Below are 123,760 nucleotides of genomic sequence, written 5' to 3' on the forward strand. Positions count from 1 at the left end.
GAAAAGTTTCTGCAAGACGTTCAGACGATGTGGCAACACATCCGGACGCTACCCAGCGTTCCAGAATATTATGGGTTTCCTTTATGGACGCGGAAAGGAGTGACAATGAAGACCATCCGGATGCTTGGTCAAGCCTTTTGGGCATGGTCCTATTATGGGAAGAATCGAGCTATTTTGGAAAGGTGGTCGCAGAAGACTGTCCGGACGAGGCTAACTTCCATCAAGATGCTCCACAGCCTGAGTCCGAATTTGTCTAGAATTAGGTTTTCTGAAGCCTATAAATAGATGGCTCTAGGCTTGTTATTTGTAAGAATTCAATATAGAATTCATTAGAGCTTAGATAGGGTATTTAGGGAGAATTGAAGATCCGCTAGCTCTCTAGCCATTGCCGATATGTGCTCAACAGTTCATGTGAAGTCTATCTTAGGGTCGGTCCTATGGTAAAGGATTCCATCAAAGACCCATTCAAGTAGGAGACTTGGTTGGGAAGTTTTCACGATAGGCTTCGTGTTATAGTTAAAGGTATGACTACTGCAATAGGTTTTGTGAGTACGAGTACTTTGTAACTTGCGTTGTCTTTGGATAGTGGATTTCATGGGTTTGGTTACCCCGGAGTGGTTTTTCTCTTCACAAAGTTTCCACTTTGTCAATAAATATCTTGTCTCTTTTATTTTCCGTATTAAAGATATTTTGTTGCACACAAATACACACTTGGTATTTAGAAGTCATAGATTTATTTTTCAATTGGTATCAGAGCCAAGGTTCACTCTGGTTAAGATTAAATTCTTGAGTGTGATCTCTTGATTTCTATTTCTCTTTTTGTTATTTATCATGTCTCAAAATCTTAATTCAGTTCCAGCCTATGATGGAAAGAACTATGGCTATTGGAAAGCCCGCATGCCCTTCTTTTTAAAATCAATTGGCGTATGGAGAATTGTTGAAATTGGTTGGATTAAACCAAAAGAAACAGGCAAAATTACTATTACTCAAACAAGCACACAGCTTTCCAATGATAAAGCCCTCCATGCCCTATGTCAAGCACTTTCACCATCTAAATTCGAAAGAATTTCAAATTGTGAAATTGCTAAAGATGCATGGCGAATTCTAGAAACAACATATGAAAGCACGAAACTGGTTAAATCTGCCAAGCTACAAATGTTGATTTCTAAATTTGAAGAAATCAAGATGCTCGAAGAAAAGATCTTCGGAGAGTTTTACACCAAGATTAGTGACCTAAGAAACTCGATGGTGAGTCTTGGGAAGTCAATCTCGAATGTAAAATTCATCTGAAAGTTACTAAGATCTTTGCCTGAGCGTTTCAGGATTAAGGTGACCACCATAGAAGAAAGCAAAGATCTGGAGAAGATGAAGATTGAAGAGCTGGTAAGATCTCTTCAAACATATGAATATTCCTTACCTCCGGTCATAAAGGCAAAAACCATTGCCCTCAAGGCATCCAAGGCATCTAAGAAGAAAACCAAAGTCTCATCTGACGGAGACTCTGATATTGATGAAGATGCAGTGGCAATGTTAGCCAAGAACTTCGAGCAATTCATGAAGAATAATAAGTTCAAGAAGAAGTTCTCTAACAGACTAAAGAAGGCTCCCTACACAGCTGAGCCAGAAAAAGCTGAGAAGAAGGATCCAAGGGGTCCCTAATGCTTTGAATGCTCAGGCTTCAGGCACATCAAGACTGAATGTACAAATCTGAAGAAACTAAAGGGGAAGGCCTTTAATGCTACTCTCAGCGATGAGTCTGAGAAGGAAGAAGAAACTCCTGAGGAAGAGAAGTTCCTTGCCTTCGTGGTCCCATATGAAGAAAATAAGGATTCTCAGTCCTACTACTCTGAGAATAGTGATTAAGAAGATAAGCAGACAGCCTATCAGCTTCAATACGTAGAGTTCTTAAAGCTGAGGGAGAAGTACAAACAGCAATGCTGGAGTTAAACAGCCTAAGGACTGAGAAGACCACTATGCTGATAAAGATCAATGATTTAGAAGAGAGGCTTCAAGCCATGTGATTGGTCACAAGTTTCTAGAAGATGTCCATGAAGATTCCATGCATTTTTCAAGTCCAATCAACTGGTTCCTATGCATCTGTCCAGACGGGCCTTTGAAGGCGTCCAGAGGCCCCACAATGTCTAGAAGCTTCAACATTCAAGATGTCCGAACATCAAAGCAACACCATCCAATTGCTAGGTCAAGCTTCTCCAATTTCTACACAGAGTTGGATTTCAGTCGACACTATTTGGAAAGTTTCTGCAAGATGTCTGGATGACGTGGCAGCACGTTCGGACACTACCCAGTGTTCCAAAGTATTTCGGGTTCCTTTACGGACGTGGAAAAGAGTGACAGTGAAGACTGTTTAGACACTCGGTCAAGCCGTCCAGACGTGGTCCTATTATGGGAAGAATCGCGCTATTTTGGAAAGGCGGTCACAGAAGACCGTCCAGACAAGGCTAACTTTTGTTCGGACGCTCCACAGCCAGAGTCTAAATTTGTCTAGAATTAGGTTTTCTAAAGCCTATAAATAGATGGCCCTAGGCTTGTTATTTATAAGAATTTTGTTAGTATTTTATGTTGGCTACATTCTGGATAACAAAAAACACTTTATGTAATGGTTGCAAATTAACAGGATGATTGGTTTTTATTCAGATTCTTCATTTATTTGGACAGTGCTCATGTGACTGATCACAAGCTTCTAGAAGATGACCATGAAGAGTCCTTGTATATTCCAAGACAAATCAACTGGTTCCTGTGGAAACCGCCCGGACGAGCCTTTGAAGGCGTCCAGACGCCCCGCAGTGTCTAGCAGATTACGTTAAAGACGTTCAGACGACAGAGCAAAACCGTCTGGACGCTAGGTCAATCATCATTCAACACGGAGTTGGATTTCAGAAGTCGACACTGTTTTGGGAAGTCTCTGCAAGTCGTCTGTACTACATGGCAACACGTCCGGATGCTGTCCAGCATTTCACAATATTCTAGTGTTCTGGTCGAACATAGAAAGGAGTTATAGCGAAGACCGTCCGGACGCTCAGCCAAGCCATCCGGATGTGGACCTGATAAGGATAGAATTGCGTTGTTTCTGAAAGGCAATCGCAGAAGACCGTCCAGACGTGGCTAACTTCCGTCCGGACGCAAGACAGCCAGAGTTCGAATCTCAGCAGATTTAGGTTTTCTGTAAGCCTATAAATAGAGGGCCTTAGGCTTGTCAATTGTACAGAATTCGGTATTGAATTCTCTTAGCTTTGAGAGGTGTTTAGGGAGAATTGAAGATCTGCTAGCTCTCAAGCCGTTGTTGATGCGTGCTCAACAGTTCATGTGAAGTCTATCTTAGGGGTAGGCCCTAAGTTAAAGGAATCCATTGAAGACCCCTTCAAGTAGGAGACTTGGTTGGGAAGCGTTCACGATGGGCTTCGTGTTAGAGTTAAAGGTATGACTACTGCATAAGGGTATGTGAGTACGAGTGTCTTGTAACTAGCTTTGTTTTCAGTATAGTGGATATCCTGGGTTTGGCTACCCCGGAGTGGTTTTTCTCTTCACAGAGTTTTCACTTCTTAACAAATATCTTGTCTTATTTAAATTCCGCATTTAAGATATTTTGTTACACACAAACACACACACTTGGTTAAATTAGAAGTCGATATTTATTTTCAAATTCAATATAGAATTCCATAGAGCTTAGAGACGATGTTTAGGGTGAATTGAAGATCCGCTAGCTCTCTAGCCGTTGCTGGTGTGTACTCAATAGTTCGTGTGAAGTCTATTTTAGGGGTCAATCCTAAGGTAAAGGATGCCATCAAAGACCTCTTCAAGTAGGTCACGATGGGCTTCGTGTTATAGTTAAAGGTATGATTACTACAATAGGTTTTGTGAGTACGAGTGCTTTGTAACTTGCTTTGTCTTTGGATAGTGGATTTCCTGGGTTTGGCTGCCCTGGAGTGGTTTTTCTCTTCACAGAGTTTCCACTTCGTCAACAAATATCTTGTCTCTTTTAGTTTCCACATTTAAGATATTTTGTTGCACACACTTGGTATTTAGAAGTCATATATTTATTTTTCATATTTATTAACAAAAAAAATACACTTATCACTTATGTTATGAAAAAGAAATTTTTTTTATTAATATTATTAATTTATTAGACTAGTGTTTTTTTTTTTCTTTCCTATATTAAAAAAAAAATGAAAACTAAAAGTGGAAGACTAAAAATAAGAAGAGATTCTTTTTTCTTAAAAAATAAAAAAATAAAAAAATAAAAAAAGAAAAGAAAAGAAAAAAAGAGCAGCACACCAGCACGATTCCCGATTTTCAAAATGCGTAGTCCGTAGCCGTCCGATTAAAAGTGGAAGAAATTATAACTGTTGGATTGGAAGATAGATGAAAGCTAGGATGCATGATTGAGGTTGTGTTAATCTGGTGTTTTACATGTCCACATGAGCTCACGAATTAACTGAACCAATTTGAGATTAAAAAAATAGCAATCGTAATCAACAGTCATGATCATTTTTGCTGCAGAGATGGCACCGGTTTCATCCATAGACGAACTGTCACGCACGCAAGGGGTCATTTTGGTTTGAACTTATCGTCGAGTCATCGAGCAGCACACCAGCATGACAGCATGATTCCCGAGTTTTAAAAATGCGGAGCCCTTAGCTGTCCGATTAAAAGTGGAAGAAATTATAACCGTTGGATTTGGAGATGGATGATAGCTAGAACGCATGACCGAGGTTGTGTTAATCTGGTGTTTCGCATGTCCACATGAGCTCACGACTTAATTGATCCGATTTGAGATTAAAAAAATAGTAATCGTAATCAATGATCATGATTATTTTTGCTACAGTGATGGTACCAGTTTCAGCCATAGAAGCATCGTCACGCACACAGAGGATCATTTTGTTTTTAACTTATGCATCAGCTCAGAAACAGCCACATGTTGACAACCCCATTAATTTTACTGTTCATTCACCATAACCAATGCTTGATCTAGGCCTTTCAAATGAATTGATTTTATCAAATAAGCAATCGAACGGTGATAAAGGAGAAAATGCTTTTCAAAAAAACCCTACAATTACTCGACTCACTCGGTACGCATTAATGGCAGATCAGGCGACCATTGAATGTTCTCATTCAATTTTCTCAACGACCCATTCCTCAAGTTTTTCTATCAGTTGTTGATGAATGATCAAGGAGAAAATCCAATGGAAAATATGTCGTTCCAGTCTTCCGTTTCATTCTTGGGAATTTTTTTTTTCTTCAATCTCGTCGAGTTCAAACTAGAAAAAGGTACAAGGTAGTGATCCATCTACCATCCCATCCCATCCTGATCCCACCAAAGGCTCACAAGCCTCACATCTCGCAGCCAGAATCCCTAATTTTGTGATCTCCTACCGTCCTAAGTCCTAACTCCTACGCGTCGACGTAGCCCATACCAATGGCATAGGGAAACATATCTATTGATCTGATGGATGTGCTACTCGAGTACTGGCCTTTGAGTGTTTTATTTTGGTTGTTCTTTCTTTCTCTAATCCTCTCATATGATAGATCATACAAGCCCTTGCTCACGGTTTTGCGGTTGAGAGAGAAAATATTCTGAACTTTGAAGGGTTTGGATACTTGAAGCTGATTACAACTACAAGCATACTATATGTTAGTATTTTGGCCTTATTCTATGTTTGGACAAAATCACTTATGTGCAGTTAATAGGGATTCCAATTTCAGAGTGATGTTAGAAGATTCTGTCTGCAAGTCAAAAGAATTTCAAGTTCCCTGTCAGTCGTCCGGACAATGTGTCATCCCGTCCGGACGCCCATCTGTCTACTATTCCATCCGTCTGGACGACGTGTCATTCCGTCCGAACATCAGACAGACAAGCATCATCTATCCGGACAACGTGTTTCTTCCATCCGGACACCTACATCGTATCGAGAAGCTTCTGTGCCAGCTTGCTTCGTCCGAACGTTTAAGCAGCACGTCCGGAGGCCTATCAGTTCTCGAACGGTTCACTGATTCTTTCCAAGTTCAAGAAAGGGAAGATCAATCAACCGTCTGGACGATGTGGTATCCCGTCCGGACGTGTATCTCCGTAAGGCAAGAATCGCAGTTCAAAATGAACCGTCCGGACATCTGACAGCTGTGGTCCGGACACTGGTGCATCGTATATGGTAACTGCCGATTCGACTTCAACCGTCCGGACGTCTCCCCCTCATGGTCCGGACGCACGCGCATCAGATATGGAAATTGCGTGTTGAAGTTTAGCCATCCGGATGCTCCCGCCCCATGGTCCAGATGCACGAAGCCTGTTATGGAAATTACTTGCAGCGGACGTGCGTCCGTCCGGACGATCGAACGATCGAGCCATCCCGTCCGAACAATGTTCTTATACAGGAAAGATTTGTCCTCGAAAATTTTGGAAAATCCTGTCGCACAGTTGTCCATCCGGACGGCCATGGTTCACCGTCCTGACGGCCCCCAGGCATATTTTGCCTGACGTCCATTCTGACCCCCAGCCTATAAATAGGGGCCCCTGGGCACTTAGAGCTGCAAGAATTCGATGTGAATTCCATTAGAGCTCAGAGACGTGATATCTCCTCTGAAGCCGTTTTTCAAGTGTGTTGTGCTGTAAAACGAAGTCTATCTTAGAGGTTGGCTCTAAAGTAAGGAGTTCCATTGAAGACCCCTTCAGGTAGGTGAACCTGGTTGGGAAGCGTTCGTGTTGGGTTACACGTCAGAGATCAAGGTACGACCACTACATCGATACATGTGAGTGTTACTGTCTTGTATCTAGCTTTGTCTTCTGAATAGTGGAATTCCTGGGTTTGGCTTCCCTGGAGTGGTTTTTCTCTTAACTGAGTTTCCACTTCGTCAACAAAAATCTCTGTGTCATTTACTTTCCGCTGTGCTTTAATTTTTGTTGACACTTGTTGCACACACTTTACTTTTAGAAGTCATTTCAATTTTTCAATTGGTATCAGAGCTTGGTACACTCTGAGAAGATTAATTTCTTGAGTGTTTTTATATTTGACTTAATTATGTTCCTGCCTTTGATGGTTCGAACTATGGCTATTGGAAGGCACGTATGCGTTTCTTTTTGAAATCTATTGACTGTTGGGGTATTGTTGAGATTGGTTGGACTAAACCAGAGGATACAACACCGGAACTAGTCCATCAAAAGAATGCTCGTCTTTCAAATGACAAAGCCTTCCATGCTCTATGCCAAGTACTTTCTCCATCTGAATTCGCCAAAATTTCAAATTGCGAATCAGCCAAAGCAGCATGGCAAATTTTGGAAACAACATATGAAGGCACAAAACTTGTAAAATCTGCCAAACTTCAGATGTTGATTTCAAAATTTGAAGAAATTAAGATGTTAGAGGAAGAGACATTTGGAGAGTTTTACTCCAAAATAAGTGACCTGAAGAACTCCGTGGTGAGTCTTGGGAAACCTATCTCAGATGTAAAACTCATCCGAAAAATTCTCAGATCTTTGCCCTAGAGTTTCAGGAACAAGGTAACAACTATTGAGGAAAGCAAGGATCTTGAAGAGATGAAGATTGAAGAGCTGGTTGGATCTCTTCAAACATATGAGCTGTCTCCGCCCCCGGTCAAGAAATTAAAGACCATTGCTCTTAAGGCTTCCGAGAAGAAGGTAGAAGCCTCCTCTAAAGAATAATCTGAGGATGAAGAAAAGGCTGTGGCGATGCTAGCCAAAAATTTCAAAAGACTAATGAAAGATGATCGGTTCAAGAAGAAGTTTTCTGAAAAAGCTAAGAAACCTCTCAAAGAAGCTGAACCAGAGGATGATGAGAAGAAAGATCCCAGAGGACCCCGATGTTTTGAATGCTCAGGCTATGGGCATATCCGGGCCGATTGCGGGAATCTCAAGAAGGGCAAGGGGAAGGCTTACAATGTGACTCTCAGTGATGAGTCCGAAGAAGATGCTCTAGAGTCTAACAAATTTCTGGCTTTTGTGGCCCCTTATATTGAAGAAGAAGACTCATATTATTCGGAGCATAGTGAGAATGAGGTAGAGCTCAAGGAAGCATACAAAACTCTCTACAAAGAGTTTGAGAAGCTGAGGGAAGGCTGAAAGTAGCAAGTTAATGATCTGAACAGTCTGCATACTGAGAAGAGCTCATTGCTGCTCAAGATACAGGAGCTCGAGGAAAAGCTACTTGAGACACAGCTCTAGCTAGAGAGAGTCACTGATGAGAAGTTGACTCGTATACTGTCCATCCAAAAGAGCCCACATGACAAGACTGGTCTCGGGTATATAGCTTCCTCTTCTGATATTCCTTTTTCCTCAAAGACTGTGTTTGTGCCTCCTACAGTCCCAGAGCTTCCTCCAGTTATTGAAGAAAAACAGAAGGAAAAGGTCAATGTTGATGTTCCAGGCACTCAGCAGCCTCATTCCATCAGAAGACCTCCTATTTGCCATCACTGCGGTCTCAGTGGGCATATACGGCCTCAGTGCTCCCTCTTGAAAGCACAAAAGGCCAAAGCCAAGAAAGAAGTGCCTAGACAAGCTCAGTATGACATTGTACCTGCAGCTCAACATCAGACTCCTTGGCATCAGGCATCCTATCAAGCACCATGGGGACAAGCACCAAGACATCAGATCCAAGCCCCTTGGTTTCATGCTCCTCAGCGTCAGCGGCCTCAACAGCGGTTTGTACCAGCCAATCAAAGTGGCACTTACAAGAGCAAACCCAGTCAATTGAGAAGGCCTCAAGAGCAATACACCGGTGAGCCTCCTGTTTGGATACAAAACATGATGGAGTGGATGATGCAGTCTTGTCAGCAACCACCCACTGGAAGGCAGACTTGGGCTGAGAAGGACAGTTACCCCAGGAGGGGGAACCGACGCACCTAGTAGGTTCAGGTGTTCATTGTATTTGTTATATTATATGCAATCTAGGAACAAGTTATGTTTGCCCCCTTGTGTTTTCTGGAGAAAACTTTGCAGGTATTTTTGTGGAAGACAGAAAAAGCAGGTCGAGCGACTGTTTTTCTGTAATGGCATCATTGAGCGTACACAGGTTTGATCGTGCCTTAGCATATGATGTCTTTTCCATATTGCTTGTTGTTTTTGTTTTTTTTAATAATAAAAAAAAAAAAAAAAAATTGGGGAGAATTTGCAGGATTTTTTTTCTCTTGGCTTATTAGATATTGCATGTATTCTTACCTGATATCTCAATTCGTTGTGCATTGATTAAACATGCTTAGATATAATTGAGAGTTTTGACAATATTGGCCAAGTGTTTTTCCTGTTAATGCAAAAGTAGGATAGCTTCTTTCCTCATGCGATGAAAAAGTGCACTATCCCGGGCCCCCCCTAAAGGTACATCTTTCCTTCTCTGACTCTTTGCTTTTGGAAATTTTGGATAAGAGAAGAAGTCCTTGATAAGATGGCCAAATTGACCATAGGCTAGTTGAACCTAGCATCTATAAACTCTGGCACTCCCTACAGTTTGCAATTCTATAAGATTCGAGCAGTATTTCATAAAACATTTTGTGCTTTAAATCTGTTTAATCACTGCTTATGTGCTTAAATTCACCTTGCCCTCTATGAGCAAGTAAAATTTTTAACTTGTCCTATATGGTACAAGTAAAACAAACTATGTGATGTATCTTAGGGGGAGTGTATCAGATGAGGTTGTCTAGGCCCTAGCAAGTTATAAGGTTTGACTTTTGGCTAATCTGTCTTTGATTTTCTCTCACGTCTAGAAAATCTAGTTGCTATTTGTCATGTCTTGGAAAGTCTTACCTGGTGGGAAAAGAGTCTCCACACACACACGCATTGCTTGAGTTGAGTTGCCTATTTGATTTTTATATGATCAGGAAAAATTATTTGTGCTAATTGAAATCTCAACTTCCTTTTATATCTTTGTTTATTTTTGAGATGCGTTCTGATTGTGTTATCAGTTGATTATGTATGCGTATTCTGACACTGACTTGAGAAAATTTGATCTCTGTAAATTCTTCTCAGTTTTTCTGGTGTTTCAGTGTGGAGCGTCCAAACAATATTCCTTGTAGTCCGGACGGGTGTAGCATAGTAGTCCAGACAGTATTCTCTGGAAGTCCGGACATGTGCAGTGCCTCGTCGTCCGGACAAGTCTTGTTGTACGTCCGGACTCACGTGCACTGTCACCATCGTTCGGACGGGTAATTTATTTTGCCCGGATGAGCATGACCGTTACGCACGTTCCTGAGGCCCACGAGTCCGGACGTCTTGAAAACTCCGTCCGGACGGGTCACCCATAGGGGCTATAAATTGCCCAGAATCGGCCATTTTCTCCCTCATACCCCACCAAATCCACCTTTTGGCTTTTTGTAAGTAATTTTCTTTGGTGTTTTTGGAGTAATATCATCCCTTTGTGTCTCTTTGCATTCTCAATCACTCTTCAGGTATTTTTCTTGTCCTATTCTTTTCAGTTCTTACACTGTTAGAATTTCAATATTTGATTATGAGTGTTATTGAGAGTTTGAGATGCTTATACCATGTTGGGATTATTTAGGACTATGATAATTTCTGCTTTTTTTTAATAGTCCTTTTTCTGCTGTTATTCTGTCCAAAATTTTTGCTAACCTAACAAGATATTTTTGGGGATTATTTTTTTTGGAATATTCTTGTTGGTTTTCTTTTTGCAGAATCATGTCTGCCATCAGTTCCCAGCGCCGGGTCCATCAGAGGACAGAAGCAGAGCAAAATGAAATACAAGCAAAGATTATGGACCAGACTGTCATTACTGAACGGAACGTGGTCCATGTAGATATCATGGTGCCTCCGCTGAATAGTATCGATGAGACTATCTAGTATTATCAGTGGGCCTACCTCTATACCTGTGCCTGCGTCGTCCTCACCAGGCTGGTCCGACTTTTTTATGCAAACTTGGAGGTTGCTCAGGATTATGAGCGTGGGACAATACTGCAGTCCACTGTTGACGGACACATAATCACTGTTGATCCCCAAATCATCAGCCAGTTTATCGGGGTACCTGTTCTCGATCTACCTGCCAGTCCATTCAATGAGGTGGTGCTTCCTCCTTCTATGAATGAGCTCCGAGAGTTTTTCCATGCTGTTCCATAGGGTGAGGGGCATTAGACCCCCATCAAGATTGGTGCTCTAGGTCCAGCTCATCGTACGTTGGCCAAAATTATTCTGTACAATCTGTGGCCAGTTACCAGGCGCAGTAATTTGATATTGAAGAAGGCCTATTTTGTTTATGCTGTTCACTTTCGCTTTCCTTTCTGTCTCTGCAAGAATATTCTGGGAGACATGCTCGAGGCTCGTGATGAGGGCACTGCCGGTCTTCCTTTTGGCTGCCTCCTTACTCAGATCATCCTGCAGTCCGGTATCAATGTAGATGGAGAGCCTAGGATGAAGATGAAACAGCCCCTCAGCAAACAGACTTTGCTAAAGTCAAATGCGCAACTGCGGAGAGAGGATTCTAATGAGGATATGCCTGCTTCGATGCATGTTGCTTTTCCGGACGTACCTTCATCCTCTCACACTGTCTCTCCTTCTGAACCAGAGGTCAATGTTTCTCAGATTATGGAGGCTCTTGCTGCTCTTCGGGGGGGGATAAGTAATATGCAGGTGTCGATGTCCTCCATGCAGCAGTCTGTGTCCTCCATGCAGCTGGAAATGCGGTCCATCAGTAAGAGGGTGGAGCAGACCCACTTGGACCTTCAGGAGTGTCTCCAAGTCCATCATCCAGAGAGCAGTGATGATGAGGCTGCTGCACCAAAGGCTGCACGTCGGACTCCCAGAGCTACACCTTTGGCAGAGGATGTTTGATTCCCTCGTGTTTCTTTGTTGACATTTTTAATGTTTTTTTGTTATTTTGAGACAATTTGTTGTTTATTATAACTCTTGGATTGATATTACTCTGTTTCTCAGGTCCTTCAGATACCGTTAGGGGGAGTATTTTTTTTTAGTTGGTTATTTTATTACTCTGTTTACCCTTTGTCCCTTTGTGACAAAAAGGGGGAGTAATTTTTATTTTGAACCGGGAATGTATTTCCAAACCGGTCAAGTGATTTTGTCCGAGAATGGCCAAAGGGGGAGTTTGTTAGTATTTTGGCCTTATTCTGTGTTTGGACAAAATCACTTATGTGCGGTTAATAGGGATTCCACTTTCAGAGTGATGTTAGAAGATTCTGTCTGCAAGTCAGAAGAATTTCAAGTTACCTGTCAGCCGTCCGGATGATATGTCATCCCGTCCAGACGCCCATCTGTCTACTGTTCCATCCGTCCGGACGACGTGTCATTCCGTCCGGACATCAGACAGACAAGCATCATCTGTCCGGACGACGTGTTTCTTCCGTCCGGACACCTACATCGTATCGAGAAGCTTCTGTGCCAGCTTGCTCTGTCCGGACGTTTAAGCAGCACGTCCAGACGCCTATCAGTTCTCGAACGGTTCACTAATTCTTTCCAAGTTCGAGAAAGGGAAGATCAATCAACCGTCCGGACGGATGTGGTATCCCGTCCAGACGTGTATCTCCGTAAGGCAAGAATCGTAGTTCAAAATGAACCGTCCGGACATCTGACAGCTGTGGTCCGGACGCTGGTGCATCGTATATGGTAACTGCCGATTCGACTTCAACCGTCCGGACGTCTCCCCCTCATGGTTCGGACGCACGCGCATCAAATATGGAAATTGCGTGTTGAAGTTTAGCCGTCCGGACGCTCCTGCCCCATGGTCCGGACGCGCGAAGACTGTTATGGAAATTACTTGCAGCGGACGTGCGTCCGTCCGGACGATCGAGCCATCCCGTCCGGACGATGTTCTTATACAGGAAAGATTTGTCCGCGAAAATTTTGGAAAATCCTGTCACATAATTGTCCGTCCGAACGGCCATGGTTCACCGTCCGGACGGCCCCCAGGCATATTTTGCCTGACGCCCATTCTGACCCCCAGCCTATAAATAAGGGCCCCTGGGCACTTAGAGCTGCAAGAATTCGGTGTGAATTCCATTAGAGCTCAGAGACATGATATCTCCTTTGAAGCCGTTTTTCAAGTGTGCTGTGCTGTAAAACGAAGTTTATCTTAGAGGTTGGCTCTAAGGTAAGGAGTTCCATTGAAGACCCCTTCAGGTAGGTGAACCTGGTTGGGAAGCGTTCGTGTTGGGTTACACGTCAGAGATCAAGGTACGACCACTGCATCGGTACATGTGAGTGTTACTGTCTTGTATCTAGCTTTGTCTTCTGAATAGTGGAATTCCTGGGGTTGGCTGCCCCGGAGTGGTTTTTCTCTTAACTGATTTTCCACTTCGTCAACAAAAATCTCTATGTCATTTACTTTCCGCTGTGCTTTAATTTTTGTTGACACTTGTTGCACACACTTTACTTTTAGAAGTCATTTCAATTTTTCACTATATACAACTTAGGTATGTAACTTCGGTCTCAACTCTCAAGATGGGATGATTTAATTTCTTTTGTTGTTTTTTAAATTTTTTTGATTTTACTTAGATCTAATTTATAGATTTTTTTCACATTTCAAGTGATGACAGAGAGTCAGAGACACTAGATTAACCTCATTGACTGCAGATCCAAACCCTATTAGAACAATCGAGTCAAAGGTCTTTTTAAAATCTGTAATATATTATGCTTTCTTTGGGTTATTGTGTTCTTTAAATATAAGCTTCCATGGTCTTTGTTAGTGAACATTCCATAATCTACCATTGTCTTTGTGAGTTAACATTCCATAATCCAGCATGCTCTATGTTAGTTAGTGATGAGTACCAAATATTGTATATTTGGACCCCTTGATTTACATAAGTTAGACCTTTAGCCTTGCTATTTTCTGATGTTTTTGTTAGTTTTTGTGTTCTTGTGTTTTATAGGTTAATAAGAGAGGAATGACAAAATTTCATGCGGAAATACTTGGAAATTCGGAAGTCCTGAAAAGTCGATCAATCAAAATTTTGCCCGAAGTCGATCGATCGAAATTTCCCAGAACTTACTTTTGCAGAAGCGCGCCAGAACACCCAATCAGGAGCGTCTCCATGACAAAAAGCAGTTCTCCCTCTGATTTTCACAGCAGAACACGCTAGTTTCGTGACCTTGGTTGTCTCTAGCGAGAGAGGAACCCTAGAAGGGGTTAGAGGAGTCATTTTACATGGGTTTCTAGCCCTAATTCCTTCTATAAAGCCATAGCCATGCCTCCTTGTTGGGAGAGTTCAGAGAGCAGTTGATAGGTTTAGTTTCGTTCATATCATAGTGTATTCCAGTAGCTTTTGTTCTTAGACACTTTCTCTTTGTAAAGCTTTTCTTTTATTTCCATGTTTGCTCTTCATTTTCTTGTGGTGTTCTTAGTCATGGAAGGCTAGTAACCTCAACTAAGGTTGAGGATGAAACCTTTCCATTGATGACACTCACACTCTTGTTATACTACTTGCACATTTAATTCTATATTATATTTGTTGTTCAAGTTCCATTCATTTAATGCTTTATCTTTTGCAATGAATGTGGTTGGTGGTAGATATATGACATTTAATGTGTTTCAACCAATGGATACATTGTTTTATCGGTTTGAATGATGATATCCATTGTGATTTGTTCATTAAATGGATACATTGGATGATTTGATTTCAAATGGGTACTCTTTGTGATTTATCTTTGAGTTGGATTCATTTAATGGTTCTAGAGTTTGTGGTTAAGAAATTTGAATGACATCCAAAGCTTAATGTTCTTTGGGTGTTCAAGTGGAAACCGGGAGTGTGAGTTGTTGGATTTGGTTTGGTAGATTCCTTAGCCTTAGTTCCTTTTTATTTGCATATTTCACTTCATCTCTTTGCTAAGTGCTTTTGTTCTTGTTCAACCCTCAAACCTTTGGAACTAGGTTAAAATGAGGTTGATTAAACGAGACACTGATTTTTAACCATTTCCCTGTGGATTCGACCTCGCACTTGCACACACTATATTGCAAACGATTCGTGCGCTTGCGAGTACTCTTTAAAACTCACAACAGTTAGCATTATATAATCTGCCATGTTGTTTGAGATTAGTTAATGATGTGCAAATTTTAATACTCGCAAGCGCACGAATTGTTTGCAATATAGTGTATGTGCAAGTGTGAGGTCGAATCCACAGGGAATTGCGTTGCAAAAATTAATTTCTATATAAACTATTTTTATCTTAACCTAGTTCCGAAATTTGAGATTTTATAATGTAAAATAATAAACTAAATAAAAACGAAATTAAAAATAATCAATAACAAAAAACACTAAGGTTTTAGAATCCACCTCACCATATCAAAAAACTCATTTTTGTATTTTATTCATACACCCGATAAACAATTAAGACATATTCATTGTTCAAGGTTTTGTAAAAATTATATTAAATCATTCAATGAATCCAACTTAATAACAACTACAACGAATACCCAATTGAAATCAAATCATTCAATGCATCCGTTTTGACAAACAAATCACAATGGATATCCTCTTTCAACCAAATCACCCGATGTATCCATTGGTTGAAACACATTGAATATCCAACTTATTCAAAAATAATCATTCAATCAAAAGACATACATCAATTAATTGAATATTAGACTTGAACAATAATTTGATAAAGATCGGAGTTGCATAAGATAAAATAACAAGAATGAAAATATTATCAAAGGTGAGGTTTCATCCTCAACCTTAGTTGAAAAATTAGTTACTCATCACTAAAAAGAAAAAACTAAATTTTATTAAGAACATAAAAATAAAAATAAAAACTTACAAAGAATAGAAGCCAAAGAACCCAGCTGCTGCTATGTACAATGTTGGGATGTGTCCTAAGTGGTGCCTAGCAGTGGGTATTTATAGCAAAAGATTAGATTAAACTTAACTTTTACAAAATGGCACCTCTACCCCTCTAAAACCTAATAGGAGAAAAGAACACCATAGTTTAGGGCCATATTTTCAAAATAGCACCTCTACCCCTCAAAAACCCTAATAAGAGAAAAGAATGCTAGGGTTTGGAGTGTCTGCAGCCGTCAGGAACAAAGAAATTTGCGTTCTTATATTTCGGGGCACTTATGACTTAGCAGACATTCGAATTGGGAAAATTATAATCACAATAATTTGTAGAATTTTGAATTAGCTTTCCAACGCCGCTAATTTCACTTTAATCTGATACTTGAACTGAAAGTTATGGTTAAAATACTATAACTTGTGCAAAACTTGAAATTTAATCCAATCCGATTTTGGCTTCCAAACTTTGCATTTTTCACTTTAAAAGTACCGTTTTCTCTTCATGATCTGCAAAATACCAAAATACAAAAAACTAACCAAAAACATTCAAAAATAACAAAGCTAAAGGTTTAACAAATGTGAATTAAGGGGTCCAAATATACAATATTTGACACTCATCAGTTAATAACCCTAGAATCTGCAATGCTCTTTGATAGTTAACATTCTATGATCTGCCATTTTGTTTTTTAGTTAACAAAACATAATCTGCCATGTTGTTTGAGGTTAGTTAATAGCCCTAGAACTTGCCATGTCCCATGTTCTTTGTTATCTATCATTCCATAATCTGCCATGTTTTTTAGTTATCCAATATTCCATAATCTATCATGTTCTTTGTTATCTAACATTCCATAATTTGCCATTTTATATTTTAGTTAACAAAACATAATCTGCTATTTTCTTTGTTATCTAACATTGCATAATCTATCATTTTATCTTTTAGTTAACAAAAGTTACAAAACATAATCTACCGTATTAAATGTGGGTTAGTTAACAACCCTAGACTATCTACCATGCTCTTTGTTGGTTAACATTCCATAATTTGTCATACTCTTTGTCGGTTAACATTTCCCTAATCCTTAAAACTCTAAAACCCTAAATCCCTAATCTTTAAAACTCTAAAACCCTAAATCCTTAAATCCCTAAAACTCTAAAACCCTAATCCCTAAAACTCTAAAACCCTAAATCCCTAGAATTCTAAATCCCTCAATCCCCAATCCCTAATCCCTAAAACTCTAAAACCCTAAACCCTAATAATCCTATAATATAATCTAGTCTTTGGTAGTTAACAACCTTGAAATCTGACATGATCTTTAGTTAACAAGTAATTCTAAATGTCGTACCCATGTCCTTCTTGTGTCCCTCTAAAAATGAGGTGACTTTTAAAATCACCATTGGGCTTGTGATTGATCAAATTGTAATTTTAAAAGCCACATCATTTTTAAAGGGACACAAGAGGGACATGAGTATGACATTTAGAATTACTCTTAGTTAACAACCCTAGTTTTGTTAGTAAGTTAAAAGTTTAATATAATTTAAAACTTATAATAGTTATGGAGAACAGAAGTCAACCTATGGAAGTCAATGAAGTTGACTTAGGTGATGATACAATTACTCTTCCCCTTTCCATTAGAGTTAGTGGTAGTGGAAATACACCAAATCTACCTCTAACTATGGATACTCCTCCTTCAAATCCCCCAACTTTGGGTACTTCTCCTGCTATTGCTGATCCTCTAACTTTGGGTAGTACTCTTACTCCTGGTGATGATAGTAGTGGTAATAGGGCATATGAAAAGAAGCAAAGGCAAAAGACTTCTAAAGTTTAGGATGACTTTTCATAAATTGAAGTTGGTGGTGTTAAAAAATCACAGTAAATTGGTGTAAAAGGTTGTTTGTTGTTTCCAAATCAAGTTCTACCTCAACACTTGGTAGGCATTTGGGTGCTTGTGTCAAATATGTGGAGTCTAACAACAACAAGAAACAAAAGGCTCTGACCTTTGATTCTAGTGAGAAAGGTGGGGTGGGTAGTTTGTCAAATTTTTTGTATAATGGGAAGAAGGTTAGGGAACTTGCTGCCAACATGGTGTTCTTCCACGAATACCCTTTCAATATGATGGAACTTGAACTTTCTAACAAGTTTATGAGGGCATGCACGCCCCACTGGAAAAAGATTATTCGTGCAACTTTGAAAAATGACTGCATGGCTACATACCTTAATGAAAAGAAGAAGATGAAAATAATGCTTAGTAGGTTTGACAAGGTAAACATAATCACTGATATGTGGACATCTTCATAGAGGGTGTCATATATGGTGGTTATTTGCCATTTTGTAGACTCAGATTCGTTCCTTCAAAAGCAAATTTTGAACTTTTTTAACGTACCTCCTCCGTATGGCGGTGTTGTTATTGCTGATGCCCTACAAAAATGTTTCATAGACTGGGGCATTGAGGATAAGGTGTTTACAATAATAGTGGATAATGCAAAAGCAAATGATTCTGCTATTAGAATCATTAAAGATGTTTTTGAGTTAAGGAATACATTGCTTGTTGAGGGTCGGTTATTCCATGTGTAATGTTGTGCGCATGTTACAAATTTGTTGGTGCAAGCAGGGATTACTGAAATTGGGGAAATTATTGATTATGTGCGGCAGGGTATAAAGTACGTGGTTGCTTCAGAGGGTTAGTTGAAGGAATTTAGTGATATAGCAAAACAAATGCATTTGCCAACAAAGAAAGTAATTTTAGATGTCCCCACATGCTGGAATAGCACCAACTTGATGCTGACCAATACAATAGGGTTCAGAGAAGTGTTCCCAAGGTATCATCAAGTTGATCAGGCATTTCAGTGGGTTGTGAGTTCTGAACAATGGGACAAGGTTGAGAATGTGAATTAGATTCTGGTAGTTTTCAATGAAGTCATGAACATGGTATCCAGAAGTGATTACTTTACCTCAAATTTGTTTCTACCTGAGGTATGGAGAATGAAAAAAATTTGAATTTGAAGTGTGTGGATAGAAATGAATACTTAAGATCAATGGCAAGTAAAATGGCTCTAAAATTTGATAAGCATTGGGGTGAATGCAATTTGTTGATGTCCATAGCTGTTGTCTTGGATCCGAGGTACAAGATGAAGGTGATCAATTTTTGTTTTTCTTTTATTTACCTTGAACCTGAATCTTCTATGCACATAGAGAACGTGTTGTCCATTTTGCATGAGTTGTATAAAGTGTATGTCACCACTCATAATTCTTCTATTTTGAAACAAAGTGCTAATGAGAATGCAGCAACTATTTCAACTGTTTCTACCCCACATTTTGTTCCCAAAGATTCCACGGGTCGATCAAGGTATCAAGATCACATTAGAAGTACTGACATCATTCGGCCCTTAAATCTGATTTGGATGTTTATCTTGAAGAGGATGTCTACATATGCGAGAAGGATAAAAATGGAGAATATATTGATACAGGATTTGAGGCTTTGGCTTGGTGGAAATTCAACGCCTTGAAGTACCGCATCTTGTCTAAGATGGCGAAGGATATTCTAGCTGTACCCAACACCATAGTCGCTTCTGAATCTTCATTTAGTGCAAGTGGTAGAGTCATTGATCCACACTGAGCATCCTTATCAACTGACACCGTTCAAATGTTATTATGTGGCTCCGATTGGGTGAGAGCAATACATGGAATCAAGAAAAAAATATACATTAGCTGTAAGTGGCATTTTTATCACATAATTTACATGTGTTTAGTGATTCAATAATTCTTGTTTGGGTATAAACTCTTTTTTTTTTTTTTTAACTTTATGCTTATTTTCTAGAAACTGGTTGAAGTTGAATTGCCGACAACATTTCTGTGAATGTGATTCAGATATTCAGTCTTTATTAACTTTATATGGTTTTTTTTTTTTTTTTTTTTTTTTTTGAGAAGTATGTAATTTGAATGTCACTAATGTATTTTGAACTGATGCATCACCCTTTTTGTTGGAAACCTGGACTGTTGGACAATCTGTTTAAGCTCTGTTGAGGTAATATACCTTGTTCCCTAATATATTTTAAGTTTCTTTTTTTAATAAAATTTCTTTGTTATTTTATCCTCCCTTGACATGTTTATCAAAGGTTGGCTCTTACCTGATTAACATTTAATTTCTATTAATTGTTCTTGTTGGTTCCCTTGATTTTGCTACTGCTTCTTACTTAATTGTTACCACTTACCAGAAACTGGATAATGTTTTAGTTGTGTTTGACAATGTGAGTCTGTGAAAGTGAGTGTTTTCATTGTGAATATGTGGTTGACCATACTGGCCATACTGTTCTTGTTGTCTGTTTGTGGTTGACCATACTGTTCTTGTTGAATGTTGATGGGTGAAGTTTTAGATGATTGGAAATTTGGAATCAGTTTTGAAAATTGGAGTATCTATTGGGATTTGGGATAAATTGGATAATGTTTTAGTTGATTATAATCAACTTTAGAATTTAGCTCTTATGATTTGAAGTTTATCTGATTGTTTCTACTTCCTAACATTACAATCGCTATTGTTGCTACTGCTTCTTACTTTGTTACCATAAAGTAGAAAATAACCAAGTGACCTTACTGTTCTTGGTTGACCATACTGTTATTTTTGAATGTTGATGGCCGGGTATTGGAGAAGTTTTAGTTGACATGTTTTGTGAATTTAAAACTTTAGCATACAGCCTATTGAACTTTGTAATTTCTATTTTAGCCGATTATGCATGTATTGGATCAAGTTAAATTCATTCTCCCCATCTCTAGAATTGTTCACTAATCTGGTTTTAGAAAAGTTCCTAAAAGGACCATGCTAATGTAACGTATGAGCTATGAGGTATGTTTTAAAACTCTTAACTCTTAATTTTAATTGATATGTCTAGATAAATTTTAAGTGATAAATCTCCCCTGACATGTTTATCAAGGTTAAAAAATTTGATTAAATATGTAAGGGAGTAAAAATACCTAACAATTTTTTTTGACTGAGTGTGGTGTGGGTCTGTGGCATTTGGCAGTGGCAACTCAATTGTATCATTATTTCACTTGAGTCATATTTTTCATGTATGTAAATATGTAATGTAGTTTGTTCTGTGGTTAACAACTTAACAAGTTCTGTTTTTTTTTTTTTTTTTTTTTTTCCTTCAGTTTTGTAACTTTTGAATTGATGACCATTTTCACACTAAATGAGCCCTAATTGGGTCGAGACTCGAGCTCAGACTCGGATCAAACATCCAACAAATAATGAATGTGTCCCAAGCTCGATTTGATTCGAGCGATTCTAGTACCCGGCTCTACTCGAAATTGCATACTTAGAAGTCTCGAGCTCGATCCCGAGTTAGTATATGTCTCCAACGAGTCGAGTTCAGGATCAGCTTGTTTAGAGGCCCAGTAAAACGAGCCGATCCGAGAATGCAAAACCTCAGCTCGGAACGACTCATTTACATCCCTAATGGTGTGTGGTGGTGACCCAACGGTGGCCCGGGTCTGTCTTGGTGGTGGTCCAACGATTGTCCAATAGTTTGAGAATGAGAAACTCAAATTCGAAAAATGATTTACGTAATTTAAAGGGAAAAATATATTTCAAAAAAAAAAAAAAAACCTAAACTAGTAGCCAATTTTAGAATAGCCCCTTGAATTTTCAAGTGTACTAACGTGACTTATCAAACTATCAAAGTATGCCAAAAATGCCCCTTTTACCGAAATATTCCTATAATACTCTTATTTTCTTAAAAACTAAAATAATATATATATTTAAAAAATAAATAAATTAAGAAAATTTTAAAAACTATTAATATAAAACTAAAAAGTTAAAGAAAAGGGGCGGCCACCCCCCAGAGGTGGCTGGGGGTGGCCTTCGAGCCACCCCCAATGGTGGATCTAGGGTGGCCTTCAAGCCACCCCAGAGGAAGTCGGGGTGGCGTGCACCACTGTAGGTCCATGGAGGCAGCTGTGGGTCACCCCGACTTCCTTTGGGATGGCCTTCGAGCCACCCTAAAGCAACCATTGGGGGTGGCTCAAAGGCCACCCCTGACCTCGGGTGGCTGCCGAGCCACCCCTTTCTTCTTGTTTTTTGTTTTTTTCTTCTTCTTCTTCTTTTCAAAATTTTTTTTTTAATTTTTTAAGTTTTTAATTTCTATAACTTTTTACTTTTTTTTTTTTATATATATTTTATATATATTATTAACACCGATACATGTCATCATTTTATTGATGCTAACATGGCAAACTAATAAGAGTGATTTAGTTTTATAATTGTATATTTTTAATATATTGATTTTGTTTTTAGTAAGAGTGACACATGTCATCATTTTATTGGTGTTGACGTTGACACTAACAAAATCCGTCAAGTATTTTGATGGAATTTAACTACAATGATTAAATTGTTATTTTTTTCCTACCTTGAAGACCTTTGAATTTTTATTTATTTTTTTTATTATTTTTTTTTTTTAAATTCCGCTGTGAATGATTTGTAATTTAGGCCAACCACATGGATTGATTTTGAATTAATCCTCTTTTTTTTTTTTCTTTTTTTTTCCTTTTTCTTTCTTTTTTTTCTTTTTTTTAATTTTTAAGAGAATAGGGGTATTATAGAAATATTTTGACAAAATTGGCATTTTTTGCACACTTTGGTAGTTTGATAGGTCATGTTAGTACACTTGTAAATTCAGGAGACTATTCTAAAATCGGCTGTTCAGGGGGCTTTTTTATATTCTTCCCAAATTTAAAAGTGTAAATCATTTTTCGAAACTAAGGAAGCTTTTTTGGTCAAATCGAAAATATTTCGGTTTGACTATTATTTTCAGTCGTACCAAACACCAAAAAAGATAGAAAACATTTTCCAAAAAATATTTCATGGCGAAACAAACGGAGCATTAATTTATGTTTTGTAATTAATGAACTACCATTCTTCTTATACTTCAAATTAGGTCAAAGGCAGTGTCCTCTAGTGAACTCAGATGTCCCATAGGCTGCAACTAGCCATGAGCCACCCTGGAATTTTGAATCATTTTCGTTGTGTATTATAGCATAATATTTAACATGTGGTATCATACTTCACCTTTATACTACTTTTCTTAGCATTAAGATTTGTTGTTAATTCACAGTTTGAATGAGTTATCATTATACAATCTTTGAGTATTCTGAATAAGAGTTACTGTGAACATAGTAATTTTTTTTTTTTTTTTTTAATTATGTTCATGTGTTCATACACTGGTAGAATTAATAATAATAAAAAGTGTCAAGGGACACGATAAGGGTGTTGACATATGCGTGCTTCAAGAACGCGTGATGTTTGGGACATACTAGGTTTATGTGTTTGGGACATACTAGGTTTACATGTATCCTGAGTTGCCAGAGCCAGAATTTTGATTATGGGAGACCAAATTAAAAAAATAAAATTGAATAAATTTTTTTTAGTTGTAAACCCTAATGTTTCTCTATGGGTTGGTTTAATTAGTTAATGAGTAGTAAAAGTAAACTCTTGATTAATGAGTTCTTATGGAAGTTTAGTGGAAGCTAAAAGGAATTGAACACTATGATTTTTTAGAGTTAAAGTATGGATGTGAATAGAGTATTGAAAATATTTATTGACTTCTAATTTAAACCTAGTGTGTGTGTGTTTGTGTGCAAACAAATATCTTAAATGCGGAATTTAAATAAGACAAAATATTTGTTACGAAGTGGAAACTCTATGAAGAGAAAAAACCACTCCAGGACAGCCAAACCCAGGAAATCCACTATCCAAAAACAAAGCTAGTTACAAGACACTTGTACTCACATAACCCTATGCAGTATTCATACCTTTAACTCTGACGTGTAACCCAACACGAACGTTTCCCAACCAGATCTTCCACCTGAAGGGGTTTTTGATGGATTCCTTTACCCTAGGGCCGACCCCTAAGATAGACTTCACACAAACAATTGAACACACACCGGCAACGGCTTGAGAGCTAGCGGATTTTCGATTCTCCCTAAATACCCTCTCAAAGCACTATGGAATTCACTGTCGAATTCTGTCCAAAACACAAGCCTAGAGCCCTCTTTATATAGGCTTTACAAATCCTATTTCAACTCAAAAAATGAGGCCTACACCAACAAGGATTCGGATTCTGGGCGCGCGTCTGGTTATTTCTCTTGGCCGTCCGAATGGTTGTATCATTTTTTGTTAGCTTTCCAATGACACCAATTTCATCCCAATCCGATATTTGAGCAGAAAGTTATGATCAAAATACTAGAGGTCATCCGGACGGCTTGACCGAGCTTCCGAACGGTCAACTGCAACCGCCTTTCCAAACTAGCGCTAAAAGCTTCCATAACAAGGTCCACGTCCCGACGGCCTTCGCCATAACTCCTTTCCGCATTCAAAAAGGAAACCCGAAATATCCTGAAATACTGGACAACCTCCAGACGTGTTGCCACGTCGTCCAGATGCCTTCAAAGGCTCGTCCAGATGGTTGCACAGGAACCGGTTGTTCTGACTTGGAAATTGCATGGAATCTTCATGGACCTCTTCTTAGAAACTTGTGACAATAACATGGCATGAAATGAGACACTGTTCATATTACTTGAAGACTCTGAATAGAACCGATACCTGTTAAAAAGCAACCGTTACATAAAGTGTTTTTGCCAACCAGAATGTTGGCAATATAAAATACTAACAAACTCCTCCTTTGGCCATTCTGGGACAAAAAAACACTTGACCGGTTTGGAAATACATTCCCGGTCCAAAACAAAAAATACTCCCCCTTTTTGTCTCAAAAGGACAAAGGGTAAACAGAGTATAAGAGAAAAACCACAATTACTAAAATTCAAAACAACAAGAATAATAGTAAAGTGTCTCATCAAAAGCTCAAATCAACATAAGAGAAAATCAAAACCTCAAGATATCACATCTCTTGAATTTGAGTCACTTCGGCTTCTTGCTCCTGAAGCCGGGAAACCATAGACTGAAAATTTTCAGTCACTTGAGTCTTCTAGCCAGAAACTGATCATTCACAGAAAGAAATCATCTAGACAAGTGGTCTCCAAGATGATAAAGAAGATTCACCACTGAATCTCTAGCTGGTGCAGATCTAGAGGAAAAGGTTACAGAAGACTCTGTATGAGCAGGGGCAATGAGCTCATCTAAAATTTGAGATCTTTGGAACATATCATTTCAACACTGGTCTGTTTTCGAAAGAACCCTCTGTTTGACACTATGCTAGAAGCCATCGAACAACATATTCCTGAAAATATTTAAACAGAAATCTATCCAAAAATAACACCACAAGGAAATATTAGATTTTGTTAGTTTCAAAAAGAATGTGGTATTATGATGGCTATCAATTGGATGCATAAAGAAATACAAAAGTAGAAATGGCAATCCAAAAGATACAAATTAGTAATATCCATCCAGTATAAAGACAGAAAAAGATATTCATGCACAATCTCTCAAATCATAATCAATTAAAGATTCCAATATTCTAAAAAGAACCAAGGCTTTAAGAGAATACGGAAAGTCAAAGGAAATACCTGGGAATGAGAAAAGATATGCAGAGAATGCCAAAATCTCGAGATCAGTCCGAGAGAAAACACACACAACACAACATGATAGAACAGGCAAAAAGTAGTGTGTGTGTGTGTGTGTGTGTGTGTTTGGCAGAGAAAGCAAAAAGCTCTTGTCCGGACGTAGTACATACTCGTCTAAACGGCATGCTGTCAGATAAGAGATTGACAGAGCTGAGCTCGTCCGGACGCAAGAACATGTCCGTCCGGACCCTACACACTAGAAGCTGAAAAGCATAGAGAAATATGAAGAACAAAAATTTCCTAACATTAGCTTCAGAGCACGCATGTATAAATAACTAATAAAACAGTCAATTAGCATTTCAAAAATATACCAAGATATAATTGAGAGTTAAGAGTCAATAAGCACAAAAATTTCCCTGGAGATAGAAATTTTTCAATAGTAAACTTAACTCATGCAATGCGTGTGTGTGTGTGTGTGTGTGTAAAAGCTTTCTCAATAAGGTATGAAGTTTACTGAAATGATTTAAAGCAACCGGATTTTCTAAATAAGAGAAAATCAATGTTAGATCAATCAAAAGTCAAACCTTATTTTACTAGGGCCTAGCCACCCTCATCTGATACACTCCCCTTAAGCTGCAGCACTTTTCTTTTACTTCGTCCTTTAGTGACCGTCTATTTCCGCAATGATTTGGTCATTGACTGTTTCTATAGGGACAAGTTCAAGAATAGATTTATAGCACAAAAGCAGTGGATCTTTTTATTTATCCATTTTTATTCAATTTTGAATGTTTTTTATCACTTAGTGCTGCAACCTAGAAAGAATGCTAGAATTTATGGGTTCTGGGTTCAACTAGTGAGTTGGTCAATTTGACCATCTTAGGAAAAAAAATCTCACTCATTAGAATTTCCAGAAGCTGAAACTCAGAGAAAAAAAAAAAAAAAAAAAAAAAAAAAAAAGTACCTTATGGGAGCTTTGGATAGTGCACAATTTTTCATCGCATGAGAAAAACAGCTATCTAGAATTAAGATGCACATAAAAACTTCGCAGATATCAGACATAAACTCTCAATCATATATAAGCATGCTCAATTAATGCACAATGAACTGAGATATTAGGCAAAAACACATACAATATCTGAAAAGCAATTCTCAAAAAAAAAAAAAATTATGCATCTTCTCCCCCTTTTTTTTTTTTTTTTTGTTGAAAACAATAAAATAGAAAAACAACAAAAACATGCTTACATAGAGAATAAGACAATTTAGTCCAAGCATGTAAGATAAGAGCAAACCTGACCTCAGGGAGAGAGGTTTGACTATATCAAGACAGAAAAGCAGTGACATGCTTTCTCTGTCATCCCTAGAATGTACCTACAGAAAATTCTCAAAGCAACCAAGAGAAAATCTAGGGATAGAAAAGGTGGTTCCTTAAACAGAATGCAAGGAAAAAATAGGATATATAAGATATGACAATCAATGCAATGCAAACATACCTGGTATGCACTAAGATGTAGGAACCAAAATCCTAGGCATGGTGAGATTGCACCTATACTAGGTGAGTCCACTCCCCCTCAAGGGATGAATGGTCTCATCCTTTCTGACCCAACCCTGGTGTACCCATGGTAGATGTGATCGGGTATTGCTCATACTGTCCATTCTCCTCAGCATCCCTTGTAACAAGCTCAATAACCTTTCATAGGCATGGTTGCTATCAGGCTTTTGTAGCTTTTTCTTGTAATGCCTTGATGTGTTCTTCGGAACAGACAGCTGTTGTTGCCGCTAATACCATGAAACCTAATGTCCCGCCAAAGGTAGAGTACCTGATGTGGTCTTAGTAGGCAACTTCCTCTATGCCTTCTTCTTCTGAGCTAGGAGCTGTGGACATTTGGGTCGGATGTGACCGGTGATGCCGCAATGATGACAGGTGGGCATGCTTCTTTTGTTGGAATGCTACTTGACTTTCTCTGTAGAAATATGGTTAGCATTCTTACAAACAATATTGCCCTTACCATTTATATGTCTCCTATGCGGAGGGACATATTTTGATGAGGAAGAATCTTCAACTTCACTTTTCTTCATAGCATCCTGCACAATCCAAGGCCTGTGGGATTTCAACAAATAACAATTTGGCTTAATATGACCAATCTTCCCACAATTATGGCACTTAGGAATAAACTTACCTTGTATTCATGATTCCTTAGAGTTAGGCATCACATGATTAGTTAAGCAAGAACTATCTAAACAAGTTGTATATTCTATCACAGGCTTAATATCAATAGAATCTAATTCAGAATCAGAAGCATGTGAAGTAGAAGTACTTAAATTATTAACAATTAAATCAGGCTTGTTAGAAATATCTATATGAATACAAAGCATGCTTTTCAAATTATTACTAGAGAATTTTTTTCAAGAGATCCTCTGATTCTTTTAATTTATTCTCTAGTGCATCAACAGTATCAAAAAGCATGGTATTCTCATATTTCAAAGAGTCAATCAAAACATGTGATTCAGATAATTGTAAAATCAAAGACTCTTTTTTTTGCTTAATCTTTTTGAGTTCTTTATTGGATTTCTTAAAGAGTTTACCTATCAAAAGAGTATCTTTAGAGAAATCATAAAAATCATCTTCACAGAACTCAGGAAGATTTATGTTAGAAGAAGTTATGGATCACACTTAAGAAATAAATCTAAAACACAAGTGTAACATGCTCTGATACCAATTGAAAATATTTATTGACTTCTAATTTAAACCTAATGCGTGTGTTTGTGTGCAAACAAATATCTTAAATGTGAAATTTAAATAAGACAAGATATTTGTTACGAAGTGGAAACTCTATGAAGAGAAAAAACCACTCAGGGACAGCCAAACCTAGGAAATCCACTATCCAAAAACAAAGCTAGTTACAAGACACTCATACTCACATAACCCTATGCAGTAGTCATACCTTTAACTCTAACATGTAACCCAACACGAACGCTTCCCAACCAGATCTTCCACCTGAAGGGGTTTTTGATGGATTCCTTTACCCTAGGGCCGACCCCTAAGATAGACTTCACACGAACAACTGAACACACACCGGCAACGACTTGAAAGCTAGTGGATCTTCGATTCTCCCTAAACACCCTCTAAAAGCATTATGGAATTCACTGTCAAATTTTGTCCAAAACACAAGCCTAGAGCCCTCTTTATATAGGCTTTACAAATCCTATTTCAACTCAAATAAGGAGGCCTACACCAACAAGGATTCGAACTCTGGGCGCGCGTCCGGACATATCTCTTGGCCATCCAGGTGGTCAGGTTGTATCATTTTTTGTTAGCTTTCCAATGACACCAATTTCATCCCAATCCGATATTTGAGCAGAAACTTATGATAAAAAAAACTGGAGGTCGTCCGGACGGCTTGACCAAGCGTTCGGACGGTCAACTGCAACCGCCTTTCCAAAATAGCGTTGAAAGCTTCCATAATAAGGTCCACATCCGGACGGTTTTCGTCATAACTCCTTTCCGCATTCAAAATGGAAGCCTGGAATATTCTAAAATGCTAGACAGCGTCCGGACGTGTTGACACGTCGTCCGGACGTCTTACAGAAACTTCCCAAACAGTGTCGACTGCTGAAATCCAACTCCGTGTAGAAATTGGAGAAGCTTGACATAGTGTCCGGACGGTGTTGCTCTGACGTCTGGACGTCTTCAAGGCTGAAGCTTCTAGACACTGCGGGGCGTCCAAACGCCTTCAAAGGCTTGTCCAAACGGTTGCACAGGAACCGATTGTTCTAACTTGGAAATTGCATGGAATCTTCATGGACCTCTTCTTAGAAACTTGTGACCATACACATGGCATGAAATGAGACACTGTCCATATTACTTGAAGACTCTAAATAGAACCGATAATCCTGTTAAAAACAACAGTTACATAAAGTGTTTTTGTCAACCATAATGTTGCCAATATAAAATACTAACAAGTATAAATAGCATTTTTGCAATGCAATGAATGCAGTGTGCATTGCAAATGCTTGCATTGGGAGATCCTTCACAAGCATTGTCGAGCAGAAATGGTGAGTATTTATACTTACTAAGAATGAAACTATTTTTTAAATATTTTAAATGTTTTGAAAACTTAGTGAGTTTTTCCCTTGCTAAATAAAATAAATGAATTTTAAATGAACTTCTCAAGTATAATATGAATATTTAAATTCGAGCCGATAATATGTTAAGATGTTACATGATTTATGATACTTTATGATTTGATTAATGTTTTTGAGATTTATCGTGTTTGTAAGTGTTAAAGATATGATGAATGATTTGAGTTAAAATATAATGTTTATGATTTTATGAGCATGAAAGTAAAAGAAAGCATGTTATAACACTCATCATTACAATGTACATGGGGAAGGGAATGTACAATGAAATGAGAAATGTAAGAATAGGTTAAAGGCCAAAGGGCTGATGAAAGTGGAGAAAGTCATTGTTGGTGGTGAGCCACATCTTCTAAACAAAAAGGTTAAGTGACAGATGAGAAAGTCCTCGATGGGGATGAGCCCCATCCATTAGGAAGGAAACGATAATATGAATGATAAGATGCAATGTTTAATGAATGATGAAAGAGGAGAGAAAGTTCTTGTTGGAGATGAGGCCCATCTTCTCAACAAAAGAGTTGAGTGACAAAGGAGAAAGTCCTTGGTCAGGGTAAGCCTTACCCTTCATTGCATTAAATGGTAATGAAAAGATATGAAAAGATGACATGCATGATACATGTTTTATGATTGGCTTATGAGGGTTTTCATGCTAAATGTGACATTATGTATATGTGTTTGAATGGAACAGAGCATATCTATACGGTCCTATCTAGAATGCATATTGTTATGCCCCCACAATTAGGTAATGGTATTACTTAACTTGGAGAGTTACTGGTAGCTTCCAAGGACAATTAACTGGTAATTGCCCAGCGGAACTACCCTTAATCCTCTTATTAGAGTAAAATAATGCGAAAAGTGACAAGACATGAATCTGAGAATCTAAATGTAACTTAACTTCAACATCAATAATATCAATCATAGAACAAGAGGCATCCAACAATAATCTAACTAAAACACATATGCAACTACGAGACATTCGCTTGTGGTCTTCATCCTAGCGAATTTCCAAAACGTGTACTGGAACCTGCTAAATGGCAAACACCGGGGTGTTTGATGAGGGAGGGAGAATGAACACTATGTTAGTCTAGAACTTAGTGAATAAATCCATACAAGATTAGTTATGTAATAAGCTTCAAGTATCAATTTCATTGACGGAATCATAAACGTTAATTTTCACAAAGATTATGGATGTTGCCCCCGTTATTACACTCAAAAGATATATTTTAGTTTTGAATAATTACTAAGGCATTATTCCGGCAACAACACCTATATACATATGTCCTAGTTCAATTCTATATGGTCTACCCAAGATATTAACCCCTTCCCGGCATGGTTGTCACTATTCCGAGAGACCTGTAATACAACACCGGTGCCCCAGATATGTACTCATACCGTCATATACTAGCAGCCCGACCAAGTTCAATCTTTAGTGGCCCATGCTACTAGCAAAGTCGTAACCTGACCCCCATTCAAGCATGGTGTGCCGGTCACAAGCAACCATTTGATCCACCTCACTTTAGCTAAGGGGTGGCTCGAGCCACCCCATATGGCTACCCAGGGGGTGGCCGAACCACCCCTAAGGCCAACATGGGGCGGCCAGCCACCCCCATGGCCAAAATGGGGTTGGCCAAAACCACCCCTAAGTGCCTTGGGGGTGGCTCGGCCACCCCAGATCGGCTGGTGTAGGGGTCACCAAGCCACCCCCATGGCCCTTAGGGGTGGTTTGGCCAACCCCAAAAGGACAAAGGAAAAAACCAAAAAAAAAAAAAAAAACCAATTGAGGGTTTGCCCTTAAGGGTGGCCGAACCACCCCTAAGGGTCATGGGGGTAGGTTCAGCCACCCTAGATTAGCAGCTAGGGATGGTTTCCGCCACCTCCATTTTAGCTATAGGGGTGTCCTTAGGAGTGGTTCAACCAATCTATGGTTCTATAAGGGGTGGCTTGAGCCACCCCCGGCCACCCCCAATTTTTTGTTCTTCAATTTTATTTTTCTTTTGAAAAAAAAAATAATAATAAATTGAGGTATTTTATTATTATTTATCACATCCTACATCCCATTGAAAGCATAAGTATCACCTGTGATACGTGGGCCACGTGAGATGGTAATCCGAGTTTGCTGAAATATGTGGCAACCGGTATAGGTGTCACGTCACCATTTTAAAAGGGTGACTTGGACAACCGTTATGGACGAAACTTAGACGGAAGTACCAACTGGGTTTTTTCTTTAATGACAGGTACCACCTGTGACACTTTTTCAAACCAAGGTGGCCTTTTGATTTCAGGCCTTACCACAGGCACTAATGAGGTATATAACCCTATTAAATAAAACAATCCAAATAAATAAATGCATAACTGAGACCAATATCAAAATTAATTTCCTCAACTCAAAGAGTGACCTAAAGGAAAAAATACAATTAGATTTAATAGGCCTGTGACGATTTTCACACGGCACTATTAATCACAATTGATTCCACTAAACAAATTTGACTGCACTCTAATATGTATTTTTGTTTTAATGAAATAATCCTCGTGGTGTACTTATTTATTAGATATTACCCATCCATGGAATCGTTTCATAGTTGAACCAAAATTCATACACTGTCACTTTGTTCACTATATCTTTTCCATGATAATCTAGTTTAATTATATGATTATCCTATTTGTACCTTGTGAGACTTCATCTCACCTTGAACAAAAAAATATAGTTTCAGTAAATCCCCTTGGTTCACTCAAGCCCGAATTTTATGATAATCATTCCCATTAAATCTACATCAAAGGAAATATTCCTTATCACTTTGTTCTTGTCAAAACATTTAGATTCTTTCTCGCAGATGGTGTTCACACAATGCTACATGCAATCACCCAATGCACATATATGTTGGCCATGGAATGATCTCACTTATGAATACATCAAAGTGACCTACACTTTACATCTTAGTTTACTATCTTTTTAGGACTTAGAGTAACTGTTATAAGTCGTCGTGCATATACATCATTCTTTATGACAATGTTGAAAGTACGATGACTCACGTAATCCATTTGGTGCATGGCACTACATTGCTCTTACACTAACATATTAACCCGAAGCCCTACTTGCTTCTCCTAATCAATACAAATTATCGAGGTTGACATGTTATAGTCTAGATAGATTTCCTAGTTCCATTTACGATTATGAACAATTTTTTATAAGTTACAAGGGCCTATGACTATGATCTTATGTGTGATAATCACATTACTCACACAATAGTCAAATACAATGTAACTTAGGGACCTTACACATATATAATATGAAAATATTCAAACATATATGTACATGTAAAACATTAATGTATATGTCCAATGTTCAATATTATACAATTATAGAAAAGCATAATCAATGCAATTAGAGTTTTGGACACCGGTCCGTACAGCTGGTATGCATATGGCTCAAGGTCCTTCTTTTGAGCCAAAAGGTGGGAAAAAGAAGAAGGGTTCTAAATGACATGGCAAGAAAGTTATCACATGATTGAATAAAGTAGGGAACAAAGCAGCAAAATTAAGTCCAAAGTAAGTGTTTCCATTGTGGTGAAGCAGGGCACTGGTTAAGAAGCTGGCCAAAGTATATGGTGTTCTACTTTTTAGTTAAAACATGCTTACTGATTAATCACACCGGTTCCTGGTGTATGGATTCAGGTACACTAATCATGTCTGCAATGTGATTGTAGGGGTTTCAAAAGACCACACAACTAAAAGAAGGGAATATGTTTCTTACGCTTGAAGATGGAATGCAAATTCCAATTTAATAACTTCGGATTTATTTATTTGTATTCTAGAATTAATAGTTCTAATTTTATCAGACTATGTATACACTATTTACATAAATTTGATTTATGTAACCTTTTGGGTAAATTCAGTATTTCTTTTTTAAATATACCGTGGTAATAAGGAATGATGAATTGTTTATCTTTTGTAGATTTATTACTGTTAGTATGCAAATCATTACTTATGATCCTTGCATTACAAATAGCTCTAATTTTAGAACCTACTTAGCTCTTTTACGAATAGATCTAATTATAAAAAATGTGATTTCTATCATTAGTCATTTTGTTATTTGAAGCACTTTTCATGTTACCATAATATAGCCCTCGCCGAGGAGTTAGTTCAGAAGAACATGAGTTTACAAGTCAATAATGTTAGATATACAAATAACTCTTTTACGACTTGCTAACACATGTCAACATGTGATTAGAGCAACACCAACCACTTCAAAAAAAAAAAAAAAAAATGATTGGTATGACTCCAATCCAATGCTAACATGTGTCAACAAGTTGTAAAAGTGTGATAAATCTAGCATTTTTTTTTAATAAATCTCTTCTCCTTAAACTAGAGGTTTCTTTCTAAAACACAAATAGCATATGTTTGCATAGCCCTAGGGCATGTTGCCTGGTTTCCAGCGTATGATGCTTTACTAGGTGAGCTTCTTTGTTTCTTGACTCGTGATTTTGATAGTGTATACCCTACTTGCTGCACTAATTATGTTTTAGTATCCTAGGTCATTGCGTGTTTTATGCCAAGACAAAATGGAATTCAAGGGGGAGAGTTAACTAGAGTAAATGAAAAAAAGAGTAAAAAGAAAGGCAGGACCCATAGATTTACGGAGAAGGATCTCTCCGTTTCAAATCCTTCTCGTTCCTTATTTAAGAGGGCCAAAATTGTCGACAAAAAAAAAAAACAACAATTTTGCCCCTCATAAAATAAGAAACCGGCTCATCTCCATTTAATTTGAGATAGATAGGATGTAGAATTTCCATGGTTTAGGCCATGCCTTCTATCTAAATAGGGGACCAAGATCGGTGTCATAGTCGATGAGGAAGACAACAGTAAGGATTAGGGAAAACCCAACTGCAAAGAACCAGGAGCAACAACTAAGTGTATTATAGCATACATTTAGTTTCTCATATTTAGGGAACTAAATTACTTTTTGTTTCCCTAAACAAATACATTCCACAATAGCTTTACTTTATCTTTCCCTATAACATTAAAATATTATTTCTAATTTTTTTCTCTTGTTTTTTTATTCATTTCTTTTCTTCCTATAACATTAAAATATTATTTTTAATATTTTTCTCTTCTTTTTTTATTCATTTCTTTTCTTCTCTCTCTCCCTCTCTCTCTCTCTCTCTCTCTCTCTCTCTCTCACGCAACATGCAGAAAACCCAAGCCCCCTATCCCTTATGTTTCCCCCTTTGAACATCACGTCAAGCAAGATGCAGTAAAGCCTTTCTGTTTCTCGATCCCTTTCGCTTCATTCCTTAACCAGGCATTGTTGATAGAGAGAGAGATGAAAGAGCGAATGAGAGCGTGAGACAGGGATCGAGCTGAGAGAAAGAGAGAGAGAGAGAGAGAGAGAGAGAGAGAAAGGAGGCTGGGTGCTGTGCAAATCTGGCGTGGTAGTGCGGCCATGGCGTGTTCACCAGCATCCATGAGGTGGGTAGCGATTGAAGAGGCAGATCTATCCATAGGGTGGTTCATCTTCTTGGTTTGGCTGAGAATGGAGGGGCGAGATGCTGAGTTTTATTTTGTTTCTAGAGGTTCATAAACTGAAAGGAGATTTATTCCGATTGACAATGAAAGTTGCAAATTTGTTTGGTGATTTTGGATTGATGGCCGACTAGTAAAAAGAAATTGGAGGTTTAGATGGGATTTGTGTTTCTTCGGTTGTTGAGGTTGAGTGTTGCATGGAGGTAAGGAGAGAATGTCTTTTATGATTATAATAATCATTAGGAATGCTACAATGACAATGAAACCCAATGCATTGGATTGCATTGTAGCATTCCTAAGGTATGGGAAAAGTACAATACCTGTTTGCTGTTGATGATTTTTTGTGACTTAAATTTTTCCAAAACTTATGAAAGGAAACCACTTATAGGATATATGCTGTGAATGCTCTAATGCTAGAGATGCAGTGATAGTTACATAACTAGCTACAGAAGAAATAGCATTTGCTGCGCTTATCATGTGCTTAATTTTCTATCGAGCAGATTTTTGTTGATTTCAAATTTGAACTACTAAATACCAATAAATAAATAAATAAATAAATAAAAAGGAAAATATGATGCATACTTTCCTCATTTGTTAACACGTCCAGCCCAAAACCTATTTCAGCATCATGGAATTAACCAAAGAAACAGCTCCGGAGGCCATGCACAACTAAGCTGCTCCTCACCACCTTTTCTAATTTATACTAGAGCCTGTATATATATTTGGTAATTGTATTAACCATAACCAGATCATGCGTTTCGCCATGGAGGTAAAATAAATTAAACAAGACAGTCTTCTATTATATGATGCACAATATCTTGAGTACACTAATATTCTTTCCACTGTTGAAGTTTGTCTATTGAAATACAGACTTGCATATGTATACAGTGATGAATCAAACAAATTCAAACAGAACGCAAAACTCGGATTTAGCCGACTTATATATCACAAAGAAGCAAATCGAAAGATACCCATAAAGAAAAGCCAAGCAAAAACCACATTTGGCTGGTGACCTTTTCAATTACACAACAGATATACACGAAATACAACAAAAACTTAAATGTTGATAGTGGCTTCCCACAGCCTAAGAAGTCCATTACGACCACCACTGCATATCCTCTTCCTCTCAAGGTCCGAAGCCACACATCTTACCTGGATAGCACAAAATAGGTCAAAATTCAAACCAGGGGAAAAAAAAATGACTAAATTAATTAAGAACAATAAAATTTAGCATTTGAAATTCATATACTAATTAAGAATTATGAAAAAAAAAAAATCAGCATTTGTAATTTGAGCAATATGATCCAACGCATGATGGAATGAACTTCCTGAAATAAAAATATGTGCTCCAAGATTTAATTAATTTTTTTTTATTCATAAAAAAAGAAAAAAGAAAAAAGGTTTAATTAGTTTTTCAAAGATCTTGTGCACAGAGATGAGTACATACTCGATTAGATATTGAGGTAAAACGAAGTTTGAATTTACAAGGATGATCCAAGCATGAAGAAAAAAAAAAGAAACAAGCTTCAAATTTATTAATTGTATGTAAAACATCAATTCAGCAGGTTACCGATTAAAATACTTTTCAGCTCAAAAACTAAAACTAGTGAGTACCGAAATTCCAATCAATATAGTAGAACTTTAATGTGGCTCTGCCCTGAATGAGGAATCAAGTAGGAATTATACAAGCAGAAAGGAAAGACACACAACACACATACCACAGCAACTGTCCTTGGTGGTGTTCGGTAGAGTTGCCACGTGGCCATTTTTGAACCTGTGCTAGAGAAGCTACCAAGTCTCTCTTGAGGTCGATGAAAAAGAGACATAGAATTATCAGCTGCTCCAATGCCTAACCAGTGTTCCCCAGCACTGATAGATAATATAGCAGCAGTATGAATGGTAACATTCTTCGTGCATCTTATACTGCCTGCATGCATGGGAAAGTTAATGTTAATGCAGTGCCTTGTGCTTAGTTAAACTTCTGAGGATAATCGAGAAGAAAACAACCATTTCTTTGAACACTGAAGAGTAACTCCCCAATTATTCCATTTCCTATAGCAGTCAAGTTCTAATAGAACGAAACCTGCAAAGCTGATTGACTCGGACTTTCTCAACAAGCTAGCATAACCATGTCTTTCTACACACTAAACACTAACCATTTCCCTTTTTTAGCTTCATTTCTTTTTCACCAAGGTGTTCTCCATGTTTTTGCTAGATTTTGTTAGCAACCACCTTTATCAAAAGCTTAAGCTGTTAGGAAGTAGGCTGATAATCCATCTAAAGCTACAGACATTGAGTAGCAGACATGCCTTCCAGGAAAAATAAAATAAATTGAACTCGAGAGCTTCCTAAACAAACCTAGCTTTGATACTATGTCAAGGACCATCTGCCCTAAAAGCTTAAAACCGTTACAAAGTGGGCCAATAATGTATATCAAGCTCATGCACACATACATGTGTAACCTGTGATTTTATTTTTATTGTGTAACTATATAGTTATCAAATTCCATCATCTTCAAAATATGAAGCATTGCTACCCAAGGACACGTCTCCCATTGGCATCCACCCCAACCCACAAAATATAAAAGAAATATAAAACTTGTGCATAAACACATGGCCATAGCTATGTCACCTGTCTACATATTGACAAGTTGAAACACTGATACTACACATCTATGCATAAGTGTGCATATATTTTCAAGGCAAAACTAATTATGATTCAAAGATTTGATGTAAAATCAGTCATGAAAATACGTCATGTAAAAACTGAGCCCACTTAGTACAACAAGTTTTGTGCATTCTGTGGAAAGTATGTAAGACTTTCAGGATTTTAGTATAATTGTTATCTGCAAGAAGAATACCTAGTATTTCAAATGATCCCGTTGTTTTCTCTTAGTAGGGAACTCATAAGGCTTAGTAAGTTTAGAAAGGCAATGGAAATAATGATGAAGATCCCTTTTGACCCGGCACTCTATAGTTGTCATAAATTGAAAATGATATTAATACAATAGGATCATTACGGATGCCAAAGATTCCAAAATCTAAAGTAAAAGGAGATGTTGCCTGATGGAAAGCAATGTCAAAGTTTACAGAAATCCTTATTATAGTTGCATCCTTGATGCAGTTGTCTCAATCAGGTTAGGTAAAATAAAATGTGACGGAAACTGCACCTCCAAGGAATGGAAAGAAAAAATTTCAATAGTCAAGATCATTAATGCTCTTACCCTCCTCATTTTCCCAAAACCGCAGCAGCCCATCAGTTGAACCTGAAAAGGACATCATTTTTTTCAACAATAAGAACCATTCACAAAACCACTGCTATCAAAAAAACAGTTGAAGTATTCAAGGCAAGATACAGAAAGAACACAGCAACATAATGGGCCATAAGGTTTAACCTGTTATAATTCCTCTGTCCAACGGAGAATACTCCACACATAATATTGGACCAGCATGGCATGCTAGAACAGCATCACATGTTCCGCGGGAAACAGACCACGTTCTTGCTGTCCAATCATCACTACCAGTGATTAAAGTATCCCCAACCATTCTAATCGACCTGCATATTTTACATACACAATCATGGCATATTTACATATACCATTTAAAAAATATATAAAAGAACTAAGAAAACAGACAATATATGATTCTTTAGCTCACCGAATCCATTTTGTGTGCCCTAACAGCTTGTGCATCTGCCTACCTGCTCGGATGTCCCAGATATTGGCAACCCTGTAAGGCAAGTATTCACCAAGTTGGTTTCTAGGTAAAAAGCCACATGAAAATCCAAATTTTATCACTGATAGCAGCAAGCATAATTGCAAAATATACTTACGCATCTCTGCCAGCAGCAGCCAAGATTCCCGTTGAATCATCGTACTCCATGCATAGAACTGCACTAGAACAACGACCTACTGTTGCCACACACATATCAGTTCTAACATCCCACATCTTTACAGAACCATCATGGGCAGCAGTGAGGACACGTTCACCAGACAGCATGCGCACACAACTAACCTACCAAGGATAAACATCGACATAAATTCAGTTGCAATCATCAACTGCATTTACCTTCATTACAGCTCTCCACAATGTCTTAATTCTTAGAAGGAATAGTAAGTTTTTTTTATAAGAAATAATGTTAATTATGGTGTTGTTATATATATATAGGGGTGCTCAATGAGCAGGTTATAACTGGCCCGCCCACCAAGCTATGCCTACCCATAAGGTAATGGGCGGATTTTTATCCACTTACCCAGGCAGTCGGATCTTTGTTTTTTAAAACCACCCAAAATGGCGGGTAGCAAGTTAAGGGTATGCAATTGCGAATACTACCTCGGCGCCCGCCCATTTAATATTATATAATGTTGAAGATGTGGCTGATCTGATATGATTTTATTCCAGGATTTGATTTGCCTAGTGGGAAAAAACTGGTTGGATGCAAATGGGTGTTTACAGTGAAACAATAGGTCAGTGGAAAGATATAAGGTCAGATTGGTTGCAAAAGACTTTACTCAAGCATATGGGATAGGCTAGGATGAGATATTTGCCCCAATAGCAAAGATGAATTCTATTAGAGTCCTACTCTCTTTGGTAGCAAACTTAAATTAGCCACTTCAGCAACTTGATGTGAAGAATACATTTTTTCATGAAGATCTATAGGAAGAGGTATACATGGAACTCCCTCTTGGTCCTAAATTCTCCTTGGCCAAGGGTAAAGTGTGTAAATTGAAGAAGGCCCTATATGAGTTGAAACAATCTCCGAGGGCTTGGTTTGAGATATTCTCCTAAGCCATGCATGGATTTGGCTATAATCAAAGTCAGGCAGATCATACACTATTCATCAAACATGCATGATAGGGAAAGATAACTGTTTTAATCGTTTATGTAGAAATATCGTGTTGACTGAAAATGATGAGGAAATACAAAGGTTGAAAAACTATTTGGCCAGTCAATTTGAGATAAAAGACTTGGGCAATTTAAATATTTTATGGGGATTGAACAAGCTAGATCGAGATATGGTATCTTCTTCTCCCAGCGAAAATATGTTCTTGATCTACTCAAAGAGACACAGATGCTCGGTTGTAAGGCTATTGACAATCTGGTAGAGCAAATAAAAAGTTAGAAGTGATGAGAGTTCTCTGGTGGATAAAGGCAGGTACCAACGATTGTTCGGTAGGTTAATATATTTATTGCACACTCGTCCAAACATTGTCTATGCAGTCAACGTAGTGAGTCAGTTTATGCATTCACCCCGAGAGTCTCATTTGGAAGCAGTTTACAAAATACTTCGATATTTGAATTCTTCACTAGGGAAAGGGTTGTTTGCCTGACATAATCATTTGAAACTAGAAGCTTATATAGATGCAGATTGGGCTAGCTAAGTCACGAATCAAAGATCTACTTCAGGATACTGCACCCTTGTGGGAGGAAATCTAGTTACATGGCAGAGCAAGATACAATCAGTAGTTGCTAGATCTAGTGCATAAGTTGAATCCCGAGTCATAGTCCATTATTATGGTTGAAGATTTTATTGAAAGAAGTTGGATATGACTATAAGGAGCCTATGAGATTATACTGGAACAAAAAGGCCGCAATTCATATTGCTCATAATCCAGTTCAGCATGAGCGAACTGAACACATTGAAATTGATAAGACACTATCAAGGAAAAAATGCATGCATGGTTGATTTGTGCACCTTCTGTGAAGATAGGGGAGCAACTTGCGAATATTTAAACAAAGGGAGTGTATGCTCTTCATTTAGTCTTGTGCAAGCTAGGCATGCGAGACATCTTCATCTCAGGTTGAGAGGCAGCATTGAAGATGCAGCTGATCTGATCTAATTTCATTCCAGGATTTGATTTTATTTCTTTCCCATATATTTCTCATTAATTGTAATTCCATATGAGTGTGCACTACATTATATAAACAAGTTTAGATGTATCAGTGAATTATTAAAAAATAATAAGATAGAATTTTGCTTTCTTATCTCTTCAACTGTTCAACTTATTATTATAGATATTATTTTTTATGAGTTTATATTATATAATTTATATCCCAGGCATACACTTGCCACGCGTCCCTTTATTCTTCTAACTTTTTCAGCCACACCGCACACTCGTTTCCTCTAATTCTGCCACGGGTCCCACTTTGGCTTCTCCCAAAAATACATGATTCACACCCCTTCTTTTTCTCCCAATATTCAGCCGCCCGTGATGCCTCTTCTTTTTCTAAGGTTCTGCCATACGCCAACTGCTATGCTACCCAAGGCCAGCCAGTTTGACTTGAAGATTCTGCCAGCTACTTCCTTTGTTCTCCTTTCCCTCCTCCTCCCTCTAATTTGTCCTCTCTTCCCCCATAGGCCCACGGGTAAAGTAGACTGAACTTACAAAAATACTCATCCGCCGAGGGCGGATACGAGGTTGGGGTAGGGCTAAAATCCACCCACACCGGGTGTAGGGGGGGGGGGGGGGGGGGGGTTGGAATTAAGGTTCCTCTCTGAAACGCTTCGACTCTCTTGCTATATATATAGGGATGAGCATGGCCACCCCCCCAACAAAAAAAAAAAAAAAAAGCCAGGGGTACAACATATAGGAATGAAGGCAATAGCTCAAAACAAGCATAAAAAAAAAAACCTATTTATAATCTGTCTCCTAATATTAGCCATCTATTCTTTTGTTGAACCATCTAGTTAGAAAATCAGAGTGTTTTTTTTTCTTCTGATTTTTTGATAGGTTGAATTTTCCCAATTTCCAGTGCATTGGTTGTTCTTCCATTTAGATACTTTCTGCATACACCATTATGCTTCCATACCCAGTCTAATAGTCTATGATCAAATAAAAGATGAACTAAGTACACAAACCTGTCCATCATGGCCTTTTAGCTCCTCTAGAAGCTGAGTTGTTTGTTTGTCCCATACTAAAACAGACTGATCATCTGACCCTGATACCACCTTTCCTCGATCAGAACTGATTGCACGGACGGTTCTGCATATATGAGGCAAAAAAGGAAGGGCATCAATCCAAGGTGAATTAAACAACCACATTGAGGCAAGGGGAGTAGTGCAGATTGGCATCAATCAGTCCACCCAGAAAGAGGTGGGGAAGAAAACCTTGTATGTCCCTTCAGAGTTGCCCGAAGTTCAGAACCACGAAGACTAGGATCCCAGATCTTAACCTGCATGATTTTTGAAATAGAATATACATATCATCTTTAATGCTGCATGTTACAAAGGCTTCTCAAGCGAAGAAAATGTAAGTTCGAAGAAATTGTTCAAATATGCAAACTTACTGAGCAGTCTGTGCTTCCACTTATAAAGAAACCTGCATCTTCACGGTCACCCACCAGATCCCACACCTCTCTTCTTGTCACACAATGTAGAGCAGTAACGGCACCACTATGACCCCTAAGTATGCGAACATTGGTTTGAATTTTCTTCTGCCCAGCAGCTGATAAATCTTGTTTGCGAGGAGTCCCATTCTCATTTGTGGCTGAAATCGGAAGACAGTAAACCATGTTGACGTACTGAAAAGAAAAAATATACAAGTATTAAATGTTAAACAAAAGAACTACCAGAATTGCCACCATCAGAAGCCCATCTGCGAACACGACTAAAAGAGTTTGATCTGGATGCTGTATCCCTGCTGAACATGCTCTGAACCCAGCTCCTTCCAACACCAGAAGCCTCGGCAGGTAGCTGATTCTCATCTGTACCGTCTTTTGAACGTGGGGATAGTAATCCAAAAGACGATATAGATTGGGTCTTTATAGAAGTGATTCCCCAGTAAGCAACACGTAGTTGCTGGATATGTGACAAGAATCCTCTGAGTTTTATCTGCAACAAGGGGAAAAAAACATTGTCAAAAGAATTCATAGGCAGAAGCTAAGCTTTAGTTTGATAAATCAAAAGGAAAAAACACAAATTCAGAACAAAAAATAAAAAATGAAACAAAAGTGGCAAAAAAATATTTTTTATATAAGTAAAATAAATTAAAAACATAAATAAAAAATGAGGCAAAATATCCACCTAGCTCCTTATAACTTTGGTTTAGTAACAATCAAACCCCCAGAGCTGATGAACAACTAATCATTGAGACTCAAATAAATTCAATTCCAGCAAAAGGAAGCACTATAAGACAATGGATTAACAAAAGCGAGGGTGAAAGAAGAACATGAAGACTGCAGGATAAATTTTTTGATAAGTAATAAGCTAATCTCATTAAAAGCGTGAGGCGCCCCTTAGTACATTGGAAGTATACGAAAGAAAACGTCTAACTAGAGAAACAAGACTGCAGGATAAAATTACAATGGTACTTCATAATCTTAGGAAAATACAAAACAGTTTCGATCCACATGATCCCGTCTTTCCAATAATTGGTGGACTGCCAAATCTAATCCAGTCCTATGGAAGACGAAAACATTTCTAGGAAAAGAATGGGAAAACTATTCATGAAAATGATTTCCACCAATCTTTTTTCTAGATATACATATCATGTGGATGTAAGAAGCAGTTAGCACCTTCTCTTTGTTCTCAACATCATAGACAGAGTGTCAGCATAAAATATACTTGATTCATTCTTTGGTCTTTGGCTTAGACACAGTAATATGTAGAAAATAAAGAACGAAAAAGAGAGAAAGAAGTTCTTATTGCTTGTAATAGTTTCATACGATTGCATAGGCTTAAATAGAAGAAACCTATAGACTAATGTTGAAACAAATAAAGACAATATTACAATCAGAATAAATAAAGAAAAATCATAGTATGTCGGTAGCTTCCATCTTCAACACTCCCCCTCAAATTGAGGCATAGATGTCTCACATCCCCAGCTTGGATAAGGCTGAATGAAGAATACTACTAGACACTCTTTGTGTCAACATATCTACCAATTGTTCTCTTGTCTTCACATATGGAGTGCAGATGATACCTTCTCAAAGTTTTTTCTTTAATAAATTGTCGATCAGTTTCAACATGCTTGGTTCAATCATGTTGGACTGGATTATGAGCAATATTGATTGCCACTTTATTATCATAATACAATCGCATTGAGTCCTTGGAGTCAAACTCAAGCTCTGTCAATAGTATTTTCAACCATAATGTTTCACACACTCCTTGAGCCATAGCTCTAAATTCTGCCTTTGCAATAGATATGGCAACCACAGACTATTTCTTGTTCCACTATGTAACCAAATTACCTCCGACAAATATGCAATAACCTGACGAAGACCGTCGATCCATAATCGAGCCAGCCCAAACTGCATCTGTATAGGCTTCTCTTTTCAAATGATCATGTTGAGAAAACAACAGCCCCTTACCCGGTGAGGATTTTAAGTAGCGAAGAATGCGGTAAACTGCTTCGATATGAGGCTCTCGTGGAGAATGCATAAATTGACTCACTACACTAATCGCATATGCAATGTCTGGATGAGTATGAGATAAATAAATCAACCGTCCAACCAATCGCTAATATCTGCCCTTATCCACCAAAGGGCTCTTCCTACCTCCTCCCAATTTAACATTTACCTCTACTGAATTGTCAGTGACTTTACATCCAAGCATTCATGTTTCCTTAAGAAGATCAAGTATGTATTTTCATTGGGAGATAAATATACCATACTTTGACCTTGCTACCTCAATGCCGAGAAAATACTTCAGACTCCCCAAGTCCTTTATTTCAAACTCATTAGCAAGACGGTGTTTTAAGATCTATATCTCTCCATCATCATTTCATGTTAAGACAAAATCATCAACATAAACAATTAAAGCTGTTACATTTCCTTGAGAGGAATGCTTAATGAAGAGTGTATGATCAGCCTGACTCTACTTGTAACCAAATCTCTGCATAGCTCGGGAAAATCATCCGAACCATGCTCTTGGAGATTGTTTTAGGCCATACAAAGCCTTCTTCAGTTTGCACATTTTTCCCACTGAGGATGAATCTTCCAATCCAAGAGGAATTTCCTTGTATACTTCTTCTTTTAGGTCTCCATGAAGAAATGCATTTTTCACATCAAATTGATGTAGAAGCCAATCCAAGTTTGCAGCTATAGACAGTAGAACCCTAATTGAGTTCATCTTTGCTACTGGAGCACATGTTTCCTCATAATCAATCCCATGGGTCTAAGTAAAGCCTTTTGCAACAAGTCTGGCCTTGTATCATTCCACAGAACCATCAGCCTTATGCTTGATAGTGAACACCCACTTGCAGCCAACAACCTTCTTTTCATTAGGTAATTCAACCAAACCCCAAGTCTCATTTTTGTGAAGAGCTTCCATCTCTACTTGGATCGTTGTCCTCTACTTTGGATCACTAAGTGCCTCCTATAGATTTCTAGGGACAGACACAGAAGACAATTTGGATACAAAGGAACAGTATGATGAAGAAAGGTGTTGATAAGAAACAAAATCAGAAATTGAATGGTGTGTACATGACCCAACTCCTTTGTGTTGTGCAATAGGCAAACTCATATCATTGACAACAGATATTACATAATTCATGTCGAAAGTAGAAGTAGTATTGCCTAAGCCAGGGTCAGATGTTTGGCATGTAGCATCAGGAATGGTCTTATTTTTCTTACGTCTGGAGCAAACTCTCAACTCTTCCACAAGCAGCGTAGATGGTTTATCGGTAAATTCAGTAGGAGACTCATTAGTAAGTTGTTGCTCCGACTCCAGCATAGGAGTAGGGACAGGTAACGGAGTCAAAAAATCCTTTTCAATCTTACTCTCCCCCTGAAGAGGAGTTTGGGATGAAGAGAAGTATGATTGTGGTTCAAAGAAAGTGACATCCATAGAGACAGTGTTATCTCGATGGGGAGTGATAATATTTGTACCCCTTCTGAGTAGAAGAATAGCCCACAAAGACACATTTGAGGGCTCGAGGGTCTAACTTACTCCTAGTAAGACCATGAACATGGACAAAGCAAACACAGCCAAAAAAACTTACGGAGAAACACCTTTTGAAGTAGAGAAAGGTGGGGACAACACCTCGAGGGGTGTTTTGATATCTAATACCCGAGAAGGCATCATATTAATGAGATGTGTAGCAGGGGGAACATGCGTGTCAAGCATAAGGGAACAAGTTACCACTAAAAAATGCCGATTTTTCCATTCAACAACACCATTTTGCTGCGGAGTATCGACACACATGGTTTGGTGTATAACACCCTACTCTCAAAAATACATCTCGAGATTACCAGACATATATTCACCTCCATTGTCAGAACGAACAATTTTAATCTTCGTATTAAACTGAGTCTAAACCATCTTGTGAAACATTTGAAACATTGAAAACACGTCACTTTTGTCCTTTAACAATTAGACCCATATGGTCTGAGAAAAATCATCAATAAAAGAGAAACCATCGTTAACCAGATAAAGAGACCACTCATGAAGGGCCCCACACATCAGTATGAACGAGAACAAAAGGTGCATCACTTTTATTGATACTAGGAGAAAAAGACAATGGTGTTTTGAAAGTTCACAAGTTTCACACTGAAACTTAGAAACATTATTATACAAAAATAACACAGGAAACGTGCGTTGCAAAATTAAAAAGGAAGGGTGCCCTAAGCGTTCATGCCAAAGCCAAATTCTAGCTACAGAGTCATCCGTTTGAACCGTATGATAAGCCTGTATGAGCCAACCTTGTGTGTTAGGCTGAGAGTCCAAATAGTACAAGTCATCCTTCAAGCTACCACTGCCAATCATTTTCCACGTGACTAGGTCGTGAAAGAAGCAATAGTAAGATTAAAAAATTACTCGACAATTCAACTGCAGATCAGTAAAGATGTAGTCTCACAACTACAGGCAGAGAAAAAAAAATCGAAGAAACCCAAAAACAAAGGAAGCCTAATTCGGCTCTGATACCATGTAGAAAATGAAGAACGAAAAGAGAGAGAAATTCTTATTGCTTGTAATAGTTTCATATTATCGCATAGGTTTAAATAGAAGAAACCTATAGACTAATAAGGAAAGAAATAAAGACAATATTACAATCAAAATAAATAAAGAAGAATCATTTTTATTTTTATTTTTTTATAAGTAAAAATTCATTAAAAAGTGCAGAGGGGCGCAACCCTAGTACACAGGAAGTATACAAAGGAGCCCCTAATTAGAGGACCGAAACGAACAAGAAAGTAAAAAATCAGCGTACGGCATACTACTCACGCTATACGCTGACACCCAAAGATATAACATATTAAGCACATTTCTACAAAGAGCCCCAACCTGAACCTCCACATCCTCAAAAAGCCTAGAATTTCTCTCACGCCACAAGCCCCACAAAACACAAAGAGGAACCTGCTTCCAAATACGGTGAACAGGACCACGACCCAGCAAAGTGCCCCAAGTACTTAATAAATCCAAGACATTACTAGGCATAACCCACTCCACCCCACACAAACTATAAAAGAAACTCCAAACAACCCGAGCCACGTCACAATGGAGAAGGAGGTGATCAACGGATTCCCCATGCTTTTTACACATAACACACCACTCAACCACCACAATGCCACGCCTTTGAAGGTTGTCATGAGTTAAAATCTTTCCTAAAGCTGCTGTCCATACAAAGAACGCAACCCGCTTCGGAGCTTTAACACGCCATATACCCTTCCAAGGAAAAGAAACCGCCTCGTGACAAGCTAAAGCTTTATAGAAGGTCTTCACTTCAAAATTCCTCCTCTTGGAAAGAATCCACACCGCCCTATCAACCTCCCTATGCCGAACCCGAGTAGAGTATAATTGTTCAAAGAAGGACATCACCATCTCCAACTCCCAATCTTGAGCATTGCGCGTAAAGAGAACATTCCAATGAGCCACACCTCCTACCATAGACAAATTATCCACCACCCAAGCGTAGGAGAACGCGCAATTGTATACAAAGTTGGAAAACAGAGCTTGAGAGGCCTGTCCCCACACCATAAATCATGCCAGAAGCGAATATGGGACCCATCACCCACCTCAAAACGCAAAAACTTGGCAAACTTCCAAACACTGACACCATAAGGCCCCGTCACCGGTAAAGAACACCAACCTCCCCTCACACTCCCATACTTCACCTCAATCACCGATCTCCACAAAGCATCACAGTCCTGAGAAAACCTCCAGATCCACTTCCCCAATAAGGCTTGATTAAAATTAATAACATTACGAACTCCCAGACCACCAGCCTTGATTGGAGAACAAATACGATGCCAATTGACTAAATGAAATTTAGTCTCATCACCCATACCGTTCCAGAGAAAATTCCTTTGAAGCCGCTCCAGTTTTTTAGCTACACTCACAGGAATAGGGAACAGAGATAAATAATAAGAAGGAATGCTGGAAAGAGTACTATGGATCAACGTCACCCTACCACCCTTGGATAAATAAAGTTTCTTCCAACTAGCCAGCCTTTGATCCACCTTCTCGATAACCTCGTTCCAAATAGAAACAGATTTGAAAGACGCCCCCAACGGCATACCCAAATAAGTCATCGGCAGAGACCCAATTCTACACCCCAGAATGTGCGCCAAAGACTCCACATCTTCCACCTCGCCAATAGGGACCAATTCGGATTTGCCTAAATTGATCCTCAACCCTGACACCGCTTCAAAACATAAGAAAGTACACCTCAAATTTCGAACATGCTCGGCCTGTGCTCCACAAAAAATTAAGGTATCATCCGAACATAAGAAGGTACACCTTAAATTTTGAACGTGCTCGGCCTGTGCTCCACAAAAAATTAAGGTATCATCCGCAAACAATAAGTGATTCACCACTAAAGGTTCATTACCCGTAATGCCCACTGAGAAGCCTGACAGCAAGCCTTGACGCATAGACTCATACAACATCCTGCTAAGCGCCTCCATAACCACCACAAACAACAAAGGAGAAAGAGGAACACCTTGCCTAATCCCCCGCGAGCTCTGAAAGAAACCAGAAGGGGTACCATTAACCAAGATGGAAAATTTTACTGTGGAAATGCAACATTTAATCCATTCCCTCCACCTCTCCCCAAACCCACATCTCTGAAGCATGTAAAGAAGGAAATCCCAATTCACGTGATCATAAGCTTTCTCCAAATCCAGTTATGAGATGGCTGGATTGATGAGTTGATGGGATAGGCCGTGGTGTTTTGGGGGAGATTTCAAAGTGGTGCGGTTTCCAAGTGAACGTTCCGGAGTTGGTGCTTTTTCTGCTGCTATGGAAGAGTTCTCGGAGTTCATTCATGGGCAGAGTTTGGTGGATATTCCTCTCCAAGGTGGGCAGTTCACTTGGTCCAATAATCAGGTATGGTCTAAAATTGATAGGTTTCTGTTATCTCCGGAGTGGGAAGAACATTTCCCTGAGGTGTCACAAAGTCGTCTGCCTAGACTTTTATCGGACCATTTTCCTTTGATGTTGGATTGTGGAGTGCAAAGAGAAAGGAAAGGATACTTCAAATTTGAAAACATGTGGCTCAAATCCGATGGCTTTGTAGATCTTGTGCAACATTGGTGGGAGTCTTATGATTTTCAAGGACGGCCAAGTTATGTGCTGACTAAAAAGTTGAAAGCTTTAGTATGTCAATAGTTTCCATCTTCAACATAATACGTTGCATTTCCAGATATTCCCTACACCATATCCATTTTTTCTGCAGAAACTTTTTATCTTCTTATATAATTGAATTGTCTGGGTCAAACCCCACACATTAATTCGTTGAATAGCTATTCTAATATTTATGCAACCCCAAAACTAAAAGGACAAAAGTAGTACATCAAGAATAAACATTAAGAACATCGAAAATAATAATAACATGCAAGACAAGAAATCCCAAGAACATAAAGGTGTCTGGCCACCATAATACCTGATCACAAACACAGATAAGCTAAGCAAAAATGCGATTGGTATGCCACCATAAATCAGAGATATTAAAATTCAAAAATAATCAACCACTCCAAAAGAAAAAAAATGGGAAAAAATAGTAACTTACAAACTGCTTATAGCCAATGCTGTTCTTCTCTGCTATTGTTTCAATCATGTACCAAGCATCAGTATCAGGAAGTCCCAAGCCAGCCTTTATGAAGAAATAAAACAAATTCAGAACTCAATAGAATGAAGAACTGTATAAGTTACATGAGTGAGGGTAGGAAAAACGAAATAAATAAAACAGAAGATGCACTACCATGTGTGATGCCACCAGAATTAGCTGTGCTGTCACCAAAGATGCATAATTCGCCGAACTGACATAAAATCAGATAAGAACAATAAAGAGGAATTACTTCTCACACAAACACTTTACATGGTTTAATTCAAACAAAACTTTGAAAAGGGAGGAGAGGGAGGTGGGGGAGGGGGGGGGGGGGTGTCTCATTGTATTTAGATTTTTAGTCGTTCTATTTCCATCTGTCTTGAGAGGATGTATATTGACTACAGCTATATCTTAGGCAAGGTAGATTATGAAAAGAAAGACTGCATAGGATGATAATATATCTTCCACATTAGACACGCCTTGCCACCAATTTTTTTTTTTTTTTTTGCTGTTTCTATATCAGTTGCAGATTCATAAATTGGACATTTATAACAATACTATACCACATAGGGATCATAATTGGATGATCCATCAAGATAACTGGACTAAGTTTCAGTTCAAACCACATCCAAACTGATACAACTGACCTTGGTCATGTTAGGTTGGCTCCCTTAAGAAACAAGATTTTTCCACACTTTTAAAGTCAAATGGACTAGCACAAGTCCTTTCTTTTCTTCATTTTTCTTTTAATCTGCAGACAGCATATTGGATTTCCAAGGGTCATTTTCATTTTTCTTTTGTTTCTCTCTCCCTACAATTTTTGAAATCCTGTCATAAGAGGAAAGATCATCTTCAATATTGCAATGCCATGCTGGTGCCCTCATCATTTAGGGAGGAAGAGAAATTTGATCCTATTTAGCTCACTTCAGTTTTAGTGGAGGCCAGCCTCCCAGCAGGCCCAAAATTTTTCCTTCTTTGTTATGTTCTGAAAAATTAAATAAAAAAACCTATAATTTTTTTGCTTTTTAAAAACACTAGTCAGTTATCCAAACAAATTTTCTGATGTGGCCCCATAAACAACACTTGTTAATTTCCACTTTTTCGAAAAAACTTTTCAAGACCCAAAACAGAAAATACTTTTTGAAACTTTACCAAACAGGCCTTATGTATGTGGATTGAGTTGAAATTATCAGTTTGCTCTGTAATCCAGTAGGTTAAATCATATCATTATAAAAATGGATTTTTGGCGAATACACTATTTTTCTCTATTTTTTCTCAAATTTTCTAAACCAAACCAACCCAGCCCAAAATAAGTTACAGACAACTAAAAATAACCCAGAGGTGAAGAATTCTACTCTATGTGCTCTGTTTGACGAAATCCCACCCAAAAGTAATACTAATTTTATGCACAGCTAGAAATATGCATCAAATTGTACCCTCAATGCAAGTAATTGCAATAGGGATTTATTTATAATAAACTGTTTATGTCAAGTAAGGGGAATTCTAGAGGGTTAGGCTCTAGTAGGGGCAAGGCTAAGCGGACTATTGCGATGTATTAGTATCGGGGTTTTGTGGGCTGTTTTGTAGGGGTCTTTCCGGTTTTTTCTTTCGGGTTTTCCGGGTGTTTTTTCCCTTTCCCCTCTTTTGCTTTTTGGTGTCCTGTTGTATACTTCCTGTATGCTTTGGGGCGCCTTTACGCTTTTAATAATATTCTCTGCTTACTTATCAAAAAAAAGTAAGGGGAAAGAAGCTAAGAGACAACTTTTTAGTAAACTATACATAACCGTAAAAGTTAGAATTTCAATTAGAAAAAAGAAAAAAAAAAAAAAGGGGGGGAGGGGGGGGATAAATGGACAAAACAAAAAGATAACATGAAATCCTTTTTTCTTTCTAGGCAAAAGTATGGAATCCTTACTTGCTTGAAGACCTCTCCATTAGATAGTCAAAGTATCCTTCCCAGAACCTATAAGAAAATCATAAAGAATACATGAAAATTCCAAAATTAAATTAGTACAAAACTCATCGGACCACAAAAATCTAAAAGCTTAAGTTAATATAAAACAGTGAATTTAATTATTAAATTAATATTTTAGCACTCCTCGCGGGTGGCTCAAACTCTACCTCAACAAGAGAAGCCCAACACAGAGAATATTTCACTGAAACTGGGAATAAATTGTGGAGTCAAAGTTTGAACTCAAGACTTATACTCTAAAACCATGTTAAATAATCAGTTTCCTCAAAATCTTAAACTAATAATGTTAAATTTATCATTTAATTAATATTTTAACAATGTAAATGAAGTTGAAATTCAATCTTTTGAGGACCGTTATCAATCCTATAAATAAAAAATACATTGGGCGGCAGAGATTAACTGGAGACTATCCTCTTTACCTAGACAAGTTCAACAGCCAAATTAGGAAGAAGTAAAAAACAAGAATACTTTGAGGAGTTAATTATACACAAAAGATTGCCACACAGCCTTTCCCCACTACCGGAGTATAATGAATCTACTCACCACAAAATGAGGCTTCTCTCACCATGTTAAAACCATATAGAACCAATAAAAGTCTTGAACATGGCAGTGAATTCATGAATTTAGTGCCCCTAACACTCCCCACATCTCCACCCACTCCCTCTTCATCTCTGTATGAGAAGTCTTTTGTACAGTTATAGAACAACTAGCATAATCACTGACTTAAGAATCAAGGGTGTTTATTATCAACTAACAGTGGGTGAAATGGAAATGGAAAATCTTGAGAGTGGTTAGAGTTTGAGGCAGTGGCTAGTTAAAAAAAGGCTAAGAAAGTTAACTAAATAAAATAAAAGGTTACTGGAATTTAAAAACGAATGATATCTAATTATAGCTTCTTGACAGAAATGTAATATTCAGAATATCAACAGCTTTTTTTAAAAAAAAATAAAAATAAAATAAAAATAAATAAAATAAATAAATAAATAAATAAAAAAAGAATGAATGAACAGTTAAGAAGCAGATAGTCGAAGGAGCCACATAAATCAAAAACAAAGAATTTCTTTCTTTTTTTATGAACAATAATAAGTTTTATTGAAGAAAGAGGAAAATCCTCGTACATGAAGAGTATACAAGAAAACAAAAGCACCAAAGAACTAGCTGCTAAACAAGAGAAACAAGAGCGCCAAGAACTAGGTGTTGTTACAATCTAGAAAACAAATCAGATCTACCAAATTCCCTGAAGAGAATGTAGGAACATGAGCAAGGGCCCAATCCAGGAGAGATGTTAGGAATGATGATTTAAGAAGTAGCACATTGGACTCACTATCCTCAAAGATCCGACAGTTTCTTTCTCTCCATATGCTTCACATTAAGAGGGTTGGAATAACTTTCCAGATAGCTTCTCTAAGATGTCCATGCCCATGAAATTTCCAACAATTGAGCAGTTGAGACACGTTACCAGGTGTGACCCAAGAGACCCCAAAGCTGATAAGCACTCAGTGCCAGATATCCACAGAAAACTCACAATGGAGAAGACAATGATTAATAGTTTCCTCATCCTTCTTACAAAGGCAACATCGATTAATCAGTTGAAACCCCCGCCTTCTAAGATTGTCCACCATGAGGCTTCTACCCAAAGCTGACCCATAAGAAGAAATCAATGCGCAGAGAGGCCTTCAACTTCCAAATGCTTTTCCAGGGGAATAAACCAGGCTCTTCACTGTTAGGAGAAGTTAACATAGTGAAGTAGCTTTTTGCTACAAAACCATGCCAGCTTGAAGGAGTCCACACCATGCTATCCGTAGCTCCCAAACGGGGGTTCATAGAGAATAAAAGAGTAAGAAAAGAATCTAGAGATTCAATTTTCCGATCATGAACATCTCGCATGAAATTAAAATTCCAAAGGGTGTGTGGACTGGAGCGATCCATGTACTCTGAAACCAAATCCTCCTTGTTACGAGCTCCAAATACTAACCCTATAAGAACCTCACGCTTCCTCGAAGCACCACACCCCTCTCTGGATCCCATACTTCGAAGCAATAACCTGCCTCCATAAATAATCTTGTTCATTCCCGAACCTCTAAAGCCATTTAATGAGTAGGGCTTTATTAAACAGAGTAAGGTTTTCAATGCCTAAGCCCCCTCTTGCAATTGGGGAGCAAACAGTCTTCCAGTTTACCAAATGTAAATTGTGTTCCCTGACCGAACTGTCCCACTAAAAATCTCTCTGAAAACGCTCAAGTCTTTTGGCTATGCCAGCTGGTAGGGGGAAGAGAGATAGAAAATAAGTGGAAATACTTGAAAGCATACTCTTGATAAGAGTAAGGCGTCCTCCCTTGGATAAGTAAATCTTCTTCCAACTCGACAGCCATTTTTCCATTTTCTCAATTACCCCATCCCAAATGGCTTTATATTTGAAGGGAGTACCAAAAGGAAGACCCAAGTAAGAGTACCAAAAGGAAGACCCAAGTAACGCAATGGAAGAGAAGAGATATTACACCAACGATGTTCGTCAGCCCCTCAATGTATGCGACCTCCCCCACTGCAACTAACTCTGATTTTTTAAGGTTAACCTTTAAACCCAAGATGGCCTCAAAGCACAGATGAATTTGATCCACGTCAGCATCACACATAATAAGAGTATCAGTAACAGTACCATCCACGGACAACAGATTTAAAATCTCCAAGGGGGAGTTGTTGCGATTGTCAACTTGGAAGCCAGAAAGAAAGCCCCCTCCATTTGCTCTAGAAAGCATCCTACTAATGGCATACATGACTAAAACAAAGAGAAGCGGAGATAGAGGGTCCCCTTGACGAAGACCCCGAGAGCTAGTGAAGAAGCCATGCAAGCTGCCGTTGATCAGGATCGAGAAGCGAGCCGTAGAAATACATGCCGAAATCCACTTCCTCCATTTAGGGCCAAAACTCGTACGTCACAGAATATAGAAAGGAAGCCCCAATTAACATGATCAAAAGCCTTTTCCAAGTCAAGTTTGCATAAAACCCTAGGAATTCTTTATCTCAATTTGTTGTCCAGACATTCATTAGCTATAAGAACAGAGTCTAGAATATGACGCCCCCCAATGAAAGCATTCTGGCTATTGGAAATAAGGTTTCCCACTATAGGCTGCAATCTATTCGCTAGAACTTTTGCCAAGATCTTATAGACGCTCCCTATCAGGCTGATAGGTCTAAAGTCCCTTGCCTCCAATTGACCAAGCTTCTTCGGAATAAGGGTAATGAAAGTGGCATTAAAAATTTCAGAATCATATAATCCAAACACAATGGGTAAAGCCTTAGCCAGAGGTTGCATTTAGTATAAACTTTTAAAAAGTTATTTATTGACAACCATCTTTACCATTATTAGATCAGATAATGTTGAACATCATCAAACCGAAACAAAAGACCACTTATGATACAACTCTATCTCACTCTAAGCATCAACCAAAGAAGAAGACTACTCTTGATAGAACTCTAAAACTCTATCTTGTATCAATCATGATACAACTCTACTTCTCATTCATCTTGTATTAGACTATTGTATACTGATAGGTTTCTATTAGATGATTTTGTAAACACAAACTCTCTTTATCATTATAAATACAATACACTGCCCTATGGTTGAAGTAGGCAGAATTACATAGAAATCAATCTATCCTATATGGTATCAAAGGCTAACGCCAATTTTTCTTCTTCTTCTACTTCCCTACCTCGATGGCCACTACCTCCGCTACTCGACCCGCTCCTCTACAGAATATTCATCACCATGTTACTCTTAAACTCACAAGGGAAAATTATCCAATCTGGAAAGTTGCTATTGTCCCATTTCTTGAAGGTCCCGATCTCTTCCGTTTCGTAGATGGATCCTATCCTCGGCCACAAAAGTGCAGTGCGGATCCCACGACTGCTACTCTCGTTCCCAATCCTGATCATCAAACTTTGTAACACCAAGACAAGATGATCATGAGTACCCTAATCTCCACATTATTCGATGCCAGCAAAGCCTTCCTACATGGATACCTTACTGAAATTGTCTACATGGAAAACCTCCACGTTTCATTCATCATTCTTCTCCTCATGTAATTTGCAAGCTCCACAAGGCTCTATACAGACTCAAACAAGCACCAAGGGCTTGGTTCTCTCGTCTTAGCAATAGGTTATTGGAACTCAATTTTCTTTCATCTAAGTCTTAACTCTTCATTGTTTCTATATAGCAAACAAGGTGGGACCGTGTATGTCCTCATCTATGTGGATGACATCATCATCACAAGCTCTCGCAAGAATGCCATTTCTCAACTCATCCCTGACCTCCAGAAATCGTTTGCAATCAAAGATCTCGACCCCCTGCACTTCTTCTTAGGCAATGGAGCACATTGGACTAAAGATGGCCTCCACCTTTCACAGCAGCGCTACATTCATGACCTCTTGACCAAAACCAACATTATGATGGTCAAGCCGATCTCTTCTCCTATGTCTACCTCATCTACTTTAAGCAAGTTTCAAGGCTCAACCATCACTGATCCAACCACCTATTGAAGTACAGTAAATGAGTCACATTAGGCTGCTGTCAAACGCATCTTGCGTTATCTGAAACACACAAGTGATTGCACCTTCTTCATCTCTAAAACTCCTTCAAGACAGCTGGTTGCTTTCTCCGATTCGGACTGTGCTAGATGTCCGGATGATTGTCACTCCTCCTCTGGCTACTGCACCCTTCTTGGAAGAAATCTATTGTCATGGAGTTCAAAAAAGCAACCCACAATGTCACTGTCCAGTACTAAATCCTTAGCACATGCATCTGCGAAGCTCACTTGGATCCAAGCTCTTCTAAGTGAACTTGGGGTTACCTTGCCACCTATACCTACACTATATTGTGATAATATTAGGGCCACATACCTCACGTCGAACCCTCTTTATCATGCTCGAACAAAGCATATCGAGATCGACTATCACTTCGTTCATGACAAATTTATAGCCCTACATCTACTTGATGTTCGTTTCATTTCTGGCAAGGATCAAATCGTTGACATCCTTACCAAACCTCTAGTTGCACAAAAGTTCAAAACTCTCAAGTCCAACCTCAATTTCAATTCATTGTCGTTGCTTTTGAAGGGGTGTATTAGATCAGATAATGTTGAACTTCATCAAACTGAAACAGAAGACCACTTACAATACAACTCTATCTCACTCAGCATCAACCAAAGAAGAAGACTACTCTTGATAGAACTCTAAACTCTATCTTGTATCAATCATGAATGATACAATTCTACTTCTCATTCATCTTGTATTGGACTATTGTATAAGGATGGGTTTCTATTAGATGATCTTGTAAACACAAACTCTCTTTTATCATTATAAATACAATACACTGCCCTATGGTTGAAGAAGGCAGAATTACATAGAAATCATTATATGTTATAACCATTTAAAAAAAAAAAAAAAAAAGTATAAGAGGACAAAAAGAAAAAGGCTTTTAAAGCATAAGTCTTTCAGTCAAACGGACAACATGAAGACTCCCTTCAATCCAAATTAGAGAGACAAGATTCCAAAACTAAACCATATCGAGTCAGACCCATATCTATGCATGACTAAAACCAAGCTTTGTACAACCCCCCCCCCCCCCCCCCCCCAAAGAAAAAAAAAAAAAAAAAAACTAAAGCTTGCTAAATCTTTTCTGTCAAACATATGTAACTTATAACTTATTGTATCTTGGGTTTTATTGTATTATGGGGGTTCTGTTGTATCTTGGGTGTTTGTTGAGGGGTTTTTATTGTATCGTGGGTGTTTGATGTTGTTTGTTGGGGGCTTTTTTTGTATTTTGGGTGTCATGTGGGTTTTGGGTGTTGTGGGTTTGTAGTTCCTTGTGAGTTTTCTTGGGTTTTTTTTATGTAGGCTAGCTGAGTTGCTCTTGCATACTTCTTGTATACTTAGGGGCGCTTTACACCTTTTTAATGAAATTTTTACTCATAAAAAAAAAAATAGTAAAAAGTAGCTAAGATAATAAGATTAACAGAACTGCCACCACTTGCTTAATCAGTAACAGGCTACCATCTCTCTAGCTTCAAGCTTATTATATATCTTATTTACTTTTGATATATTCCATCCACATCATCATATTTTCTTTATTACTTGGCAATATATCAATTGTCTTTCAGATGCAGAGTATTTCAGAAATATCTGTTTCTGCATTTCAAAAAAAAAAGGGAGAAAAACCTCAGGGCAAGTCCATGTAATTCCAAGGTTCTATTAGGCATTTGCCATTCATGTTGTTTTATCATTTATTATATATCTTATTTACTCTTGATATACTCCAGCCACATCATCATATTTTCTTTATTACTTTGCAATATATAGATTGTCTTTCAGATGCAGAGTACTTCAGAAATATCTGTTTCTGCATTTCAAAAACAAGGGAGAAAAACCTCAGGTCAAGTCCATGTAATTCCAAGGTTCTATTAGGCATTTGCCATTCATGTTTTACCGTTCATTCTGCATTTTTTTTTTTCTTTTTTAATTGGATACCAGATGTGCATTTATTTGTTTAACAGACATTCTGCACTATTTATCTTTTTTAAATTGATACCAGATGATGCATTTATTGGTTTATCTTTCAGTTATGCTTATTATTTTTTCAGTGCAATTCCCTTTCGGCTGATCCCGTCTCATTCTCGGAACAACAGTTTTCGATTCGCCTGCGTTTCCCCCTATTTCCTGTATAAATTTGTTTATCCTTTCCAAAATCAAAAGAGCGATTGGTTTGAAAAATAAAGGATTTCTAACCATCTTGTTATCCTAGAATGAACATAAACCTATTTAATTAGATGGAAAAAGAGGACAAGCAAGACTGCATTGAGATTCATATTAACTACAAAGCACCGAATAATACATTCAATTTCATTTACCCAAAACTCCTGAGCATGTTCATCAGAATAACATGTCTGAGTTACCTCAACTAACAGCAACCATAATGTAAAATGTTAATATAGAATAAGAACAGAGTGTAGCTGATATGGAATCAAGCTATTTGCACAATTTTTAATCAACCTGTAGTTTTGAATACAAAGTAAAGAAAGGGAAAAATTATATTATGCAGAAGACTTTGCAAATACAATGTTTTTATTAGTATGGAAACCCCTACTTTTTGCAATGGAAAAGAGATGGTAAGTATGATGAATAAAATCTTTTCAATTATGATTTGCAACACATACCGTAACTCCTCCCAAATTGACAGAGATATAAGATGGCGTTGGATGTAGTCCAAAACATTATTAGCATCTTTCTTATACATTTCAGCAGAAACTTCAAGGGCATCTCTGACAGTCAACACATCATTCCGAGATGTTGCACGAGTAATTGCTGTTTTGAGCTGAATTAATGTAGTAATTAAATTTTAGAAAGAAAAAAAAAAGAAAAAAAAAAAAGAAAAAAACCCAGGAGAGGATTTACCATTATAAATATATACATTCCAGATAAAGTCTATTAAAGCAACTACAAGTCTAAAAAGAAAGGAAAACGAGCCAAGGAGATTAGTGGCACATAATGCATCTTTGGGTGAACTTCTTGACAATTTACATTTAAGTAATAAATTATATAGAAAAAAAAAAAACTTTCATATGAAAAGAGAATACTTACTTTTAATGAAGTTACTCCAACAAATACATTGAAAAGAGAAATTTGATTTCTTGTACTTGAAAACCCCTTGACATACTGAGAAGATTTTATAAAACTAATTGAAAAACTTTAATATGAAACCCCATAAAAGCATAAAGCAAAATCAATGCAATACAGAGCTTTCTAACTTTTATAAACTATAACCAATTATGTTTGCTCCTATACCAGATCAATTTCTTGGAAAGCTTGACTTAGAATATACATACTAATTCTTTCACTGCAATAAACTGCTCCTCAGTCAATTGACAGTCCCACCCCTGAGAACATAAGTCCAGTGTGAAGTTAGTTTATGCTGCAAAATATTAGAAGTAGCAGTGACAGAAATAACAACAATGAGAATCGTAAATGCCTTCTAGAGCTACATACTGAATGTATATGCTCCCTTATACATTCAACAAACCCACTACCACCAATCCCCTCTGCATCAGATTCAATCAAAGCTGCAAAAAGCAAAAAAAAAAAAATAGATATTGTTGTGGGATTCTTTGAACCGTTAAAGCATATTGTATTACTGAGAAATACACGAAAATAATTTGCCTTAAATGTCAAAAAGTGTTGAATTGAACTGGATACATACCAAGAATTGTGCCATATTCAAAAGACGAAAGAGGATCATCAGTTGCTCCCAATTTCAAAAGACGCAGCCACAAACCCTATTTAACCAAAAGAAAAAACACATTGCTCAAAACTAAAAGTGCAAAGGACAATCAAAATAAGGCCATTATAACAATTTCAGCACCAAAACAACGGCATTAAAACGAACCAACATATATTTTAGGCTTATATAGATGCACTAGCAGTTTTGCTCTGACATTATAGTTTGTAAACTTAAGACTCATATGCACAATTGGTTTCACTTGAGCCATGGGTGCGCGCACATGCACACAAATGCACACAATGAAAGATGAGAAAATGGAAAAGGAAAGGAAAGCATCAAAGGCTCAGCTTGTTTACCATAAAAATGTTCTGAAAGGAAAGAAGGGGTAGCAACCATGAGGCTGGAGATCATTTCAATAAAATCACAAAAATTAATCTTCTATGTATCTCAAAAATTAATCTTATGGCGGTATTTTGGTTATGTGGGATAGGAGGGTGGCGAAGAAGATTGAAGAGTGTTGGGAATATTTTGTTGCTTGCTCCTTCATAAATGTTGAAGATGGTTTTTCTTGGGCTTTTGTAGGTGTTTATGGTCCCAATTTTGATTGCGATAGAAGGTTCTTATGGAATGAGTTGGCTGGTTTGCTGAATTGGTGGAATTTGCCATGGTGCATTGGAGGTGACTTCAATGTCACCCGTTTTCCTAGTGAGAGAACGGGTGTAGCGCTTTTTGTCCCGCCAAGATGCAGTTTTCTGATTTTATCTTAAGCAGGGCCTCATGGACCTTCCCCTTGTAGGGGGGACTTTTACGTGGTCCAAGAATAAAGAGTAACCCTCTTGGTCAAGAATTGATAGGTTTCTTGTTTCTTCGGAGTGGGAAGCTAAGTTCCCCCTTTTATTTCAAAAAGGGTTACTTAGATTGTACTCAGACCATTTTCCCATTCTCTTTATTGTGGTGGTACCCAGGGAGGAAAACAGCCATTTAAGTTTGAAAATATGCTGCTTAAGGCGGAAGGCTTTGTGGACAGGGTAAGGAGATGGTGGTCCACCTACCAATTTCAAGGCTCTCCTAGCTTCATTTTGGCTAGTAAACTCAAGGCCTTGAAAACTAATTTAAAAACCTGGAATGAGCAGGTGTTTGGCAAAGTGGAGTCCCATAAATTCTCTCTTATGGAGTTGTGCATTTTTGATGGGTTGGAGAAAGTGATAGCTTTAAATGCAGAAGAGAAGTTAGGGAAATACCAGGTTATCAATGAATTGGAAAAAGTCACCCTAATGGCGGCAAAAGTCTAGGGCCCTTTGGCTTAAAGAGGATGATAAATTCACAAAGTTCTTTCATTGGGTGGCCAATTCGAATAGGAGATGTAACTCCATTGAAGCTCTGTTTGCAAATGGTTCAGTCTCTTCTAATCAATCTGCCATCAAGGATCACATTGTGCAATACTGTGATTTTTTTTTTTTCAAAACAGTTCAACTGGCGGCCTAAGCTAGATGATCTTTTTTTTGATAAGTAATAGCAATTTATTAAAAAGCGCAGAGGGGCGCAACCCTTATACACGGGAAGTATACAAGAGAGCCCCTAACAAAGTCGAACAGAAAATAAATTTAAGAAATCTACATAAGTAAATACACTCAAACTATGGTGTGGCGCTATCCAAAAATATAAAGTATCGATCAGCCACTTCCGAAGCTCCACCATAGATGCCTAAGCTAGATGATCTTGCTTTTGATTCCATAGAAATGGTGGAAGCCACTAGGCTAGAGGGCCCGTTTGATGAGAAGGAGGTTCTTGAGATGGTGAAAGGTATGAATGGTGACAAGGCGCCTGGGCTTGATGGTTTTTCTATGACTTTCTTTCAAGCTTGCTAGAATGTTATTAAGGTAGACATTATGGGGGTGTTACATGACTTCTACGCTTGTAGAAAGTTTGGAAAAAAGTCTCAACGCCACCTTCATTGCTCTCATCCCGAAGAAATTCGAGGCTATTGAGCTTAAGAACTTTAGGCCTATTGCTGTTGTTAGTGGAGTTTATAAGATTATTGCCAAAGTTCTTAATAATAAATTGAAAAGGGTTATGGAGAAGATTTTTCGAAGCCCCAAAATGCGTTTGGATAGTAGAATCTGTTCACATTGCTAATGAATATGTGGATAGTAGAATCAAATCTAGTGAACCAAGGGTGATTTGCAAACTAGATATTGAGAAGGCTTATGATCACATCAATTGGGACTTCTTACTTTATTTGCTAAGGAGGTGTGGTTTTGGGGGGAAAACGGGTACTCTTGGGTAGCATATTGTATTTCTTCGACTCACTTTTATTAGTCTTTGTGAATGGCAACCCTTCTGGTTTCTTTAGTAGCTCCTGTGGTCTAAGACAAGGAGATCCTCTTTCGCCTTATCTTTTAGTTATTATGATGGAGGCCTTAAGTAGAATGATATCTGCCTCTGTTAATGGGGGTTTTCTCACATGCTTTTTTGTGGGGTCTAGGTTTTTGGGTGTGGTTAACATTTCACACTTATTGTTTGCAGATGATACTTTGGTTTTTTGTGCGGCTAAGCCTGACCACCTTTGCGACCCTCGTGCTTTATATTTATGCTTTGAAGTTGCCTCTAGACTGAAGATCAACCTGGACAAGTCAAAAATGGTCCCTATGGGTATTGTTGAGAATGTGGATGAATTGGCTGGTATTTTGGGTTCCAAGGTTTCTTCCTTACCTTTGAAATATCTTGGTCTTTCACTGGGGGTCTCCTTTAAGGCCAAGTCTATCTAGGACAAAATTATTGAAAAGTTAGAACTTCCTTTGGCTAGTTGGAGAAGAATGTACTTGTCTAAGAGTGGTAAGGTTACCCTTATAAAGAGCAACACTCTCCAATTTGCCTACTTATTTCTTGTCCCTCTACCCTCTTACTGCAAGTATTGCAAATCGCATAGAGAAGCTTCATCGTGATTTCTTATGGAGTGATCTTGGTGAAGAGCTCAAACTTCACTTAGTCAACTGGACCAAGGTTTGCTCTCCAATCTTTAAGGGAGGGTTGGGCATTCGAAAATTGTTGAAATTCAACCGTGCTCTTCTGAGAAAATGGCTTTGGCACTATGAGCATGAGAGAGAGGCGTGGTGGAGAGTTGTGATGGACTCCAAATTTGACAGCTTGTGAGGTGGGTGGTGTTCTAACGAGCCAATTGGATCATATGGGGTAGGAGTTTGGAAGAATACCATAACGGGTTGGAGGATTTATTCTAGTCATACTAGGTTTGATGTGGGAGATGGAGTCAATGTTAGATTTTAGCATGATCTGTGAAATGGAGACAAGGCCCTTAAAGAAGCCTTTCCAGACTTACACGGCATTGCTCATGTACAGGATGCTTCAGTAGTGGCTCCCTTGGAGTATTCTAGTGACTCATTTCAGTGGAACGTAAGCTTTGCTAGAGCGGCTTATGATTGGGAGGTAGATGTCTTTGCCTCGTTTTTCAATTTGTTGTACTCAGTTAGAGTGAGACGAGATGATGTAGACAAGCTTTGGTGGTCCCCCCCTCCAAAAACAGGTTGTTTGATGTTAGCTCCTACTATAGTGTCATTGCTAGTAACAATGTCACTCCTTTCCCTTGGAAGAGTATTCGGAAGACAAAGATTCCCTTGAACAGCCTTTTTCGCTTGGTTGGCGGCTCTAGAGAAAATCCTTACTATGGACAATTTCAAGAAGCATGTCATTGTGATTGATAGGTGTTGTATGTACAAGAGGAATAGGGAGTCCGTGAATCATCTTCTCCTTCATTATGAGGTCACTTGCGCCTTATGGAATGCCTTTTTCAATCATTTTGGGCTGTCTTGGGTGATGCCTAGTAATGTTGCTAACTTGTTTGCTTGTTGGTGGATTGATGGGAAAACTCGAGGTACTGTTGTGTGGAAGATGGTGCTTCCTATCTCTTGTGATGTCTTTGGAAGGAAAGAAATGACAGAAGTTTTGAGTACCGTGAGAGATCGTCAGCGGAGCTTGAGTCTTTTTTCTTTTTTCCTCTTTTTACTTGGACAGCTGCATTTGTAGCTCCTTGGGAACTTAGTTTTCATAATTTTCTTGTTCTTTTCTCTCCTCCTACCTAGGTGTTTTCTTCTGTATAATCCTTCTATACTTGAGTAATGCTTTTCACTTTTAATGATAATTCGATACTTATCAAAAAGAAAAAAAACTTAACATCTATTCCTTGGTTAGGAGTCTTACCCCAAATTTCATCAAAATAATCAGTTAAAATTATGTTTACATGATTCAGCAATTCTATCATGTTACCAATCCAACCAACAAGGGTCCATACCAATGACAGCCAGTCGTATCCATAAATATGCTGGAAATGTTATATTCGAGGCTACAAAAATCTAATGGAAGGTTTTAGATGGAAATGAAAATATCCAATCCAAATTTGTTATAGATGTACACTCATATTGATGAATGTGTGCAAGGCTAAATGATGTCTGCATGTACACTAGTACTACTTTTAACACTTCATTTTCCCCATTTCAACATTCTGAAAATGGAAGGATTTTATTTAACAAACAGCCCCATTGGTTTTCTGCCCATACATTAAACTGTAACACTCAAATGAACCTAGAATCACATGTTAGTTCAAGAGTTCAACCCTTAGTTTGGCAATGCTCATTTACACTACTGTAAATAACCATGAATATGGTAATTAACCATGTTGCAGGGTTTGCATGGGAAGAAAATAGAGGAAGAGGAGACTATGTTTTCTACGTAGCCTCTCTCACCTCATAATACATATATATATTGCAAAATTCAATACAAAGACCAAAACACCCCTGTAACAAATTCCTGTCACCAACATATTCTTTTAACCCTAAGAAGCTCTTCTAACAATGGTCATATGCAATTACTTATCAAAAAAAACAATGGTCATATGCAATTCAAAATAGACAAATTTGGAACATCAACGAAATACACTGCATGTTAATCAACCAATATACAATGTCAATTCAAAGAACCATTCACAGATTAAATTAACTCGAGTACGGGTATATTGTCCATCTAAAAACTCCCATTCAAATGCAAGTGAACATATAGATCTGTAGAACTATATGCAAAAACATTACAAAATAGATAAGTAAAAGTGAAAAAAAATTCACCTGCAGCTTAACTTTTATGTCCAAAACCATGCGCTCCCTTTCTGCCTGTGAATAAAAATAATAATTGGTAATTTAGTTCAGGAAAATTCTAAAGCTCAAACAGTAAATTACTTGGGGCATCTTGGCGATGGTGTGAAGAACTTACAGCCCTCTCCATTGGACTGAGGCTTGCTGCTTTGGAATCCATACCCGCTAGCATAGAAGGTGAACTGATGAAGGTAAAGACGAATTAACGGAGCAGTAACAATACAATGGTATGGATCATAAAGAAAATTTTAAACTTGTCTAGCATAAATATATACCTAGGAATATGCTTTCCAGAGTATGGAAAAGCTCCACTTGCTGCTGCAAGAATCTGCCTTCTCTTTTCTTCCTGGTCTTCTGGTCTAATGTTTGAAGGAAACCTGTCATAAGTATATTTGGCACCTGATCCTGAAGAACCAACAAAAAATGAGAAAATGACATTACTATCTCCAATTTGAAATATCGTTCTCTTCATAAAAAGCTTGATGCATAGAACTGGCAATCTCGACAAAAAAGTGACAAGAAGTACCTGATAGTCCAACATCAGGATCTGATATTGTTATTATCTCAGGCTCTACTAAAGATGAGGGAAGTATTGAAATAGGATTTTGACCCCTCCCAATTGCATCTTGTAACTTGTCAAGGAGATTATGATTATTTTCCCCAGAACCCAGACCTCTCTCCACATAATCCAAGAAACCATTAGAGTCTAGAAACTGTATTATCTGTAGAAACCAACAAAGAGATAAGTACAGTTGAAAAAAACTAAATTTTCAAGGGGTATGAGAAGTAAAGTTCAATAAAAGGAGTCTGTAATTGAAAGAGAGCATTCACCTCATTATATAAAAAAATCTAAAGATGATAATGACGATGATTATGGTAATATCAACAGTACCACATTGCCGAACATGAGTTTGGCAATGTGGAGGTTCGCAAAAATATGCTTATGGAAGATTTATGTACTCTTGATAGGTTGGATGAACAACGTGGTTTAACTCCCGAAGAGAAGATAAGGAAATATGAGGTCATCAGAGATCTGGAGAACTCTATTCTACAGGAGGAGATTAGTTGGAGACTAAAGTCTAGAGTTCTTTGGCTTAAAGAGGGGGATAAATGCACTAAATTTTTTCATCGAATAGCTAACTCGAACAGGAGGTCCAATGCCATAGAGTCTCTCTCAGTCAATGGCTCTATTTCTTCCGATCAGCAGGTTATTAGGGACCATGTTACTCATTTTTATGAGTCCCTTTTTATAGAACCTTACACTTGGAGGCCTAGGTTGGACAACCTTGATTTCGTCTCTTTGGATGTGGTTGAGGTCTCCTCCTTGAAACTTCCTTTTGAGGAAAATAAAGTCTTAGAGGTGGTTAAAGGCATGAATTGTGATAAGGCCCCAAGTCCTGATGGGTTTACCTTAGCGTTCTTTCAAGATTGTTGGGATGTGATTAAGTCAGACCTCATGGGAGTATTCCAGGATTTCTACACTCATAGCAAGTTTGTCAAAAGCAGTAACGCCACTTTTCTTGCTCTAATACCGAAGAAGTCTGGGGCTGCAGATCTTAAAGATTTTCGGCCTATTAGTCTTGTGAGTGGGGTTTACAAGATCATTGCAAAAGTTCTTACTAATAGACTAAGAAAGGTAGTGGAAAAGATAATCTTGAAACCTAAAAATGCCTTTGTGAAAGATAGGCAAATTCTTAATTCTGTTCTTATTGCTAATGAGTGTTTGGATAGTCGTATTAAATCAGGTGAACCAGGGTTGATTTGCAAGCTGGATATTGAGAAGGCTTATGATCATGTTAACTAGAACTTCTTACTGTATATGATGAAAAGATGTGGTTTTGGAGAGACATGGTGTTTGTGAATAGCGCATTGTATTTCCTCGGCACGTTTCTCTATTTTGGTGAATGGCACCCCGTCTTGTTTTTTCAGCAGTTCTCGCGGACTTCGACAGGGTGATCCTCTATCACCTCTCTTGTTTGTCATTGTGATTGAAGCCCTTAGTAAGATGTTCACTGTTTCTATTTTTTTTTTTTTTTTTTTTTTTTGATAAGTAAGAAGAACTTTATTAAAGAAAGCGTAAGGCGCCCCTAAGTACACAGGAAGTATACACAGGAACAACCAACGCTAACCCAAAAAAACCCGCAACACCAAGGCCCCATAACACAAAAGAACCAAAACAAGCTACAAAAGAACCCAACTAAGAACAAGACTACCCACTACCCTTCAAGACACAACAAACCTACAATATGTGTGCCTTGCCTTTCCTACGCCTAGAGGGATAGTTCGCATCACCATAGTTGATGGAACTATGCAAATTTAGAAGCTCCCTTTTCCCTTTAGACTTTTGGCGCGCAAAAAACTGGAACTCCTCTTCCATGGCAGCCAGAATAGCCAATGCCTCCTCCCCAAAATTCCCATCCATCGCCCAATCTAAAGGCAAACCATCCCAATAATCATCTTCATCCTCCTCCCACACCACAATCTCCCCCCGTTATGATCAAAACCAACAGGCCAATTCCGAGATTGGGAGAAACCATTAACGCAACCACTCGAAGGGGAAGAGGGGCCTACCACCCCTCCATTGTTGACCTCCTGAAGCGCCACGGGAAGGACTGATATCGGGGGAAGGTTGAGAAACCCCTTCCTAAAAAGGCCCTGATTCACTGACGTCACTGATTTCTTCATTGCAGGAGGCTTTGCTGCCTTCTCAGCTGGTGGCTCTGCACCTGAAACCCTCTTAACAACGTCGCCAATTGACATCTTCACGGCTTCCAGTGAGTCAGAAAATAGCCCATCATTCCACTTCACAGAATGCTCTTCCCTCAGATTTTTCGCCCTCCTGTAGTAACACTGAAAAGGCTTAGAAACCACCACAGGGAGGGGAGAACGCAGCTTCTCTCCTAAAATAGCTGCTCCAACGGGAGACGGAGGGGCAGAAATGGGTGTAGGAGTCTGAAGCTTCCCCAATGGATTGAACTTAAAAGAAAAAGAAGCAGGAACCGCCGGAAAAGCCAGATCCGAAGCCGGAGAAGGGGGGAAACCGAACAGATTAGAGGCTGGAGTCCGGCTAGAAACCGCCGGAAACACCTGGGAACTGCTCGACTCACCCCCGGAAGAAGACTCCATCCCTGAAATTGCCCCTGTATCTGCCGCTGACGAGGGCTCCGACCTAGAGGAATCCCCAACAAAAGCCGATGAAGCTGGACTCGCGCCCTCTTTGGCTCCCAACGCTGTAACCTCCAAACCCCCATGAGGAAGCCGATTCAGAACCAACCTAGAGGATACCTCCGAAGTCGTCACCGAAGACGAAGGCGGCAGGCAGGAAACTTTAGGTTTCCACTTGAGACAGGCCACACGAAAACCTAAGTGTTTTCGAAACAGCCCCGACCCGGCAAACCGGATCAGAACTCTCCTCACAGCCCAGCTCAAAGCCAAATAAAAACCGGGACCCAACTTACGCCACGTCCGCAATCTCGAATTTTCAAAATTCAAATGAGAGCGCTTACCCTACGGACGTACAATCTGGTCTTTGTCCAACAGATCCAGCGGGTGAGACTCCAAGGAAAAGCAATCCACTGCCGATCTCGTAACAGCCTCTGCATGCCACACCGCCGGAAGAAGATCAAGTTTGCAAGGTGTCGCCACCGAAGCCCTTAACCAGGAACGACCATCACCCACTATGGGAATCGTCTTCACAGCAGTGGTTGAATCCGACCTCAAAACCTTCGAAAAAGAAGGCCCCGTCCACTTTGGAGCCAATCCCAGAGTCGGCCGAACATCCTTCACAGCCTTCTTCTCCGATGTAGATGAGGAACCAAGCCCGCCACCAACCGAGGCTGAGAAAAAGTCTACAACGTTTCTCAGCTCGTCGGAGAATTTAAGCCATCCCCACCCTCCACGGCCCTCAGGGATAACAATGGACCCTTTCCGACCGCCCAACCCGAATCACTGTTTCTATTCACAGGGGCTTTCTATCAGGTTTCTCAGTGGGTTCTAGTAGCAACAGGGTGTTTAATATTTCTCATCTATTGTTTGCAGACGATACTTTAGTTTTTTGCGGGGCTAATCCTAATCATCTCCGTTTTCTTCGGGTTTTATTTTTGTCTTTTGAAGCTGTTTCAGGTTTAAAGATCAATCTGGCCAAGTCAATACTGGTTCCTGTGGGTGATGTGGATAATATGGATGAATTGGCGGGTATCATGGGGTGTGGTGTTTCCTCTCTACCTTTAAAGTATCTCGGTCTTCCGTTGGGGGCCCCTTTTAAGGCTAAATCCATTTGGTATGATGTAGTTCGTAAGATTGAAAGACAACTGGCTAGTTGGCAGAGAATGTATCTGTCCAAGGGTGGTAGAGTTACCCTTATAAAGAGTACTTTATCTAACTTACCCACGTACTTCCTTTCTTTGTTCCCTATTCCATCCAGTGTTGCCAGTCGTATTGAGAAGCTGGATCAAGATTTCTTGTGGGTAGGTCTAGGTGTAGATTTCAAATATTACCTGGTTAGCTGGTCCACAGTTTGTTCCCCTATTTTAGAAGGTGGTTTGGGTATCAGGAATTTGAGGATCTTCAATCAGACTTTGTTAGGGAAGTGGTTGTGGCGTTATGCACATGAGAGAGAGGCTCTGTGGACATTAGTTGTGGATGTATAGTATGGTTCTTCGTGGGCTAGTTGGTGTTCCTTAGACCCCCATGGGTCTCACAGAGTGGGGCTTTGGAAGAACATTAGGAAGGGGTGGAGTCTATTTAGTAGCCATACCAGATTTATTTTGGGTAATGGATCCAGGATCAGATTCTGGGATGATGTGTGGTGCGGAGAGATACCCCTCAAGGAAGCTTTCCCAGGTTTGTATGGCATGGCTTGCGACAAGAATTCGTTCGTGGCAGCTCATTTGATTCCGGAGAGCGGATCTTTTCAGTGGGATGTCAGATTTATTCAGCGGCACACGATTGGGAGGTGGGCGTCTTGGCTTCTTTCTTTACCTTATTGTATTCCATCAGTCTAGATCATGATGGGGAAGATAAGCTTTGGTTGTCTCCTCGCAAAGGGAAGTTTGATGTTAGATCTTTCTATAAGTCTCTTTCCAATAAGGAGACAAGTCATTTCCCTTGGAAAAGTATTTGGAGTACCAAGGATCCCTTGAAAGTGGCCTTTTTTCGCTTGGGCAGCAGCGTTAGGGAAGATCCTTACTTTGGACAATCTCAGAAAGAGGCAAGTCATTGTGATTGATAGATGTTGTATGTGCAAAAAGAATGGAGAGTCTATGGATCATCTTCTTCTTCATTGTAATGTCACTTGCGTTTTTTGGAATGCCATCTTTAGCCGCTTCAATCTATCTTGGGTTATGCCTCGTCGGGTGGTTGATCTATTTGCTTACTGGTGGACGGGTAGTCGGAGTACGGTTGTGTGGAAGATGGTTCCTTGTTGCCTTTTATGGTGCTTGTAGAGAAAATGCAACGATAGACAATTCGAGGACAAAGAAAGAACCATTGAGGAGCTCATTTCTTTTTTCTTTTATTCTTTGTACTCTTAAATGGCTGCGTTCCTTGCCCCTTTAGTGATTAGTTTTAATGATTTTTTTGTACTATTTTCTCCTTCTTCTTAGTTGTCGTTCTTGTATACTACTTGTGTACTTGATCACTTTTTGCGCTTTTAATGAAATTTCTCTTACTTATCAAAAAAAAAGTAGTAGTATTTCTTAAAAATCACCCATGATTAACATAAATGCTAATTAAGTTGGAAATTGGAAGATAAAGATGAGTGGAATGACATAACATCACCATGGGCTCAGGTGGTTGGTTAGTTGACCGAGAGCGCTTCTTTAGAAATGCTTGAGTGTTGAAGACATGACTTGCTGTATTTTCCTGATGAAGAAGATTTTACCAAGAAATAAATGGAATCAACCTTATGAAACATTGAAAAATTAAATCCATATTACAAGATACAAGAAAAGTTTCATACAATGAAATTGCGGTAGCCACTTAAAAGTGAAGCAAAGAACTTTAGGAATATTAACCTGCACATAAGTATTCATGGTATATTAAATCAGATATTTCCGGTTGAATTTTATCAACATTGCAGTTCTTTACGTGATGAAACAATTCACATTGACATATTAAAGGATCAGTGGTCATACATAGCATGCTTAGTAAAGTTTCAATAGAGAAAACAAACAGTAAGCAGAATGCATATTATATATTAAAGAAAGCAAAACTCATTGGACAGCTTTATAATGTCAAATACAACCACATATATGGCACTGATTTAGAATTGACACTGTGGATTGGTTGTAGATTCAGAATTTCAGCTGGGCACAACTTTATCTGTCAGCGTCTAAGTTGGCTAGAGGATCCATCAGATAAAATCATACTCAAATAGGAATATTGAAAAAGACAAATCATATAATTACCAAAGGAAAAAATGTATGAGTCACTAATGAGAACAGATTAAGTTCCTGAAGAGACTGAGCCAAGACTCAGAAAAATACAACTTGATGTACAATCCAAGAGACTAATGCTAACTGTAAAATTGCAAAAATCCAGTAATCAAAAAGGTTATGTCCTAAGAATGCAAATGGGTGAGGTTTAGCTCTTTGCAAAATAGCTGCACATAGCCATAAGGTTGCTAGCTTTAGTTTTAGAAAACATATAGTTTCTCTTTACTCACACAATAGAAAGGCTGTCATAGAACACCGCTTTGAAGAATTAAAAGGTCCACTGGAAACAAAAATCACTAATACAATTTCAATTAAATAATTAAGTTCACTTTTTCCTATCAGTTTGAATTTTTGGACAATTGGTGATTTCATATGATATCATAGCAATGGGTCTTAAATCTGAACCTTGACTCCATATGAGATCAAAGCAATGGGTCTAAAGCCTGAACCTTGACTCCATAATGGGCCTCCTACTTCAGTTAAATATTCCATATGTTAGACCCACTTATTGAGGGGCAGTGTTAGAATTTTAATTAAAGTATTAAATCCATCATTTTCCATAAGTGTAGGTTTTTCAAACAATTGGTGATCTAACAAAATCAAGGTAATTTTTTTCTCCATTGAACAACTAAGCATGAAAAACTTTACATCACGACCACAAAAACTTAACTATTTATCATAAAGCATAATTGTTCTACTAAAACTTAGGCAAAGAGCGCCTTCTAGAATAAAAGTATACTAGATATCAAAATTTTGTAAGGACAGGAATGCAAAAGAGTCACTCAAAACAATATACTTATGTAAATGCCATAAAACTGAAACAATTGACTCTAGGAAAGCAAGAGTAAGTCATAAACATTTCACGTGGCATCCAAGTATCACCTAAGTTGAAGGTCATGATCCTCTCCCCAAGGCTTTTTGCCACAGATAGGTGATTGCTCAAATGAATTACATATAACACTCTTCATCTGATCTATCCCCACAACATTTGGATATAATAACTTCACAATCTCGCCACGCAAAGAGCTTAATTCTGGCTCTGGAATAGGGGGAATCTCCTCTGTTGTGGTGATACGATTGTACTCAAGGTCTACCACAACTACCTACAAGGGGAAAATATGACCAATTAAATTGAGTTAAGCTCAAGAAAGCAACTTGGTAATATAAGCATGTATCTTACGCATGCTATGATATTTCATCACCATTTTCAACAATTCATAACCGGGAGAGAGAGAGAGAGAGAGAGAGAATAGGTCAAAATAAATGTCATGTGCAAGCAATAAGAAACAATGCAGCAATTATCAGATATAATTGATAAGATAATGCTTAAGCTTAAAGATTGAATGTCTCCTTTCATAGTAAGAAACAATATTATGCACTAATAAACACATTATGTTGTCTAGCAACGCCGCACTAATAATTGAAAAGGCTATTCTAAACAAGACTAGAAACTACCAATCCCAAATGATTAAACTATAGGAAGTGAATCAATAATGTACTACCTCCATCCCACAAAATTAGTCCAACTTCCCACTTTTTCATGTCCCCTACTAGATGTCTAATAAGAAAAGTCAAGCATACAAATTTCTTAATTTCTTAAATTACTCCTTGGAGGGTAAATTTTGAAAAATGTTCTGCAAACAAGTTAGTAATGAACTTTTCTAAATTTTGAGAGTTAGTTTTGGTAAATTATCACTATTACCTGAAATGAATGTTCACTTGTAAAGTTAGAAATCCCTGAAAGGGACCAACAAAATGTGATGGAAGGAGCCTTTACGCACACACTAGGTCACTAACACTCATGCCCATCCCAGAACCAAAACTGCATGTGGACCCAAAAGGAAGCAGAAACAGAAATTGAAATAGGTGAAAGTTCCCAACACTTGAACAATACCTTTTAGAAAAACCTCTTGTTCTTTTAATATGTTCACATGTTGTGTTTATTATTTTTCTTATTTTTTCATTTGCACATGCATCCATGTGCAGGACAGCTACTTAATAAAAATATAAAAATAAAAACCCTAGATCCAGAAATTTGGTGGATTGTATACCTACTTTGGAATGCAAAAAAATAAAAAAATTATAACATGAATCACAAAGATTTAATCTGAAAGCATAGACCAGGGCATATGAATGCTGAAAAAAAGGCAGGAAAATATAGACACTAGGCATTGACCTCATCTATCTCAAGAACGGCTGCAGAAAATGATCACTCTAACGAAACTATAGTATCTATTTATATTTTTCCCAAGACCAGAGAATCAAGAAGGAAATATAAAATTGCTTCTACATTTGGCACCAGACCAACTTTTCTTAGGAAAACTAAACAGCTTTTACCAATCCGTGCAGTGTCAGAATCTATTTCAAAACTTTCAAATATCCTAAGGTTGCATTGCATAACTACGGGATTTCTTAAGATGCTAACAGAAAGTAATCCGTTAAATTGACACCACTTAATATGAGAAGTCACTGTTTGTATACATTATTATAGATGTAACTTCAATAAGGGTACTTTCAATTTACCTAATGACACAAACAACTCATGTAGTAAGTGATGAAACCATTTATTAGTAAAAAAAAAACACCATCTTTTTCCAACTTATCAGTTTTCCATAGATGACACAAACTACCTGTAATCAAGTGCTGTTAAATACCAGCACTAATGCACCGGATCCCATCAGAACTCCGCAGTTAAGCGTGCTTGGGCGAGAGTAGTACTAGGATGGGTGACCTCCAGGGAAGTCCTCGTGTTGCACCCCTCGTTTTAAAGGAGGTTGGCGGGTTGGAAGCGGATGTACTTGTCGAAGGGTGCTCGGTTGACTCTTATTAATAGTACGCTCTCCAACATCCCCATTTATTATTTATCATTGTTTCCTATTCCAGTGAGGGTGGCTAATCATCTTGATAAAATTCGAAAGGATTTTCTTTGGGGTGGCATTGGTGACGAGACCAAATTTCTTCTAGTTAATTGGAACAAGATTTGCACACCTTTGCCTACAGGTGGGTTGGGAGTTCACAATTTCATCCAGCTCAATCGAGCTCTCTTGGGTAAGTGGCTGTGGAGATATGGTAGGGAGAGAGAGGCTTTATAGCGTTTGGTGATTGATGCCAAGTTTGAGAGTTTAAAGGGGGGGTGGTGTTCGAAAGAGGCTTCGGGTTCATTTGGAGTAGGTGTATGGAAGCATATTAGGAGGGGGTGGGAGGAATTTCGTAATTTTGTTCGGTTTGAACTGGGGAATGGATCAAATATTAGCTTTTGGCAAGATTGGTGGTGTAGGGATAGATCCTTGGAGCAATGCTTTCCAGCTCTTTTTAATATAGCAAGGAATAAAGACGCGACGGTAGAAGATAATTTGGTGGTTCATAATGGTGCTATTCAGTGGAATATTCTATTCACGCGACATATTCAGGATTGGGAGTTGGATATGGTCATTTCTTTCTTCGATCGTCTATACTCCAGTTCGGCTCGACATGGGGAGGGTGACAGGTTAGTGTGGAATCCCTCTAGAAAAGGTCTATTTGAGTTGAGATCCTTCTACAAAGAGCTTATTAGGAAATGTGGCCCTGTTGTCCCGTGTTTTCCTTGGAAGAATATTTGGCGTGTTAAGGCTCCAACTAGGGTGGCCTTCTTCGTTTGGTCAGCTGCTTTGGGCAAAATTTTGACGCATGATAACTTGCGTAAGAGGAAGGTGATAGTAATTGAGTGGTGTTGTTTATGTAAGAAGAGTGGGGAGTCTATTGATCACTTGTTGCTTCACTGTGAGGTAGCCCAGGCTCTTTAGAGCTTTGTCCTTACTTTATTTGGGGTCGAGTGGGTTATGCCACGTACGGTGTTGGAGTTGCTGAATAGTTGGGGGGCGGCGCTTGGGGGTGGTCTTGCTATTGAGGCTTGGCGGTTAGCTCCTTTATGCTTGCTGTGGTGTATCTGGAGGGAGCGGAATGCTAGGCTGTTTGAAGATGTAGAGACATCCATGGTGGAGCTTCGGAAGCGGTTGCTCAATACTTTATATTTTTGGATAGCGCCCCATCATAGTTTGAGTTCTTTTACTTATGTAGAATTTTTAAATTTATTCTCTGTTCGTCCCTATTAGAGGTTCTCTTGTATACTTCCCGTGTATAAGGGTTGCGCCCCTCTGCGCTTTTTATATAATTGCAATTACTTATCAAAAAAAAAATTCAAGTGCTTTGCTCTCTTTCCTAAAATATGAGTGTCATATTTCCGGGAAAAAAAAAAAGGTTGGGGGGGGGGGGGGGGGGGGGGGGGGGGGTCATATGTCCAATAAGCAGTTAAATTAAGTGTTGCTTAAAGCAGCCAATTAGTCGGGCTGATTCTGGTGGGACAGAACGGAAGAAATACTGCAGCCTTAGATTAGAATATCATGAGATGAATACCAGGAAATGGTAATTAATAAGAGAAGAATAGAATTTTATATAAAATAACTTACGCCATCCATTGTCAGAGCAGACGTATCAACACCTGAATGAAGACCCATCATATATGGCGTAGGAGCATCAATATAGTCTACTCCACTGAAAAATAGTAATGGAATGTAGACATGCTTCAGCACAACAAACATACCAAGATTAGATGAGAATTTATTAAAAGAATCACAAAAAGGAAACAGTATAGCATTTGATCATCCACTATTAAATGAATAACAGGTTAAAAGACATTTCTAGCCATGATATAACTCATAAGAAATTATGCCGGCAGAATAACAGAAACCAACAAAACATATATAAGGGAAACATTGCAAATGAAAGAGTAATTGACTTCAAAATATAAAGCCTCACCTGCCACCGAAATGGATAAATTAAATGACATATGGCCTCTGATACAAGAGTTAAAAGCGAATACCTAGCAAAGACAAAAGAGATGACAACTTATACACAGGATCTTCATAGCTAGGCTGATAACAATCTAACTGATCATTATGAAATTGGTCAAGCTAAATACAAAATGTTATACAACTGAGACAAAGAAAAGTATAATTTATAAGGTGATGAAGAATTATTATCAGAATAGGCATTAATTCAATATTACACAAATAGCAGCTAACATTCAAGATAACAGTAGAAAGAATCTCAAGGAAGCACAATATTTCTGCAAGGACACAGGAAAAAAAAAAATGTTAAGAGGGGATTGATCATTGCCTTCAGGGAAAAAAATGAATTCTAGAATTGAAAAAAGGCCTTTTTCCTGGCATACCATTCAGCTTTATCTAGGGACTTATGTCTAATTAGACCGTAGGCCGTCATTTCTTTGACAACAAAATGAACCAAATCACTCATTATTGAGGATGGATTGATCAAACACTGCACATACCTCTTTCCAAAGGATCTTTTTCTTTCTCCCTACATCACTAAGCACCTCCTCATTCCATTTCCTTAAATCAACTTTCAAGGCCTTGAGCTTGCTGGCCACAACAAGGCTTGGAGAGCCTTAGAACTGATAAGAGTACCACCACTGTTTCACCCTATTGAAAAAACCTTCAGACTTCAGCCACATGTTCTCAAATTTTAAATACCTACATCCCCTATTAAAGTCACCAGAGTAAAGGAGAAGTAGAAATGATCCGATCATAGCATAGGAAGCCTTCCCTAGGACAAACCCAAAAATAGATCTTCCTAAGCCGAAGAAACAAGAAATCTGTCAATCCTGGACCAAGAGGGAGACTCCCAATTATTCGACCAAGTAGAAGTGCCACCAACAAGAGGGAGGTCCATCAAGCCCTGATAAAAATGAAATCAGAGAACTCCATCATAGATGGGCATAAGCATGCTACTCCCAATCTCTCCTTGAGGAACCAGGAGACGTTAAAATCACCCCTAACACACCAAGGAAAGTTCTACCAACTGAGCAAGCCAGCCAACTTGTCCCAAAGAAGCCTTCTATCCCAATCAGAATTAGGGCCATAGACACCCGTAAAGGCTCAGATGAAATGATCTTCCACAGTTCTGAAGGTAACAACTAGGGTGAACTCCCCCACACACTCGTCAATCTTTTCCACTACCCTACAATCCGACATAATCAAAACGCCACCTAAAGCCCCTCTGGAATCCAAACAACACCATTCAAGATGATGGCAACCCCACAAGCTACGCACTACTCTCCAAGACATTACCTCCCACTTTGTTTCTTGAAAACATACAATGTCAACTTTCCATTCTATAAGTAAATTTCTCACCCATAGGCCTTTGTCCCACTCATTTAGTTCTTTCACATTCCAACGTAAGATTTTAGGCTTGATTAGAAAGTGAATAACCCCTCTCCTTTCCACTAGCACGACTAAAAGTCTCAAATTTAGAATCATAATTTACAGAGCATAATGCCTTTGCTACCAAGTTTAGAAGTGGAACCCAACACCATTTGAGGACGACCTACTTCAATAACTATCAAAATTGCCATAAACTGCTCCTCATAGCTCATACACGAAACCCCCACCACATGATGAATTTCATTTGTTCTTTGCAAAACCCAATCTAAATACTTCGACCAAAAACGATTCCCCACCAAAGCAAGGGAATATTACCTTAGGAGAGTACAGAACAAGGCTTCCTCACTATTGAGAAGATCCACAACTAGGCAAGAATCCGACTCGAGCACAAACTAAATATTGCTTCCAACACTACCCAACTCCATTCCGAAAAAAGTAGGCAGAACAGGACTAACCTCCCCCAAAAGACCCAAGGGAGAGCAAGCAATAGGATCAGCGACAAGGTCTACATGGGAGGAAAGCACCAACAACAAAAGCCCAACCATGGGGGAGTGGGTTGTACCCACCACTCCATACATACACTACCACCTCTTTCTCAGGCAGGAGCACCGGTGAATTTAGAGCTACCGGCAAGTTCTAGGCAGACCACTAAGAAGAGGAATAGGTAGCACCAGAAGCTCAGCCACAGGAGGATGGGCTGTACCGACAACTCTGGACACCTACCACCTCCTTCTCGGGCAGGACCACCAGGGATTTCAGAGCTGTTGGCCAGTTCTGGGACTCTGATTTGGGAAGGACCACCAGCACTACCATCTCCAGACACTGTAGCCTCCTTCTGGAGTAGGAACCCTGTCAAGTTCATTGCAACTGGCAGGTTCTGGGCAGGACAATCGGCAAGAAGATTGGTATGAATAGAGGCTCAACCACACGGGGATGGGCTGTACCCACAGTTCCAAACACTGCCATCTCCTCAGCAAAGACTAGATCACGGTGAAAAGGACCACTGGTGTTGGTCTTACCGTAAGGGTCACTACACCTTGCCGAGCTACCCTCCCGACACGGTGGCGGCAGCTTGCAAGACTCTAAAACCACCCTGCCTAGGCGACCAGCCTTGTGACCACCGGGTTGTTGGGAACCCGAGCCCATCTTTACGCCCAAGCCCGATGAATCAGAGATGGGTTTGAACACTTTTTGTTGGAGACTGACTGCGGGTCCAAAGCAAACAGGCTAGAGAATTTTCTCCCCAAGCCCTGCAGAGCTTTCCCCTTGATGTCACGATCCACATGGGCCAAATGAGCCTTGGAAGGGCCTGCTTTATTAGCAGGCTTCAGAAAATGATTGGATGGACCTGCTTTAGCATCGGGCCCCAAAACCTGAGCGCTCCCAAGTCCAACCACTATAAATTAGCTAGCCACATCCTTAAAGGCTCGTTTCAACGTCTCTATGAGGGAGCTCAATTTGAGACTTTCAATACTAGGAATAGGTTTACTTTCTCTACTATTTATGGGTTTGTTTGCAATGTAATAGAAAACCATTGAATTATTATCAAATCTCAGAATTTCTCAAATACTCTGTGGAGTTTATTGCTCTTTTAAGCCTGCGGGCTTGCTTTATCTTTTGGTCAGAAGACGTAGAAGCTTCTGATTGTTGTTACCAAGTCTTCCACTACCTCGTGTTGTTCTACGGTGGGTAGCAACCACAGACAGTCAGTTCTACCCAAGAAAACAAAGCACAAGACGCACCTGCAGCTTTCAATAATCCAAACCCCATAAGAATTTCCCTCCACTGCCAACTTAAATGTTTTGGATTCGATTGAACACCATCGACACATCCCCATTGCTCAACGTCCAAGCAAATTAGAAATCTAACAAAGCTCTAAAAAACAAGCAAATAACGAACACGCCTACATGCGCTGCCGAGGAAGAGAACACCAATCAACCATGTCCTCTTATTATTTTACCTTTTTCCTACGAGTCTGTCTTCTAACTTTCTAGCAAGGGAAATACATGATGTTTAAAAAAAATGGGGCATATAAAATGCAAAGATATAGAAGTTTTTTTTTTTAAAATAAGTAATTGGTCCTAAGGGGAAAAGGAAAAGAAGATTCGAACTAGTGACCTCTGCTTCATGAAGCGTAGTCCCCAACTGATTGAGCTACCCCTTAGGGTTGCAAATGCAAAGATACACCAGTGCAACATAAACATTGAAAACAAAACCATTCTATAATATAAAAAATAAAAAAGTAGAATACTTGAAAACATTAATGGAATTATTAAATTGGCAAACCATCATATGCTTACATAGATTAATTATGTTTAACGAACAGAAACACGAGTGTTCAACAGAATATACTTCACACCAAAGTTGTATCATACATACTCTTGATAGTTTGTCACTGATAAGTTGAATTGCAATACATATCGGAATCCATGAGTACAGATAGGCACTATCACCCAACAGAAAAGCCCTACACTCTCCAAAGGAACACTTTCACAATGAATAACTACAGATATGGTGGTTTACATTCTATTTTACCAAGATCTGAAGGAAAATCTGATAAGTTGTAACACTACATGCAAAATGCAATTAATCTATCTTCTCAATAAGTGCCAACATGGAAAGCCATATTAAAGTTTTGCGCGTGTGCCACTACCTAAAATCAAGCAGGAAACAAAAATTGCAAATACAGGAGCAATGCAAACAGTCCTATAAGTGCTCAAACAAAAAAAGGAAAACAACTAGAATGCGATGTTATACTAGTTATAGGAATCATCCATAAATCACTTAATGATCTGAAAAAAACCATGACAACTGAGGCAACAACTAGTTGTCGTTGATAAAAGCAACACTGAATCAAAAGTGAAAATGATCATAATTTAGCTTTCACTAGAAACAATATCGATTATGTTAGGTCAGAGGAGTACTTGTTTGATCGTAGCAAAATCCTCCTCTCAAGCAACACAGCTGTAAAAAGTTTAATTAAGTTGTCAACATCCAAGCACTGCACTAGTGGCTGAAATGATATCTGCATCCATGAAATAGAGAATGGTTAACAATTGATAATGTTATTTTTCCACAACTACCAAATCACACTGCTGGCAAAAGGAAGCTGCGCACAGCTAAGAAAACAAAAAGAACTAGAGGGTCATACATCACCATGGGGAAGACCATCTTTAGGAGGAGCCTCCACAGAAAGCAGACAATTCTCTATAGCAAATAAAACTCGATGCTTTCCAGGGGTAGGCAAAGGTACATTTGACACTACATGTGCTATAACATCCCATAATGGCTTGCTGAAATTGTTGTGGAGCCGAGGACAATTAATTACAATAGAAAAGAATACCATAGATTTCATTTTTCAAATGGACACACACACGCAGATGCAATGTTGTAGACAATATTTAGGTCCCACTTTCATGCTGACCCATACCACACAATCAAGAATTTAGCACTAAAGGACACATACCTACTCCCATTTGGGGAAAAGCAAAGTGCATATAGCTCCTCAAGAGCATTTCTGAGGACATGGAAACTGGGCAAGCGCGAAACAAAACAGATACATTTGTCAGCAAAAGAATTTGCTGGTATATGGTAAGCTTCAGCAATGTCTTCACTGACTGGATCCCGAAAAGCAATGCAACTAACATATATTTTTGACCCGTCACCCTCTGCATCAAGTTTTTCATTTAAAGAAAAAATAATATCTTTAAACAATTAATCAGGCATAAGAATAGACACATGACAACGAATTTAAAGAAAACAATAACAGGTCAATGAACAACTACAAGAAAGTAAACTCTAACCATTGACAAAAACCAGAAACCATTAGGCTTCATGTTTTTCAACGTCAAACATTTTCCTTATTTTCAAGTGTTTGGGATGGATGGAAAATTTGGGTCAACGTAGATGAATTTCAGGTTAATGCAACTCCCTTTACCTTATGCTTTTTAAGAAACGTAAACTATTCTCCACAAGATGCCAGAATACTGGCCCGCCTCCCCCTCCCCCTCCCCCTCCCTCTTGCAAAACCCACACCCACAACTTCCCCTATCCCCTGGGTGTCACACAACTCCCCTCCTCCCTTCACAGCCCCCACTAGCCATGAGTTATTCTATGTTTCTTTCTTGATTAATTGGACAATTTGTGATGGTCTTAAGCAAATGGGTGGCAAATGTGTGCAAATGATTTTCATCCTAACCAAACACCAAAAAATGTTTTCGACACATTTTCCATGCCTCCATCAAACAATTGAACACACTTGTTTTTCCCAGAAAATATTTTCCCTCATAAAACATTTTACATTGAAACAAACAAAGCTTTAGACTAAACCACAGTAGTTACTTCTTCAATTAAAAGGCATAAATTTTACACCAATTCAAATCAGCTTTCAAACATGAACATGGAACCACTTTGACAAAGAAAGATGATATTCTGCCTTAAAGAATAGGAAGTTCACTAAAATTGACCAAAGCTGGCCAGGTTGTTAAGAAAAAGCATCACAAAACATATGTGCCTAGAATTATGTGCAGTGAATTTTAGAAAAGATAATGCAATGGGATGGAAGATTAGTTGTAAAGGTCTCAATCTTTCTCCTTCTTTCGTAAAGGTCTCCTTTCAAATTCCACCCAGCAAGTAAAAAAGGCTCTTGCCTCTCTCCTCTTCCCACGACTCTCTTCTTCTCTCTCCACCCAAAAGATGGCGCGTGGAGGAGCATCACGCTAGGGTTTTGATCTGTCTTGCTTTTCTAGAGCTCGTTGTCCAGTGGAGTTTGACGCATACCGCTAGGGGTCATCGGATCACCCATCGGAGTATTTTTTGGGGTTAGCTTTCAGTCTGGTTTGTCTTCTCCGAGGGGTTGCTGCGAGGGTATGTCTCCATGGTGTTTCATCTTGAGGCTCTTCTGATAAGGCTGAGATGGAGCGCCGCTTCTCTATCCCTTTACGGTAAAGGCAGAGGCATCTAAGCTTCGCTTGGAGGAAAAGAGGAAAGGGTTCTATGGGTTTATTTCCCTGGGTACTCAATGTTCTGCATGGCTGATGGCTATGGTTGAGGAGGCACTGAAGGCACCAATGAAGAAGGAATTCGTCACATCCTTCCGCGAAGACATGAAAGCCTTAATGATTCGTGAGGGTGGTAACAAGGCCAGTCGTTACGTTGAGGTAGCTACCTACCCTGAGGGTGGCCATAAAGGGGTTATTTGGCTCCCTTAAGGCAGTGAAAGACGGGGCTGGTCTCGGGTTGTGGGTGAGCTACGGCAGACGCTTACGTTTCTTGAAGCTAAGGATCGCTCGCTGGTTATTGAGGCGCTGTCACTAGAGGGGAACAAAATGGGGGTGTTTTGTCCGGTCAATCTTTTACGGCAGTGCTTCGCTCAGGGCACAAAGACAATGTGAAGACTGTGAGGTTGAAGATGGTGTCCGCAACTCATCTCGATCTGCTTCTGTCAGTGTTGGCGACTGGTTGTGAGGAGGTGAGAATGACGTTGAACCTCTTCTAGTACGAGCTAGGGGTCTCTGGTTCATCAGTGGCTTTACCCAACGTAGCAATGAAGAAGAAGAAAGATTTGAAGGCCAGTATATTCATTCGCTAGCTGAAGAAGATTCTAGGTCTTTTGTTATGAGCTAGACCAGGTCAGAGGCTATCTGCCTATATGGGTTGCTTTACTGGGTTGGGTTTGAAGCCCATAGGCTTTAGGGCTAAGGAAGGCAGCAAGAAGCCCATCCTTCCACTCAATCGGGACTGGAAGGAGGTGAGCCAGGGCTTTAAGCCCACATCCAATTTTTCTCATCAATCCTTAGGGATTGGGCATGGGCCTTCAGGCCAAGTAGGGAATCTCAGAGCATCCACTGCTCGTGACCCGATGAGCTCTAGTCCTTCTTCAGCATCTCAGCAACCAGTTAGATTGGAGGTGCTATCTCTAGAGTCTTTGTAAGCTTCCCTCAGATCTGAGGGGTCTTCACCGGCACCGGTAAGTACTGTCGTTGGGTTTGTTGCTTTCGATTCTATTCCTTCAGGGGACGTTGCTTTGGGTGTTAATCAGGATCTTCGGAGTGAGCAATCCTCCCCCTCGCAAATTCCATTTTTTCTGGTGGCTCTTGCTCAAGGGCGGCTGAGTTGGGAGAGAGGTTCCTCTGTCCTAATGTCATCAGTGTCTAAGCCATTTCAAAGTTACTATAGGCTAAGGATGGCTGAGCTGTGCAATTGGATGAGATTCTTTTTGCAAATTATGTTAGGCATTGAAGTCAGATATTGCAAGTGGGGAGACACTATGGAACCTAATGAGGATTTCATTAAAACCTAAAGAAATCATGTGAAGAACTTTACCAATTTACTATCTCACAAAAATGGCATTAAATCGATATCCAAGTTTACCTTTTACAATACAATATTATTTATTTAATACAGATTATCTTGGAGTCACCGATTCTAAGCATCAACCTCCCCATCTCTCTCTCTCTCTCTGCCTAGCGACGGCGCGTGCGAGCGCGTCAAGCTAGGTTCCTCCTCCGTTCCTCGTTCCAGTCACTCGGGTTTGCGCATCGTGCCTCTTGTTCTTTTGTGGGTGGTTCCTTTTTTCGGTAGGGTGCTTAGCTGGTGGGGTTCTGTTTTCTCCGGCGAGTATGCGTTTCCGTGCTGGGTTGGTTTTCTGGGCTTGGGTGTGCCGTAATGGAGAGGAGATTCCTTGTGGAGTCAAAATCCTTTGTCCTTTCGGTCTTGGAGGGGGCGTCGGTGGTGCGGGTGGAGGAGAAGCGTCAGGGCTTCCATGGAGCGGTCGTTCTAAGCTCCCAGTGTTCTGCATGGCTTGCTTCGACGATGGAAACACTTTTGGGCTTTCCTGGAGAACAAGAGTTTATCAAGTCTTACAGGGAAGGACCGAAGTTGTTGATTGCTCGGAGGGGTGGCAATAAAGACGGCCAGTTCTTAGAGGCGGCGGTGTTTGGGTTGGGAGGTCGGAGAGGGTTCGTTCTGATCCCGGAGGGTCGCGGAGGTTGGGGCTGGCGCAAGTTTTCCGGGGAGTTGAGTAAGATTTCTGCCTTTCTCTCTGCTGCGGTGGGTTGTGGGAGGTGGTCCTCGGTTGCGACGGACAGTCTGGGTGGGAAGAAGGAAGGGGATACGCTGGGCTGTTCTGTCGATAGGTCGGGGCCTTCATATGCGACAGTGGTGAGTTCGGCTCCGGTGCCGGCAGCAAAGGTGACGCCTTTCCCTGTGAAGGTGACCCCTCCTGATGGTCCGTTGGATTTGGACAAACCTCTTTGTCCGATGGGTAAGCAGCTTCGTCATCCGAGTTTCTCTGCACGAGGTGGGGTTTTTCCAGATAGGGGGTTTTTTTTGAATTTGAACTTGCACACGTGGAGAAACTTGCTCGTTAGTTTATATTTGGCTTTGGGCCGGGTTTTTGGGAGAAGGTTGGGGCGGTCCTCTGGGTCTAGGAAGGGTCTTTTTCGCAAAGGCTTCCGTTTGGGTCGGTTCATTCCGAGACCAAGACCTAAACCTAAAGTTTTGCTGCAGCCGAAAGGTTTGTTGGGTTCGACTTCGACGGCCGTTCGCGGGAGTTTTCTTCGGCCAGAGATATCGACGGCGGCAGTTTATGGGGTGGGTCAGGAGGTGCCAAGTTCTGGATGTGGGTCGTTTCCGGCGGTCGTTCCCGCCATGTCTCCCTCCCCTTTCGTTTTCCCCCCTTCGCCGGCTCTGGATTTGCTACCTCCGGCGTCCATGGACGTCGCACCGATTCCGGTTAGGTCTAAAGTGGTTTCTGTTCACGCCTCTCTTCCATTCTCTTCAATCGGGGCTGGTACTGGGATGGCCGATTTTCCTTCTCCATCAGGCGCGGTTGAGCTGGGAGAGAAGATCCGTTCTTTTCCTGTTTTGCAACCTTCCAAGCCTTTCCAGAGATACTACAAAAAGGCTAGAGATCTAAGGGTAGGCCATTCTGTGAAATGGAACGAGGTGTTGCTAGCTGACTCTCTGGAAGCTTCGAAGACGTCTGTATGGAAGGGTTCAGTTACAGAGCCTCCAGTGAAGAAATCTGCGGGTTCAGAGAAGAAAAGCTTCCTTCGGAAGGGGTTTCTCAATCCTCCGTCTCGGGTGGTCAAGGATGTTGGAGTGGGAAGTCTTCCCTCCCCCCCAAGCTGCCCTCCACCCGTAGAGGGCAATGGATTTTCTCCTTCTCGGAATTGGCCTGTTGGGTTTGATCTAAATGGGGAGCTTGCTGTTTGGGAGAAGGACGATGATTTTTGGGAGGGGTTACCATTGGACTGGGAGATGGATGGTGTTCAAGATGAGGAGTCTTTGGCTATTTTGGATGCCTTGGAAGAAGATATCCATCGGGACAAAATGATTGCTCGCCAAAAGACAAAAGGCAAGAGGGAGCTTCTGAATTTGAAGAGCTCTATCAATTATGGTGATGCTAACACTTCCTCCAAGCGTGGGAAAGGAAAAGCTCTCATGATGTAGGGAGTTTTAGTTTGGGGGCTTTCGGGGTAGGTTTGGGTGCTTGGTAGGGGTTGTTTTTGTATTTGGGGAGCTTCTTTTGTTTGTTGGGTGATTGTTGGGTGTGTGGGTTGCTTCTTTTGTTTCTTGGGTGTATGTTGGGGGCTTACCTTTGGGTTTTTGGGGCCTCTCTTTGTATTTGGGTTTTCCTTTGTTTTTGTGGGCTAGCTGAGCTGTTCCTCTGTATACTTCCTGTGTACTTAGGGCGCTTTACGCTTTTTTAATAAAATCTTCTTACTTATCAAAAAAAAAGATATTGCAAGTGGGATACCTTAGACTCCTCTCTCGGGTGACACCCCTGCGACAAAGCTAGGAGAACCCTTGTTCCCAATGGTGTCTAAGCCATTGCAGAGCTCGAAGTTGGTATCTAAGTCGCTGGATGCAACACAGCCAGTGCCGAATTTGGGTGGTGTGGCAGTTTTTGTGAAGGCTGTTGTTAAGCATACTTCTCCAGCGAGGGGATTTCTCAAACCGAGTACGCAAGTTAATTCCATTCTCTTGCCTACAATGTCGGTCGCATCGGCATCGTCTCTGGTTATTAAGGAAGATGGGGTGGCATGGATTCCTCCCCTTTGAGTAGTTGTGTCACCCCAACAGCGGATAAGGGTGTGGACTTTAGGGTGAACAATTTGATCCAGTCCCAGCAGTGGCCGGTAGGTTTTGGCCCGTCTGGAGAGGTTTGTTGTGTGGGATCAAAGCGACGAGCTTTGGGATGGGGAAGATGGAGTATCCCCTCATCCTCTGGGTGTTCTTTTGTCCAACATGCCCCCTAGATTGGGCATGGGATGGTGAAGAGGACGAGGATCTGTCCTTGGCTATTCTGGATGCCATGGAAGAGGATTTTCATCGGGAAACAAAGGTTGTGCGTCCTAAGTCTAAAGGCAGGAGAGAGCTGTTGAATTTGAAAAGCTCCATCAACTATGGCAATGCTAACGAGTCCTCTCGGAGATGGAAAGGCAAGGCTCATTTTATGTAGACTCGAGTGCTTCATGTGGGTTCAGGTTTGACGGTTTTAGGTTCTTGCGGGTTTATTGGGTTTCTCTATGTGGACTGGTTTGGTTGTTCCTGTGTATACTTCCTGTGTACTTGCAAACTTGCACTACCAGATGGCTAGAAAATAGTGCTTATAAAGTTCAAGGACAAGGCCAACTTGGGGCTAAACAGGAGAGTAACACAAGTGCCTACTAGTCTAAGTTGTGTATCAAGACAAATAGAGTATCCAGAGATAAGGTTACACTTCAAGAAAACAAAATTCAGATGTAACCTATAGCACAATTACAAAGAGTGGAGCCAGACCTGTTGGCTCTGGCAACTACAATTGTCAGAACACTATATGAGTTATAGCTTAAAAGAACATAATAAGTACAAGAAGGTTAAAAAGAACTCACAAGTATGAACCCAAAAAACTTTGAGGAGAATTGAGTAACAAAATCCACTTTAAACTTCAAGAGAAGAATTGATTTGTAGAGAGTAATAAACATTGCACTCAAAGATGTGGAAGACCAAGACCACTTTGGACCCTACCTGAAGGAATGAGCAATAATTACTTGGGGAAAAAAAAAAACAATATTTGGCACAGAGGACAAATGACAGTGAAGTAAGACAGGAAATTGGGGAACTTTAGTAAGGAATGTGCAGTAAAGGTGAGAGAAGACTAGGAACAAAAGCAAGTTCCCTAATGAAAGAGTTACGGGAGGAGGACAAGGTGGCACATACAGGGCAAGAAATTCATGCCAAAAGAACATTTTGTTTAGACAGGCCCGACTAGGCTAGGAATTGACCAAAACAAAAAGCTTTATGTGCATCCATTTTTACGATAAGGACAAAAGGAGCAACAAGGAATTTAAGAGATTATAAATCTCCTACATACTGGGAGGAGTAGGCCAAAAATGCCTACAAATAAGAGCAATGGAGTTGCACATGCACATTGATAGGGCAGCAACTAGTGTCAAGGTAAACGCTAAACAGAATGCACAGCTTTAGTCACAAAAGAAACAAACAAAATGCACAACCAAGATGGTCACTCTACAGAAAAATGACAAAATGTAGCTCATGGGTTAAGAAAATAGGGACAAAAATTTCCTTATCATCTTATTTCGACAGTTCCATGTGCATTCTCAAATTCCAAGCCCATAATTATCTAAGTAATAAGGCTAATTCGAAGCTAACCAAGCAACTCGTGCATATGGCTAAGATCACATTGTCCTAGTTTCCGAGCCATGTTACACAGATATCTAAGGTCTTGTTACAAATCTAATAACCGAAAAAATCCAATGCACACCAAGAGTAAATTATACAAACTAGGATCTAAAGAACCAAAGAGAAACGTTTAAAAGCTCTTAAATTCAAGCAACGTATAAGACTAGCGATTATTTTAGACGCACCGGTTAAAACGATCGGATAGCTCCTCGGAAAAGTTGAAGCATCATTGGCGTCAAAGCCCGATGAGTAAAACTCCACTCCAGCTGGTAGAACACACTGCAATCGTAGCCCCAACATTACTTTGAAAATTCCACGAAGGTCCAAGGGAATAATAAATTCAATTTGTCAAGAACAATTAAGCACCAAAATTCAACTCAAAACAAAAACAGAATGGGCGAAAACGCGTTGAGCTTGTGTTGTTGGTTGTGGTACTTACGGTGGAGAGCTGAGGAGGCAGAGGAGGGTAGAGAGAGTGGTTGAGCGGAGGGTACTGGTCGACCAGAAATGGTAGGTAGAAGACGCCGGCTCCATGAAAGCCCTTGTTCCCGTCCAGGGTTCGAATCTCCGGACCGATCCCACACACCACAAAGTACTCAAAGATCCGAGCCATTGTTGTCAAACCTTATTAGTGTGTGTCTGAGATCTAGTTCTATATGAATCTGAATTTGATGGATCGGCACAAGATTTGATGAGGACTCGTTTGCATTTTCGTTATCTTGGGGGAGTCTGGTTTGGGTTGTGGAGATTTGTAGTGGTAAGAGAAGTTTGCCAATGGAGGACCCCAAAAAAAAAAAAAAAAAAAAAAAAAAAAAAAAAAAAAAAAAGCAAATTTTAAAACATCATACAACTTCTTTTTATTTACTTTTCAAAAGCAAAAAGAAAGCGCATTACAAAATAAAAATTCAAAAGTTCTGTGTTGTAAACTACACTTGGCGTCATTTAAGGATAAGTTACTTCAACACGGACACTACGAATTTTCGAGCCATGGTGCAAGGGTGTGCCCTTTGCACACTTGTGTGCATCAAGTTTTTGTTACGTCCATAGATTTTCAAGCATGTTATGGATTTTTAAAGTAATTTGAGGAATTTTAAATTCCCAAAAATAATTATTAGAGTTGAATAATAAACTTTTTTAATGCTTTTATTCACTTTCTGGTATCTTTAAATAAACACTTATAATACATAATATAATTAAAAGATTAACTTGAATAAGTATTACTTCTAATGTTATCGATCAATAGTGATAACAAATTATCTCTAATATTTGAATCATAATTCTGATCTTAATATTATCAATAATGATAACTTATTATCTCTTAATTATTCTAATCCTTAAATACCTCATATTAGACACGTAACACTACATCTCCCTTAAATAAACCCTCTCCTCATGGTCCTAAGTAATAATTCAAAAAATAACAATGGATAATGATTGTTGATGCAAAGGCTAATTATGTAGCCAAGAGAAATGTTTCTTGCACACTGTATACACACTTGAACACAACGTCCTACATGGTAAGATTTTTTTGTATACACTTTGTTTTAAAAAAAAAATTAAAACAAAGTATCACGTAAGATTTTGTGTACAAAATATATGCAAAAGTGTAAAAATAAATAAATAAATAAATAAATAATTACTCACGAAGCTAAAGCCTTATTCTAACTCCATATTGAATTTGAACTTAAACTGTTCAACACCAAGACTTTGCCCATGTGGTAGTCCACGCTCTACAATTTTTCTTCTTGCTTTTGGTCTTTGTATCCAAGTGCCAGCTCATTTGCCAAATAAGCCACAGATAAGCTCCTTTTGGTCTTTAAACTCTTCACGTCTATGCTTTTTCATGTAAGCAAGTCATTAGATCATTGAGGAGACAAGCTGTAGGAAATATTGGGAAAAACTCCATCACACACTTCCCAACTTTGTCTCTTTTCTTTTTCTTTTATTTTTTTTATTTTTTATTTTTTACACCTTTAACCTTCAACATCGTTCCTTCTTCACCAAAGAATCCTTACTATAAGTTTGTTCGATGTCTAATTTTGATGATTTTATAATCAGTCGTACAAGTGTTTTAGCAAAGATTAATGCTCCGTTTGTTTCGACGTAAAATGATTTCCGTCATAAAATGATTTCCGTCGTAAAATGATTTCGATGAAATTATTTTCAGAAAAAATGATTTTCTTGAAAATATTTTTCGGTGTTTGATTCGCACGAAAAAATTACGAAATGCAAAAAACAGAGTTTGTCAAATGTTGCCGGAATCCGGCAACGTCCGGTCGCCATCGCCAGATTCCGGCGAAACGTTTGATCGGATCCGGCCAAAATGGCCGGATTCCGGCCGGAATCTTCCGGATCCGATCATATCCGGCCGGATCCCGGCCATTTTGGCCAGATCCGGCCGGATCAATGGCCGGATTCGGTCATATCCGGCCGGATTCTGGCCGTTTTGGCCAAATCCGGCTGGATCAATAGCCGTATCCGTCCAGATCCGGCCGGCTTGGCCGGAAACCGGTAAATTCCGGCCGGAATTTGGTCATCCCGTGGCCGGATTCCGGCGCCGGTACAATTCCAGTGACTTGATTCCGGCGCCGGCAGGATTCTGGCGACCGGATGTTCTCGGACTCCAATGCCGACTGGATTCCGACGACCGGATGTTGTCGGACTCCGACGCCGACCGAATTCCGACGACCGATAATTGTTAAATTCTGACGATCGGATATCAAACATACATGTAAGGACGAAGAGTTTCATTTCGGAAAACGATTTACGGTTTTAAAAATCGTAAATCGTTTTCCGAAAATTAAAGAAGCTTTTACGGTCAAACCGAAAATTATTTTCGTTGACCATTATTTTCGCCCCTACCAAACACCGAAAAATGCCGAAATTGTTTTCCAGAAATCATTTTACACCGAAACAAACGGAGCATTAAAGGCATGTACTGTGCATGCATCCGGGTAATAGAATATCAAGTTTGATCTAGCATGATCAAAACTGTGATGAAACATTTGTACAAGAGATCAACAGACATAGTAATGCTCATTTTTTTTCTTATAAAACCTTAATCGTTGATGATGATATAGGAGTTATATCAGTAGTCAAAATCTAGAAGGATTATTGACAAGTTGTCATAGAGGTTTACCTAAAAAGCAAAAGAGATTATTTCTATAGGATAACGATGGGTTGGAGAGGAAGAGGCAACAAAGTGTTATTAGCTCCACCCTGGACAAAAGTGTGTTTGTGGCTATAGGAGATGCAAAAGTTATCTCAAAATAAAAGATGTCTCTTATGGAAAGTCTCTCAGGGAGATAATGAGGTGGTATGATTCTATTGTGACTAAATTCTATTATATCTTGTTCACAAGATACTTGTCTTAGTGAGACTCTAAAGTTTTCACTATGTAAATAAAGATTACAGATAAGTGTCCAATTAGGATTAAGGATAAGTGGGAGATTGTTGGAACTGGTGTCTAAAACTCTAATTGCTTTGATAATGTTAGAATAATATTGTTTATTCTATGATTTTATTATTGAACAATGGGCATATACATTTATATTTTCTTGCATGGTATATATTTGTGATTGTGTATTGTCCGACTATATATAGATGTAAAATCCTTAAATTGCATTGTATTTGACTATGGCATGAGTAAGAAAATTATCACACAAAAGATCATAGTCAAAGGTCCTTACGACTTATAAAATTATTTGTTCGTAGTCATAAATGGGACTTGAAATTCTATATAGACTATAATATGTGAACTTCAACGATCTGTCTTGATCAAGAGAAGCACGTAAGCTTCAGGTTGATATGTTGGTATAAGGCAAGATAGTGTTATACACCGAATAGGACTATGTGAGTCATCGTTCTTCTATAAAATATTGTAATGAAGAACGATGTACGTGTACGATGACTTATGGCGGTTACTCTAAATCCTGAGAAATTCATAAACTCATATGTAAAGTGTTGGTCACTTTGATGTATACATGAGTGAGATCTTTTCTCGTCAACATCTCTATGCATTAGGTGATCGCATGTAGCATTGTGGGAACACCTTCTTCAATAAAGAATCCAAATCATTTGTCATGAAATAAAGCAATAAAGAATATTCTTATTGATGTAGATTTAATTGGAATGATTATTCCCCTTGATGTAAATTAATGGGAATGACTTATGAGGAGAAGTCTGTGCGAATTTTGGATCACAAGGAGCAAGTATTGTGCACCAAAATAATTCCCATCGTAAAGGTGATGTGGCACAACCATGGAGTAGAGGAAGCATCATGGGAAGCTGAGCAAGACATGAGGAACCGTTACCCGCATTTGTTTGAAAAACATGTGTGTGATTGATTCTTTAGATTCTTATAAATTCTAATTGGTTTTGGTATGATGTGATTAAGATAAGTGTTTTCCTGTTCAAGAAGCATAGAACTATGGCAATGATACCTACAGACCCAGATTGTATGTGGAGCTACTCTTTTTGCGAGCTAATAGATTTTGGTGTCGAGATAGATAATGATTGGTACAGTGTGGGCAACATCGACCACGATGATCTTGATGATTTACAAGGTGACTATCCACATCTCTTCGAGGACGAGGCGGCTAAAGTACCAACAAATGGATGGGACGAGATCACTCATGAAGTGACTGAACACAAGAATAGACGAGGCTTTGGATATGAGGTAACATTGATATTCATTCTTAAATATTTTCTTTTCGAAATTTCAAGGACACAATTTTTATAAGGAGGGAGAAATGTAGTACCCCAAATTATTAATAGGATTAAGTAGGTCTTAATTGAAAATTAAGACTTTTGACTTTTCGGCGTTGATAGAACGTTTGCTGAGAACATCGAATGGTCGATCACAAATGATAGTTTTTCGCATCACCAACATTCGATGACGTGGTGTACTATGTGTTAGAAGATACATCCCATGCCTTTGGTGTACGATGGATCGTACGTCGAACAATCGATTCGTATGACGAAAGTTCGCAAAAATGCACGAACGTTTGATACCCAAGTACCGAATGTTCTACAGATGGCAAATCAGCTCATCCTTATCCTTTACGAATTCTCCTCTATAAATATCCCTTCGTTATTTTGTGTATTATTGTAATGTCCAAGATATTAATTAAGTGTTTAAAAAAGTTAATTAGACAAATTAAGTGATTAACTACGTAAAATGGGAAGAAAACGCTTAGAAAGCACTTAGAAAATACTCAAATGAGAGTTTCTGTGAAGTGTGTCCGGACGGGCTTGGTAGAAAGTCAGTAGTGACTTTCTTTGATTTATGTTCGAACAGGCCAAAACTTGTGTCCAGACAGGCTTGACAGAAAGTTCTAACCCTTACGCGTGTCCAGATGGAACAATGTTGTGTCCGGACTAGCCTTACAATGAGTCCCGAGCTGCGAATCATCAAAGGCGTGTCCGGACAGGGCACGTATGTGTCTGGAGATACGTGTATTGAAATTTGCCAAGAGAGTTTCTTAGCTCATTTCTCTCTGACTCTCTCTCTCTCTCTCTCTCTCTCTCTCTCTCTCTCTCTCTCACGCCATTAAGTCTCCAATCTCAAATCTGACTCCGGAAACGTGATCCTCGAAGCAAGATCTACGTTTTCACCATTCGATTTGAGGTAAATCCGAAACCTCTAGTTCCCTTAAATTTTGTGTAGATTTTTGAAGGATTGAGCCTAATCTCTCAATCTTCTTTAGGTATTGTACGTTTTGGAGTGTTCTTAACCATCTCCAAGCTTCAGGTTACGTTTTTGTGGATTCTAAGGTAAAACCCCAAAACCGAAGCTTTTGTCATGGTAGTTTAAATAGTGATTCTTGATGCCTAACCCTAAGCAAATCTTATGGGTTAGTGTTATATGTTAGTAGGTTGTCAAATGGAGCCTTATAAATTCCATGGGTTTTCTATGGTTTAACCCTTAAGCGATTCAAGAGCTAGTTGTGGGTTTAGAGTTAGAAATGCTAATGTGTCATGCAATGTGATGATGCAGTAGCACATTGCAAGGCGGCTTTGGTTGAGGACTCATCGATAAGCCATAAATCAAGCAGCCAAAGTGAATATTTTACTTACTGAAAACTCTTTATGTTTTATGACAAATAAATGATATTGAGATGTGAATATGACATGTTGATTGTGAAATAAGATTGTGAAATGTTGATTGAAATATGATCATGAAATGATAATTGAGTTGTGAATATAGAATGATGATTGAAAAATGATAACATGAGCATGGGATGTGATGCATGGGTGATGACATGTGTTGTTGAAAGCTTGTGATAAAGCATGCAATGAAATGAGTTGAGTATGTAAAATGAATGAGAGAAGTAAAATGAAAAAGACCACTAGGTTGCGTCCCCTTTGCCAAAGTAAAATGAAAAGACCATTGGGCTGCGTCCCCTTTGGCAAAGAAAAAAATATTGAAAAGATCACAAGGCCATGTCCCCTTTGGCACCAAGACGAAATGAAAATGGGTGGTAAGCATGAAAAGTAAGTGATGGTGTGTAATGTAATGAAAATGAAGTTAAGTGTGTATAGTGTATTGAAGATGTGTAACATGTTGTATGATCCAGTTGACAAAAGTAGTTGGTATGCTTAGAAATGTTTATATGCTTGTAATTATTACTAAAAATAGTGTGTACTATACTCCTTAGTTGGTGGACTCATATTTTCACATATGCGGACGTGGCTAACACCACAACCATGTATATTCTAATGCTTTGGGTGCAGGTGCCGCTGATGTCGACGAAGACCCAATGGCTTTATATTTGGGATACTACGACTGAAGCATATCGCAACAATTGTAGGAGTTGGACTTATGGATAGTTCGTATTTTATAAAGACATTTTAGATATGACTTGTGTCACATGTGACACTTATTTTGTACTGCCATTCTTTTGATGTGTAATTAGTATTCTAATTAAGCCTTAAATAGATAGACTATTGTATGGCTCTATTGTTGTAATTAATATATGATAGTTTTATGAGATTTAATTTCTGCTACATAAATATTATTCACTGCATAGATATTATACTCTGATATACCAAGTACATATTATGGGATGTGTATTATGTGTTGGCTTAGTGGCTAATTGTCATGCCACTGTAATGATTCCATTTTGTATATAAAAAAAAAAAAAAGGTTGTCACAATTACCTCCCCTTTGAGCCAGTGTTACTATTGTGAGAGTGCTTAAGAGAGAGAAATGTGTTTTTGCTCTAAGGAGGTTATCCTCTTAGCTTAAACTTGCTTCTTTTTATAGTGTTATGCTATCGTTTGTCTTTATGGATTTTTGACCATAGATTTAGTTATCTAACCGTTATAATGGTGTTAATGTTAGTTTAGTATTAGGTTTGGCTTTTTGATATTTAGACGTTATGTTGCTTGCATGGTGTGCTTCTATCACTTAGGACCGTATTAGGATGTTGTTAAGACCCTAGGTTTTGCTTAGAAGTAGTTTGGGCTTGTTTTGGTTTGAAATTAAGTTTCTGCCAGGAACGAACGTTCGATTCTTCTCCGGGCCGAACGTTAGATCCTTGTGCTTCAAATGATTGTTCCTCGTGTTTTGAACGTTTGAGTATTGTATCCCAAACATTCGTGGGAAAGGCAGAATAGCTATTTTGAACTTGTTATAGCTTATGTAACAACCCGCCTTTTTCAAAAAGGCGTAGGTGAAAATTTTCAATTTTTGCACATGCCATTATTACATCATCAAAGTTATAAAATGGCAGGGGAATATATTTGTAATTATCTAATAGGCTTAACATAGTTAACACTTTAGAACTTCTAATAAAAATACTTCATAATAGATAAGTAAGTGTAATAACTAATTACACATGCGATAATACTTGTGCGACACAGGGCACGAATAATTTACAATCATGTCAACAAGAGTATTGTTAGTATTTTGGCCTCATTCTGTGTTTGGACAAAATCACTTATGTGTAAAGATGCTGTAAACATGGATTCCACTTGTCAGAGCATTTTCAGAAGACTCTGCACTGCGAAAAAGATAGAAGATTTCAGATTCCCTGTCAGCTGTCCGGACAACGTGTCATCTAGTCCGGACGCCCATCTGTCCACTGTTCCATCCGTCCGAATGACGTGTTCATCCCGATCGGACGCCAAATAGACCAGCATCATTCGTCCGAACGACGTATCTTTTCCGTCCGGACCCTACACTGTATCGAGAAGCTTCTGTTCCAGCTTGCATCCCTCTAGACATCTCAGCAGCCCGTCTGGACGCATATCAGTACTCGAAAAGTCTTAGATTCTTTCCAAGTTCCAATAAAGGGAAGATTGATCAACCGTCCGAACGATGTGGTATCTAGTCCGGACACGTGTCTCCTTAAGGTAAGAATCACAATTCAAATATCACCGTTCGGACGCGCGCTCATCAGTTAAGGAAATTGCCGATTCGACTTCAACCGTCCGGACGTCTGCCTTTCTTGGTCCAGACGCACGCATAACAGATATGGAAATTGCGTGTTAAAGAATTGCCATCCGGACGTTCATCCCCCTTGGTCCGGACGCACTAAGCCTTATATGGAAATTACTTGCAGCGGACGTGCAACTGTCCGGACGTCAGTTTCTCACCGTCCGGACGCAGGTCTTAAACAGGAAAGATTTTCAGCAAAATTTTCAAAAAATCCTGTCGCACAGTTGTCCGTCCGGACGACCCAAGTTCACCGTCCGGACAGCGTCCGTACATATTATAGCAGTCGCCCATTCTGCACCTCAGCCTATAAATAGAGGCCCCTAGGCATTGAGAACTGCAAGAATTCGGTATTGAATTCCACAAGAGCTCAGAGAAGTTCAAGATCCCTCTGAAGCCATTTCAAGTGTGCTGTGCTACAACTGAAGTCTATCTTAGAGGTCGGCTCTAAGGTAAGGAATTCCATTGAAGACCCCTTCAAGTAGGAGACATGGTTGGGAAGCGTTCGTGTTGAGTTACACGTTAGAGACCAAGGTACGACCACTGCATCGGTACATGTGAGTGTTACTATCTTGTATCTAGCTTCGTCTTCTGAATAGTGGAATTCCTGGGTTTGGCTGCCCCGGAGTGGTTTTTCTCTTAATTGAGTTTCCACTTCTTCAACAAAAACTATGTGTCTTTTATTTTCCGCTGTGCTTGATTTTTGTTGACACTTGTTGCACACACTTTATCTTTTAGAAGTCAATTTCAATTTTCAATTGGTATCAGAGCTTGGTACACTCTGAGAAGATTAAATTCTTGAGTGTCATTTATTTTTTACTTCTATTTGCTACTATGTCTCAAACTCTTAATTTTGTTCCTACCTTTGATGGTACGAACTATGGCTATTGGAAAGCTCGGATGCGATTCTTTTTAAAATCTATTGACTGTTGGAATATTGTTGAAACTAGTTGGACTAAACTAGAGGATACAACACTCGAGACATTCTCTCTGAAAAACGCCCGACTTTCCAATGATAAAGCCCTCCATGCTTTATGCCAAGCACTTTCTCCTTTTGAATTCGCCAAAATTTCAAACTACGAATCAGCCAAAGAAGCATGGCAAATCTTGGAAACAACATATGAAGGCATGAAACTTGTTAAATCTGCCAAACTTCAAATGTTGATTTCAAGATTTGAAGAAATTAAGATGTTGGAAGAAGAGACCTTTGGAGAGTTTTACTCCAAGATGAGTGACTTGAGGAACTCCATGGTGAGTCTTGGGAAACCTATCTCGGATGTAAAACTCATCCGAAAGATTCTAAGATCTTTGCCTGAGCGTTTCAGAATCAAGGTGACCACCATTGAAGAAAGCAAGGATCTTGAGGAGATGAAGATTGAAGAGCTGGTAGGATCTCTTCGAACATATGAGCTATCTCTGCCCCCGGTCAAGAAGATAAAGACTATTGCTCTAAAGGCTTCCAAGAAGAAGGTAGAAGCATCATCTGAATATGACTCTGAGGATGAAGAAAAGGCTGTGGCTATGTTAGCCAAAAAATTTCAGAAGATTGATGAAAGATGATCGTTTCAAGAAGAAGTTTTCTGAAAGAGTTAAGAAATCTCCCAGAGAAGCTGAACCTGAGGAAGAAGATAAGAAAGATCCCAGAGGACCCCGATGTTTTGAATGCTCAGGCTTTGGGCATATCTGCGCCGATTGTAGGAATCTTAGAAAGGGCAAGGGGAAAGCATATAATGTGACTCTCAGTGATGAGTCAGAAGATGAAGCTCCAGAGTCTGAGAAATTTCTGGCCTTTGTAGCCCCACATGTTGAAGAAGAAGACTCGTATTACTCGGAGCATAGTGATAATGAGGAAGAGCTCAAGGAGGCCTACAAGACACTCTACATAGAGTATGAGAAACTGAGGGAAGGCCGAAAGCAGCACCTTAATGATCTGAATAGTTTGCAGATCGAGAAGAGTTCATTGCTGCTCAAAGTACAAGAGCTTGAGGAAAAGCTACTAGAGACTCAGCTCCAGCTAGAGAGAGTCACTGATGAGAAGCTGACTCGTACGCTGTCTATCCAGAAGAGCTCAAATGACAAAACTGGCCTCGAGTATGTAGCTCTCTCTTCTGATGTTCCTTCTTCCTCAAAGACTGTGTTTGTGAAACCTACAGTCCCAGAGCCTCCTCCCACTGTTGAAGATAAAAAGAAGGAAAATGTCAACAATGATGTTCCAGGCATTCAGGAGCCTCATTCCATCAGAAGACCTCCCATTTGCCATCATTGCGGTCTCAGTGGGCATGTTCGCCCTCAGTGCTCCCTCCTGAAAACACAAAAGGCCAAAGCCAAGAAAGAAGTGCCCAGACAAGCTCATTATGGCACTAGAACTACGGCTCAGCATCAGACTCCATGGCATCAGGCACCTCACCAAGCACTAAGGTATCAGTATCAAGCCCCTTGGTCTCATGCTCCACAGCATCAGCGGCATTAGCAGCGGTTTGTACCAGCCAATCACAGTGGCACCTACAAAAGCAAACCCAAGCAGTTTAGAAGGCTTCAGAAGATGAAAGAAGAGCAATACTCCAGTGAGCCTCCTATCTGGATGCAGAACATGATGGAGTGGATGATGCAGTCCTGCCAGCAACCACCCACTGGAAGGCAGGCATGGGTCAAAAAGGACAGCTACCCCATGAAGGGGTACAGACGCACCTAGCAGTTTTGGGTGTTCATGCTTAGGATTCAGTTCCTAATCCTATGGCATCAAGTTTGATTGCTCAGTTTACTTGACATATTGTTATATGCAATCTAGGAACTAGTTGTGTTTGCCCCCTATATTTCTTGAGAGAACTGTGCAGGTACTTTTTGGGAAGACAGAAAAAGCAGGTCGAGCTACTGTTTTTCTGTAGTGGCATCACTGAGCGTATACAGGTTTGATCTTACCATTGCATATGATATCTTTTCCATATTGCTTGTTGTTTTTTTTTTTTTAAAAAAAAAAAATGGGGAGAATTTGCAGGATTTATTTTCTCTTAGTGTTTTAGATATTGCATGTCTTTTTGCCTGATATCTCAATTCTGTAAGCATTAATCTACTCTGCTTAGATATAATTGAGAGTTTATGACTATATTGGCCAAGTGTTTTTTTGTTTATGCAAAAAGTAGGATAGCTTCTTTTCCTCACCCGATGAAAAAGTGCACTATCCCGGGCTCCCCTAAAGGTACATCTTTCCTTCTCCGACCTCTTTGTTTCTAGACATTTTGGATAAGAGAATAAGTTTTTGATAAGATGACCAAATTGACCTCATGCTAGTTGAACCTAGAGCCTATAAACTTTGGCACTTCCTATAATTTGCAGCACCATAAGAAACAAGCAGTTAATCGTATGAAATCTATGCTTTACAGTATATATTCTCTACTTATGTGCTACATTTGCGTTATGCCTTGCCCTTTACAAGCAAGTAAAACATTTACGTTGTCCTTCATGGTACAAGTAAATCACTTAGGTGTTGCATCGCAGGGGGAGTGTATCAGATGAGGGTGGCTAGGCCATAGTAAGGTTTGACTTTTGGCTTATCTTCCATTTATTTTCTCTCATGTCTAAGAAAATCTAGTTGCTATTGGTCAAAATATTGAAAGTCATACCTTATGGGAAAAGAGTCTTCACACACACACGTGCATTGAGTGAGTTGAGTTGTCTATTTGAAATTTTCTATGACCAGGAAAAATACTTGTGCTAATTAAAATCACAACTCTCTTTTATATCTTTGTTTAGTTTTGAGATGCTCTCTGATTGTGTTATCAGTTGATTATACATGCATGTTCTGACACTGACTTGAGAAAATTTTATCTCTGTAAAATTTTCCTCAGTTTTTCTGGTGTTTCAGTGTGGAGTGTCCGGACGATCCCTCTTGGCGTCCGGACGGGTGGAGTTCAGCAGTTCGGACGGTTCCCATTTTGGAGTCTGAACGGACGGCGTTCCAAAGTCCAGACGGAATCTGTTCCACGTCCGGACGTGAGCTGTCATCCTCGTCCGAACGGGTAATTTAAGTCGTCCAGACGTGCGTAACCGTTTTGCTCCTTTCCAAGGCAGCGCGCGTCTGGACGCCATCAAAACACCGTCCGGACAAGTACCCCACAAAGGTTATAAATTGCCCAGATCGTCGCTTTCTCCCCTCATACCCCACAAACTTTTCTCCTTGGCACCTTGTGAGTACGTTTTTTGTTTAGTTTTTGGAGTGATCTCATTTTCTGTGTGCATTCTCACTCTCATTCCAGGTATTTTTTTCTTGTCTTATTTCTTTCAGATTATTTTACAACTGTTAGATTTTTTTTTTGGAATGTTTTTGGGATATTCACCATGCTGAAATTCCTTGGACTTAATTGTGATATTCTCTGTTTTTATTTTTACAAAAGTCCTTGTTACTGCTGTTATTCTGCCAAATTTTTATTACACTAACAAGAATATTTTTTTTGGATTATTTTTGGCGAAATTCTTGTTGGTTCTTTTGCAGAATGTCTGCCATCAGCTCTCAGCGCCGGATCCGCCAAAGGACAGAGGAAGAGCAGAGTGCCTTCCAAGCCAAGATCATGGACCGCAATGTCCTCGCTGAGCGGAACGTGGTCCGTGCTGACATCATGGTGCCTCCATTGGATAGCATTTACGAGACTATCCAGACCTATCACTGGGGCTACCTCTACACCTGTGCCTGCATCGTCTTCACCAGGCTAGTCAGGCTCTTCTATGCCAACCTTGAGGTGGCTCAGGATGATGAGCATGGGGTGGTACTGCAGTCCACTGTTGACGGACACATCATCACTGTAGATCCCCAGACCATCAATTGGTTCCTCGGAGTACCAGTCCTTGATCTGCCTACCAGTCCTTACAATGAGGTGGTGCTTCCTCCCTATATGGACGATCTCCGAGAGTTCTTCCATGCCGTTCCACAGGGTGAGGGACGTCATACCAACATCAGGATTGGTGCACTTGCTCCGGCTCATCGTATGTTGGCCAAAATTGTTCAGCACAATCTCTGGCCAGTTGCCAGGCACAATGATCATATACTAAAGAGGGCACAGTTTGTTTATGTTGTTCATCTTCGCTTGCCCTTCTATCTTTGCAAGCATATTTTGGGAGTCATGCTCGAGGCTCGTGATGAGAGCAATACTGGTCTCCCCTTCGGCTGTCTAATCACTCAGATCATCCTTCAATCGGGTATCAATGTGAATGGAGAGCCTAGGATGAAGATCCAGCAGCCCCTCAGCAAACAGACACTGATGAAGTTGAATACGCAGCTGCGACGAGAGGATTCTGATGATGACATGCTTGCTGCTATGCATGTTGCTTTTCCAGACATGGCTTCATCCTCTCATACCATCCCGCCATTTGAGCCAGAGGCTAATTATTCTCAGATCATGGAGGCCTTAGCTGCCATTCAGGGAGGTATGTCCACCATGCAGCAGTCCATCTCCTCCTTGTAGCTCGAAGTGCGGTCCATCAACAAGCGGGTGGAGCAGACCCATTTGGACCATCAGGAGTGACTTCGAGTCCATCATCCGGACAGCAGTGATGATGAGGATGCTGCAGCTCAGATTGTACACATGCCAGAGGATGTTTGATTTCCCTCTGTTTTATTGTTTTTTTTTTGTTATTTTGAGACATTTTGTTAGTTTCTGTTATTTTGTTAAAAACTTAAACTCATATTACTCTATTTACCCGGGTCCTTCTGAGACCGTTAAGGGGTGTAATTTTTATGACAGTTGGTTTTTATTACTCTATTTTACCCTTTGTCCCTTTGTGACAAAAAGGGGGAGTAATTTTAATTTTTGGACCGGGAATGTATTTCCAAATCGGTCAAGTGATTTTTGTCCTAGAATGGCCAAAGGGGGAGTTTGTTAGTATTTTGGCCTCATTCTGTGTTTGGACAAAATCACTTATGTGTAAAGATGCTGTAAACGATTCCACTTGTCAGAGTATTTTCAGAAGACTCCGCACTGCGAAAAAGATAGAAGATTTCAGATTCCCTGTCATCCGTCCGGACGACGTGTCATCCCGTCCGAACGCCCATCTGTCCACTGTTCCATCCATCCGGACGACGTGTTCATCCCGACCGGACGCCAGACAGACTAGCATCATCCGTCCGGACGACGTATCTTTTCCGTCCGGACCCTACACTGTATCGAGAAGCTTCTGTTCCATCTTGCATCTGTCCAGACATCTCAGCAGCCCGTCCGGACGCATATCAGTACTCGAACAGTCTCAGATTCTTTCCAAGTTCCAATAAAGGGAAGATTGATCAACCGTCCGGACGATGTGGTATCCTGTCCGGACGCACGTCTCATTAAGGCAAGAATCGCAATTCAAATATCATCGTCTGGACGTCAGTCAGCCTTAGTCTGGACGAGTGCTCATCAGTTAAGGAAATTGCCGATTCGACTTCACCGTCCGGACGTCTGCCTCTCTTGGTCCGGACGCACGCATAAAAAATATGGAAATTGCGCGTTGAAGAATTGCCGTCCGGACGTTCATCCCCCTTGGTCCGGACGCGCTAAGCCTTATATGGAAATTACTTGCAGCAGACGTGCGACCGTCCGAACGTCAATGTCTCACCATCCGGATGCAGGTCTTAAATAGTAAAGATTTTCAGCGAAATTTTTGAAAAATCCTATCGCACAGTTGTCTGTCCAGATGGCCCAAGTTCACCGTCCGGACAGCGTCCGTACATATTATAGCAGTCACCCATTCTGCATCTCATCCTATAAATAGAGGGCCCTTGCAAGAATTCGGTATTGAATTCCACAAGAGCTCAGAGAAGTTCAAGATCCCTCTGAAGCCGTTTCAAGTGTGCTGTGCTACAACTGAAGTCTATCTTAGAGGTCGGCTCTAAGTTAGGGAATTCCATTGAAGACTTCTTCAGGTAGGAGACATGGTTGGGAAGCGTTCGTGTTGGGTTACACGTCATAGAGCAAGGTACGACCACTGCATCGGTACATGTAAGTGTTACTATCTTGTATCTAGCTTCGTCTTCTGAATAGTGAAATTCCTGGGTTTGGCTGCCTCGGAGTAGTTTTTCTCTTAATTGAGTTTCCACTTCGTCAACAAAAACTATGTGCCTTTTATTTTCCGCTGTGCTTGATTTTTGTTGACACTTGTTGCACACACTTTATCTTTTAGAAGTCAATTTCAATTTTCAAGTATTATTATTATAATCCAACTGAAATATAAATATAATATATCTGAATAATAACATAACGGACTACTATATAGTAGTCCACAAAATTGGAGCCAACTCAGCCTCAAAAATCATCATCAGGATCTGTCTAACCATCTGGGAAATCCGGATACTCCTCATCCTCATAACCTGTATTAATGTTTAATACCGAGAAAAGAATAGTACAGAAGAAAATGCCTAAGTGAGTCAGATGTTTCCAATAATATGATGAATGTTGATTTATTTATGAAATGCAACATAATGAAATTTGGCCTCATGGTCACATGTATATGCAATAGATAGTCTAAGGTCATAAATCATAGGCATAGGTTGAATATCAACATAACCCTAAAGTAGTAATATGGTAGTTTTATATGCAATGTGTTAATTATTCTTCTTTTGCACTTCTCTCGTAATGAATCCAACGGTCGTGTTGTCCCTGAAGCCAAAGGTCCCATCACTTAAAGCTTATTGGTTTTTTATTAGAAGCCAAGGGTCCCAGCGTCAGGCTATTTATTAAGTTAACACAGAATGCAAAGGTCCCACTAGCCTATTCCCCCTCTTTCTTCCAGCTTTGTTATTAATAGTTTAATTAAAATAGAAAATATGTAAAATTTGCATGCACAACCAAATAAATAAAACAGTAAACATAATATTAACGAAAAGTCCACCAGCATCACCCTCAATAAGTATAAAGATATTTACAGTTCTCGTTTTTAGAATTTTCCCAAGTAACTGCATAATTACATTTATGCATTAATAAATTAGTAACTAATACTAAATGAACCTATTTATTTATTGTCTTATTTGGACATCACAACGGCTATAAATATAACCTCATCTTATATTTATAAAATATCCCTTTACACAAATGAAGATAGTTATATAAAATAATGTTATTTTGTCCTTTCAAATTAAATAGAATAACGACATTAATATATTAAATGCCAGATATTAAAATATTTGGGCAGAGTAACGGCGCTACAAAATATTCTCTTTTATAATAAAACATCACTATATATATGTACACACACACACACACACACACATATATATATATATATATATCCATTCCATTTTTCGAAATAGCCTATCCATATTTAAACACATCCCCCTTTTAGAAATATCCCACTATTAGAAATATTCCCAACACACACACACACACACACACATTTTTCTCTCAACCCACTTGCTATCCACACATAACACACACACATCATACATTTCATTTTCACCCAAAAGCTTCCCCCATTACTCTCATAAAACATTCATTGTCTCTCACGTCCAATACACACTCACTTGTTTTCACTCAAGCACTTCACACACACGCTTACTCTTCTCTATCCGAACTCACACAGCACACACACTCATCCTTCATTTCCTCTATTCTCTCTTTTATTCTCTTAAACACTCAAACACTTACTATGCAACACACAAATATCTTTTGAAAACACATGCACACTCATTTCTTCTCTTTAAAACACACACACAGTCCACTTGAAACACTAACACAGTATACGCACACTACACACATTAATAATATATACACACACCCACACATACATATTCACATCGTTATTTAGCTCTTAACATAAACAAGAACCAACTCATGGGTTTCTTTATCAAATATATGTTTTACTCAAGAAGATAACTTACCAGTTTGCTGCTCACTAGGTCATAAATTCGTCTGTTAACAAACAAAGAAAAACACTCATAAATATACATATATATACACGATTTGTTCTTCCCCAAAGTAGAAGATTTGCATCATGAACTAACATGAGGATAAGCATCTGATTTCTAGGGAACAAGAGGGAAGAATCGCTTACTGAAGTTGCCCCAAAGTGATCTAAATGAAGTGAAAGGTTGCTATCCAAAAACAGGAGAACATAAAGATGATTTTGCTCTATTTTTCGGTTCCAAAACAGAGGTAGTTCCTGTTACTATTTTCTACTAGTTTTGCTTGGGTTTGAGAGTGATACAAAGCTTCAATCTTAATTCTATGGATACCGGAAACAGGAGAGAAACAATGAAACTTTGAAACAAAGTTTCAGCATTCCAAAGGGAGAAGAACAGGGAAAAACATGGGCAGAGTTTCTCCTAAAATTCTGGCTTTTCTTTGATGATCGACTAAACCAATGCATGCCTTATTTAATACCCTTGAACGAACGTGATTAGCCTAGCACTTCAAGTCTTCAATGGCCGGATTTAACCCAGATGCTAAGTATAATCATTACTAAATAATATCTCTTATCTTTTTAAGTAACTAGATTCCTTCCTAGGCAAGCTAAATCTTCTTTGAACCAAATTCTGTTAATTAGACTAACAAGGTAAATTTTTAATCATCTGGACTTGTATATACGAAGTGGGTTTAAAGATTTTTGTGATTTTAATCGCCACCTGTTGCTTACACGAACACTGCATTACACTGTAATAGAAAATCGCTCGATCGAATTCGGGAATTTATTTACACTGCAATAAATCAATCTATCCATCTTCAATTTTACGATCATCATAAATTGCTCGATCAACTATAATGTTGATCGATCGATTTCGATCATTATAAATCTCTCGATCGAATATAGTGTCGATCGATCGATATTGAATAATTCCTGCCTTCAAATCTGTTTCAAGTCCCGTCTACTTATATATATATATATATGATTTAATTAATTTACTCGTAGATTAATTAAATCATATACACATGCATGCATTTATTTAATAAACTAAGCATGTTATTTTCCCCCGGTGTTACAACTTAGAATTAGTTTTAACTTGGGATTATGACTAATGATAGGTTTTTTTTTTTTTTTTTTTTTTTTTTTTTTTTTTTCCTGATTTTAAAGTCGAGGAGACTTAGGAGGATTTTGTGGAAACACCCTACAATACAAGTGAGTAGAAACTCACATGTATATTTGTTATTACTTTTCCACATAATCATGGCTTCTACCGCCTCTTTGAAGAGTAGTAGCGGGTCTTGTGTGGTTGACCCATGTGTCCATCATGAGTCATTTTAGGATGATTCATTTGATGAGGAAGATGCCTTGTTTGCCAAGAAGTTTGGGAAATCCCTCAAGTTCTGTCAGTATTTTATATTGGCAACATTCTGGTTGACAAAAATACTTTATGTAACGGTTGTTTTTTAACAAGATTATCGATTCTATTCAGAGTCTTCAAGTAATATGGACAGTGTCTCATTTCATGCCATGTGTATGGTCACAAGTTTCTAAGAAGATGTCCATGAAGATTCCATGCAATTTCCAAGTCAGAACAGTCGGTTCCTGTGCAACCGTCCGAACGGACCTTTGAAGGCGTCCGGACGCCCCGCAATGTCTAGAAGCTTCAGCGTTGAAGATGTCCCGACGTTAGAGCAACACCGTTCGGATGCTAGGTCAAGCTTCTCTAATTTCTACACGGAGTTGGATTTCAGCAATCAACATTGTTTGGGAAGTTTCTACAAGACGTCCGGACGACGTGGCAACACGTCCGGACGATGTCCAGTATTCCAAAATATTATGGGTTTCCTTTATGAGTGCGGAAAGGAGATACAGCGAAGACCGTCTAGACGCTTGGACAAGCCGTCCGAACATGGACTTGATAAAGATAGAATTGTGTTGTTTCTGAAAGGATACTGCAGAAGACCGTCTGGATGTGGCTAACTTCTGTTCGGAAGCTCGACAACCAGAGCCTGAATCTCAGCAGTTTTAGGTTTCCTGTAAGCCTATAATAGAGGGCCCTAGGCTTGAAAATTGTACAGAATTCAGTGTTGAATTCTCTTAGCTTTGAGAGGGTGTTTATGGAGAATCGAAGATCAGCTAGCTCTCAAGACGTTGCCGGTGTGTGCTCCTTATTCTTGTGAAGTCTATTTTAGGGGTTGGCCCTAAGGTAAATGATTCCATCAAATACCTCTTCAAGTAGGAGACTTGGTTGGGAAGCATTCACGATTGGCTTCGTGTTATAGTTAAAGATATGACTACTGCAATGGGTTTTGTGAGTACGAGTGCTTTGTAACTTGCTTTGTTTTTGGATAGTGGATTTCCTGGGTTTGGCTGCCCTGGAGTGATTTTTCTCTTCACAGAGTTTCCACTTCGTAACAAATATCTTGTCTTATTTAAATTTCGTATTTAAGATATTTTGTTGCACACAAACACACACACTTAGTTAAATTAGAAGTCAATATTTATTTTCAATTGATATCAGGGCAGGTACACTTGTGTTTGGATTTATTTCCTAAGTGTGATCCATGATTTCTTCTAACATAAATCTTCTTGAGTTCTTTGAAGATGATTTTTATGATTTCTCTAAAGATACCCTTTTGATAGGTAAACTCTTTAAGAAATCCAATAAAAAACTCAAGAAGATTAAGCAAGAAAAAGAGTCTTTGATTTTACAATTATCTAAATCACATGTTTTGATTGGCTCTTTGAAATCTGAGAATACCATGTTTTTTGATACTGTTGATGCACTAGAGAATAAATTAAAAGAATCAGAGGATCTCTTGAAAAAATTCTCTAATAATAATTTGAAAAAGCATGCTTTGTATTCATACAGATATTTCTAGCAAGCCTAATTTAATTGTCAATGATTTAAGTACTTCTACTTCACATGCTTTTGATTATGAATTAGATTCTATTGATATTAAGCCTGTGATAGAAGATACAGCTTGTTTAGATAATTCTTGCTTAACTAATCATGTGATGCCTAACTCCAAGGAATCAAGAATACAAGGTAAGTTTATTCCTAAGTGTCATAATTGTGGGAAGACATATTAGGCCAAATTGTTATTTGTTGAAATCCCACAGGTCTTAGATTAAGCAGGATGCTATGAGGAAAAGTGAAGTTGAAGATTCTTCCTCATCAAAATATGTCCCTCCGCATAGAAGACATATAAAAGGTAAGGGCAATATTGTTTGTAAGAATGCTAACCATATTTCTGTAAAGAAAGTCAAGCAGCATTCCAACAAAAGAAGCCTGCCCACCTGTGATCACTGTGGCATCACCGGTCACATCCGACCCAAATGTCCACAGCTCCAAGCTTAGAAGGGGAAGGCTCAGAGGAAGTTGCCTACTAAGACCACATTAGATACTCTACCTTCAGCGGGACATCAGGTTCCATGGCATCAGAGGAAACAACAACGGTCTGTTCTGAAGAATACATCGATGCGCTACAAGAGAAAGCCGCAAAAGTCCATTAGCAACCATGGCTATGAAGGGTTGCTGAGTCTAATGCGATGTATGTTAAGAAGAATGGACAATATAAACAAGACTTGTAAACCACCGCCACTGGTCAAGTAGGTATGGGTCAGGAATGATGAGACCATTCACCCCTTGAGGGGGAGTGGACTCACCTAGTAAAGGTGCAGTCTCCCCATGCCTAGGATTTTGGTTCCTAAATTCCTAGTGCATACCAGGTATGTTTGCATTGCATTGATTGTCATATCTTATATATCCTATTTTTGCCTTGCATTCTGTTTGAGGAACCACATTTTCTATCCCTAGATTTTCTCTTGGTTGCTTTGAGAATTTTCTGCAGGTACATTCTAGGGATGACAAAGAAAGCATGTCACTGCTTTTCTGTCTTGATATAGTCAAACCTCTCTCCCTGAGGTCATGTTTGCTCTTATCTTAAATGCTTGGACTAAACTGTCTTCTTCTCTGTGTAAGCATGTTTTTTGTTGTTTTTCTATTTTATTGTTTTCAACCAAAAAAAAAAAAATTTGGGGAGAAGATGCAGAATTTTTTTTTTTTTTAGAGTTGCTTTTCAGATATTGTATGTGTTTTTGCTTGATATCTCAATTCATTGTGCATTAGTTGAGTATGCTTATATATGATTGAGAGTTTATGTCTGATATCTGCGAAATTTTCCTGTGCATCTTAATTCTAGATAGTTGCTTTTCTCATGCGATGAAAAATTGTGCACTATCTAAAACTCCCCTAAGGTACTTTTTTTTCTCTTTGACTTTTAGCTTCTGGAAATTCTAATGAGACAGATTTTTTTGCTAAGATGGTCAAATTGACCAACTCGCTAGTTGAACCTAGAACCCATAAATTCTGGCATTCTTTCTAGGTTGCAGCACCAAGTGATAAAAAGCATTTAAAACTGAATAAATATGGATAAATAAAAAGATCCATTGCTCTTGTGCTATAAATCTGTTCTTGAACTTGTTCTTATAGAAACAGTTAGTGACCAAATCATTGTGGAAATAGACGGTCACTAAAGGACGAAGTAAAAGAAAAGTGCTGCAGCTTAGGGGGAGTGTATCAGATGAGGGTGGCTAGGCCCTAGTAAAATAAGGTTTGACTTTTGACTGATCTAACAGTGATTTTCTCTCTTATTTAGAAAATTCGGTTGCTTTAAGTCATATTAGTGAACTTCATACCTTATTGAGAAAGCTTTCACACACACACACACACACATTGCATGAGTTAAGTTTACTACTGAAAAATTTCTATTTGCAGGGAAATTTTTGTGATTATTGACTCTTAACTCTCAATTATATCTTGGTATATTTTTGAAATGCTATTTGACTATTTTATCAGTTATTTACAAATGAGTTTTCTAAAGCTAAGTTAGAAAAATTTTGTTCTGTATATTTCCCTCTGCTTTTCAGCTTCTAGTGTGAAGCGTCCGAAAGGACATGTTCTTGCGTCCGGATACACTTGGCTCTGTCGATCTCTTATCTGACAGCATGCCGTCTGGAAGAGTATGTACCACGTCCGGACGCGAGCTTTTTGCTTTCTCTGCCAAATGCACACACACACACACACACACACTACTTTTTGCCTGTTCTATCATGTTGTATTGTGTGTTTTCTCTCGAACTGATCCCGAGATTTTGGCATTCTCTGCACATCTTTTCTCATTCCCAGGCATTTTCTTTTGACTTTCCTTATTCTCTTAAGCTTTGGTTCTTTTTAGAATATTGAAATCTTTAATTGATTATGATTTGAGAGATTGTGCATGAATATCTTTTTCTGTCTTTATGTTGGATGGATATTACTAATTTGTGTCTTTTGGATTGCTATATCTACTTTTGTATTTCTTTATGCATCCAATTGATAGCCATCATAATACCACATTCTTTTTGAAACTAACAAGATCTAATATTTCCTTGTGGTGTTATTTTTGGATAGATTTTTGTTTGAATATTTTCAGGAATATGTTGTCCGGCGGCTTCCAGCATAGTGTCAGACAGAGGGCTCTTTGGAAAACAGACCAGTGTTGAAATCATATGTTCTAGAGATCTCAAATATTAGATGAGCTCATTGCCCCTGCTCATACAGAGTCTCTCGTAACCTTTTCCTCTAGATCTGCACAAACTAGAGATTCAGTGGTGTTTATCATCTTGCAAACCACTTGTCTAGAGGATTTCTTTCTGCTGATTATCAGTTTTGGGCTAGAAGACTCAAGTGACTGAAAATTTTCAGTCTATGGTTTCCCGGCTTCAGGAGCAAGAAGCCGAAGTGGCTCAAATTCAGGAAATGTGATATCTTGAGGTTTTGGTTTTCTCTTATGTTAATTTGAGCTTTTGATGAGACACTTTAATATTATTCTTGTTGTTTTGAATTTTAGTAATTGTGGTTTTCTCTTATACTATGTTTACCCTATGTCCTTTTGAGACAAAAAGGGAGAGTATTTTTTTTGTTTTAGACCGGGAATGTATTTCCAAACCGGTCAAGTGTTTTTTTGTCCTAGAATAGCCAAAATGGGAGTTTGTTAGTATTTTATATTGGCACCATTTTGGTTGACAAAAACACTTTATGTAACGGTTGTTTTTTAACAGGATTATCGGTTTTGTTCAGAGTCTTCAAGTAATATGAACAGTTTCTCATTTCATGCCATGTGTATGGTCACAAGTTTCTAAGAAGATGTCCATGAAGATTCCATGCAATTTCCAATTCAGAACAGCCAGTTCCTGTGCAATCGTCCGGACGGGCCTTTGAAGGCGTCCGGATGCCCCGCAGTGTCTAGAAGTTTCAGCGTTGAAGACGTTCGGACGTCAGAGAAACACCGTCTGGATGCTAGGTCAAGCTTCTCCAATTTTTACACAGAGTTAGATTTTAGCAGTCGACACTGTTTGGGAAGTTTCTGCAAGACGTCCGGATGACGTGGCAACACTTCTGGATGATGTCCAGCATTCTAGGATATTTCGGGTTTCCTTTATGAGCGCAGAAAGGAGATACAACGAAGACCTTCCGGACGCTAGGCCAAGCCATCCGGACGTGGACTTGATAAAGATAGAATTACCGTATTTCTGAAAGGATATAACAGAAGACCGTCCGGATGTGGCTAACTTCCGTCCGGATGCTTGACAGCCAGAGCCCGAATCTCAGCAGTTTTAGGTTTCCTGTAAGCCTATAAATAGAGGGCCCTAGGCTTGTAAATTGTACAGAATTCGGTATTGAATTCTCTTAGCTTTGAGAGGGTGTTTAGGGAGAATCGTAGATCAGCTAGCTCTCAAGCCGTTGCCGGTGTGTGCTCTTTGTTTGTGTGAAGTCTATCTTTGGGGTTAGCCCTAAGGTAAATGATTCCATCAAAGACCCCTTCAAGTAGGAGACTTGGTTGGGAAGTGTTCACGATGGACTTCGTATTATAGTTAAAAGTATGACTACTACAATGGGTTTTGTGAGTACGAGTGCTTTGTAACTTGCTTTGTTTTTAGATAGTGGATTTCCTGGGTTTAGATGCCCCGGAGTGGTTTTTCTCTTCACAGAGTTTTCACTTCGTAACAAATATCTTGTCTTATTTAAATTCATCATTTAAAATATTTTGTTGCACACAAACACACACACTTGGTTAAATTAGAAGTCAATATTTATTTTCAAGTTCGATAAAGGTACTAGAAAGAACCCTTCATTGAATGTGAATGGTAAAGCTTTGAATACTTCCAAAAATGTAAGCTTCATGGCTTTCACTGCCTCTATGGATAGAGCCGATGACTCTAGTGACTTTGACCCTCCCATTCTTGTGACGACCCTTTTTTTTTTTTTGCATACAAAAATGGAATCACCACAGTGACTTAACGATTAGTCATTAAGCCAACTCAATGTACATTTCCCATAATATGTATCCAACACATCAGAGATAATAAACAATGCAGCGGAAACTAAATTCATTAACTCAAAAGTGTAAATACAACATTAAAGCCATACATCTGTCTATCTGTTTAAGGCTTAATTAAAACATTCAATACACCGAAAAATGACTATAAAAAATAGGTGTCACATGCGACACAAGCCATATACAAAAGTCTATACAAAAACATGGACTATCCTCAAGTCCGACACAAACAATCGTTGCAAGATGCTTCCCGAGTATAGTGCCACAAGGTCCTCATCGACATCTGCGATATCTGCAGTCAAAGCATCAACATCTACACGATCTTGATGGTAACCACGTTCGCATAGGTGAAAGCATGAGTTCACCAACTCATTAGTATAAAATATACTGAGTATTCACAATGAGCCAATCTCTTTATTTCTATTTTTCTACCGTATGTTTACAATAACAGTAACTACCGCATGATGTTCCTGTTTTTAACATCTATTACCACAAGAACTTCCACCCTAGTGTAAAAGGACCTTCCCCCACAACCCAATATAAGCGTTGGATCTGATGGAGGGTTAAGATGCTGCCACAACAATTGTGTGCTTTTACCTCATCCATTGATTTCTATATAGAGTAATATTCTAGAGATAAGCATCGTCTTGTTCAAGGTTAATTTTTTTGGAATCGCAATTTCAAAAAGTGTAATTTTAAAATATAACTTTTAAAATTGTAGTTAGCATTTTGTGAAATTTGTTAAAAAGTATTTTTTATGTCAATTGAGTGTTCGGATAATATTAGTATAAAAGTGTCGTTTCATGTACACATTACTAATAAGAACATAATAATAGTATGAGTGGAAAACTATAAGAATAAATTTTTTTGGTGGTTTCTGAGTCGAAGGGCACAAACGTGTATTGGAATTTAGCAAAATGAGCCTTAAAATATAGTGGAACAAATATGTTGCACATTCAGCTTTTTGTTTTTTTTTTATTTATTTATTGTCATCTTTATTGTCTAGTCTTCAGTATCAAACGTGAAGCTAAGCTGCCCATAAATTTCACTGCACACATCTACACTCATGTCTTCCTCTGCTCACACACATCCCTTCTTCTCTTGATTTTTTTTTTTTTTTTTTCCTTTTCAAGCAACCCGTATTATTTGTTATTCTCTTATTCTTTTTTTTTTTTTACCTTAAAAGTTAGGACTTTGAATATAGAGAAAAAAAAATATACTTTTAAGGTGAAAATGAATTAAAATTGGATTGCTATACAACAACTAAACAACAAAAGAAATGAAGAAATGTGAGAAAAAGATCTAAAAGAAAGTTAAGAAATTTTGTCACTATCTTTTTTAGTTTTCCTTTTTTTTTAATTATTATTATTATTATTATTTTATATTGAAATCTCAGTTAGAAACAGAATTTGGAACTTTGGTTTTTATACCAGATCACTCATATTCATGGAGTATTTATAAAAAATTGCAAACAACATGATTTACATTTAAATTTGGAAAGTATATACAATAAAGTGGTTGTACTAAATGTTACAATTTAAACTTTAAACAACATGATCAACTTCCTTCAAGTACGCACTTTTTAACCCACCTACTGTTTTGTAGTTCAAAAGTCACAGGACATTTGAACTTCCTTAAGTTATTAACTTATTGGGAAAACTGCAATTTACCCCCCTGATGTTTACACTAATTTGCAATCTTGGTACCGATGTTTCAATTGCGTCAATTGCACCCAAGAAAGTTGCAAAAATTTGCAATCTACCCCCTTCCGTCCAATTGCTCCGTCTGATGAAACGGAAATGCACCCACATGCCGCGCACATGACTTTTTTAGACAGAGGTGGACAAAAATGCCCTCATTTAAACAGTAGTGTTTTGTCCAAGAAGAAACAACAAGGAAGAAGACCAGCGCCACCAGTATCGGCGGCACGAGCGGGAGGTACGTGACCCGGTACTTCTCGATCAATGAGAGCATATCGTGTAGCTCGTACTTGGAGAGGATCACCACCGTCGTTCCCTAAGCTAGCAGGGCCAGCGCGAACACTGCTAGGCCGTAGATGTGGAACATAGGGACGGTGCAGATGAACCTGTGGTCTCCACCGTCCAAATTGAACTGACTCAGCCCGATTTGAACCATAGCTATGAGGCTCCTGTGCAAACCCACCACGCCTTTGCTCGCGCCGGTGGTGCCTGTCGAGTAGAGCAGAGTCGCCATGTCGTCCTGGTGGATATGGTCCCTGACTCGGGGCCCACTCGGCTGCTGCTTCAGCATTTCCTCCAACGTGGCCACGATTCTCGTGTTTTGAATGGCTGGGATTGACTGCTTGTCGAGGAGGACAATCCAGAGGTTCGAACCGACGAGTTTGGGGACGAGTTGTCAGGTCGTGAAAGCGAGGACCGGTTTCGAATCGGCAATTTGCTTGGCGATTTCTCAGGGGGTATTGAGGGGATTCGTGGTAGTTATTACGGCACCGAGGGACATGACGGAGAGGCACACCACTGGGAAGAAGATGGAGTTGGGGGAGAGTAGGAGGATGACGTGGCCTTTCTTGACGCCCATGTTGGAGAGAGATGTGGCGACGGAATCGAGGGCTCTCCAGAGTTCTGCAACAATGAGCTGGCTGTCGGTGGAGGCGTCGACGAAGGCGATCTTGCCATGGTGGGCCCGAGACGAGATGAACGTGGTCACCTCCAGTGAATGGTTCAGTGGGTGCACAGTGGGCTTGCGCTTGCTGTAGAAGATGGAGTTGGAGTTGCAGAAACCGCTCCTTTGATCGATCACCAGGTTGCTGCTACTCTGCGCCATTGCGATACGACGCCGCTTTCTTCTCTGATCTGCTGCCTCTTACACTTTGATTTTTCAGCTCCATAACAAGAAGAAACAACAAGGAAAAAGACGACGCATGCACGTACGGGACGAGTTGGGGTTTTTTTTTGGACAAAACACTGCCGTTTAAATGAGGGCATTTTTGTCCACCTCTGTCTAAAAAAGTCATGTGCGCGGCATGTGGGTGCATTTCCGTTTCATCAGACGGAGCAATTGGACGGAAGGGAGTAGATTGCAAATTTTTGCAACTTTCTTAGGTGCAATTGACGCAATTGAAACATCGGTACCAAGATTGCAAATTGGTGTAAACATCATGGGGGTAAATTGTAGTTTTCCCTAACTTATTTAATCCAGCTATTATTATGTAATTCAAAAGTCACACAACATTTAACTTTTAATAATTTCCTTATCTGCAACAGTAGAGGTGGGTGAATGAGTATGGTTAACATCCCCCCTCAAGTTAATGAGCTTGTCTCTTAACAATAGGAAACGGGCTAACATAAGACCTTTTGTGAAAATATCATAGGGATGATCCGTAGTTGATATATAGCGAGCAACCAAATCCTTGTTAAACACTTTCTCACGAATAAAGTGACAATCCACTTTGATATGTTTAGTGCAATCATGAAAAACAGTATTAGAGGAAAGAGATAGAGCTCCAATATTTTCAAACTACAAGCAAGGAGCAAAGAATCGGAATAGTCGAATTTCTTCAAATAACATACAAATCCAATATAATTTAGCTATAGTAAGAGCCATAGAACGATACTCAGCTTCTGTGCTTGACCGAGCAATAGTAAGTTGCTTCTTAGCAGCCCAAGAAATCAAGCACAGACGTAGGTAAATTGCATAACCCTTCGTAGATTTTCTATCATCAGGGCTTCCAGCCCAATCAGAGTCACAAAAACCATTCAATTTCAAAGAACCCGGTGTATAATACAAACCATAATGCAAGGTGCCCTTAAGATACCAAAGCACACGTTTGGCGGCTATCAAATGCATTGAAGTTGGTGAATGAAGAAACTGACATAATTGGTTAACACTATACGCAATGTTTGGACGAGTCAATGTATAATATTGGACGGCACAAACAATATGACGGTGTATTCTTTGAGATCAGAGAGAGGATCACACTGAAACTTGAAAAGTTTACCACTTGAAACACATGGGGTAGATGTGGGTTTGGCTCCAGACATTTTAACCCGAATAAGTAAATCAATGATATATTTTCCTTGATGAAGATGGAGACCATGGGAGTCACGATTAGCCTGAATCCCCAAGAAAAATGAAAGATCAGTAAGGTCTTTTAATGCGAACTCACATTTGAGTTGAGAAATAATAGCACCAACAACAGTAGGAGTATTACTAGTTACGATGATATCATTAACATATACTAATAGAAAATACTCACTGAGTTACTGTGAAAAAATAACAAAGAGGTGTCTACACTTGAACCTACAAATCCAAGTTCCAATTGCGCTTAAGACAAACGAAGGAACCAAGCTCGATGAGCTTGTTTGAGACCATAGAGGAACTTATGAAGCTTACAAATAAATTTTGGATGAGTAGGATCCTCATATTATGTTTCAAAATTTGTATCAAAGCACTTGTATTCATGGAGTATTTTTATACAATTACATATAACATGAGTTACATTGTAATTTGGAAAGTATATACAAGAAAGTGGTTGCACTAAATGTTACAATTTAAACTTAAAACAACATGATCAACTTCTTTCAGTTACGCACTCTTTAACCTAGTTGCGTAGTTCAAAAGTCACAGGACATTTGAACTTCCTTCAGTTACTAACTCATTTAATCTAGCTACTGTTATGTAATTCAAAAGTCACATAACATTTAACCTTCTATAATTTCATTATTTGCAACAATATAGGTGAGTGAATGAGTATAATTAACAATCTCAATTTTCAATTTGATAAAATTAAGATCCGTACTTGGAATATTTGTACATCAAGAACTCCATTAACCTTCGTCAACTTTGGAGGCCAGATACATAATTATGCTTGATACGTATTAATGTTTAATTTTTAACTGTGTAGTTTGAATAACATTATTAAAACTATTACTTTGATTCATGGACGATAAAGAGTAATGTTGTATCAATTGTTTTCATCATAACATGAAAAATACTAGAAAATTTGTGAAGTAAACTATTACTTTGTATCAATTGCTGGAAAAAGGTTTATGGAATTCCGGTGGTGGTGATTCTGTAGGTCTCTTACTGGATTATGGCGAAAAGGAGAGGAGTGAAAAAGGCGGCAAAACCTCGTGGACTTGAAGTCCCTGATCCATCGGTTGAGGTTGTTATGGATGATTTGCCGGAGGATATTGTCCTTAATGAGAAAGATGAAGTACCTGAAGGTGGAGAGATGAATTGTAGTATATCTTCAGAATAACAAGATGTCTTGTCAAATCCAGGTGATGATCCTGTGGAGCTTCGTCCCCCTGTTCTTATGCAGGGGAGTTCAGCGAGAGATGCTCAGGTGTAAAAATCCTTGGCTATAACTGATGAATTACCTTCCCTTGCTCGGCAGGACGTTGGAGGTTTGGAGAAGGATGTGGAAAAAAGGAGGATTTAGGATTGGAGGTAGCTTTTCAAATTTGAAAAATCCTTGGGATCTTTGCAGTATTTTGAACCAAAACGTCAGAATGGTAAGATCATTGTTCAGCCTCCTAAAGAAGCTATCGAGAAAGGGATTTTGAAATGGTCCTCTTCTTTGATTGGTCAATTTCTCGACAAACCTCTTCCATTCTACGTGGTTAAGAGAATTGTGGAAAATATCTGGGCATCTTATGGCAATGTGGAGGTGTTCTTGTTGGAGAATGGACTCTACTTATTTCGGTTTGTGAATGAGAGTTTCAGGGAAGCAGTGCTGGAGGAGAAGCTCTGGCATATAGGAAACAAGCCTCTCATTCTTTGCCGCTAGGCTCCAGGTATGCAATTACTCAAGCTCTCTTTAGCTTCTGTCTCTATATGGGTAAAACTTCATAATCTTCCTATGGAATTTTGGAATTCCACATGTTTGAATCATATTGCTAGTGGTTTAGGAAAGCATATTTGTGTAGACTCAGTAACTATGGAGCAGCTTAGGCTTGGTTTTGCCTGTGTCTTGGTGGAAATGGATGTTAATTCTGAATTCCCCAAAGAAATCGAACTTATAGGCCTTGATGGTGCTGTGAACAAGGTTGGAATTGAGTATCCATGGCTGCCCATAAAATGCAAGAAGTGTCACAATTTTGGGCATGCCACTCACACACGTACAAAATTGAGAAGGCAGTTTGGATTCCATGGCGAAAAGAGTCAGTTCATCCTAAACCTGTACCAACGGTCCAACCTAGAGTTGGTCAGGTTGATAAACCGAGGCCATCTGAGGGTGATTCATGGAATGTAGTGAGCAAGTCTAAAAAGACCCCACAATCTCGTGCCCCTATTGTTGATAATAGTAAGCATTGGACCAATTCCTTTCAATTATTGGCTCGAGTTGATGGTAGAAAACTGGATAACAGTGAGATTAGGAAGTCTAATGAGGCTCTCCAACAATTGCTAGATGAAGAAATGAATCCTGGTTCATCCTGTCCATTGGACAAGGGGAATGAGAAGTTGGAGGAGGAGGAGGAGGAGCGTTTGATGAGAGGTTTTTCACCTCATTCATGACCATGCTTGTATGGAATGTGAGGGGCTTGAACCACCCCTCCAAACAAAAAGAGGTTCAGCGTTTGGTTAGAGCTAAGAGGTTTGGTTTAGTATGTTTAATTGAGACTAAAGTAAAGGAAGACAATGCTGCTAGCATTAGTTCCTTTATCTTCCCGGATTGGGATTTTTGTTACAATTATGACAAGCATTATTTGGGGAGGATATGGGTTTGTTGGAATCGTGATGATTTTCAAGTTTCTGTTCTTACTAAGAGTGCACAGAGTATTACTTGTTTAGTTCATTCAATTACAGAGAAGACTAGTTGGTACCATACTTTTTGTTTATGGTGCTAACAATCCTATTAATTGGAGGCTGCTTTGGCAGAATTTAATTTTCATAAAGTTGCGGGTTGTTGATGGCCCTTGGATTCTTTATGGTGATTTTAATTATGTTTAGCTCTTGGAGGAAAAATGGGGCTCGGATAGATTAAATTCATATGAGCTGGAATTTAATGATTGTTTGAATAACTTGGAAGTTCTGGATTTAAACTTGAATGGTTGTTTTTACACTTGGAATAATAAAAGTGAAGGGCCTAACTTTGTGGCTAGGAAACTTGATCGAGTCCTTGTGAATGAAGAGTGGCTTTGCAAATTTGGTAAAACCTGTGTGGATTTTCCTCTTGGTGGTATCTTAGATCATTCCCTTGCTGTTATCTCAGTAGGACCTTTGATTAGCTTTGGTCCAAAGCCTTTCAAGTTCTACAACTATTGGCTGGATCATAAGGACTATTCAAACTGGCTTTTGACTTGCTGGAACTAGGAGTTTCAAGATGTTCCTATGTACAAACTATGCAGGAAACTTAAAGATTTTAAGTCTGTCTTGAAGGGAAAGACTAGAAGCTGTTATGGTGATATTAGAAGTAGGGTTCTTCAGGCTAAAGCATGTTTGGATATGGCACAAAGAGCTGTCCTAGATTCTCATGGTAGTGCTGCTTCTTTGCTGCAAGAGAGGGAATGCCTTCATCATTATGTTTCTATTTCTCGGGTTGAGGAAGCTTTCTTGAAAGAGAAAGCCAGGAATCAATGGTTTCAACTCGGAGATCAAAATAATACTTTTTTCCATCGGTTACTTAAAGGCAGGCATGAAAGGAACACCATTACCTATTTTTGTGATGAGAATGGTAATTGGTTTGAGGAGATAAATCAAATTAAGTGCTGAAAAGTTTTATAAGAAGTTGCGTGGCACTTCTTAAATGGATTTTTTCTGCTGACTTTGCTGCTAGGATCACTCATCTTATTTCTCCTGTTGTTTCAGCTGAGAGTGCTACTTTGCTTGAAAAGCCTGTCACTGTTGAGGAGATAAAGAAGACTATGATTAGTATGCCTTCGAATAAGGCTCCTGGCCCTGATGGTTTCACGACTGAGTTCTATAAATCTGCTTGGTCGGTTGTGGAAGAGGATGTAGTGGCTGCCATCCAAAGCTTCTTTGAGTCTGGATTGCTTCTTAAGGAATTAAATGCCACTATTTTGACTTTGGTCCCAAAGAAGCTAATGCTTCTTTCATGGGAGATTTCCGTCCTATTACTTGTTGTAATGTCCTCTATAAATGCATTACAAAGATTATTTCTAATAAAATGATCCCCCTTTTGGACTCTTTGGTTAGTTGGAACCAATCTGCCTTCATACCTGGCAGAAATATTTTCAAAAATGTCTTGCTTGCACAGGAATTGGTTAGAAACTATCATAGGAAGGATGGGCAACCTTGATGTACTATGAAAATTGATCTCATGAAAGCCTATGACTCAGTCAATTGGGATTTCACCATTTACTGCTTGACTTGTTTTGGTTTTCTTGCAAAATTTATAAACTGGGTTAGAGAATGTATTACTTCTCCCTGGTTTTCTATTGCTATAAATGGGACGTTGGTGAGCTTCTTTAAGGGAGCCAAAGGTTTGAGACAAGGGGATCCCCTTTCTCCCTATTTGTTTGTCATTGCCATGGAGGTGTTTACAAAAATCATGGACAACTATACTAGAGTTGGATTTGGTTTTACCTTTCATCCTTGATGCTTTAGATTGAAATTAACTCATTTGTGTTTTGCAGATGACTTACTTCTATTCTGTGATGCTAGTCTTCTCTCTATAAGCATTGTGAAGGCAGCTTTGTTGTAGTTTGAAAAGATTTCTAGTTTGAAAGCTAATCCATCGAAGAGTTCTCTTTTTTGTTCGGGCCTTTCTTTAAGGATGAAGACTATGTTGCTGGATGAATTACAAATGCAGGAGGGTGTGCTTTCCATAAGGTACCTTGGGGTTCCTTTAATCTCTTCTAGGCTCTTTGCTGCCGATTGCAGAATGCTTTTAGACAAGATTTCCAGCCATATTGACTCTTGGACTTCAAGGAACCTATCCTTTGCAGGTCAGTTACAGTTGCTCACTTCTATTCTTTTTAGCCTTCAGATTTACTGGACATGCATGTTTATTCTTCCTAAGAGGGTTATTAAGGACATGACTCAAAAGTTTAATAGATTCTTATGGAATGGTAAGGATGACAATTCGGCAAAGGCAAAAGTTGCATGGGGGGAGATTTGTTTTCCTAAAAAAGAGGGTGGATTGGGTTTGAAGTGTTTAGAAACTTGGATAAGATCTTCCATGTTAAGATATGTTTGGAATTTTTTTTCCCGATCTGGATCGATTTGGGTTGCTTGGGTGCAGACATATTTACTGAAAGGCTGAAGTTTCTAGAATATAAACATCCCCAATAACTGCTCTTAGACTTGGAGAAAACTTCTAACTTATGAAGCATTGCTTGTGCTTTTCTGAAGTTTGAGGTGGGCAATGGAAAACATATTCATATGTGATTGGATAATTGGCACCCGTTTGGCTCTTTATATGAGAAATTTGGCTTTCGAGTCATATATGATGCACAAAGTACTTTGAATGCTACATCAAATTATGTCATTAGAAAAGGAGATTGGTGTTGGAAGCCGACTCAGTCTGAAGATTTGGTTGCTATACAAAGTCGATTACTGGATGTTCATTTAGGTGATGTGGATAAACCTATTTGGAGTATAACCAGTAAATGTGTTTATGAGAGTGCTGGCACTTGGAACTATATGAGGAATAAGAAGCAAGAAATTAGATGGTGGCCTCTCATATGGTTTCCCATACTATTCCAAAACAGGGATTCATCTTATGGCTAACCATGCTTAACAGGTTAACTACAGGTGAACGTCTTGTGGTTTGGGGTTACCAAGGTGACACACAATGTTTTTTTTGTTTTTTTGTTTTTTTTTTTTTTTTTTGTTTTTTTTGTTTTTTTTTTTTTTATGTAGGAATGGAGTTTGAGAGTCGTGATCACTTATTTTTCCAATGCAATTTTAGCTCCCGTATATGGAGAACTTGTATGCGGCACTGCTCTATTCTCAATTCTCCCTTGGACCGGCATGATGTGATCGATGAAGGTTGTAGCAAGTGGAAAACCAAAAACTGTTGGGTGTTTTATGCAGATTGCTTTTAAGTTCTCCAGTTTACCATATATGGCGTGCTAGGAATGAGGTCAAATTCCAAGGTAGGCCGAAGACGGAGGACCAGATACTTAGAGCAATTTTCTGGGAGGTCAGAACCTGAATAACAGGGAAGGGCAAGTTCAAAAAGAATAAGGAAAATGAAGCTCTTTGTGCGGTGTGGAACATTGATAGCTCTATTTTGTTTTAACACCAGTGTTGCTGGTTTTTTGTTCTGATGTAATAGGGGTTTTTGGATGTTCTGGTTCTGTTGTTTTGTTGGCCTAGTTTTGGGTCTTTGTATGTACGCTGTTTGCTAATAATGAAATGTCCACTTATTCATAAAAAAAAATATCCCAATCCCAAACTATTAAAATTTTGCGATTTTGTGTGAAAACACACGATTTGGCCCTTAAATTCAAAATTTCTTTCATCTTTATATCACATCAAAACACTT

General features: G+C 39.0%; 1 protein-coding gene, 1 non-coding gene and 1 pseudogene across 2 annotated transcripts; 1 reads left to right on the top strand and 2 right to left on the bottom strand.

The window, feature by feature from the left end:
• Window positions 1-35,684: 35,684 nt before the first annotated feature.
• LOC133865608 (DENN domain and WD repeat-containing protein SCD1) lies at window positions 35,685-89,383 on the bottom strand. The gene is made up of 31 exons (XM_062302026.1): window positions 89,076-89,383; window positions 88,822-88,915; window positions 81,414-81,615; window positions 81,099-81,240; window positions 80,872-80,972; window positions 76,524-76,587; window positions 76,175-76,288; window positions 72,612-72,832; window positions 71,255-71,309; window positions 71,074-71,157; window positions 65,822-66,017; window positions 65,571-65,700; window positions 65,414-65,477; window positions 65,269-65,313; window positions 60,116-60,191; window positions 59,905-59,978; window positions 59,745-59,795; window positions 59,076-59,233; window positions 51,811-51,858; window positions 50,049-50,106; window positions 49,857-49,940; window positions 42,478-42,739; window positions 42,196-42,395; window positions 42,017-42,081; window positions 41,768-41,891; window positions 38,741-38,922; window positions 38,566-38,637; window positions 38,304-38,464; window positions 38,133-38,174; window positions 36,628-36,836; window positions 35,685-36,061 (listed from the first exon to the last, which is right to left on the bottom strand). Exons 1-31 carry the CDS (start codon window positions 89,247-89,249, stop codon window positions 35,966-35,968), a joined length of 3,648 nt encoding a protein of 1,215 aa, XP_062158010.1. The 5' UTR covers window positions 89,250-89,383; the 3' UTR covers window positions 35,685-35,965.
• LOC133867510 (5S ribosomal RNA) lies at window positions 74,368-74,488 on the top strand. The gene has a single exon (XR_009900069.1). It is a non-coding gene; the product is annotated as a 5S ribosomal RNA (ribosomal RNA).
• Window positions 89,384-113,513: 24,130 nt separating the features above from the next.
• Window positions 113,514-116,182, bottom strand: LOC133866219 (probable CoA ligase CCL5; annotated as a pseudogene).
• Window positions 116,183-123,760: the final 7,578 nt, after the last annotated feature.

This window comes from Alnus glutinosa, chromosome 4, assembly GCF_958979055.1.
Source record: "Alnus glutinosa chromosome 4, dhAlnGlut1.1, whole genome shotgun sequence".
Taxonomy (NCBI): Eukaryota; Viridiplantae; Streptophyta; class Magnoliopsida; order Fagales; family Betulaceae; genus Alnus; species Alnus glutinosa.

What these genes read in the sequence shown, in the direction of transcription:
- LOC133865608 (XM_062302026.1), bottom strand. Translation starts at nt 89,249, where the DNA reads ATGGCTCGGATCTTTGAGTACTTTGTGGTGTGTGGGATCGGTCCGGAG. An exon ending in ATTTTGCTACGATCAAACAA is followed by an intron (nt 76,588 to 80,871) that starts GTACTCCTCTGA and finishes TGTCTTTGCTAG; the next exon opens with GTATTCGCTTTTAACTCTTG. An exon ending in ATGGAGAGGTCTTCAAGCAA is followed by an intron (nt 50,107 to 51,810) that starts GTAAGGATTCCA and finishes ATTTTATGTCAG; the next exon opens with TTCGGCGAATTATGCATCTT.